The sequence below is a fragment of the Thunnus thynnus genome, chromosome 13, assembly GCF_963924715.1.
Source record: "Thunnus thynnus chromosome 13, fThuThy2.1, whole genome shotgun sequence".
Lineage (NCBI taxonomy): Eukaryota > Metazoa > Chordata > Actinopteri > Scombriformes > Scombridae > Thunnus > Thunnus thynnus.
The window spans coordinates 31358977-31466728 of record NC_089529.1 but is presented as its reverse complement, the minus strand read 5'-3'; the positions used below and the strand labels follow the sequence as shown (position 1 = coordinate 31466728).

Sequence of the window (107752 nt, the reverse complement as noted above, 5' to 3'; positions counted from 1 at the left end):
TGTGTATATTGTGGTTATATGTAGTTTAATGGTTGATAGTGTATAAATGTGTATATTGTGTTTATGTAGTTTAATGGTTGATAGTGTATAAATGTGTATATTGTTTTTATGTAGTTTAATGGTTGATAGTGTATAAATGTGTATATTGTGTTTATGTAGTTTAATGGTTGATAGTGTATAAATGTGTATATAGTTTTTATATGTAGTTTAATGGTTGATAGTGTATAAATGTGTATATTGTGTTTATGTAGTTTAATGGTTGATAGTGTATAAATGTGTATATAGTTTTTATATGTAGTTTAATGGTTGATAGTGTATAAATGTGTATATTGTGTTTATATGTAGTTTAATGGTTGATAGTGTATAAATGTGTATATTGTGGTTATATGTAGTTTAATGGTTGATAGTGTATAAATGTGTATATTGTGTTTATGTAGTTTAATGGTTGATAGTGTATAAATGTGTATATTGTGTTTATATGTAGTTTAATGGTTGATAGTGTATAAATGTGTATATTGTGTTATATGTAGTTTAATGGTTGATAGTGTATAAATGTGTATATTGTGGTTATATGTAGTTTAATGGTTGATAGTGTATAAATGTGTATATTGTGTTTATGTAGTTTAATGGTTGATAGTGTATAAATGTGTATATTGTGTTTATGTAGTTTAATGGTTGATAGTGTATAAATGTGTATATAGTTTTTATATGTAGTTTAATGGTTGATAGTGTATAAATGTGTATATTGTGTTTATATGTAGTTTAATGGTTGATAGTGTATAAATGTGTATATTGTGTATATATAGTTTAATGGTTGATAGTGTATAATGTGTATATAGTTTTTATATGTAGTTTAATGGTGATAGTGTATAAATGTGTATATTGTGTTTATGTAGTTTAATGGTTGATAGTGTATAAATGTGTATATTGTGTTTATGTAGTTTAATGGTTGATAGTGTATAAATGTGTATATTGTGTTTATGTAGTTTAATGGTTGATAGTGTATAAATGTGTATATTGTGTTTATGTAGTTTAATGGTTGATAGTACCATATAAATGTGTATATTGTGTTTATGTAGTTTAATAGTTGATAGTGTATAAATGTGTATATTGTGTTTATGTAGTTTAATGGTTGATAGTGTATAAATGTGTATATTGTGTTTATATGTAGTTTAATGGTTGATAGTGTATAAATGTGTATATTGTGTTTATGTAGTTTAATGGTTGATAGTGTATAAATGTGTATATTGTGTTTATATAGTTTAATGGTTGATAGTGTATAAATGTGTATATTGTGTTTATATGTAGTTTAATGGTTGATAGTGTATAAATGTGTATATTGTGTTTATGTAGTTTAATGGTTGATAGTGTATAAATGTGTATATTGTGTTTATGTAGTTTAATGGTTGATAGTGTATAAATGTGTATATAGTGTAAATACAGTCAGATGTGTAGCTCTCTATAGAACGTACTACAGTGTATCTACAGGAACGAGTCATAGAAATGCAGCAGGAAGCTTTCGTCTTGTGTTTTGGTTGAATATAGATGTATTTCAGTATGAATACATGTTAGTGTTTGAACATAAACTGAAGAGTTTGGAAGTGAGGATGTAAACATGTCAAATGTTTTGTTGCTTGTTTGTGTTTGAAGTGAGAAGAGTATTGATCCCTGCAGGGAACCAATCACAGACAACTGTAATATTTCCTGACCAAACACACATTTTTATATATGCATGTACACTGTGCACACTTAATAACAGTAATAATAATAATGATCTGTATTTAGTTGAACATCTATGACCAAGTTTTATCTTTAATTCAGCCTGTCAGGCAGTTCTGACTCTCTACATCCATCTGCGTGTGTGTGATTTGAGCTATAATTAGCATGCTTAATTAGCAGATGTCAGAATGACTGACAGATTGGAGTCTCACCCGAAGCACTCTGTGTGTGTGTGTGTGTGTGTGTGTGTGTGTGTGTGTGTGTGTGTGTGTGTGTGTGTGTCTTCAGGCGATGAGTGTTGAGTTTTATCTCCCAGAAAAAGCTGTAAAGGAGCTTTAAGAAGATCATCTGAAGTGTGTGTTCATGTGTTTAAGTTGTGGGGTTTTTTTTTTTTTTTTTTTTTAATACAAAACAATTTTCAGTGTCACAGTTTCATTTAGCAGACGCTTTTATCCAAAGCAACGTACATCTGAGAGTTAATACAACACAAGCAAAGATCTAGTCAGGAGAGAACAACGTGAGTAAGTGCTATGAAGCTGAGTTCATGTCTGTTCACAGAGGAGATGCTTAGAAGCAGATTTTATTTTAAGTCCATCAAGGTGGTGTCATCAACGAGGTGTTCATGAAAGAGCCGGTCTTTAGTCTTCTCTTAAAGGTTGAGAGGGACTCTGCAGATCGAACAGAGTTTGGTAACTCGTTCCACCACCGGGGAACTACAGAGCAGAAGAGTCTAGCTGGTGACTGAGGGTCCTGTTGTGGTACCAGCAGCCTTTCGTTGGCAGAGCGTAGTGGGCGGGAGGGAGTGTACACCTGAATGATGGAGTTCAGGTAGGCAGGAGCTGTTGTGTCAGGGTTTTGAATTTGATGCTGGCAGCAACTGGGAGCCAGTGGAGGGGTATGAACAGCGGGGTGACGTGTGCTGTTTCGGGCTGGTTGACGTGCCGCCACGTTCTGGATCATCTGCAGAGTTGCATGATATTGATGCGTGATATAACGAGAGGCTGTAGCAGGAGGTGTGCTGCATGCTCAGACAGGAAGGGTCTGATCTTCCTGATGTTGTTCAGGACAAACCAACATGACCAAGCGACTGAGGCCACGTGAACCTTAAAGTTTAGCTGGTCATGATCAGGCAGACTCTGTACACATGAGTTGGGTTGATTCGAGCTGGATGCTGATGTTGTATAGAGGGACTGGCTGGATGACCAGGAGCTCCGTCTTAGAGAGGTTCAGTTGAAGGTGGCGTTCTTTCATCCATGCTGATATATTGTTGAGACTGTGTGGTCTTCCAGCGGGAACCATTCAATGGCTGCTGGAGACGGAGACTGTCATGTCCTCACACAGACAGCTGCTCTGATCACTTTCCTTTGTCCTGTGCACCAGCGCCAACGCCCTCTGCTGATTGGCTAGAGTGTGTTTACCTGCACATTTACAGAGCCAGAGCTGTGTATGAACAGGAGACTTTCTTTCAGCGCCACACAGAACAGACAGCTAGCAGACCGTGAGGAGATATTCACTAAATTTGACAAAGGGTGTTGGATTGAAATCGCTGACTTTACCTCTAACCAATCAGATGCCTCCAGGTGAGCGTGTCACCTGTAAAGCTGCTCAGCTCTCTGAAAGCAGCAAACAGTGAAACCTTTTCATCCAAGAGACGCTCCGCCGGTCACAGAGAGGACGAGACACATTCCACCTCCATCACCTGCTGACAGGTGTGACAACTTAATGAAACACACACACACACACAAACACTCGAATAACACACACGCTGCTTTTTATTAAAAATACTCAAAGTGCCACATTTCTTGACCGAGGTCAGACGGAGATCAAACGAACATGAAAATGATTAACTCTGAACACACAGAAACACATAGTATAAAGTCTGGTGTTTGGAGAATAGATTGATGGATTGTGATTTCATTGTTGTGATTAATGTCCACTTTTTATCAAAGAGTTTCAAGTTGAACAAATATTTCAGTCTCTTCAAAAAAAAAAATTAATAACAATAATTAACACATGTTCAAGAAATCTAAACAATATTTGCAAAACCACAACTTTTCCACATGAAATGTCCAAATCAACAGCTGCTTGTGATTTGGGCCAGTCGTGGCGTTTGGTGCGGCGGTAACTGATGTCAACGTAGCGTTCAGCAAGGATTCAGGTGGAAGATGGACAAATCTCACCTGCCAACAAAAATGATGCCATAGACGAGCAAAACTATTCCCAAATGTTCCCAAATGTTCCCAAATGAGGTTTGATTCAGTGAGTCAGAAGACATAATCTACCTCAAACATAAACATCAAACTATATTTTTATGTTGATGAATTTATTTTAATGGTATTATTGACTGAATTTATTTGCTGCTAATGTTGAGCAGAAAGTTTATTTATATATAAGGATATATAATATATATATATTATATATAACAAAGGTTATAAATGGAACTCAAGTACAGTATTTTCTTTTTTATAGAACTTTGAGACCATAGTTGTCATGTTCAGAAAATACTTTAAACATTAGACCTGACATAGTTGTTTCTGTGATCTGCAGGATGCTTTTTTATCCAAGGAAGTCATTACATATGACTCTTCATTGGTAGGAGTTTAAAATAATTCACATTATTTTCCTCTTGCTTTCAATTTTTCTCAGTGTTTTGTATTTATATTTTTTTTAGTCCAGTCCACATTTTCCTATTTAAGTTATTTTTACTTATCTGTATATATGTCAACAGCAAAATCACAATTCTTTTGTAAATGTATGTTTTGTTTTTATTCCAGACATGTAAACAGATGTTTGTCAGTCAGACTTGTTACGGCAGAAACATTGACAACAGTCAATCAGATCAATCAGATCAATCAGATCAATCAGATCAATCCATCAGTTTCATCAAGACAAACCCAGTGTTCAAAATGTGACCATGTATCAGCACATCAGAGAAAACAAGCTGTGATTCCAGTTGTGTTTGGTTATCAGTAATAATAATATAATAATTATAAAATCAAGAAGTTATTAATATTGATTAATAATTACAGGGCACCAACCGTTAGAGCGCCTCACACGGGGCACCATCTGTTAGGTCTGTGAGGAGCACAGTCAACGGTGATCACACAGTAATTTAACTATATTTAAATTATATTTAACAATGTTTCACTGACAGCAGGAGTTCAAGAAACTTTAATGATTATCATTATATTACTGTTTATTGTGATATTTTTACCTGTGATAATTGTATTGTGAATATTTGATACCAGTTCAACCTGAAACACAACTTCTTTATGTGATTCATCCGCTGCTGAAAATAGTATGAACAAATGTACTATTACTTCCTGTCTGAATGTATAAAAAGTATAGAATAAAAAAGTATGAATAGTAATAATGATAATCATGATAATAATAATAATAATTACTATTATAAAGTATAGAATAACAGCTGCTTTTACTTTAATAACAATCAGATATTTTTACTTTGAATGTCGTTAGCATGATGCTAATCACATGGAACTGAGAATCACTAAAAGAACTCGTTAGCAGGAGTCCCACGTTAATACTGATTGAATTAATTAGAGGAGGCAATTAATTGGGCCAAGTGGCTCCAACATGCTGCAGGCAGAGAGGACGTTCACTGGAGACATTCGTTAATTATTGATCATCAGCAACTAATACTCCACATTTACCTTCATCTCCTCGTCTTCTTCACCTCCTCCTCCTCCTCCTCGTCTTCTTCACCTCCTCATCATCCAAAACATTTAGACAAACATTTATTAATGAAAACGTACAAAGATTGACAATAAGCAGAAGTAAGGAGTGTAAATTGATGTTGGATGAAACATTTTGAGGATGAACTCTTCAGACTGAATGACTCCATGATGTTTCCTGCAGCGCCGCCTTCAGGACAAACTGTAAAGAAACAAACAAATGAATCATCAGGATGAAGTTCGTTCAGTTTGTGGCTGCAGGTTATTTGTGTATCCTGTCCTGAAGAGCTTGTATTGAACATTTGTGTTTATGTTTATGTTGATGCGACTAACAAAGAGCTTATGTTTGTATATATACAGTATTTATCTTATTTAGTTAATGATACACACTCTTGCTTGTTTTGTTACATTTTACATGTTTATCAGTATCGATCATCAGTGCTGATCATCAGTATTGATTGTCAGTGTTGATCTGTGCAGGTCTGACGGCAGCGGCGATGGCAGAGGCGATGAAGCTACAGAAGATGAGGATGATGATGGGTTTCCATGGCAACAGTGATCAGCATCGGCAGCACAACGGCACTGAGTCAGGGAATGATGACACGGGTACATGACATCATCATCACTCAGACCAATTAAATCAGGGCAGGCATGTGGGCGGAGTCTGTTTCTGTAGAATTTAGTTTCAAGAAATCCTCTGAAATCTCCTCTCTCCTTGCCTCCTTGTCTCCTCTGCTTGTCTCCTTTAGGAGGCAGTGAAGCGTCCTCCTCGGTCGTAGCATCTCTTGCTGGCTCAACGTCGCTCCATATCAACACTCTGCAGCAACACAGCACCCTATTGGCCAACCGTGAGCTCTGTTCTGATTGGATAAACAAGCTGATTGTTGTTAGCTTAGCATTGTAGCATCTTGTTACCTTCGCTGTATTTCCTCCTCAGGTCTGTCAGAGCTTCCCTTTATGGTCACGCCGCACCCCTTGCTCCCTGTGGGCCTGCCTCCCGCCAGCGTTGCCATGGCAATGAACCAGATGAGTCAGCTAAGCAGTTTGGCAAACATGGCCGCCATGTCGCAGCTTCCAACAGATGAGAGCAAGGTGCTGCTAGCTAACAGTGCTAACAATGCTAACAAAGCTGTTGCTGGCGGTGCTAATGCTAGAAATGCTTATGTTAACAGAGCTGTTAATAACAATGCTAATGCTAACAGATCTGACAGTGCTAACAGTGCTAATGTCAAGACTTCTATCACTGCTATAGTGCTAACAGCACTAATGCAAACAGTGCTAATGCTAACAGTGCTAAAGCTAACAGCGCTAAATCTAACAGTGCTAAAGCTAACAGTGCTAATGCTCCTCTGTGTTCAGGAGTCTCCTGCAGGAAGTCCCTCCCCCTGCCCCTCTCCCAGCGATGACGAGTTCCATCCCCAGGAACCAACCAGCCAATCACCTTCCAGGGCATCTTCATCATCATCTTCATCACCTCCTCGAGCACACACACTGGACCTCGGTCAGCACACATACACAGGAAGCGTCTCTCCAACCCTTAAAAAATCCTCATTAAATATTCATGATGCTGTTTGTTTATTGGGTGAAACAGAAACACCTGTTCCAGTGATGTCCTCAGTGGGTTAACGTCTCTGAGTTTTGTTTCTGTCTGCAGATGACAGCTTGATGCCCCTCCCCCTCCTCAAACCAGCCTATGAGAAGTTGCCGCTCACCTCTTCGCCGCTGTCAACTCCTGCAAACCCCGCCTTCACTCCCTTCTTATTGGCTGAGGGACTGTCATCCATGGAGACGCTGCTGACCAACATACAGGTGAGATAGAAAACTGTAAAATAATGAAGAAAACAGAAACTGAAACAAAGGAAATAGAAACAGACAATAACATAAAGACAATAACATAGAGGTGATAGCGATAACGTACCGACATGTATGATAACGTGTCCTGCGGTGTTTCAGGGTCTCCTGAAGGTGGCGGTAGAAAGCGCTCGTTCTCAGGACAAAAACAACCAGCAGGAGAGAAAAGAGTTAAAATTGGAGCTGGAGAGAGAGAGAGATGCCCGACAGACGCTGCAGAGACAGCTGAGCTCCGAGCTGCAGACCAGAGGTGAGACAGGTTACTGCAGGTCAGAAGAGGGACGGGTTAGTGTAGGTCAGAGGGGAGACGGGTTACTGTAGGTCAGAGGGGAGACGGGTTACTGTAGGTCAGAGGGGAGACGGGTTACTGAAGGTCAGAAGAGAGACGGGTAACTGTAGGTCAGAGGGGAGACGGGTTACTGAAGGTCAGAAGAGAGACGGGTAACTGTAGGTCAGAGGGGAGACGGGTTACTGTAGGTCAGAGGGGAGATGGGTTACTGTAGGTCAGAGGTGAGACGGGTTACTGTAGGTCAGAGGGGAGACGGGTTACTGAAGGTCAGAAGAGAGACGGGTTACTGTAGGTCAGAGGGGAGACGGGTTACTGTAGGTCAGAGGGGAGATGGGTTACTGTAGGTCAGAGGGGAGACGGGTAACTGTAGGTCAGAGGGGAGACGGGTTACTGTAGGTCAGAGGGGAGACGGGTTACTGTAGGTCAGAGGGGAGACGGGTTACTGTAGGTCAGAGGGGAGACGGGTTACTGTAGGTCAGAGGGGAGACGGGTTACTGTAGGTCAGAGGGGAGACGGGTTACTGAAGGTCAGAAGAGAGGGTAACTGTAGGTCAGAGGGGAGACGGGTTACTGAAGGTCAGAAGAGAGACGGGTAACTGTAGGTCAGAGGGGAGACGGGTTACTGTAGGTCAGAGGGGAGATGGGTTACTGTAGGTCAGAGGGGAGACGGGTAACTGTAGGTCAGAGGGGAGACGGGTTACTGAAGGTCAGAGGTGAGACGGGTTACTGTAGGTCAGAGGGGAGACGGGTTACTGTAGGTCAGAGGGGAGACGGGTTACTGTAGGTCAGAGGGGAGACGGGTTACTGTAGGTCAGAGGGGAGACGGGTTACTGAAGGTCAGAAGAGAGACGGGTAACTGTAGGTCAGAGGGGAGACGGGTTACTGAAGGTCAGAAGAGAGACGGGTAACTGTAGGTCAGAGGGGAGACGGGTTACTGTAGGTCAGAGGGGAGATGGGTTACTGTAGGTCAGAGGTGAGACGGGTTACTGTAGGTCAGAGGGGAGACGGGTTACTGAAGGTCAGAAGAGAGACGGGTTACTGTAGGTCAGAGGGGAGACGGGTTACTGTAGGTCAGAGGGGAGACGGGTTACTGTAGGTCAGAGGGGAGACGGGTAACTGTAGGTCAGAGGGGAGACGGGTTACTGTAGGTCAGAGGGGAGACGGGTTACTGTAGGTCAGAGGGGAGACGGGTTACTGTAGGTCAGAGGGGAGACGGGTTACTGTAGGTCAGAGGTGAGACGGGTTACTGTAGGTCAGAGGGGAGACGGGTTACTGTAGGTCAGAGGGGAGACGGGTTACTGAAGGTCAGAAGAGAGGGTAACTGTAGGTCAGAGGGGAGACGGGTTACTGAAGGTCAGAAGAGAGACGGGTAACTGTAGGTCAGAGGGGAGACGGGTTACTGTAGGTCAGAGGGGAGATGGGTTACTGTAGGTCAGAGGGGAGACGGGTAACTGTAGGTCAGAGGGGAGACGGGTTACTGAAGGTCAGAGGTGAGACGGGTTACTGTAGGTCAGAGGGGAGACGGGTTACTGTAGGTCAGAGGTGAGACGGGTTACTGTAGGTCAGAGGGGAGACGGGTTACTGTAGGTCAGAGGGGAGACGGGTTACTGCAGGTCAGAGGGGAGACGGGTTACTGTAGGTCAGAGGGGAGACGGGTTACTGCAGAGGTAGACAGCTGTGACATCACATGTGGGTGGAGTTTAATACTGTAAGTTGAAATGTGTTTCTGAAAATAAAAGGGTTTATATAATCAGAAATCTGACTGTCTCTCTCTCCACCTTACACTCTCTCTCTGTATCTGTCTTTCTCTCTCTGTATCTGTCTTTCTCTCTGTATCTGTCTTTCTCTCTGTATCTGTCTTTCTCTCTCTGTACCTGTCTCTCTCTCTGTATCTGTCTTTCTCTCTCTGTACCTGTCTCTCTCTCTGTATCTGTCTTTCTCTCTGTATCTGTCTTTCTCTCTGTATCTGTCTTTCTCTCTCTGTACCTGTCTCTCTCTCTGTATCTGTCTTTCTCTCTGTATCTGTCTTTCTCTCTGTATCTGTCTTTCTCTCTCTGTACCTGTCTCTCTCTCTGTATCTGTCTTTCTCTCTGTATCTGTCTTTCTCTCTCTGTACCTGTCTCTCTCTCTGTATCTGTCTTTCTCTCTGTATCTGTCTTTCTCTCTGTATCTGTCTTTCTCTCTCTGTACCTGTCTCTCTCTCTGTACCTGTCTTTCTCTCTGTATCTGTCTTTCTCTCTCTGTACCTGTCTCTCTCTCTGTATCTGTCTTTCTCTCTGTATCTGTCTTTCTCTCTGTATCTGTCTTTCTCTCTCTGTACCTGTCTCTCTCTCTGTATCTGTCTTTCTCTCTCTGTACCTGTCTCTCTCTCTGTATCTGTCTTTCTCTCTGTATCTGTCTTTCTCTCTCTGTACCTGTCTCTCTCTCTGTATCTGTCTTTCTCTCTGTATCTGTCTTTCTCTCTCTGTACCTGTCTCTCTCTCTGTATCTGTCTTTCTCTCTGTATCTGTCTTTCTCTCTGTATCTGTCTTTCTCTCTCTGTACCTGTCTCTCTCTCTGTATCTGTCTTTCTCTCTCTGTACCTGTCTCTCTCTCTGTATCTGTCTTTCTCTCTGTATCTGTCTTTCTCTCTCTGTACCCGTCTCTCTCTCTGTACCTGTCTTTCTCTCTGTATCTGTCTCTCTCTCCACCTTACACTCTCTCTCTGTATCTGTCTTTCTCTCTCTGTACCCGTCTCTCTCTCTGTACCTGTCTTTCTCTCTGTATCTGTCTTTCTCTCTGTACCTGTCTGTCTCTCTCAGTGTCGATACAGCGGCGGCTGAAGAAGGAGAAGAAGGCGAAGAGGAAGCTGCAGGAGGCGCTGGACTTTGAGTCAAGGAGAAGGGAGCAGGTGGAGCGAGCGATCAAACACTCTGACTCAGGTGATCAAATACAACAACTCTTCTTCTTCTGCTATTTCTCCTGCACAGTTCAAACAAACTTTATTTAAAAGCTGCAGTAGACGACACTCAGCTTCAGGCCTGGAAAGTAACTAAGTACATTTACTCGAGTACTGTACTTCACTACTACTCTATCAGAACTTTGTTTTTTCTTCTTTCCTCTCCCATTAATCATCTCACCACCCCTCAGATTTATCTGCTGACCCTTTGGAGGGGCCCGACCCCTAGGTTGGGAACCACTGGACTAAACTAGCTAACTGTATATAAAGTAGTGTAAACTAGCTCCACCTCCAGCAGCTACAACAGTAACATGCTGCTCTAACACTGATGCTTCACTATTAATAATCTAATGATGTCATATATAATAATATATCAGTCAGAGGGACCAAACCACTACTTTTACTGCAATACTTTAACTACATCAAGCTCATAATACTTATGTACTTTTACTGCAATACTTTAACTACATCAAGCTCATAATACTTATGTACTTTTACTGCAATACTTTAACTACATCAAGCTCATAATACTTATGTACTTTTACTGCAATACTTTAACTACATCAAGCTCATAATACTTATGTACTTTTACTGCAATACTTTAACTACATCAAGCTCATAATACTTATGTACTTTTACTGCAATACTTTAACTACATCAAGCTCATAATACTTATGTACTTTTACTGCAATACTTTAACTACATCAAGCTCATAGTACTTATGTACTTTTATCGTAGGAGGATTTTTAATGCAGGACTTTTACTTGTAATGGAGTATTTTTACATTGCTGTATTGGTACTATTACTGCAGTAAAGTATCTGAGTACTTCCTCCATATTTTTTCAGATGCAGCGACTCCTGAGAGCGAGCTGGAGAACAGACAGCAGGAAAACTCTGCAGGTAACGACACAGAACCTCCGTCTGACTTCATCTGTAATGATGAGACAACTGAAAGATAAAACTACAAATACGTAAAAACTGAAGTGATTTCTGACTGCAAGCAAATACAACAAATAAAAGAAAAAAGGGGTCATAAGAGGAAATCCAGCAGACCTGCATTCATACACACATATCAATCTAACTTATCAGTGATTGTAATGAAACTGGTCGAATGAGTCCAACCTTAAATTAAGAAATTCTGCAGAAAATTTCAGATTTAGTTTCACAGATAAAAGCTGACAGCTGACGTCAGATGATAAAATTATTTTTGCATCTTTTGAAACAGAATTCTGTGTTTTAATGTGTTGAAACAATCAGATGATTGACAGAAGCTGTCGCTGACAATTCTGATAATCGATCAATCATTTCATTCTTTTATCAGTATTGATATGATCACTTGTTCCTCTGCTGCTCCTCTCTGGTTTTATTATTGTAAATTAAACTCATTGATTGATTGATTAATGTTCAGCTGGAGTGTGTTTTACCTGCCAATAAAAACATAGGTTAAAGGATCTTTTTCCTCTGAAAACATGCAGAGGTGGTTGCGGTGTGTTTTCCAGCCCTGAGTCGTGTCTGCAGGTTGTTGGTGATGAGAGACGAAGCTCAGGGCGAAGCAGCTGGATGAGTTTCTGCTCGTCTGCTTTTCTTCAGTTAGTTTGGTCATGTGACGTAAAACAAACTGGTAACACTGGAACGGTAACTGTGACTGTGAAATTGAATCTGGAGAAACAATCACAAACTACACAGCAGAACTGAACACACACACTGTTTATAAGTGTGTGTGTGTGTTGACATGATAATAAGATTCATTTATCAAAACAGACGCAGCAGTGATTCACGTTTTCTTCACTTTTATAGTTTCAGTCTGAATGTTCTCAGTAATAATGACAGATGACCTGAGTTTCACCTCTCAGGCTACAGTCTGTCCTCCTTTGTTGCTGCCTGTAGACAGAACTCAGGGCTCAGTGACTTCATCTTCCCTGCATATTTTGTTTAAAAATATTTAATCTGAAATCTGTTTTATTTAGAAATAATATTTTCTGAAAACACGCTAGAAAATCAGTGAAGAGCATCACTTAATCTGCATGTTATCGTTATCTATCATAAAGTGACAGATTTTAAACAGGCTATTTTTTATGTTACTATTATGGAAACCATGAGAACAAATTTTGGTGTAATTTATTATTTATAAATGAATATTTACTGATAGAAAACAGACATGTTGATGAGACCATCAGAGCGCTTCTGTCTCTTTAAGGAAATTAAAAATGAAATAAAAGTTATATTGAATTTGAATGTTTTTATGTTTCTGCAGAAAACCGGACGTTCACCAAACCACCGATCCTCTTCTGATGAACTCATGAACTCATGAACTGATGGAGGGATGAACTAATGAACTGATGGAGGGATGAACTGATGAACTGATGACGAATAAAAAATGAGGACAAAATTTTGAACTAAACAACTCAAACTCCCATCAGCCACTTTTCTTCCTGCTTCCTGTTTTTAAGATTTGTTATTATTATTAATAATATTAATGTTATGATAATGATTATTAAAGCGAGCAGAGCGTCGTGGACGCCTGGAGGGGGAGGAGTTTAACCTGAACTAATTTTTATAAACTTATATTGTTATATTGTTTTCTTCCTTTCGTTAGTTTAAACTGATTGTAGTACTGTTACTACAGGCAGCAGTACTTGGTTTAGTAGTTGAAGTACTTTGTTAAAAAATAACATGAACGCAGCTTCAGCGTCTGGATGCGAATGTGCTGTTTGTCATGAAACCTGTCAATCATCAAACTCCTGACGTCCGTCACAGTCAGAACAAATCATCATTTCATACAAATCTGAAACTCATGATGCTGGAAAAGTGGAATTTCATTCAGGAAACGTGAAGCTACTTTTGTCTTCAGTGGCTGCCGGTCCACACCCTGGTCTGCCCCTGGTCAGTCCCTGGTCTGCCCCTGGTCAGTCCCTGGTCCACCCCTGGTCAGTCCCTGGTCCATCCTGGTCCACCCCTGGTTGGCCCCTGGTCCGCCCCTGGTCAGTCCCTGGTCAGCCCCTGGTCTGTCCCTGGTCCGTCCCTGGTCGGCCCCTGGTCGGCCCCTGGTCTGTCCCTGGTCCACACCCTGGTCTGCCCCTGGTCTGCCCCTGGTCAGTCCCTGGTCCACCCCTGGTCAGTCCCTGGTCCGTCCCGGTCCACCCCTGGTCGGCCCCTGGTCAGTCCCTGGTCGGCCCCTGGTCGGCCCCTGGTCTGTCCCTGGTCCGCCCCTGGTCGGCCCCTGGTCAGTCCCCAGTCCGCCCCTGGTCAGTCCCTGGTCAGCCCCCAATCCGCCCCTGGTCAGTCCCTGGTCCACCCCTGGTCAGTCCCCGGTCCGCCCCTGGTCGGCCCCTGGTCCTCCCCTGGTTGGCCCCTGGTCAGTCCCTGGTCCACCCCTGGTTAGTTCCTTGTCCGTCCCTGGTCCGCCCCTGGTCCACCCCTGGTTGGCCCCTGGTTAGTCCCTTGTCCATCCCTGGTCAGTCCCCAGTCCACCCCTGGTCAGTCCCTGGTCCACCCCTGGTTGGCCCCTGGTCAGTCCATGGTCCACCTCTGGTCGGCCCCTGGTTGGCCCCCAGTCTGCCCCTGGTCAGTCCCTGGAGGTTTAAAACTGGACTAAATTTCACAACAAGGATGTTGTTGATGACTTTTTAAAGACGGCAAAGGGTCGACGAGGGGCTGCTGAAGACAGAACTAATGTTATGTTTCCTGGCTGAAATGTCATTTTTATATCATGAGTTTGAGATTTGGGTAACTAAACTTTATTTTACAGCTCCTTTAATTATATAAGAAATTCCTGGAAATTCCCTTTATTTATTATTATTATTAATATTATTATTATTATTATTATATTTTAATGACATCTAATATGTTGAGTATATTACAACAAGCTGATAACTCTTCAGTACTTTTACTTTAAATGTTGAATGCAGTACTTCTACAGGGTTTTATTGGTACTTTTACTGCAGTAAATGTAAATCTGTTACTACTTCCAGTGTGATCAGATCTCTTTAAACTGGCTCAGATTCTGTTTCCCTTCAGTCAGAAACAAGCTGCTGTAAACTAACATCACATATTTCATCTCTGCTGTGGAAAACCAGAACTGTTTTATGCTTATTTAAAAATCAAACACTCCTCCTGATGTGTTTTCACATATAAATATATTCTCCTCTCAATAATATTGTATGTCTGATGTGATTTTTTCAACAAAAAAAGTTCAATAAACTTCTCACGAATGATTAAAATCTCCCTGAGTGAAAAATGTAAATATGGCAGCAGAAGAACATTCTGTGTTTGTGTGTTGAGTTAAATTCCTGCAGTGGAAACTGACTCCTCCACTTAGAAAGAACGTCTTTGGCCTCCTTTAAACTTTGCATTAAAATGTGTTTTGGGTGATCAGACTGCAGTCAGATAGTGTTTGACCACATGAAACTACAAGTGTAAATGCACCCGAGATTGTGATCTGATCAGCCGAACCACCTACAGAGGTGCTCAGAGACGCACCGTGACCACATTTAACACAAGTGTTGAAATAACAGTGTTGAAATTAAAATATATTTTATTATCAGTGCATGTCTATGTTTAGTTTGCAGTGGAACAAAAATTTAAAAAATTGTGAAAATAACCAAATTCATGTCTATTCTACAAAGACATCCTACAATAATGTGGACAAAATTAAACAAAAACTAGAGACAGTCTGAAGAGATTAGAAAAAAGGTAACAGCCAAACATGGTCAATGTAAAGGTTACAAGATCATCTCCAAAGAGCTCGATGTTCCTGTGACCACTGCTGCCAATATTATTAAGACGTTTAAGGCTGATGGAGCTGCAGCCAACATCTCTGGACGTGGTCGCAAGAGGAAAACTGAATGGTGGAGAAAGAACCAAAGAAAACTGCAATACAGATCCAAGCTGATCTTCAACTTCAAGGTACAACAGTTTCACTGTCTGAATGAAAATGGGCTCCATGGTAGAAGACTATCAAGGTATTCTGGAGAGAAACATGCAGCTCAGTGTCAGAAAGCTGAGTCTTAGTCGCAGGTCATGAGTCTTCCAGCAGGATAATGACCCCAAACATACATCAGAAAGCAGCCGAGAGAGGATGAGAAGAAAACGTCGGAGCGTTCTGAAGCAGCTGCTATGAGTCCTGATCTGAATCCTGCTGAACATCTGTGGAAAGAGCTGAAACCTGCAGCTGGGAGACGGCAGCCATCAAACCAGAGAGAACTGGAGCAAGAAGAGTCTGAACTACCGGTGAAGAAGAGTCCGAACTACCGGTGAAGAAGAGTCCGAACTACCGGTGAAGAAGAGTCCGAACTACCGGTGAAGAAGAGTCTGAACTACCGGTGAAGAAGAATCCGAACTACCGGTGAAGAAGAGTCCAAACTACCGGTGAAGAAGAGTCCGAACTACCAGTGAAGAAGAGTCCGAACTACCGGTGAAGAAGAGTCTGAACTACCGGTGAAGAAGAGTCCGAACTACCGGTGAAGAAGAGTCCAAACTACCGGTGAAGAAGAGTCCGAACTACCAGTGAAGAAGAGTCTGAACTACCGGTGAAGAAGAATCCGAACTACCAGTGAAGAAGAGTCTGAACTACCGGTGAAGAAGAATCTGAACTACCGGTGAAGAAGAATCCGAACTACCGGTGAAGAAGAATCCGAACTACCAGTGAAGAAGAGTCTGAACTACCGGTGAAGAAGAATCTGAACTACCAGTGAAGAAGAGTAGAAACCTGATTCAGAGTTACAGGAAGAGCTTGACTGGTTATTGCCTCCAAAGGCTGAAATACTAAATATTAAGTTATTTTTGGCCGTTTTCATGTGTTTTATTGTGTTAAATAATATGTTAAGTTGTAAATCGAAAGCAAAGTTTCAGTTATATTCAATGTGAAATAAAGAATGATGGATGCCAGATACTTCTGTCAGTTACAACTGAACACAGAGAAAATTCAGTTTCTTTTAAAAAAAAAAAAAAAGGTGGAAGGGAACCAATATTTTTTCCACGTCTGTATCTTGGTTGAACATTGAAATAAACAACCAGCAGACAAAAGAGGCACTAAAAGGACCAAAGACCTCCTGAAGCGCTGCGATATAAACACTCCCCATCCTGAACCTCTGGCACTGTCTGTGATCTGTGATTCTTGATGGTTTTTTGGATGTCTGTTCACAATGTGAGAACATGTGAAATATGATCTTTTCCTCAGTGATGACCAACATGAAATAAACTGTTTAATGTTCCAACAAACATTAATGTGCTACTGAAACAATATTTATGCTGCTGTATATTAATAATGTTTGATGGTTCTGTGTCTCTGCTCATTAAACTTTCTGCAGGTTTAAAGACAGAAACATATAACTAACCTAACATTTAACTTCAGTGTCAGATTTTTCAGACTGATCGAATATGAAAATATAAAAGACGTCACGTGAAAATCTGTCTGTTAAAACATCAGTTTTTAAAAATCAATAAATATTCAGAATTCTGAAATACTCTGAATAAAAAGGTAAAACACAAACCTCTGACGTTATCTCTTATTACACATTAGAATCAATCCTTTGTGTGTCTGACTGTTTAGAACACAAAATAAACTCCCATCATCCATCTGTGCTGCTCTCAGGAACATGAAGCTGAATCCGTTCTTTTAGATTCAAACTGTGCATGTTTATATCTGCTGCAGTGTGGCAGCGGCTCGAAGCAGAAACCTCGTTCTTCACCTCACAGTGATCGGCGTCTGTCATGATGATCAACTTTCATTTGAGAAACGATCATTCGTCTAAATATCCAACAAAACTCTCAAACTCTAAACTTCAGAACATAAATACAAACTTCTCCTTTATTGTGAATATGAAATATTCAGAACACCTGAATACATCAGCCTGTAAATATCAACATCATCAAAATAAAAACAAAAACAGTCAAACTTTGTCTTTGATCTGCGTCCATTAAAAACTGAAAAAATCTACTTCCTGTTGGAGCTGCTGGTGGGCGGAGCTCTGAGGCCTCGTTAGCCGCTTGTTAACATCTAATTAGCATCTTCAGAAACATCCAGATACATATTTATCATTCCAGCTGTCCGTCAACACACTCTCTGGGTAATTAACACTCAGTGTCTTGTTCAGAAGATAAAAACAGACTTGTTGGTGTTGTTGACAGTAATTAATTAATAAGTCCAGTTGTCCGTCAAAGTGTTAAACATATTTCTATCATTAGCATCAACAACAACAAGATCAGTTTGATCTCTTAACGAGCTGCTGCGTCTTAATGAGCTTAATGACCCCTCTCCTGTAACCACAGCAGCTCTTAACGAGATCAACAAACAGTAATTAGTAAAAGCACTCCGTTAAAACACACACACACACACACACAGCCTGTGACGAGGGGGGCGTGTCCGGTCTTAATCAATCAGTGTAACTGACCTACAAAGAAAATCAGGAAATAAATGTCTGATTCATTTATTTTGTCCAAAACATCTGAATCTGATTGTTTTTGTTTATAATAAAAACTCTGGTCAGATCTCAAGAAGCCTGTAAACCAGTCGACACCTTTAAAAACCAGCAGATGCTGATAAAACGACACAAATGTCTTTAAACCAGTAAAATAAAAAAACTCCCCATAAAACTCCTGTGAAAACACTTAAATGCACAATGTTATTTCAGCCACTAAGAGTCTCTAATAACCAAAGACAGTGTGATGATGTTGTGAAGTAGCGTGGCATCATGAGAGTTGTTGTCTTCATTGTTAAACAACCAGCTTCTCCCGGTTAGGACTCCTGCAGTGTTCATTGTTCAGGATGTTTTTACCTGCAGAGGTTTGATTGATTTGATTGATTGATTGGGACATTAAAGATGCAATGCACCGGAGTTAGCTTGAAGCTAATTTGCATCCGTAGTCTCCCACAATCAAAACATACAACAGCACAACAACAAACAGTACAAAGCAAAAAAACAAAAACAAAAAATGATTTTTATTTTTATTTTGATGATTTTGTTTACTTTAGACAGAAGCAACAGTAAGATGATCCTCAATTAACTTTCCCTGTACTTTGAGTTTAAAATCTCCTAAAACTTTTGGGTCCCTCTTTGTGAAATTATCGATGTTTTTCCAGACAGATTTACCGTTGCCTTTTGCCTCATTCAAAATATTGAGATAAAAATGAGATTTAGCTTCTCTCAGCTCTTGGATAACTTTCCTCCTTAAACCTTTATAAATCAGCATGTCAGTGTCTCTTCTAGTTTTAATTGCCTTCCTTAGTGCAGCATCTCTAGATTTCATTAGTTTCCACAAATGTTCATTAAACCACGATAAATAGTTTTTATTTTTAGATTTTATCTGTATCACAGCCATAGTCCAGATCATCAGAGGACAGAACATCATCCCAGTTCAAGCTGTTAATTTCATTGGTAAATTCTTCTTGCTTAGCTCTGGGTATGCATTGAAGGATCATTGTCTTAGTTGCCGTGGTCTTAAATCTACTTTTAGTCCATTTTCTTGCACATAGGGTTCGGTTATGATCTGATAAGCCAGTGATTAAATTGTAGTTTTTAGTTATTCTTTCTGGTTTGTTAGTAAATATCAGATCAATTTGTGTACTGGAGCATTTTGCAATCCTAGTTGGGCCTTTTACTAGTTGTTGTGGTTGGAATTTCTCTGTGATCATTTTTAGTTTCATCCTCCCAGTTCACATTAAAATCACCTCATAGTCACCCATTTTTCCTCCTCTCCAGAACAATCAGATCTGCTGATTAAACACAGTAAAAACACTGAATAAAGAAGTTTCACGTTAAAAATCAGTGTTTCTCTGACGCTGTTCGGCGGACAGAGAACATCCAGTGTTTCGGTTTGACAAGTGACCGTGTTAACTGGTGACTCTCAGCTGGTTGCTCATAATGACAGCAGCTGGCTCCTAAAAGCCTTACCAAACTGTGCTCAGCAAGAAGCCTTCACCGTGTAACATTACTTGGGAAACAAACTGTAACCTATAAGTTGGCCGTGCAGTTATAACATATCTGGATTTTATACAGTTCTCCTCGATTGGAAAGTGGCCCATATTCAATCAATTAACCTGCTTTGTCATTATGTTCACACAATATGTTCAGTTTGTAGCTAAACATTGTGAAAACTGTGTGGTCACCCAGTTTGACCAGCCTACCGTCTGTTTGAAGGCATTCAGCCACCTCTGCAGTGGCTGAAATCATGCTCAACAGAACAGCCTCTGAAACTGGACCGTCTCTAACTGCCTGAAAAGACAGAATCGGCCCAGGAGGGCTAGAATTTACTCATCCTCTGAGGGGTGAGAGATGCTGACATTGTGAGAGAATTCAGGCAAAGTCCCACAAAAACCACCTGCTGCCATGGCTCAAGGTGCTTTTCTTGGCACTCGCCTTGAAACCCAAGGACAGTATGTATGAGACCGCTTTCCTCGTGTCGTCTATGACCTGGAGAGGAGACAAGGCAGCCTCCACCACCCTGGTAAACACTGGTAAACTCAGTGAGAGGGAAAGGCCTGTCCTCGGAAGGCAAACTGAAGAAAAGGTCTGTGGTCTGGAAAGATGAGCACATGGAAGTACACATCTTGTAGATCTATTGAAGTGAACCATTCCCCTTTTTCTATGGATTCCAAGATCTGACCTGGGCTCAGCATCTGGAAGGACAGTGTATTTATGAAGGTGTTTAACTTAGGCCTAAAATGGGACATAAGCCGCCATCTTTTTTCGGTACAAGGAAAAAGGGTTAAAATCTCCTCTCCTTTACTGGCGGCTGTGGCTCAGGAGGTAGAGCAGGTCGTCCACTAATCAGAAGATCGGCAGTTCGATCCCCGGCTCCTCTAGTCCGCATGTTGAAGTGCCCTTGGGCAAGATACTGAACCCCAGATTGCTCCCAGTGGCTGTGCCATTGGTGTGTGAATGGGTGAATGTTGGCATGCAGTGGGAAGCACTCTGAGTGGTCGGAAGACTAGAAAGGTGCTATATAAGTGCAGTCCATTTACCATCCCTCGACCAAGACCTGAGCCTGGACGGGGTCCCTGACCATGGTCATATAGACCCCAGAGAAAGTGAATTCTGTGCTCTTTTGATAAAGTAGCCAGTACCCATGGGTCTGACACTCTCTCTTCCAGCTGTCTAACCAAACCTGGCCGTTGTCCTGAGAGTTGCTGATATCATGGCGAGTGCATTGCCTGACTAGGCTGCTCATGTGGCTGCGTTGTAAGCTTGACACACCAGTCTGTCAGTCTTACCAAACTCTTTCACTGGACAGCTTGGATTAGATGTCACATGCTCCGGACCCAGAGATGTTGAGGCTGCCATCTCCTGCTCAACTGGAGGCATCCCAGTCTCCAACAGCCTGCACTGAATTGCGGCACCCCACAAGCGGCGTTTCATTCCTTCTTGAGCATCTGCAAATAATCTCCAGACACAGGAACAGAAACACAAATTTTGCCGCACTCATCACCATGGAGATGATGTCCATGGCTGAGGGCTCACTGCTCATCACTTCGAAAAGGGGAATTTCAAGCATAGAGAGAGAACATCAGGTTGATCAATATTCCCCTCTGATAAGAAGGTAACCTTCGAGGGTCCTGGCTCTGACGTGGTTCTCGTAGCAGGACCCTGGACCAACATATGGCAGCTAAGATCTGCAGCTGAGTGTCATCCTGCTGGGCAACATGAAGGCTGGGCAGCCTGTTCTTTACCTGGGCCCTGCCTACCATCAGGGGAGTGCTCATGTCTGCACTGCCCCAGCCTGAACTGCCCCACCTGGCTCTTTGAACACGCTCCTCAACTGCTGCCCCACACGAGTCTTCATATCCTCCAATAAATGTGGCATATTCAAACACAAAGGGCATTCATGACGCCCCGGCAAAAACAACACAAAATATCTATATTTTTTTGTGAACTGAAAATAAACAGCAGTGCCAAACAGCTATGGATGACTGAAAAAAAGGGAACCAATAATCAGGTCGCTCACAGTAACTTACAATAAAATAAAATGTGAAATACATGTAATTCACCTGAAAAAACCCATCATATGCATGTAAAGCAATGAGAAGCCCACCCACTGCAAACAGGGGCTAAGGGCAATAAAATCAGCACTAAATAAAAATAATAATAACCAACTTAAATCCAAATGTATCTCATATAGCCCACAGGGAGAAGAATGTAAACAATCCACCTGCTGCGCACAGCTCCAGGTAAAAATTGGTGACGCGTGTAGTAACTCAGAGTAAGTGGGGGGGAATAAGTGAACCCAGTTCAAATTAATATAGGAGGAGATTACTTACTAATCACGTTCCTACTTTTTCTTTAACTTGCTCCTGAGGGATAAACTGTATGATACAAACAGCACTCACCTGAAGCTGCAAGCTACAGTAATTAATTAGCACATAAGCAGTGCAACTCTCTGCCATTTCAATGCAAGTGAAAACTGTGAAAGGGAAAAACCACGAACAATCCTCAGGGACACAACATTGTTAATACTGGAGTCCCAAACATACACAACATACCTACAGGTCTCAGAGGAAGATGAGATGCTCTTACTGACGGCGAGTGAAACCTCATCAGGTCTGTCACATGACTTTGTTGATATATGGTCTCAAGGATGGGTAGATGATGGCATCATTCAAGGTAAAGACTGTGGCGGCAGTCTTAGTGAGGTCCAAATAGATCAACATGTTCTATTTGATGACTAAAATCCTTCATCTGGTTAAATTTTCTCGTTGAGTTTCTTGTTGATATGACGTCATTGACAGGAGACTGAAGGAAACGGACCGTTACCTTGATTAAAATTACAGATTCCTCTGCGTTTGAACATTGTCAAAACTCAGCAGTCAGACATTTCTCTGTTGAAGAGCAGCTGAGATTGACACAACAATGAGAATAGCTGGTCCACCAGCTAACTTTGGGACTAACCTCCTTCAACAGATGAGTCCTTTCTTGGTCTTGAGCTGCAGCATTTATTTACTGACACACTGTAGTCTGTAATGTACATTTACTGACAGGCTGACAACTTCCTGTTAACCTTTTCCTCTGCTCACATCCTGTCCTGTTCCTTTCTGATAACAGCAACTTTCATGTAGTGAGGACTCAGAACAAGGTAACATTGGGTGTTATTGTACTTGCAGTGTGAGTGAAAATCATTAGTAGCCCATTGATATTAATGACTGTGTGAAATGTTAGCAGCAGTGCTCATAATTTTGAATGAATATAAGAGAAACACTGTATTTTAATGAGGAAAAGTTACATATTGGGCCTTTTAAACCCTGCAAGAACACAGTGAAGCTCTTAAATTCCATCAAAGCTTCTGTGATAAACCATGAAACGCCTCACAAACCAAGTTAAACACCTCAGAAATGCAGTGAAACCTCCTTTAAAGTGCAGAACCACCTCTTACAGTGAAGCTCGTTAAGTATTTAGTCAATTATTTTAAACCTCTGATGAAACCACTTAAACACCAGCAAAACTTTTTAAAATCCAGTGAAACTTTCAGTATTAAACTGATTCAATCTGATTTTTCTGTCAAAAAGAATCCAAACATTAAAACAAAGTGACATCAGAAGTTTTTATTGACGAGTTTTTGTTCAATTTGATTCATATTTGATCAAATCTAACAAAGCAATTAATCACAAATCAATACCATCAAATATCAAGTTACTGACAGACACTGACGTTTAAAATCCTGTTTTCCTGACAGCTGATCGACCTTTGACCTCAGCCTGTTTCAACTAAAACTACGACTCAAAGAACATAACGTGTTAATAACAAAACATAAGTGATCGATATTGATCGCTGAGTGACGGCAGCAGAAGTCATCAGTATTTGGGTCTCTTCACGTCCACCCTGAAAGATAAAAACACAGTTTAACCCTTTAATCAACAGATTGATTGATTATTACTCTATGATTGTAATAATCAATAAAAAACAAGGACCGCCTCCTCTCCTCTGATTGGCTGAAGGAATGACGACAGACTCACCCGTCGGCCTCCATCTTCTTCCTCTTCTCAATGATCTGACACATAAACACAAAACATTGATTATAACAGGCAGCTTCTGACATCACAGCATGACCTCATCATGACCTCATCATGACATCATCATGACATCATCACTTGTCCATCTGCTCATCGAAGGAAAAACTAAATGTATTTGATTGTTTTTACTTTTACTTAATTTATCTTGTTTTTATTTCCTTGTGAAGCACTTTGTCAGGATTATATTAATAATAATAATAATTAATTATTATTATTATTATTATTATTATTATTATTATTATTATTATTATTATTATTATTATAAGAAGGATCATCAAGGTTTGAGTCTCACCGCGCTGATCTTCTTCCACTGTCGGTCCAGCTCGGCCTTCTCGTTGGTCTCTTTGAAGCGACGAGTCTTCCTGCCCTCAGACATCTTGATGCCGTACTGGAAGGCAGCCCTGCAGGGACAAACTTCACCGTCAGTACACACACACACACACACACACACACACACACACACACACACATACACACGCGCTGTGCTGCCTGTCAGTCAGAGCTGAGGGTCTCAGTGAAGCAGACGTACTTGGGCAGAGCCTCCTTGTTGTTCATGTAGTCTGAATATTCCTCCTGCGTGTCGAAGTCCCAGCGGCCCAGCGGACCCTTCTTATTCCCCTGAGACACAAACACATCTGTCAGCAGCTGCTTTATGACATCATCACCACACAAGTTCAACGTGCCATTCATGTTTTCTACTGGAACTGATTATTATTATGATGTGATTGTCGTCAGTAAAGACTGAACATCCAACGCTCTGCTGAGAGAAACGAGTCACATGACACACGACGGACGACCTGACGAGAATTAATACAGTTGGAACGTCACGTCGCTGAAATGTGAGGAAAACACAAAACTCACAACTTGTTTATCAATAATTTTATTAAACACATTTTAACTGATAATAAAGATTCAGATGTTTGTTCTGATGAATAAATTGTTCTATTCATATTCACATGTACGCTGGCGGTCTGTGACGTCACATGTACGCTGGCGGTCTAACCCTACCCTACCCTACGTTTGTTTTGTTTGCGTCTCTGTGTGTACGAGGCTGAGTGGCGTCTGTGACGTCACGTGTCCGCTGGCGGTCTGTGACGTCACTCTTGATTAATCGATCAACAGTGAATTGATCTTTAACTATTTTAATAACCGTTTGATGGCGTATGATCAGAAAGTTTTCACTGCTGTAAAATCATTGTTATTGATTATTGATTATTGATGGAGGAACTGATCTGCAGATGCATGCTGGGAGTTGTAGTTACCTGGTCCATCTTACTGTAGTCCACCTCCTCATCACTGTCCACAGCCAGGTCGTCCATCCTGCACACACACACATTTATATAAACGTGTGTGTGTGTGTGTGTGTGTGTGTATCTTACGTAGCAGGGTAACACTGTGTGTGTGTGTGTGTGTGTGTGTGTGTGTGTGTGTATCTTACGTAGCAGGGTAACACTGTGTGTGTGTGTGTGTGTGTGTGTGTGTATCTTACGTAGTAGGGTAACACTGTGTGTGCGTGTGTGTGTGTGTGTGTGTGTGTGTGTGTATCTTACGTAGCAGGGTAACACTGTGTGTGTGTGTGTGTATCTTACGTAGCAGGGTAACACTGTGTGTGTGTGTGTGTGTGTGTGTGTGTATCTTACGTAGCAGGGTAACACTGTGTGTGTGTGTGTGTGTGTGTATCTTACGTAGCAGGGTAACACTGTGTGTGTGTGTGTGTGTGTGTGTATCTTACGTAGCAGGGTAACACTGTGTGTGTGTGTGTGTGTGTGTGTATCTTACGTAGCAGGGTAACACTGTGTGTGTGTGTGTGTGTGTGTATCTTACGTAGCAGGGTAACACTGTGTGTGTGTGTGTGTGTGTGTGTGTGTGTGTGTGTATCTTACGTAGCAGGGTAACACTGTGTGTGTGTGTGTGTGTGTGTATCTTACGTAGCAGGGTAACACTGTGTGTGTGTGTGTGTGTGTGTATCTTACGTAGCAGGGTAACACTGTGTGTGTGTGTGTGTGTGTGTGTGTGTGTGTGTGTGTATCTTACGTAGCAGGGTAACACTGTGTGTGTGTGTGTGTGTGTGTGTGTGTGTGTGTGTGTATCTTACGTAGCAGGGTAACACTGTGTGTGTGTGTGTGTGTGTGTGTGTGTGTGTGTGTGTATCTTACGTAGCAGGGTAACACTGTGTGTGTGTGTGTGTGTATCTTACGTAGCAGGGTAACACTGTGTGTGTGTGTGTGTGTGTGTATCTTACGTAGCAGGGTAACACTGTGTGTGTGTGTGTGTGTGTGTATCTTACGTAGCAGGGTAACACTGTGTGTGTGTGTGTGTGTGTGTGTATCTTACGTAGCAGGGTAACACTGTGTGTGTGTGTGTGTGTGTGTGTGTGTGTGTATCTTACGTAGCAGGGTAACACTGTGTGTGTGTGTGTGTGTGTGTGTGTGTGTGTGTGTGTATCTTACGTAGCAGGGTAACACTGTGTGTGTGTGTGTGTGTGTGTGTGTGTGTGTGTGTATCTTACGTAGCAGGGTAACACTCTGCGTATGAGTTCGATCCTCCAAAGAAATCTCCCAGCTGCTCTTTACTGTCTCTGTCTCTCCTCCCCGGAACAGTACTGCAGGTTAAAGACTCTACACACAGTACTACACACAGTACTACACACGGTACTACACACGGTACTACACACAGTACCACACACAGTACTGCAGGTTAAAGACTACACAATACAACACACAGTACTACACACAGTACTACACACGGTACTACACACGGTACTACACACAGTACCACACACAGTACTACACACGGTACTACACACGGTACTACACACAGTACCACACACGGTACTACACACACTCCAGACAGCCCCGCCCCCCTCTCTCAGTGTGACCAATAGTAGAGAAGGATATGAGTCCTGGCCCTGCCATTGGCTGCCTGCTGCTCCTGCAAACTTCTCATTGATCATTTTGATCTGCTCTCTGACTGATCCAGGACCTGCCAGACACACACAGCTCATTGATCAGTCTACAGCTGCAGATCACTATTATCAATTCATCTATTGATTATTTTCTGGATTAGTCGATTAGTTGTTTGATCCATAAAATGTCAGAAAATGATGAAAAATGTGGATCAATGTTTCCCAAAGTCCAAAGTTATTCAGTTTATCGTCACAGAGACTAAAGAAACCACAAACTCTTTACTGAATAATGACTCACAGTGATTAATCAATTATCAAAATAATTACAGATTGATTTAATAGTTGATAACTAATCAATTAATGAGGTAATCATTGCAGCTCCTGATCAGTTAATCAGTTGTTTTATGTCAGTTTTTACTTCACAGTTCAAGTTCAGCTGCAACACAAGAAACAATAAACTGATTTACCTGAATCCACCTCCATCACCTGCAGACACACAGAGACACACAGTCAGTTAACACCTGTCTCACCCTCTAACTACCTGTCTCACCCTCTAACTACCTGTCTCACTCTCTAACATCTGTCTCACCCTCTAACTACCTGTCTCACCCTCTAACACCTGTCTCACCCTCTAACTACCTGTCTCACTCTCTAACACCTGTCTCACCCTCTAACTACCTGTCTCACTCTCTAACATCTGTCTCACCCTCTAACTACCTGTCTCACCCTCTAACACCTGTCTCACCCTCTAACACCTGTCTCACCCTCTAACACCTGTCTCACCCTCCACCTGCCTGTCTCACCTTCTAACACCTGTCTCACCCTCTAACACCTGTCTCACCCTCTAACTACCTGTCTCACCCTCTAACTACCTGTCTCACCGTCTAACTACCTGTCTCACCCTCTAACTACCTGTCTCACCCTCTAGCACCTGTCTCACCGTCTAACTACCTGTCTCACCCTCTAACACCTGTCTCACCCTCTAACTACCTGTCTCACCCTCTAACACCTGTCTCACCCTCTAACTACCTGTCTCACCCTCTAACACCTGTCTCACCCTCTAACATCTGTCTCACCTTCTAACACCTGTCTCACCCTCTAACACCTGTCTCACCCTCTAACATCTGTCTCACCTTCTAACACCTGTCTCACTCTCTAACACCTGTCTCACCTTCTAACACCTGTCTCACTCTCTAACACCTGTCTCACCCTCCACCTGCCTGTCTCACCCTCTAACACCTGTCTCACCCTCTAACACCTGTCTCACCCTCTAACACCTGTCTCACCCTCCACCCACCTGTCTCACCCTCTAACTACCTGTCTCACCCTCTAACACCTGTCTCACCCTCCACCCACCTGTCTCACCCTCTAACTACCTGTCTCACCCTCTAACACCTGTCTCACCCTCCACCCACCTGTCTCACTCTCTAACTACCTGTCTCACCCTCTAACACCTGTCTCACCCTCCACCTGCCTGTCTCACCCTCTAACACCTGTCTCACCCTCTAACATCTGTCTCACCCTCTAACACCTGTCTCACCCTCTAACCACCTGTCTCACCCTCCACCCGCCTGTCTCACCCTCTAACACCTGTCTAACCCTCTAACACCTGTCTAACCCTCCACCTGCCTGTCTCACCCTCTAACACCTGTCTCACCCTCTAACCACCTGTCTCACCCTCCACCCGCCTGTCTCACCCTCTAACACCTGTCTCACCCTCCACCCGCCTGTCTCACCCTCTAACACCTGTCTAACCCTCCACCCACCTGTCTCACCCTCTAACTACCTGTCTCACCCTCTAACTACCTGTCTCACCCTCTAACACCTGTCTCACCCTCTAACTACCTGTCTCACCCTCTAACACCTGTCTCACCCTCTAACTACCTGTCTCACCCTCTAACACCTGTCTCACCCTCCACCCGTCTCACCTGGTGCTCGTCTCCTCGTGGCTTCTCGAAGTAACTGTGTCTGCGGCTCTTGCTGTCGTCCTCTCTCTCCCGGTCTCTGTCTCTCTCCCGGTCTCTCTCTCGGTCCCGGTGGCGGTCTTTGTCTTTGGGGGGTTTGGAGGACGCCGGGTTGGACGGGATGTAGTCTCCGATGTCCTCAAAGATACTGAAACAGTCAGAGTCGAACAGTTAGATGAGCTGCAGCAGCGGAGAGCAGAGCGGCAGCTGCGTTCAGTGAACTGACCTGAGATCAGCTTCAGGAGCTCTTTTATCGTCCAGTTTACCTGAAACACAAACACACAACAACAAGCTCAGCATCACGATGATGATGATGATGATGATGATGATGATGTCAGCAGCAGGTGTGTCTGCAGTTACCTTTCTCCTTCTTCTTCATCTTCTTGTGGCGTGTTCCCTGTCGGAGGTACGACAGGATCTGAGTCAGCTTAGAGATCACGATGTCGTTGGTGGTCAGAGTCGTCTGAGCCTGAGAGACAAACAGACAGAAGATAAAGACGATGATATAAAGATGAAGACATTAACATAAAGCTGTGAGACGGATCTGTACCTCCATACTGGGACAGTCTGCTTTGCTGCGGATCAGTGTGGTGGGGATGTCGGTGTCGGTGAACTCGTCATCCAGATCGACCACGTACGCCATCCTGCCGGGCAGGAAGAGCTCGTTCCTCTCCACCTGACCCGTCCTGAACACCACGCGGTAGATGTTCCGACCTGAGAGACGACAGGTGAGCAGACCTCATTTAATAATATCTGTTCACCACCACACACCGAATAACATCCTAATATTCACAGAAAATAAATATTACGACATCTTCCTCGAAGTATTACAACTTTTCTTTAAAGTTCCTGTGTGTTGTGTTAACAGCTGCCCTATCGTACTTTAAAAACCAACAGTACATACAGGTAAATACAGGTAATTAGTGCCGTGTTTGCAGAATCATCATGATGAGTTTAACATGTAACTGTGTTCTAACGAGTCTGACTGTGATCATTTCAACAGTCTGATGACCAAACTCACCGAGACGCGTCTTAAACTCGATCTTCTCCTCCGGCTCCATGTCTTTCCTGACAGACAGGTCAAAGGTCAGACAGACAGGTCAAAGGTTAGAGATATTTCGACTTTTTCTTAAAATCTGCACTCAGGTCTTTATGCACAAATTGAAAATGTGCATAACGACAGGTGGACGGAGACACTCTCAGTGCTGTTAAGAATAACAAACTGCGTTATGAAAAGTTAACAGAAGCTAAAACTGAAATATTACATTAACAACAGTAACAGGTTCATTTTTAATGTCTCGTCTTTGAACATCTGGAGAGAAACTAACATCCTGCTGAGTCAGGTTATGTTGGAGGACTGATGTTTAGTTAGAAACAGAGGCTGAAGTTCTTTCTGTAGACCTAAAACCGAACCAGTTTCTGCTCTGATGGTTTCGTACTTGGCCTCTTTCTGGACTTTCTCCATCATGTCTTCTTCTTCCTTCTCCTTGCTGGTGATTTCAGCTCTCACCTGCAACATGAAATACACTGACGTTATAGCATGTAGCATGTAGCATGTAATATGTAGCATATAATATGTAGTATGTAGCATGTAATATGTAGTATGCAGCATGTAGTGTGTAATATGAAGCATGTCGTGTGTAGTATGTAGCATGTAGTAAGTAGTATGTAGCACGTTGTGTGTAGTATGTAATATGTAGCATATAGTATGTAATATGTAGCATGTAATATGTAGTATATAATACGTAGCAAGTAGTATGTAGCATTTAGTATGTAATATGCAGCATGTCATGTGTAGTATGTAATATGTAACATGTAGTTTGTAATATGTAACAAGTAGTATGTAATATGTAGCATGTAATATGTAGCATGTAATATGTAGCATGTAATATATGTAGTATATAATACATAGCAAGTAGTATGTAGCATTTAGTATATAATATGCAGCATGTCATGTGTAGTATGTAATATGTAACAAGTAGTATGTAATATGTAGCATGTCGCATGTGGTATGTAGTACGTAGCATGTGGTACGTAGTACGTAGCATGTAGCATGTAGCATGTGGTATGTAGTACGTAGCATGTAGCATGTACTATGTATGTTGTGGCGTCACACAGAAACTCAGCCGTTACTAAACTGACCTTCTGCAGCAGAGCGAAGTCCAGACCTTTCACCAAGTGAGTGTGCTCCATGTCACCACCCAAAAACTTAGACTCCTGAATCAGCTGCCGACGCTTCTCTGCCGCAGACTTATCTCTAAAAACACATAAATAAACAAAAACACAAATAAAAACAAATCAACAAATACACAGAGGACATCAGAGAGAGCGTCGGGAACAGAAAATAAAAATCCTGATTAGCAGCACTGTTAACATTAGCACTGTTAGCTTAGCATGACTCACTCCTCTGCGGTGGGTCCTACAGCTCGGTAGTTATCTGTAGTGTTAGCATTAGCTTAGCATTACTCACGCCTCTGCGGTGGGTCCTACAGCTTAGTAGTTATCTGTAGTGTTAGCATTAGCTTAGCATTACTCACGCCTCTGCGGTGGGTCCTACAGCTCGGTAGTTATCTGTGGTGTTAGCATTAGCTTAGCATTACTCACGCCTCTCCGGTGGGTCCTACAGCTCGGTAGTTATCTGTGGTGTTAGCATTAGCTTAGCATTACTCACGCCTCTGCAGTGGGTCCTACAGCTTAGTAGTTATCTGTAGTGTTAGCATTAGCTTAGCATTACTCACGCCTCTGCGGTGGGTCCTACAGCTCGGTAGTTATCTGTGGTGTTAGCATTAGCTTAGCATTACTCACTCCTCTGCAGTGGGTCCTACAGCTTGGTAGTTATCTGTAGTGTTAGCATTAGCTTAGCATTACTCACGCCTCTGCAGTGGGTCCTACAGCTTGGTAGTTATCTGTAATGTTAGCATTAGCTTAGCATTACTCACGCCTCTGCGGTGGGTCCTACAGCTCGGTAGTTATCTGTGGTGTTAGCATTAGCTTAGCATTACTCACGCCTCTGCGGTGGGTCCTACAGCTTGGTAGTTATCTGTGGTGTTAGCATTAGCTTAGCATTACTCACGCCTCTGCGGTGGGTCCTACAGCTCGGTAGTTAGCTGTGGTGCTGATCAGTTCTGTCTCTTCGTAGTCTTTGTTGACGCCGTCTCGGCGCTCTCTCGCTCGGTCTCGGTATTTCTCGGCCAGCTCTCTCTCTCGCTCCATCTCCTGCTGACGTAGCTTTGCATAGTAACTGGAAGAGAAGATCAATAATTCATAACAAATATTACTAATAATACGATGCCAGTATGTATCCAGTTTCTGTTGTTGGACTCGTTGTTGTTTTGTGACGCTAACGATGGACTGACACAGTGAGACAGACAGCAGCGTCACACACGGCTGCTGCACAGGAAGGACTATATGATACCAACGAAGAAGACACTCACTAATGAATGTTATCAGCTGTTTAATCATTGATTAGAAAATGTGCTGATTGTAACGTGTAGCACTGCTCATTCTGCAGGTGAACAGTTTGTGTTACAGAGAGGACACCTGTCTGCCAAACACCTGGAGTCACCTGTTTGTAGAGAACCAATCAGTGATCAGTATCAGTTTTAGAGAGCTGATCAGATCATGTTTTACCTGAATGATCAATAAGGTTTATTATACAATCATTATCTTACCTCTTCTTCTTCCTCCTCCGCGCTGCAGGATCCTCATCCTCATTGTAGTCCCTCGGCATTCTGGGAAAATAATGACACAGTGACTACCTTCATCATCATCATCATCATAATCAATGTAACTGTTGGACAGATGTGGATCTAATGTTGATGATCTTAAAACATCCAGAACAGAAACCTAAAACAGACGTCACTCTGCAGTCACATCAGTCCCTGAGAAATGTGCTTGTATCACTCTGTTTCATGTTTATTGATTATAGATTATTGATCAGGCACATTATTAACCGCTGACACATACAGCTGAGTGCAGCTGGATGGACAAACTGAGCAGACAGAAGAGTTCAGTGTGTCAGTGATGAACTGCAGAATAAACTGTTTAAATCTTCACATTTAAGAAGCTGAAACTGTTTTTAAGATTTTTGCTTCAAAAAAGCACCAGAGTGAACCTCCGTCACTCACTCATGGTGTCTGGACTTGGAGGGCGGAGCCGACGAGGGCGTCGCCCGCGGCGTCATCAGCAGCTTCCTGAAGTCATCATTGGTCAGCTTGGACCTGCAGACAGACAGGCGCACACACACACACACACACACACACAGACACACACACACACAGGTGAGATACAGAGTCTCTTTAACCCTCTGGGGTCACATCATTTGCCCCCTGCTGCCGCCATCTTTAAACCTCTGGGGTCACATTGTTCACCCCTGCTGCCGCCATCTTTAAACCTCTGGGGTCACATTGTTCACCCCTGCTGCCGCCATCTTTAAACCTCTGGGGTCACATTGTTCACCCCTGCTGCTGCCATCTTTAAACCTCTGGGGTCACATTGTTCACCCCTGCTGCCGCCATCTTTAAACCTCTGAGGTCACATTGTTCACCCCTGCTGCCGCCATCTTTAAACCTCTGGGGTCACATTGTTCACCCCCTGCTGCCGCCATCTTTAAACCTCTGGGGTCACATTGTTCACCCCCTGCTGCCGCCATCTTTAAACCTCTGGGGTCACATTGTTCACCCCTGCTGCCGCCATCTTTAACTCTCTGGGGTCACATTGTTCACCCCCTGCTGCCGCCATCTTTAAACCTCTGGGGTCACATTGTTCACCCCCTGCTGCCGCCATCTTTAAACCTCTGGGGTCACATTGTTCACCCCTGCTGCTGCCATCTTTAAACCTCTGGGGTCACATTGTTCACCCCTGCTGCTGCCATCTTTAACTCTCTGGGGTCATATTGTTCGCCCCCTGCTGCCGCCATCTTTAAACCTCTGGGGTCCCATTGGTTGGCTACGATGGCAGAAGCTCTCACATTTAACGTTAATAATATCTCTGTAACAGATGCACTGATGAACTTTATAAAGTGCTCTGCAGAGCAGCGTCCAGCTGCTACAACAAGCCGTCACATTTCTTATAATCCATCCAGGAACCACTGTGTTGTTTTTGGACACTTTGGAAATAATAATGTTTTATGTAGTATCAACTGTGCACACAACTACTGAGTGTTTTGGTGAATGAGATCGCTGGCAGCCATGTCGAGTCTGTCTCGTCCAATCACAAGCTGTGACTGGACGTGACCTTCAGAGTAAATAAGACAGTTTCCTGAAGTGTACTGAGCTGCGTGAAGACGTGTTGCTACCTCCACTGTGACCACTGCAGCATGAGCACTACGCAGAGTGAAAAGTCTGTTTTATATTGTTTGCATGCCGCCGGAAAAACTGCTGGTATCCATATTTAAAAAAAAAAACATCATAAAAACACCAAGAAACGACTGTTTTTTTAAAATAAAAATGTAAATATTTAAATTTTTCTGTGTAATAGAGACTTTATGAAGAGATTTTATTCATCTTTGTTTGTTTTTTTGTCTTAGCCTACAAATGTAGAGACATCATCTGCACATGGATGAACTTCAAATTCCATTTTACTTTTTCTTTTGACTTCTTGGTCTTATAACTTTTTTTAAGTCATGTGATATCACTGCAATAAACATATTCAAATAGCCAATGTTGTGCTGAAAAAATGAAATAAATGACTCGCTGGTAACTTACAGTAACGGATTTATACAAATGTTTATGAGGCCCCGGTGACAGGAGAACAGCTGCAGTCATTATAAAGGAGCGCCCTCTGCAGGACACAGTATGGAAACACCTGCACACTTACACTACTGTTGTGCTTCCATCATGGCAGAAGATCATGTGATCTATATCCTCATGTTTTCATGAAAGATATGGAATATTCTGCCGTCACTGGCGTCAGGTGATACTCACTGAGCTGCAGCGCGGTGGTCGTCCACCTCGTGTCCATCAGGAGCCAGCGGGTTGGAGTAACTCTCAGCTGCAGACACAGACAGGATGTTAGTTAGTTAGACAGACAGCAGGAGGCGCTACAACACACTGATTTCCTACATTTAATACAGGACTGATGTTTATGTGATACTTTATAGGTTTAATATTGTTAAAATATTCACATTAGAGCAGCTGGAACCAGAAAACTGTTAAAACAACAGATAATTAATCTAGTGAAGGTCATATTTCTACCTTTATGCTCACTTTGTAAATCTGAAAAAAGAAAACACTCACTATTTTCCCCCAGTTGATTAATATTTAAGCATATAAAAACACACATAAATACAAAAAATACCAACTTTTGTGCCAGTATAATGACTTTAACAGGCTTTTTATTATTAAACAGCATTTCTGACTGGTCAGTGTTTACATTTCTGAATAAATTTGGATCACAAAACACCTTTTACGTACAGGAATGTGTTCCAGCTGCACATTAATCACTTTAAATAAATAAATAATTTTCCATCTCTGGAAAGATTCAAAGACATCAGATTCACACATGAATCCTCCTTTACTGTTTGTTCATAACGCTGTAGAAAACAGCCTCTCTATTTATTTATTTACAGATCTATTATGTTATTGATCTTTCTACCTTTATTCAGCTTTCATATTATTTATGTTTCTCTTTCCCTGAATAGATTTTTACATGCAGACACAGTTGTAGAGGATCAGATGAGTGTCAGCAGGTTTAAATGTAAACATATATATGACTCTATATGTGCACATATATGTGTATAAGTAGGAATATTTGGTGTTTTTATTATTTTCTTCCTTTCAGATTCTTTACATCCAACAAAAGAGATTCACTTCATTATGAAACAACTTTTATCAGTAAATTTAAAGATATTTCATGTGTACTGAGAGAAGCTTTTACATGAATAAAGTGAATCATTAATAAAGATAAACGGCTGATAAGATACTAGCTGTTGTTAGCTGGGACACATCAGCTGAGCCGATTAGAACAACGATTTATATTTTATATTATAATTATATTAATTGGTTGTTTCAGTTCAGTAAATGTGTCGATGAGCATGACGAGTTTAAAACCTGCAGAAATCTAACGGAGTCTGTTTCGATGCATCAGAGTCGAGCTAATTTAAACTAATATAACTGAGCGATTCAACTTTCACACGGTTTAATTAATTAAACACCACGGACACGTCTTTATTTATAGGTTCAGACAGACTTTGATCAGGATTATATACATTTTATATCAGGAAGAAACAGATCTGTATCTCTGCTGACTTTAGCTAACAGCTAGCTCAGGCTAGCAGGCTAACGGTGTGTTAGCGTGCTAATAAATCTCCGGCTAACAGACTTCCGGAGCTGCAGCTTACTTTCAGGCATCTCGGCGGAGAGTCGGTGCTCTGCTCGGTGCTCTGCTGCCCGCTGAGAAACGGGAAACCTCCCGGTGTTTGTTTTATCTGCGCAGTTAGCCGGTTAGCAGGTTAGCTTCTTCAGCAGGTCTTCGCTGTGTTGTGATCATCGGGGTCACTTCCTGTTTGAGGTATGACGCCATGACGCAGCGCTGCGTCGTGTTTTCATCGTACAACATTCACTCAGTTACGTCCATGGATGTATTATAAGCTCTTATTATACGTCCATGGTTACGTCAAATGATACATTAAAGCGTAGAACAGCACGCGGTAAGATGCCGGAAGAACATCAAACACACTCTAAAGACATAGAAGATAAACAGCCAACGCATTTCCATCACTGTATGATACTGGAGACAAGCTCACATTATTCATTTCTAGTTGACATTGTGGGTGTGTGTGATGTGCTGTTGTGTGTAGCGTTGTATTATGTTTTTTTCAGTGTGTTTTTTGGTTTGTACTGATTTTTATTGTCCTGTTATGTGTTTTAATTGTAAGAGACTGCAGATGAAAATTAGCTATAAGCTAACTCTGGAGCAGTACATCACGTGGTAACATTTATGTTTAACACTGTACATGGTCCCAATAAATACATAAATAAATATAACATTATGATTATGATTGTTATTGTTGTTATTGTTATTATTACATACTATCATACTATTAACTAGCGGTGGAAGAAGTATTCAGATCCTTTAGATCAGTAAAAGTACTAATACATCAAAGTAAAAATACTCCATTACAATTAAAAGTCCTGCATGAAAAACAATGATCATCACCAGATATTTTTATTGTTCGTGGGACAACAGAACATATTTGATGTCGAGCGCAGCGTGAGGCCTTCAGACAACTGAGCATCAGTGATGGTGGAGCCTCTCGAACCTTCAACGACCCCCGAAAAGCAACAGACCGACAGGCCGAGCTGCTCTGTAACTGGACTGTGACATCAGCTACAACATCAACAGTAGTTTTACTACTTTTACTAAAGTAAAGGATGCGTTTTATTTCTTCCACCTCTGAACATATAAACTGTGTGAAACTCAAGTGTTGGAGGAACAGAAACATGAGCGTCTGCTGCCACCTGCTGTTCACTCACAGCATCACATCCTGTCAGAGGAGGAGCTGTTTGCTTCACTCACACTTTAAAACATGAAAACAGGAACATTTAGGCTTTAAAAAGAAATGAGAATGTTTGAAATAATCACATCCAGTGGATCAATAAACTCCACCAGTGTTCAAATACATACTTATTAAACATATTTATATTAAGTCTTTTCATTCACCATCAGAAATCAAACTGTCTATTTACAGTGTGTCACAATTAAAACCATTAAAACCAGTTTGTTCTTCCACTCTCACATCAGCAGTTTGACTGAACCACATCATCTATCTTATGTGATGCACATTTACAAAGTTTACACAGTATATCAGATATGTTGTAAAGTTCCTTTGATGTATTTTTAGACTTTGATTATGTATCTCACAGTGTGTCTGTAGAACATGAATCCAATCGATCTGATCAATAAACACCATCAGAACTCATCATTTTTGAGTCGCTCTGACCAAAAAAAGCCAAAAAAGTTTGACAGTGGATGTAAAAAATCAAAACGGACTTTAACTGACGTCAGTTGTGTCGTCACAGACTGTCTGAACTTTAAAGATCCTCCGCACATGTTTTAAGAATATAAAAATACTCTGCTTGGAATAATAATGTGTGTCTGATGTTGAACAACAGCTGTCAGACTGAATGTGAGCTAAACACATTAAACTGACACTTTAAACAGTCCTGAAACTGTCAAATACCTTCAATCTACTATATGAAATTAGATATGAATTAACATGCACACACACAAAAATAAATGGAGAAAACTAACATCAGCTACTGATCATCATGAACTTTATTCTCTACACAGGAACTAAATAAACACTCCAGAGAAAAACTAAATACTTCCTGTATGTCAGAAACACACAACAGCTCCTGGACTTCTCATCTCTAATGCTGTGTTCACATCATATGGGATGGATGGTAGAGGCGGGAAAGATTCCCATGTTTACAACTGGCCAGCGTTCATGTCACACAACAAATCAAGACGGCTGCATGATTACAAAGTTGATGGAATGAGGCTCAAAAATACTGTTATTGACAATAATCCACCATATCCAGTAAATATCAGAGCTTTCAGCTTTTCCACTTCATAATTACCACTTGAATGTTGACCTGAATTCTATTTACAAGTCAGAATCTCATAATTAGCATCATTCCAATATGATATGAACGCAGCATAAAAGCAGCCACACTCCAGCTGCTGAGCCTCAGCCTTCACCATTAGAGGTGTTCATTTAACCAGCCAATAGGAGGCCTGTTGTTCTGACCATCATTTGTCATGTGATCTCTAAATAAGTGAAGGAATCAGGTAACACAGTTACTATGAAACTACTAGAAGAACTACAACTAAACATTGTGAAGATCCCATTCCCATTATCCCATTACAGTTCAAGCCTTTCTAATACACTAACAACAGAAAACAACAACAACTGGACTCAGTTTATCATTTGATTCATTTTACAAACAAACTGTCAATCATGTGGAAACCATGTTTACATTTACAAGCAGTGAGAGATCATGTTGGTACTAAATACCATCAGCTGTGTGTGATCCTGTACAGACTGAACTATCTGGTCAGCAGTGAGAAAGTTTCTCTAACAGGAGGAGACTCTTCCTCCTCCAGACCGCACAGAGACACTGAGGAACCAAACCAGTTAGACCAGTAGAGCCCAAACCCAGCACACAGAGGCTGAGTGAATGTGGTGTTGAAGGTGTGGAGGTGGATCAGTGTGTCAGAGGAGACTCTGTAGAAGGACAGAGTGCCAGCAGGACAGTCCACATACACTGCTACTCTGTTAGAGACAGAGGAGGAGGAAGAGGAGGAGGAGGAGGAGATGGATGTTTCTCTGTTATTGTGACGGACATAATAACCACCAACATCAGAGCAGAACAGACTCCAGGACTGATCATTAAATCCAAACAAACAGTCATCACTGTTTCCTTTCCTGCTGATTCCCCTGTAACTCACTGTTATATTAACTCTTCCTCTCCACTCGACCTCCCAGTAACAGCGACCAGTCAGATCATTTCTACACAGCAGCTGAAGCCACACATCAAATCTGTCTAGATGATCAGGATATGACTGATACTCCTCCACATGTGTCACCTTCCTGTTGTTGTCAGACAGTTTGAGGTTTCTGTTTACTGTGTTTGGATCCAGTGTGAGTTGACAGAAATCTGATGGAGAGAACGAGACACAATACAGCTGCAGTTATTGATCTATCATCTGTTTGATGATGACATCATCTTCATCCTCAGTAGGATGTGAATGAGCTTTGTTTTGATGAATGAAATGAAAAACACACTTACACTTCCTCAGACCTGGTGTCAACCATCGGACTCCAGGAGGCTGCAGCCTGAAAGGAGGAGGGGGGTCAGAGCAGCACATTCTCTTTCAGCATGCAAACATGGACATGACATCACTCTAGAAAAAGTAGCTCTGATCCTCATCACACTGAGCTGCTTTGCTGTTGCTAGGCAACACAACCGTCCATCACATCACATCGCACGATGACTATCGACAGCAGCTACATTCAGCCAATTAGAAACAGGCGTCTCAAAGTCAAATCATGTCAACAATGAGACTTTTTCTTGTCAGACTCAGCAGTTTGTATTGTGAACAGATGACAGGACTGTTTAAACTGATTCACACTAACATGAAAATGATAAACCGCCTGTTTCTGTTTGTCTTTCCTCAACAATCTTTGGACGACTGACAAGTTATTTCCTCTCACACAGGTGGAACATTCCTGCATGATGGTTACAGCTGACAATCAGCTGCAGTCTCAAGAGTTTGAGCTGATTTACTGTCCACCTTTCTGTCCTCACCTGAGAGAGTCCACCTGTCTATCCACACCTGAGAGTGTCCACCTGTCTGTCTGTACCTGAGAGTGTCCAGTCTCCAGTGTGGATCCTCCAGTCCAGCAGACAGCAACTTCTCTCCTGAGTCTCCTGGATGATTGTAGCTCAAATCCAGCTCTCTCAGATGGGAGGGGTTGGAGCTCAGAGCTGAGGTCAGAGAAGCACAGCCTTCCTCTGTGATCAGACATCCTGACAGCCTGCAGACACACAAAACAACATACATGTCACATGATCTGAGATCACTGCAGGACTGGAAGGTAGTGTGTTTATTACTTTCATCACCAATATGTTTCTGTAATCTTTAGAGTTAAACTTAATACTTCCAGTCACTACTTCTAAATTCAAATGGCCAACCACAGTAAGGTTTGTATTGTGAGGCAGTTCCAGCTTTCTGTAACCTTAGTCAACATGATGTTAGCGTCTGCTAACTCTTCACTGTTAAAAATAGGTCTAAATAAAGAATAGTGAAAGAAGAGGCAGCCACAACGAGCAGTTTGTGAGAAGACAAGAAACAAAACAAGAACAGCAACAAACACAATTAAAGCATAAAGAACAAAAAAACAACTCCAAACATGTCACAGAGGGTAAACGACTCCATCTCAGATGCTTGCAGTTGAATACAGATCAGGAATCCAAACTAATGTGGCATATAAGGACTGAAGGTTGTGGAACAGTAAGAAAACATTTCTGACTCCTTCACTCATACTCACTGACTATACTTCACACAGTTTCAGGAATCATCCAGACTTTAAAGGTTGAATGAAACAAAAGAAGAATTAAATGGTGGTTAACCACATAACAGCTGGGGGTGCACTGTCATATCACCATTGTGCCTAAAAATCACTATCATCCCAGCACAGATACTGCACTGAAATTAAAAGAAACTATAACTGTTACCAAAACACTGATCACTGAATAACTGTCTGTATGTGTTTTACTTTGGGCCAATTACACAGTTCTTCATTCAGTTTTTGAATCTAAAACTCCTCTCTGGTATTTCAGGTTCCAACAGTGGAGACAGAACAAAACAAATGAAAATATATAAATAGAAAGTTATGCACAGGGTCTAAACACACAACTGGTCTGAAAATAATTTCAGTAGATAAAATGTCCAGGTGTTTATCAACTCATATAAATCAAAGTTTAAATGGTGATCAGTTGTGCAGGTTGATGAATTCTGACCTGAGAGTTTCCAGTCTGCAGTGTGGACTCTCCAGTCCAGCAGACAGCAGCTTCACTCCTGAACTCTGCAGGTTGTTGTTACTTAGATCTAGCCCTTTCAGGCTGGAGGACTGGGAGCTGAGAACTGAGGACAGAGCTGCACAGCTTCTCTCTGAGAGGTTACAACCACTTAGTCTGGAGAACAAATGTGGAAACATACTTAAAAACGTATTTTTCTCCCATCTTGAATATATTTCTTTGAATATCTTTTCAATAAATCAATAAATCAATAAATCAATCAATAAATAACTATCTGTGCACTTACAGAGCTTTGTTGGAGGCCTTGACCACTGGCAGCAGCCTCAGAAGAGCCTCCTCTGAAGCAGAGTATTTCTTCAGGTCAAACACATCCAGATCTTTTTCTGATGACAGTAAGATGAAGACCAGAGCTGACCACTGAGCAGGAGACAGTTTGTCTGTGGAGAGACTTCCTGATCTCAGGTACTGTTGGATCTCCTCCACTAGAGAACAATCATTCAGTTCATTCAGACAGTGGAACAGATTGATGCTTCTCTCTGCAGACAGATTCTCACTGATCTTCTTCTTGATGTACTCGACTGTTTCCTGACTGGTCAGTGAGCTACTTCCTGTCTGTGTCAGTAGACCTCTTAGGAGAGTCTGATTGGTCTGCAGTGAAAGACCCAGGAGAAAGCGGAGGAACAAGTCCAGGTGCCCATTTGGACTCTTTAAGGCCTCGTCCACAGCGCTCTGATAGAAATGTGGCTTGGTGTATTTTTGTTTAGTTTCAGACTTCTGGGATGTTGTTCTGTCTTCTGCCAGCAGACTGACTCCAGACTTGATGAATGTCAGATGGACATGAAGAGCAGCCAGAAACTCCTGAATACTCAGATGGACAAAGCAGAACACCTTGTCCTGGTACAGCCCTCTCTCCTCTTTAAAGACCTGTGTGAACACTCCTGAGTACACTGACGCTGCTGTGATATCGATGCCACACTCTGTCAGGTCTGATTCATAGAAGATCAGGTTGCCTTTCTGCAGCTGCTCAAAAGACAGTTTTCCCAGAGACTCAATCATCTTCCTGCTGTCTGGACTCCAGTGTGGATCTGTCTCAGCTCCTCCATCATACTTGACATTCTTCAGCTTGGACTGAACCACCAGGAAGTGGATGTACATCTCAGTCAGGGTCTTGGGCAGCTCTCCTCCCTCTCTGCTTTTCAACACATCCTCCAGAACTGTAGCAGTGATCCAGCAGAAGACTGGGATGTGGCACATGATGTGGAGACTTCGTGATGTCTTGATGTGGGAGATGATTGTGCTGGCCTGCTTCTCATCTTTGAATCTCTTCCTGAAGTACTCCTCCTTCTGTGGATCAGTGAACCCTCTGACCTCCGTCACCATGTCAACACACCAAGGAGGGATCTGATTGGCTGCTGCAGGTCTTGTGGTTATCCAGAGGCGAGCAAAAGGAAGCAATTTCCCCCTGATGAGGTTTGTCAGCAGCACATCCACTGAGGTGGACTTTGTAACATCAGTCAGGATCTTGTTGTTGTGGAAGTCCAAAGGAAGTCGACACTCATCCAGACCGTCAAAGATGAACACAACCTGGAACTCTTCAAACCTGCAGATTCCTGCTTCTTTGGTTTCAGTAAAGAAGTGATGAACAAGTTCCACCAAGCTGTACTTTTTCTCTTTCAGCACATTCAGCTCTCTGAAAGTGAATGGAAATGTGAACTGTATGTCCTGGTTGGCTTTGTCTTCAGCCCAGTCCAGAGTGAACTTCTGTGTTAAGACTGTTTTCCCAATGCCAGCCACTCCCTTTGTCATCACTGCTCTGATTGGTTCATCTCTTCCAGGTGAGGCTTTAAAGATGTTTTCTTGTCTGATTGTTGTTTCTGGTCTGTCTGGTTTCCTGGATGCTGTTTCAATCTGTCTGACCTCATGTTCATCATTGACCTCTGCAGTCCCTCCCTCTGTGATGTAGAGCTCTGTGTAGATCTGATTCAGAAGGGTTGGGTTTCCTGCTTTAGCAATCCCTTCAAACACACACTGGAACTTCTTCTTCAGGTTAGACTTGAGTTTACGTTGACACCTGCCAGCAGGAGTTTCTGAATGAACACAAAGGAAACAGGATCAATGAATTAAGTATGAAGTAAATATTTAAACATTTAATTCCCTCAAAGAATGAGTATATAAAACGTATTTTCCTCCATCTGTTGAGACATCAGTAAATGTCTCATTTATCCATCATGTTAAATCTTTATAGAAATCCTCTTACTGCTCTGCAGACGGTCAGCCAGCTCCTCCTGCTTCATTCAGGAAGTGCAGCATGATCTTCAAAAATGCATCTCTGCTGCTCCTCCTCTGCTCTTCCTCCTCACCTTCCAACACCTCCTCATCCTCCCTCTGACTCTCTAGGCATTCTGGGTAATCTGGACTCAGAACCTTCTGCATCTTCTTCAACTCGTTCCTCACAAAAGTGAAGATGTTCTCCTCCAGCAGCTGGAACAGAATACTATATGAATGACACAATCAAACTAACATCATGAAGCAAACATCAGATCCATGTTGGACAGACTGACAATCCACTGGTCTACAAAGTGCAGCATGGAGATGATTGTGAACACAATAGATGTAAAAGTAGTTGTTGTACATGTACAGACCATAAATATGGAGTCCAGGTGTGTTTGATGCTGCTGGGCAGACTAACCACTGGGAACCTCTGAGCTCTCCTGGTCCCCTCTGTGGAGGAATCAAGAAGAATGAGCTCACATTATGTCTGTCCACACAGAGACAAACACAAGCTAAAGGTCCATCAAGTGATATTTGGATGTGAACAGAGAATCAGATGACTCCCTGTAGTGGTAAAGCTTTACTAGTCCTGCTGATCCCACTGAGAATCAACAGCTCAGTCTGTTTGTAGCTTTCAGCTCAGTGTTTTGCTTCATCAGTCAGTTTGGTTTAGTCCCAACAGCTCTGAACAACCCTCAATACAGCTCTCCCTCCCTCACTGTACACTGCTGAAGTGCCCTGGAGCAAGGCAGCTACAACCTCCAGCTGCTCCAGTGGAGCTGCTCAGTGTCTGCTTGTATCAGACTGGTTGAACTGGGCAGCTGCCAGTATGAAAATGACATTCAGATGTGAGCAAATGAGAAAGTCAGCAGGTGTCATGTCTGAGGTTTTTGGACGTCTTGTGTTTGAGCAGGTTGAGGAGTATTTAGTCAGACACAATATTTTGTATGAGCTTCAGTCCGGCTTTACAGCAGCAGACTCTACTGACACCTGTCTTATTCATTTGTTTGATTTTATTAGACAAAACCTTGATGGAGGAAATTATGCTGACTTGCAGAAAGCTTTTGACACAGTGAATCATTCTGTACTGTTGTCAAAGTTACAGTGCATGGTGTTTGGACATACTGCTGTAAAGTGGTTTATTTCTTACATTACAGGAAGAACTCAAGTCTGTGATGTTGAAGTGGTTCTATCAGAACCTCAGGATATTACATGTGTGGTGCTGCACGGTTCTATTTTAGGACCTCTTTTATTTCTTATGCATATAAATGATACGACAGCTGCTGTGACATGCAAGCTGCTGCTGTATGCTGATGATTCTGCATTACTGGTATCTGGGAATGATGTCAGTGAAATTCACAACTCTTAGTAATGAATCAGAAAGTGTGAGAGAGTGGCTCATAGATAACAAGTTTTCAATACATTTGGGTAAAACCCAGTCAATCCTGTTTGCAACAAAGACGTCAAGAACAAATACACTGAAAATCTTTTGTAATGGAACTGAAATTTTATAATATTTTGTCTCATCTGTCAATCTGTTGTTGATAAAATATTATCTAAGAGTGGCAACAAACTTCAGTTCCTGTTTCACAGACTAAGACTCTTTTTGACTTTTCTGTTGAGAAACTTCTCATGTCCTCATTGGTACAGCGTCAGTTTGATTCTGCCTGTTCTGATTGGTTCAGTGGTTTGACATCTAAATTTAGGAACAAACTGCAGGTGATGCAAAATAATATTATTCAGTATTTATTAAATGTATCCTCTTTAACTCATGTTGATGATGAATTCAGAAGTGTAGGACTGCTGCCAGTACAGCTCAGAGTAGAACAACAGAAGCTGCATCATATGTTCAACATTATCAATGGGTTTGCTCCTCAATACTTCACAGATAACAATGGAACATACTCAGCATGGCTATAACACCAGGGCCAGTGTGTGTTCATATAAAGTCCCTCCAATGAATAATGTAGCCAGAAGTTCCTTTTTTTAAGCTGCTGCCGTGTTGTGGAACAGCCTCCTGTTACACATCCAGCTGTTAAAAATGAGAGGAGCTTATAGAAGTCAGGTCAGTACTTATTTATGGAACATGGTCACAGGTTTATAATGAAATCTGCAATTCCATTTTTACTTCAGGCATCAAATTGTCTTTGATGTACTTTGTGTTTTGATGTGGGCGTTTATTATTTTATTTAATTTGTGGTGATTCAGTTTTATGTTGTATGTCTTGTGTTTTCTCTTTTAACATCTTGGGTCCATGTTAAAAATAAGTGTTTTCACTTTAACATGTTTTTTATGTCTGTAATGTATAAATAAATCATATCATGTCACTTTTCATATGAACAAGCGAGTGCAACACCATGAATGTCTTCCAGGAGAGACTGTCTGAACATGTGATCTGTTATCTCCATATTTAAATGATTATCACGTCTCCTCCCTCTCTATGACGGCCGGCTTTTCACTGGTGTGGTCGGACAACACATCGTACAAATGAGTTCTTTTCTAGCATAACCCGACGTTTACTGTCAGTTACAGCTTACATCTGATCAGCAGATGGACGTCCTCCTTTAAAATAAATGAAACGTTCCTTCGACCAGTCGCTCTTAAAGGACAGACAGCTGGGTTCAGGTCCAAGAGAGTCTGGTCTCTGCTGCTGGATCCTGAAACAACAACAGCTCTGATAAATGTGCATGTTCGATAGAAATGAAAAGTCTGTTCAGTCTTTGCAGCTTTACATTCTGACCTTCCATCAGCAGGTTGTCCAGGTTTCAAATTTACAGGTTTATCCATGGACCAGTCACTCTTCATGGACACACAGCTGGATCCAGGTCCAGGTCCAGGTCCAGGTCCGGGTCCGGGTCCAGGTCCAGGTCCAGGTCCAGGTCCAGCAGAGTCTGGTCTGTGTTGCTTCTTTGTTCTTCAACACAACACACACAGAGCTCTGAGTGTGAATAATGATGGTGGAGTGATGTGAGTGGAGAACAGTGATGGACAGTTAGAGATCCTCATCTCACCTCTGAGCTTTCGTCTGGCTGTCATGTTCCCCACACAGAGAGCTTTTAGAGGGAGGGACTCCCTCCTCTCTGTCCTCACACTGATCCATAGCAGAGAAACACCTTCACACAAACACAACAACAAGCTCATTCATTACAACAAGCTGCACATCACACCAGCACTGCAGTTACAACGGCGTCGTTCTTGATTCAACCACCAGATGGCATCAAAGTAAGACATTATTCTTCATTTCCACTGAGGTTTAATGTTTCATGTTTTACTTTCAGAAGGTTCCAGTTCTCTGTTGGCTTTTCATTTACCACTATAGAGCACATTTAATGGAGATGAGCTGCTGGTGGAGTCAGCTGTGTGGCAGAAGAAATAAAAATACTCACCAGGTGAATTCAGATCCACATCCAGTCACAGAGTCTTTGTAGCTTCACCTGCAGAGGAAACACAGAGAGAGAAACTGCTGCTGATTCTCCTTCATCAGTCCTTCATCATCAGTCTGAGGACTCTGGTTTTCTATGGAGTCATTTGTACTTCTTGCTGTTTTAATTAGAGATTGTACTGAATGACACTTTATTGATTAATAACAGTTAAGCAGCATATCACACTCAGAGGCCTGACATGTATTTCAACTGATGATTTAATGAATATACATAAAGATACTGATGCAACAATTTTCACAAATATCAGTGGAGACAAAACTTGTGAAGTTTGTCAGACACTAAACGTGTTCTCTCTCTTTTATCCCCGAGGAGATTAGAAGGAGCCACAAGATCACATGAATGTATTTCAGAGCATCAATGCATCATATTTTTATTTACATTCATCTTTATTTATGGTTCTGTTATAGTTGCTACAGCTGTGTTATATTCTATTTGATCTTGTAGGAATGTTGTCTGTCAATCAGTGTTAGATTATAAGGATCAAAGTACAGACGTTTCCATGATTTATGGTTGAATTAATGGAGCATCATCATCATCATCATTATCATCATCGTGTACAGTAAAGATTAAAACAGGCAGAATAAGAGAGAACAATCTGTCTGACTCAACACTAAATGCAGTTCTGTACAGCAGAACAAAGATCTTCCTGTGATGAGGCATCACATTGTAGTTTAAACTCCGTCATTATTCCACAAACAGAGTTTACTGTGTTTTGATGACAGTGATTCACTTTGTAGTTTATATAATGTGACATTGATTTTATATTGATATAGTATAAAGATACTGAATGAAGGTTTGGCAGCAACATAAACTTTAGTTTCTATTGCTGCAGCTCTTAGCTTGGTTAAAATACTGAATATCATCAATGAAAAGATGTTTTCAACAGTTTGTCTGTGATATAGTTCAGAAAGATTCCAGAGAATATTATTTAATGACTTTTATTAGCTGTTAATCACTAACCACACCACCTGTGAAACAAAGTCTCCCTCACTACCAGCATGATACTGGTTATTAAAACATGCACCAGTTTAAAGGTGAGTGAATGGGGCGACCCTTCATACTGACACTAAACTTCTCTGACAATGAATAAAATGTTTTACACAAACAAACTCAAGACTGTTTGAAACCGTTTGAGTTCATTTGATGTCAAACTGTCAGAACATAATCACATGACTGTGTTTAAGTGCAGTTAGTGACGTGTTGAAAGCTGATAAAATGTGTATCTGTCAGGTTGGTGAGCTGTTGTTGACTTGCTAGCTAGTGACAGTGTTCCTAATATAACTGCAGCACATTTTACTGTTTGATGAACAATAAATTCACTGCAGAACATCTATTAAAACATGGTTTACTTTTACTGCTCAACATTAAACACAACTAAACAGCATATTATTAATAATCTATTTCATTCATTTATGAAAAGCAGCAGCATCATACATTGAGCCTTTAACACTCAGTGTCAGCTGTGTATTTATTTGAGTCTCATTTATTATTATTGATGCACATATTACATGTTATATGCAGGTAATTTTTCAGAGTAACAACAGACAGTGAAAGGTTGACTGTTGGAAATAGTGTTAAAATAATGCAGACGTGGGACAATGTGTGGCACAGGGGTAACATTCATTAAGACCTGCATTATTGTCTCTGATGCTGTGAAATACACGCAGGGCAACAGGGCAGTGCGTAATGTTTGTGCAGCGACTGAGTGAAGCTTCATTACTCCTGGGGGACACACTGCTGCTGCTGCTCTATCTTTCTACATAGAGTTGGCTTGGAAAATTGCCATTAATAATAGCATTTCCATATCATTTAAGTATACATTTCATTTATATTTAGTTTAGTCAGAAAAAGATTAAGAAGCATGTGCTCAATCTTTAAAACTAAATAAATAAATAATATGTGAGGTGAAAGTGGCTTTCTTTCTGACGGGGATGGTGGTGTCAGTCACATACACTCCTCACAAAGGACGAGGTTTTATTGATTATATTAATCATTCTGCCAGTTAAACCCTGCTGTCACCGCTCCAAGTGAATAAAATCCCTCCAGACGACAACAAGTTCCCCAAACGAGCCAAACACACCAAAACCTCCAAACTGTCAGGAGGGAAACTGACAACAAATAAGGAAAATAACATCAAATCTCTGTCTGGAAGCAGGAGAAACAGCAGGCAGGAACTCTGGTTGGAACTGATATGACTGAAAGTGAGCAGGAGTCGAGAGAAGAAGCTCCGTGTGTCACCGACTCTCTTTACTGGAGTTCCCCGCCAGAGAGGCTTCCTGCCCCGGCTGCACCGCGCAGGCTGACCCGCAGTGGTGACATATTCTACAGATATAGACATTGAAACCATAGTGAAAGGTGTGATGTTGCTGGTATGATGTTATTATGACTATCAACTGATCATTTCTCTGTCTATTTTTGCTGAGAACCGCGCCTTACGCGGAAACAACAGGTGAGAGAGAGAGAGAGAGAGAGAGAGAGCGAGAGACATATATAGAGAGAAGAACACAACCTCTGTAGGACATTTTAGGTAAAAGCCATTTCCATTTCATGAGCTGACCTTTGACCTTTTCTAAGACATTGTCCCAGTTTTTCTGTAAGAACATTTCATTGCCCAGAAAAACTCCCAGGTATTTTAGCCCTCCTTTTTTCCAGACCAGACCTCCAGGTAACCTGAGCTGATCCACCAGCCAATCCCCCACCATGACAGCCTCACTCTTCCCCCAGTTTACTTTAGCAGAGGATATGCAACCAAACAGATTAACACATCAATATCTCTCTGTGTGTTGACCAGGACAATGACATCATCAGCGTACGCTGACAGTTTAAAAGAGGCATCACAGTCAGGAAAACAAACACCAGTCAGATCATTCCTCAGTTTGTGGAGCAGAGGCTCGATGGCTAGAGAGTAGAGCATGCCGGACAGAGAGCAGCCCTGCCTGACCCCCCTCTGGACACTGAAAGGAGCACTCAGACCTCCGTTGATTTTCACAACACTCGCAATGTCACTATACAGAACCTGGATCTTGGCTATGAAACCAGGGTTGAACCTGAAAGCAGCTAAAGTTTGCCATAGATACTGGTGTTCAACCCGGTCAAAAGCCTTTTCCTGGTCTATTGAAATCAGACCAGTGTCTACAGCCAATGAGCTGGAGACCTCCAAAACATCCCGAATTAAAGTGACATTGTCACTTATCAGCCTGCCGGGCACGCAGTAAGTCTGATCAGTGTGGATGACAGAAGCCATCACCTCTCTGAGTCTGCTGGCCAGGACCTTGGACAGTATCTTGTAGTCCGTGCAGAGCAGAGAAACAGGTCTCCAGTTCTTCAGCTCCTGCAGGTCTCCCTTCTTGGGCAGCAAAGTGATGACCGCCCTCCTGCAGCTCAGAGGCAGCCGTCCTCTCTGCAGGCTGCTTGTGACAACCTCCAACAGGTCTTCACCCAACACGGACCAGAAGGATTTATAGAAGTCAACAGGAAGACCGTCTATACCTGGAGCTCTTCCACTCTGTAAGCTCATCAGAGCAGTATACAGTTCATTAATGGATACCGGAGCCTCCAGCTTTGCATTGGCTGCAGCATCCACCTGAGGAAGACCAGTGAAGAAGCTGCTGCACACATCTGGATTGTTTGTTAGTTCACTCTTATACAGATCTTTATAAAAACTGACTGCAAATTTCCTAATCTCAGAAGAATCTGAGATTGCAGAGCCGCTGCTGGATCGCAGAGAGTGAACAATCTTTCTCTGTCCATTTTTCCTCTCCAGACCAAAGAAGAAGTGAGAGGGGGCGTCCATCTGCGTGATGTCGAGGAACTGTGACCTGACCAGAGCTCCCTGTGCTGCAATGCCCAGCAGGTTGGCCAAAGCCGACTTTTTAGACTTGAGGGAATCTAAAAGCCCTCGGTCTCCTGTAGAACCTGCTAAACTCTGCAGTTCTACCACCTGAGTCTCCAGGTCCCTCATAGATCTGGTTCTGTCTCTAGTGACATTACGAGTGAACTGCTGACACAGCTGTTTAATCTGTGATTTCCCAAAATCCCACCACTGTTGAACACAGGCAAAGTCAGACTTACATTTTCTGTGGGTAAACCAAAAAGCTGCTCTAAAAGCCTTGTCATGAAGCAGGGCAGTGTTAAAATGCCAGTAAGCACTCTGTAAACACACATTTTTTACAAAAACACAGCAAAAAACCAGACAGTGATCAGAGAAGCCCACTGGGTTAATGTGACAACTTTTAAAAAGGTTCATGTGATGTTTAAAAGAATACAGATGGTCCAGCCTGGCCAGAGATAACACATTGTCTTTAGAGTGACTCCAGGTGTACTGCCTGTGACTTTTATAAAACATCCTCCACACATCTGACAACTCATGAGCTTCAGTCAACTGACCCACCCCCTTGGTTGGTGCATAGACATTGACGAAAACTACAGTAACATTTTCATACTGAGCTTTAACCTTCAATAAACAGCCTTTAATAATTTCCTCCACTACAGCTGGACTTATGGCTCAGAATGACTTCCCCGTTACATCCTCTCCTCCAGTCACTTTCATTATCTGCACTACTGTGTGTTTCCAGAAGCAGCATTACATCTATGTTCTTCAGCTCCATCAGCTTAAAGAACACAGCTGTTTTACTATCTTCCCTGGCTCCATTCAAGTTTAAAGTGCCTATTTGAATTCACACATGGAGAAACAATTGTTATTACTGATATTATTGTGTCATGCATTTATAAATGTCAAACCCACTTGTGCTTCAAATTTACTATCAACAAAACCAGCAGACGCTGCATCTCATCTGATTGATGATATTAAACTAACAAACCATCCTGGCTTTTTTACAGCTTTACAAACTAAACTTTCCAACTTAAAGACACTAAAATGAAACTAACGTCCATCTTTTCTTCATCAGGGCTCAGAAATATTCCTGAATTTCAATCATACATTTCACTCAATAAATTCTCTTAACAGGGACGATACAAAAGAAATGTGATTGATTGTCAACGTCTCCCAGTTCACACAGCTCACATAACCTGGATGTTTGAACAGGAGGGGACCTGTTGGTACCATGTGGTTCAATATAAGGTTCACTACCACAGGAGTGATTCATTTCAATACAAGTCTGTCATTTTGGTTTTAACAGAATATCTTTTCACCATTTTTCTTTAAAGTTAGTGAGTAGCTGCATCCTAGTTGCATTAATGTTGCAGCTTAGATTATTTCTATAGATATATTCCTCCATGATGCTACTGAGCTCTTTCTTTAGTGATCTAGTCTTCAGCTATACTTCCTCTAGCTAACTCTTTCTCACGCAGCCGAGTTAAATACTGATATAAACTCTGACTAACCGTCTCCACCGACTGAAGATCACTAAACTTCCAGATCATTTCTCCTGGATTACTTCTAGCTGAAGCTCTTTCTACCTCACCTTCCCATCTACATATATACAGAATGTATGAATGTGTGTGTGATCATGACTTCTTTAATGCATTTCAAATGTTTTACTTATATTTGTGAATCACTTTGTAACTGTGGAAAAGTGTAATAAAAGTGTATTATTATTTATTTAAAGTCAGGATCACTGTGGAAATAAGTTGATAATAATAATTAGTTGAACTTGTTGTAAAAACGTGTTAAATAAGTGTGATGAATCATGTTATAACTAAATATAATCTGACAGAAGTGAATGTATTTAATGTGATGTATCTTCTGATTAAATGCAGGTTTTCAGGCTGATGAAGCTGCAGTTCTGCTGCCACCTGCAGGTCAGACGAGTCGCTGCAGACGGTTCCTCAGGACCAGCTGGTGTTTGATCAATAATCAATAAACTGTCACAGTCATCAATAATAATAAACTACAGTCACCAGACTCTGTTATATTTGTGTTTGTAATAAGTTTCTCTCCTCTATATATGAAAATGAGGTCGACTAAATATTGGAAACATCTTTCAAAGTAATTAAGTCCAAAACAACAACCACAGAACCAATGAACCTCAACAAAACTTAACACTTATTGCATCACTGTTGTATTTCATTGTATTATTCAGGTGTTTCTATTTTTCTGGTCACTTAGTGTGTCAACAGGCTGAATTTTGACTAATGAAGCTTTTCCAGAGTTTCCTCTGATGTTTCTGTTGTCTAAACAGCATCTTGTTAGCAAAGCTAATTCGAGTCAAAGAGGATTAACGAGGTTTCAAACCTTCCACCAGTATTCAACAAAGCAACACAATAAATCACTACTAGCACCATCTCTACTGGTGTCACATCATTTTAACCCCCGCTGACACAAACATGATGAAACCTGTAGCTTACGTTACCTTTAGATGCTGAAAATCATTTTCATCAAGCTGATGAGGGAAGGTGAAATTAATCAGCAGCTTCAACCAGGAAACCAAACGTAGGAAGAACAAACATGTAACTCACAGCAGGAAGATTTCAAATGTCAGTTGCTTCACAAACAGTCTCAACTCTGAATTCATCTTTAACCAGAAGTGACTTTAAAGAAATATGATCCCAGCACAGCGCTGACCTTTGGAATAAAGAACCAGGAACAGCTAAAGTCAAACATTGACACAGTCTGTCAATGTTTGACTTTAGCTGCTCCAGGTTCTTTATAAATCCTCATCAGATAGTGGAAATTTTCCTCATTGGAAAGAGGCACAGAGACATAAAGAAAGCATTAAACATTGTCACTAGTTGAAGCAGTTGTAGACGCTGTACAATCCATCACACCATCAGTAACAATTATACAAATGTTCAAACACAAACAAAAATACAATCATCTTGTATTTTTGGAGAGAAAGCATGTTGTTCAGCCGGCCCTTTCCCTAAAGATTGTGAACCTAAACTAGACAGCTGTATACCTCTCCAGAAGCAAAGCTAAAAACAGTCTGGTCCCTAAATGGACACTTCCACAAACTGTTACACCTTCTGACAAACAAGTTTAGTGTCACAGGCTGCGACAAACATGGAGACCAGACGAGTTTTACCAGTTAGGCCGAGTACAGAACTGCTTGAACGTTTGTGTACACTTTAGAATTTTCTGTATTTCTGCATAAATATGACCTAAAACATGATCAGATATTTACACAAGTCCTAAAACTAGATAAAGTGAACCCAATTAAACAAATAGGTAAAAAAAAACATTTTTTTCATCTTTTTCATTTATTTATTGAGGAAAATTATCCAATCTAACATATGTGTGGGAGGAAAAAGTATGTGAACCCTTGCTTTCAGTAACTGGTGTGACCCCCTTTTACAGCAATAACTTCAACCAAACGTTTCCAGTAACTGTTTATCAGCTCTGCACATCAGCTTGGAGGAATTTTAGCGTGTTCCTCCTCACAGAACAGTCTCAACTCAGGGATGTTGGTGGGCTTCTCACCATGAACTGTCTGCTTCAGGTCCTTCCACAGCATTTCTTTAGGATTGAGGTCAGGATATCTTGACATTTCCTGCAGAATTTGCTGGTACGACTCAGAACTCACAGCTCAATCAATGATTGCAAGCTGTCCTGGTTCAGAGGCAGCAAAGCAGCCCAAACCATGATACTACCACCACCATGTTTCACAGATGAGTTCAGGTTCTTATGCTGGAATGCAGTGTTTGCTCATCGCCAAACATAACGCTTCTCATTCAAGACAAAAAGTTTGATTTTGGTCTCATCCATCCACAGAACATTGTTCCAATCACCTTCTGGCTCCACGTGGTCTTGAGTGAACCGCAGACGGCAGCAATGTTCTGTTTGGAGAGTAGTGGGTTTCTCCTTACAGCTCTGCCATGAACACCATTGATGTTCAATGTTCTCCTGATGGTGGACTCATTAATATCGACTGTAGCCACTGCAAGAGAGACCTTTAGTTTCCTAGACGTTACCCTGGGGTCCCTTATGGCCTCCTGGACTATTACACACCTGCTCTTGGTGTGATCTTTGTTGTTTGACCACTCCTGGGGAGGGTAACAGTGGTGTTGGATGTCTTCAATTTATACACGATCTGCCTGACAGTCGGCTGGTGGAGTCCAAACTCTTTAGAAATGGTTTTGTAACCCTTTCCAGCCCGGTGAGTATCAACAACTCTTCTTCTAAAGTCCTCAGAAATCTCGTTTGTTTGAGCCATGACACACTTCCACAAACCTGTGTTGTGAAGCTCAGAGTTTGACAGTGAAGACCCAGATTTCTCTTCTTTAAATAAGGCAGGGCCTCCCAGACTCACACTGGATTGTCATCCCATTGATTGAAACACCAGACTCTAATTTCCCCCTCAAATGAAATGATAATCCTTGAGATTCACATACTTTTGCCACACAAAAATATGTGACATTGAAAGAAAAAAACATTATTACTTGATGCTGCGCGTCAGTTAATGTCATATATGATCCTCTGAACTCTGATTCATTCGTCTGCCTGCTGGCTTCAGCACGGAGGGTTTGTTTGATTTAAAGACCCGCGCAGCAGGAGCGGGCAGTGGATTGTTGGTCACCCCTCGTTAACAGTAACAGCTGTCTCCGTGTCTCATACAAGGATACAAAGTTCAAACGGAAAACAAAACGAGCGCTCCCAGAAGATACAACAGAAGCTGCGGTAGAAAGCCGCTCTGAGCCTTTAACAGCTTTCTGTGTAAATGCTGTTTCAGAGTTTAGGAGGTGGTTAAACGGCGTTTATGTGCGTTTAGTCTCCGTTACAGCCCTGTGTATAACTGTACAAAAATAATCCGCGTAGTTTAAGCATCACTCTTTAGCAAAAAGACTGTGACTGTTCATCTCTGTTGCTGTGGCGATGTTTTGGTGTGAGAATAGTTTGGGCAGCGTGAAGCGTGAGAGTTGGCAACCCTGAACTAGGAGCAGGATCTCTTCACCAACATGTATGCCCAAAATGACAACGACATTACATCACATCCAGTTGATAACAAACACTGACCCCTTAGTTTAAAAACATGTGTCACACATCTACAATAGATTTATATTCACTTTTCTTTCTCAATAGATTTAGTCTTTATTGTCTTTTTGTTTTCACAGCCTGGAGGAGACAAAGTTTGATTTTTTCTGAAATGTTGTCATATACAGTTTATACTGTATTTATACTTTATATATATTATATTATATATATTATATATAAATCACTTTAAACTACAGAGACCTGAAACCTGAAAAACAGTCAAAACTTCTTAGTAGAGTAAAAAGAAATATAAAGTTTTATACTTTTCAATTAAAACTTCATTTGGTTTACTCTTCTAATTATTCCATATTTCACAAACATTTAATCATTTATAACAAATGAAATAAAGCATCTGAAGTTATTTTATCTTGAATTATCTTTATGTAAATATTTTTTACTCCTGATAACATTTTGTTGTTGTTTCGAGGCTCCGAACACTCAGACAGTTTGTTATCGACGCCACAGAGAAGAACTTTTACTTATTGTCTCTAAATTAAACCTCAAATCCAAACCTGAACCTGGACTTTTTAAAACTGTGTTTCTGTTTTAATGTCTTCAGAAAACACGTTTCAGCCGTCAGCATCATTTCACTGGTTTCATTTACATTTTACAGCTGATTTTAAAATTGTATTACTTACCTTTAAAGCAGGACTTGGACTGAGGATGTGCTGATATCACACTATGACTATCACAGGTCAAAATATCATGATTAACAGTATTATCATGATAATCATTCAAGTTCCTGAAATCCTGCTATTAGTGCTAAAACACAGATAAATGACACAAAGATCAGCTTGTGTTTTATTGACTGAATATTATTCTGTGTGTTGCAGCTTTGAAAACAGTTGATTAAATACAGTTTAAACAGTAAAGAAAAGCAGCTTGTTGACTGGAAATCACTTTTAATGCAGCTCAGAGTTTCTTATAGAAACACATTCATAGTCTGAAATTCATGAATTTTTCCTGATGAAATGGATGGATTTGAAGGTCGGAGCTTATTTAACTAATTCAAATACTGGAGTGTTGAACTTTGTATGAAGTGTTAACAGTTCAATTCATTTATAAAAGGCACATCAGTAACAAACAGCAGCAGAGAACATTCAGACCTGTAAGCTGCTGCTCTTCAGTGTGTTGGCAGCTCAGGTTAATATAGAAAGTCCTGAGCAGAGATGTTGGATCTGGACTGATCTGACCTGCTTCTCTGGTTATTCTGCCTGTGAGCAGCAGAAAGCTGCTTCGTCGTGTCTGAACAGAATCAAACTGCTGATGAAGACAGAACAGCTGCTCTGTGTTCACAGTGTCTCTGAAAACAACAATAATCACAGTCAGAAACAATGTTTCACCACAGTTTATTGTAAAAAGGTTTCCCGCCACATCTCTAACTGGGACTGACTGACTCCAGAATATGTAACAGACCTCTAACAGCCTGTGAGCCTGAACGTGGTCTCAGACCATCAAACCAGTTTCTGCTCGCTGATCCCAGTTCAGTTCTGTGACCAGAGAAGATCAGACTGTCGACATCTGTTGATCATTATTATTATTATTATTATTATTATTATTATTATTATTGTTGTTATTTTAGCTGTGATGTTTAAATCACCAGACTGTGATTCAGGTTTCTGCTGCTAGATGGAGACAAACAGACAGAAGCTGCTTTAAGTTGCAGCTTCATTTAATTCTCGTTATATTTACACCAGTAATGACTCGACACTCTTAACATGTCAAGTGAACGAACACTGAAATCAAACTGAATAATCTCATTAAATTCCTCACAACCCAAAAACCATTCAGACACTTCATACAGAAAAACTGCTGAATTATCAGACTGATACTTAACTGTTTGTATTTTCAACATGTTTCACTTTTACAAGATGACGAGCAGCTGATCTCAGGTAAACCTTCCAGAGCTGCTAATGTTAGCCTCAACTCTGATATATCACATCTCATCAGGACCGACTCCCACACAGCCCATGTTCCAGTCCTGAAGGCTTTTTCTAACGTGACCTGTGACCTCACAACCCTCCAGACTCTAAATGTACAATGACTGGAGATCACTTTATTAGGAACACCTGTGCAGTCTGATGCGATCCAACACAACAGCTCTGCCATCGATTCTACATTTACAAAGCTTCTACATTCTCAGTTGTTGTTGACGTTGTCAGAAAGGTGATAATTGTATTTTATATTTATTATTGAGGTGGTAGTGGGGCTGCTGTACTGGACTGTGTTATATTGAAAAGTGTTCCTAATATTTTGCCCTCCTGATGCTTGTTAATGGGCTGGAATAAAACCACACAATGGAAAACATGATGGAAATATGACATTTGTCTCCTCTCTCACTAGAGTCCCACTAGATACTAGTTTTCTTTCTCTGCCCACAGAATCTGTTCTGAACATCAGCAGACTGTTAAACTCCTGCAGCTGTAAAACTTTCTGACTGAAGTTTCATTTACAATCAAAGCTAAAAGCTCAACTTGTTCAACAGACAGGAAAACTTCTGCACACACTCAGTTTGGGGAAACCTTCCTGAAAATGGCCTCGAGTACAGAAAGAAGAAGCAGCAAACACCTGCTGCCTGGTTTGAAATATGAAAATAAATAAAAAATGAAGTTATTTTATCTTGATTTTTCTTATTTATTTAAAAACGAACTGAAGGTTAAAAGAAAAATGTCTTTGTTACAACAATAAAATGCAGAGAAAACAGTTTTCTTTGTTTTGGATGATTTCTCATCTAATTTAAAGTCATTTATAAATGCTGTAACCTTCAACACTCTCACCTGTATATAGAAACATTTGTTGGAGCAAAGTTATGTTTGTGATATGATTTATTTATTTATGGATTACAGACACAAAACAGAAATCCAAGTGATAACATGTTACAGTGAAAACACATATTTCCAACATGGTCCCAAGATGTTAAAAGACAAAGAAACATAAAGAAACACATTCAACATAAAAACTAATCAATACAATCCTGAAATACAAAAACACACCAGCACAGTTTAAGAAATGAAGAATAATAATAGTTAACAGTTCTTTTTTTATTAGAACTAGTGCAGAGCCCGTTCAAAACGTGTCTGTTCAGAACGGACAGATTGATTATTATTTCTCAAGAACCACATATATATGTATCAACTGACAAACGTATCGATTAAAACCATAAAGATTTAACAAATGAACTGGTTTAAATCCAGTAAGAAACTTCACCAGTGAGACTAAACTGAGGTTGAACTGTAGAAGCAGTTTTGTTGGTGTCTGCTGGAAGGATTTGTGGCAGCACTTTACCTTCCAGCTGGGTAATAACAAGGTAATAGTGGGTAATATTTGATAATAACCAGCTAGTAATAATGCTAATTAACATGTAAAAGCTTGGTATTAACAATGGCTATAACTAGGTAATATTAGATAATAAGGGGCCAAAAATAAAGAGATAATAATGTGAAACACATCTAAAGATGCAAAATGCAAAACTACCAGTTTCTACTTCATTTGACGGTGATGTTTGGTGATTGTGATGAGATGAAACCAACACCAAGAGACATATTGATTACCTGGAAACACACCTGGTAGTTTCTGTGTAACAGCCATGAATCAGCTGCTAAATGCTTCCTTTCATGTTACCTAAGATAAAAAATGATGTATTTTCTTTAACTTCAAAATACCATAATAATAAAAAACATGTTTTTAAAAGGCTTGTTTGAAGCTGAAGTTTGATGAGTGAAATATGTCCATAGGCAGCATATATTTCTGGAACTTTTCATCAACAGTAGCACATGTTGTGTTGAGTTAACAGTGGAAGGGTTAGGCCTACCAGGTGTGTTTCCAGGTGATCACTGTGCCTCTTGGTTTGGGTTGTTGCTGTTGGTTTAATCTAATATCACCGTGAAATGAAGTAGAAATATGTAGTTATGCATTTTGCAGCACTGATTCATGGCTATTACACAGAAACTAGCAGACGTGTTTCTAGGTAACAAATCACTGCATTAAAAGAAGAATTTTTACACTTTTACCTCAAAACAAAAGTTCATGTTTGGAACATGAGAGACGAAGAATTTCAGCAGGTTAATCTGATAATCACTGATTTAGACGTCCAAGAACTGTGATGTCATTTGAAGGTATGATGCTGATAGTAGCCCATAATATTTAGAAAATATCAACCATATTACATCATTATTATCAGGCTATTACCCCATTAATGTCACCATATTACTGTTTTAAATAAAAACATGATATAACCTTATTATAAGCAGGTTACTGTATAGTTACTGAAATGTTACTGTGATGTTTGTAATTAGTTCTGCCTCATTGTTCTTTAGGTTTATTTCCACTAAATATCCCCTTTCTTCTTGGCCCTTTGTTACCGTGGTTACACCCACTGTTAATACCAAGCTATTACTTATTAACTACCAGTATATGACAATATTATTACCTCTTTATTATCTAAATATTAGCCCACTTTTACATTGTTCTAACCAAGCTCTATAGCCAAAGACTCTTTGAAACATCTGGATGAAAATATATTCTGCTGGTTCCACCATTAAAAAGGTTTTGAACATTTTTCCAGGTTGTGACTGTTTCCTGTTCAGGTCGACGCCAACAGTCACAAATTGGCAAGACGGTTAAAAACAGCAGATAATGAAATCTGAATATATTTTAATATCATCCTTCATAGAATAATCTACAACATATAGATACTGAATATACACACACCATCATCAAACCAGTCTGCCCACTGTTAGATTCATACTGGGACCAGTTAGATTGTGTTATGGGAGGACTGGTGGACACACCTTCTACTTTTCCTCCACATGTCAGAGAGAAACACTCAACTGTTTCATGATTCACTACATTTTATTTGTCAGAGCTTCAATATATTGTTGAATGCAGGACTTTTACTTGTAAAGGAGTATTTGATGGTAGTTTTACTACTTTTACTAAAGTAAAGGATGCGTTTTATTTCTTCCACCTCTGAACATATAAACTGTGTGAAACTCAAGTGTTGGAGGAACAGAAACATGAGCGTCTGCTGCCACCTGCTGTTCACTCACAGCATCACATCCTGTCAGAGGAGGAGCTGTTTGCTTCACTCACACTTTAAAACATGAAAACAGGAACATTTAGGCTTTAAAAAGAAATGAAGATGTTTGAAATAATCACATCCAGTGGATCAATAAACTCCACCAGTGTTCAAATACATACTTATTAAACATATTTATATGAAGTCAAACTGTCTCTTTACAGCGTGTCACCATTAAAACCATTAAAACCAGTTTGTTCTTCCACTCTCACATCAGCAGTTTGACTGAACCACATCATCTATCTTATGTGATGCACATTTACAAAGTTTACACAGTATATCAGATATGTTGTAAAGTTCCTTTGATGTATTTTTAGACTTTGATTATGTATCTCACAGTGTGTCTGTAGAACATGAATCCAATCCATCAATCTGATCAATAAACACCATCAGAACTCATCGTTTTTGAGTCGCTCTCACAAAAAAAGCCAAAAAAGTTTGACAGTGGATGTAAAAAATCAAAACGGACTTTAACTGACGTCAGTTGTGTCGTCACAGACTGTCTGAACTTTAAAGATCCTCCGCACATGTTTTAAGAATATAAAAATACTCTGCTTGGAATAATAATGTGTGTCTGATGTTGAACAACAGCTGTCAGACTGAATGTGAGCTAAACACATTAAACTGACACTTTAAACAGTCCTGAAACTGTCAAATACCTTCAATCTACTATATGAAATTAGATATGAATTAACATGCACACACACAAAAATAAATGGAGAAAACTAACATCAGCTACTGATCATCATGAACTTTATTCTCTACACAGGAACTAAATAAACACTCCAGAGAAAAACTAAATACTTCCTGTATGTCAGAAACACACAACAGCTCCTGGACTTCTCATCTCTAATGCTGTGTTCACATCATATGGGATGGATGGTAGAGGCGGGAAAGATTCCCATGTTTACAACTCGCCAGCGTTCATGTCACACAACAAATCAAGACGGCTGCATGATTACAAAGTTGGTGGAATGAGGCTCAAAAATACTGTTATTGACAATAATCCACCATATCCAGTAAATATCAGAGCTTTCAGCTTTTCCACTTCATAATTACCACTTGAATGTTGACCTGAATTCTATTTACAAGTCAGAATCTCATAATTAGCATCATTCCAATATGATATGAACGCAGCATAAAAGCAGCCACACTCCAGCTGCTGAGCCTCAGCCTTCACCATTAGAGGTGTTCATTTAACCAGCCAATAGGAGGCCTGTTGTTCTGGCCATCATTTGTCATGTGATCTCTAATAAGTGAAGGAATCAGGTAACACAGTTACTATGAAACTACTAGAAGAACTACAACTAAACATTGTGAAGATCCCATTCCCATTATCCCATTACAGTTCAAGCCTTTCTAATACACTAACAACAGAAAACAACAACTGGACTCAGTTTATCATTTGATTCATTTTACAAACAAACTGTCAATCATGTGGAAACCATGTTTACATTTACAAGCAGTGAGAGATCATGTTGGTACTAAATACCATCAGCTGTGTGTGATCCTGTACAGACTGAACTATCTGGTCAGCAGTGAGAAAGTTTCTCTAACAGGAGGAGACTCTTCCTCCTCCAGACCACACAGAGACACTGAGGAACCAAACCTGTAGACCCCAAACCCAGCACACAGAGGCTGAGTGAATGTGGTGTTGAAGGTGTGGAGGTGGATCAGTGTGTCAGAGGAGACTCTGTAGAAGGACAGAGTGCCAGCAGGACAGTCCACATACACTGCTACTCTGTTAGAGACAGAGGAGGAGGAGGAGGAGGAAGAGGAGATGGATGTTGATCTCTTATTGTGACAGACAGAGTAACGACCATCATCAGAGCAGTCCAGACTCCAGGACTGATCATTCCATCCAAACAAACAGTCATCACTGTTTCCTTTCCTGTTGATTCCTCTGTAACTCACTGATATATAAACTCTTCCTCTCCACTCGACCTCCCAGTAACAGCGACCAGTCAGATCATTTCTACACAGCAGCTGATGATAGTAATCAAATCTGTCTGGATGATCAGGATATGACTGATCCTCCTCCACATATGTCACCTTCCTGTTGTCAGACAGTTTGAGTTTTCTGTTTACTGTGTTTGGATCCAGTGTGAGTCGACAGAAATCTGATGGAGAGAACGAGACACAATACAGCTGCAGTTATTGATCTATCATCTGTTTGATGATGACATCATCTTCATCCTCAGTAGGATGTGAATGAGCTTTGTTTTGATGAATGAAATGAAAAACACACTTACACTTCCTCAGACCTGGTGTCAACCATCGGACTCCAGCAGGCTGCAGCCTGAAAGGAGGAGGGGGGTCAGAGCAGCACGTTCTCTTTCAGCATGCAAACATGGACATGACATCACTCTAGAAAAAGCAGCTCTGATCCTCATCACACTGAGCTGCTTTGCTGTTGCTAGGCAACACAACCGTCCATCACATCACGTCGCACCACGACTATCGACAGCAGCTACATTCAGCCAATCAGAAACAGGCGTCTCAAAGTCAAATCATGTCAACAATGAGACTTTTTCTTGTCAGACTCAGCAGTTTGTATTGTGAACAGATGACAGGACTGTTTAAACTGATTCACACTAACATGAAAATGATAAACCGCCTGTTTCTGTTTGTCTTTCCTCAACAATCTTTGGACGACTGACAAGTTATTTCCTCTCACACAGGTGGAACATTCCTGCATGATGGTTACAGCTGACAATCAGCTGCAGTCTCAAGAATTTGAGCTGATTTACTGTCCACCTGTCTGTCTGTGCCTGAGAGTGTCCACCTGTCTGTCCTCACCTGAGAGTGTCCACCTGTCTGTCTCAGTCTCACAGTAATCAGTGAAATATTCACTAAATTTAATCTCTTCGTGTTCATTGACACCATTTTACCTTTTTTTTGGTGACAGTCAGCAGGATTTTCAAACTAATGTATTTCAGGTGGAAGTAGGTTTCGTTCCTGCAGCAGGTTTTTTTCTGTCAGTTGGGACTCGGGAGCTCAGAGGCTGGATTGTTTTTTCTCATTTGTTCTTCATTTTGAAACTATAACCGCTACATCACTCAACATTTAATCAAGATATTTGATCCTTGTTTTCATGTTTTTATTCTAATATTAGCAGTCTGGTGGGACCGGAGAGGACGCGCTGCGTATGAGTATTTTCCTCACTGTTGATTTTAATATCTTTAACATTTCTCAACATAAAACATGAAGGCGTCCTTGATAACTCAACAATATGAAAGGTTGTGACCAAGTTTTCTTGTCAGTTTTGGACGATAGCGGAAGCGGCTACATTAGCCTACCCATGATCCTCAGCCACCGTTACTATGGTGAAGACGCTAAAGCTGTGACATAAACTATATTCAGTATAACATTATACAGCAGGGCCGGACTGGGAAAATCATTCAGGCTGGGAAATATAGCTCCAGTCAGACCAGTTTATCAGCGGGGGGTCTGGGGGTCCCCACTAGGAAAACTTTACTTACAAAGACTTGATTTCCTGCATTCTACTGAATTTTAGTGCATGTGAATAACAAACTAATGAGCCAACAGCTGCTTAGTACAATGTAGTGTTATGAAGCTGAAATAAAACCAAAGGTACATATCATTAAGGAGGGAGACGACACTACTACTACTGTGGCACCAACGCTGCTCTCTACACCTTCAAAAAGAAACAAGCAAGAGCACAACACCCTCCTCAGTTTACTGATATACACTAACAGTTACCCATCAAAGGTTCAAATAGTCCTTTAACCAACACAAACATTAAATAACACACATCTTTAAGTTCCAACAAATGACAGCAGCCTGAATAGTGACAGAAGACGTTGTGTTGTCTCAATCATTTTAAATTATCAGCTCAAAGTATGAACTCACTCACTGAAACTTTCACCAAAACACATGAATTTTATAATAATATTAATCACATTAACTAGACTACATATGCTAATTAGCTTTAGCATTGACGAGACGATGATGACGCATCAGTAACATTAGCTACGTAGGCTAGCTAGCACATTTATTTACCTTTCTTTCTCTCTCTCTCTCTGCTCCACCCTTCCTCTTTATCCACCGTCCATCTTGCTGCTGAATCATTTAGCCTCTAAATGCACTTAATGCCAAAAGAAACGTGTAACTGCCAACTACTCTCTCTGTTTCTCCGTTTCTCTAAGGCTAGCTGGCTGTGCTAGCTGGCTGTGCTAGCTGGCTGTGCTAGCTGGCTGTGCTAGCTGGCTGTGCTAGCTGGCTGTGCTAGCTGGCTGTGCTAGCTGGCTGTGCTAGCTGGCTGTGCTTCCTAACATGCTGCGGCTAACGCTCCGCTAGCCTCTCAGCTAACGTTAGCCTCGGCTCTCCATGTGGATCCAACCGGAGCACCGAGCCCCGGTTTGTAATTCAGGTTAAAGCGGGAAGAAGCAGCGGGTCTGTCGGGCAGCTGAGTGAAGTGCAGCCTGCGGAGGAAACACCGCGACCGTCAGGGTGAAACAGTCCGCGGAGGAGCTGCTATGTTTGGCTGCACAGATAGGAAACCCCTCGGCTGACAGGAGGTATCACTCTGTCTGGAAAAAAAAATCTTCTTCTTTTTGGTTTATAACGGCGGTTGTCAACCAGCGTATTAGGTGCATTACCGCCACCTACTGCTCCGGGGTGGGGACCAGAGATTAAATTCTACACATTAATCCTGTCTGTCTAATAAACTCAAAGAAAACTTTGTGCATATATAACTGCTCCAGTGTTTAATCATTTGATTATAGATCTATAGCAGCGTCTGTCTGTCACAGAATGAGACACAAACAGACAATTTAAACCTGTTAATTACTGAAAGAACAGAACCCACATAAAGGAACAATAGAAACAGCTGCAGCCTGCAGAATATGTTTAAATAAAATGTTGCTTATTTAGTTTGTGAAAGTCTGACATGCTTTTCAGGCTCAGGATGGTTTTATAGGAGACGCAGCTGTGTGACGTCATGTTTTCCTGAAGGAGCTGAGACGCTCTGAAACACAGAAGAAGAAAGGAGAAGCCTTTTGCCTCATGAAGAGAAATAGTAGAAAGTTTTAATGATTGATTCATGATTCAGTCATCTTTATTTTATAAATAAATAGGCTATGATCAGCTGCTGTTGTGCTTTCATTCCTTCTCCACAGGTAGTTTCCTGATCTGCTGTATTACAACAACAGCCGACTGTTTACTGTCCCGTCAGATCAGCTGACCAATCAATACACACTTTGGATCAAAGGGGTGTTGCCGTCCGTTAAAACACTTCCACTAGGATACACCTGTGTTTCCTGGCTCTAAGCTCCTCCAGGAGCCTCCTCTCTCCTCGCTCCTCGTCTCCTCCAGGTGCATTTAAGGGATCGGAAGATCCTCCATGATGGCGGAGAGAGATCGATTTCCGGGTCACGGAGGAGAGAGGACGCGAGGAAGCATAGAGTTAGCTTAATGAAAAGCACCCACATACATCTCAAGTCTCTTATTAGAAAGATTTGTCTTTTCATGATGTTATTTCCTCCATTAAACTGTTTCTTGCTGACAGACAGACTCTCCCTGACTTTAATTTGATCCATAATAACAGTTCAACACATTTATATTTTACATCATTTATCCTCATTTACATTCAGTCACATGTGAGGCTGAAAATTCCTGAGCGTCGGGTTTGATATGAGTTACATCATTTCCATTTTCCCTGAAACATTTAGCCAAATACATATTTTCCAGTGTTCAAAAGACACTCTGATCATATTCTGGGTTATTAAATAATGAATTCACTATCAGAATATCAAACAATACAGATGCAAATCATCAATAAATAATATAAACGCATTCTGTGAGTAGAAATGGTTCCTGTGCCTCTGAGCAGGACACAGTATAAATGCAGAATGCAGGTTGTTATTTATGTTTGTTAAACAGGTAACAGCTGCAGAGAGGAAACAGCTGCTGCAGTGATAACTGTGAACATTTATTAGTATTAATCAGAAGTTTCTACAGCTGTTAAAACTGACTGACAGCTGATCAGCTGTGATCAGCTGCCGCCGTCATCAGAAACGGACGTCGCTTCATGTGACACTTCAGAGGAAAGGACGTCTCATGTCTCTAAAAACAAATGTTCTCGTTTCCTCTCTCCTCGCTTTGTTTCCTTGGTTGCATCTCAAGTCTCTTAAATTGCATCCACGTTTCCCTCACTTGCTTCTTTTCCTTGCATCTTAGTCCCTGTTTACACCTGGTATTAACATCCATCTCAGGTGATCCGATCACAAGTGGACAGCTCCAAGTACGTCTGTTTACGCCTGGTATTAACATGCGTCTTGAGTGACCACTTGTTATTCGGATCTCACTTCCTCGCTCTATATGCAAATTAACACAGACATCATTTCTGTTTGCAAAGACTAAATTTGTTCCTTTTTAACTGGTGGGAGGATGTTGTGGAAATGTTTTATCGTTGCTCAAGAACCACACAGAGACATAAAGAAAGCATTAAACATTGTTACTTGTTGACGCAGTTGTAGACGCTGTACAATCCATCACACCATCAGTAACAATTATACAAATGTCCAAACACAAACAAAAATACAATCATCTTGTATTTTTGGAGAGAAAGCATGTTGTTCAGCCGGCCCTTTCTCTAAAGATTGTTAACCCAAACCAGACAGCTTTATACCTCTCCAGAATGAAAGCTAAAACAGTCTGGTCCCTAATAGACACTTCCACAAACTGTTACACCTTCTTACAAACAAGTATGGTCATACGATCTAACAGAGACCTCATGGTCAATCAATAACTTCAAACATGGACATCCTTCAACTTTAGCTTGTCTAGATACCTCATGATCCACACAGTCTCTAAAACAGCAGGCTTAAGACAAAGATATCTCTAGCTAACCCCAGAGGTCAGCAAGCAGCCCTCAGATAGAAACAAGTTCAAGAGTTCAACTAGACTAGGAGCAGGATTTCTTCACCAGCATGTATACCAAAATGACAATGACATTACATCACATTCAGTTGACAACAACCACTGACCCCTTAGTTTAAAAACATTTGCAACATATAAACAAAAGATTTATAAAATGATAACCTACTATTCAGTTTTCTTTCACAAGGACCGGGGGTCTGTGTATCCTCCGTCCAAAGCTGTGTTCAACTTGTTTGATACAGGTTAAACAAATATACAATGCATTGTGCCCCCTCATGAAAATCAAATGCCTGTCCTATTGATGTACTCTAGCGCCGCGTCTGAACATATATAATATATATATAGTTATATCAGTGGCGGCTGGTGACTCAAAATATTGGGGAGGACAGGAGAAAAACCAACATGGAATCTCACAACAAACCACATCAAACTATATCATTGTTCCCCAGCTGATGAAATCAGAGGGGTGGGGCACAGTTTTATATGCCAATAAAACAATTTGCTTTCAAAAACAAAAACCCCTGAGTGGTGAAAAATCTGCTTCTTTAAAGACATTTAGCATATACATATTGTTTCTAAACAAAGAAGAGCTCATTTTAGCCGTGCAGTGATTCACAATGTGTCATTTTACCAACAAAGTTAAATTCAAATTTATAGTATTGTTCTATTGTGACAACAGATTTATGTTCTCATCAGAAACAGACAACATATCACATGATTTACATGTGTTTCCTGTGTATTTTCTTAGTATACAGAAATATATAAAGTACCACAAAGCTTATAATGTGATACAGGAACAGATCAGTGCTGAATACTAGAAAGACTGAACACTAAAAACATTCACAGATCTAAAAGTGTAGGTTCACATCAGAAAGTATTAATGCATGTATCAAATACATGACTTACACACTCTGATCTATATGCATCACATATAAAATATAGTCTATAAAGCTGACCTGTTAACACTTGTTATTCTAGTTACTTATTACTCAATATACGACTCAGCTTAAAAACCAACTGAAGAAACTGTCACAACAAGCAGCCAGACCTCCTGCACACTCATTCACTAATCACACAACATCAACAGGTGACTGAACAACCACTCAATTAAAAACTGGATCAATTCCACATGAATGAGTGAGTCCAGACAGCTCACTGTAACTTCAACAAGCAAACTACCTACAACACATTATATGATCTCTGCTGCATTCTGGTTAAGGAGATAAATTCACTCAACAGCCACACAGAGACATTTAACCATCAGAGATGAAATTAGCGACCAAAGAGACAGAGAGAGAGAAGCTGTATCTGACTCACGTTATCTGATGTCTTCTTTCTATCATGGAGATGAAGTATTCATGTCATAACATCCATTTGTGGCTGTTGGTCATCTTGTTTGTTAGTTAACAGAACTTTGTGGCTGCTGGTTAACCAGTTTGATATCATTAGCAACAATGACAAACAAGCTAACTCTCCTGGTTTCATTTAAATTATGTTGTTAACTTTCTATTGTTGTTGGGAGGAATTCACTTCAGAGCAGCAGCACGTCACCGTAGTCCCGCTGAGGGTAATTTGGTTGTTGAAAGGGCCTAAATGAGATGTAATGTTTTACTGATGTGTTTAAAAATATAGTTTGTAATTTGCAAGTTATCATTTATTTTCTAATATGCTACTCTATCAATTTATCTATATCTTACTGCTCTTCTTCTCTTATCAGTTCGTCACACTCATGTAGGTTACAGTTGTAGAGAACTGAAGATGAAATCTGGAAACTATCATTGGACCAAAGTGATGTCAATATTGTATTCTGGTTGTTGATTGGTTAGGGAGGACGTCCTTCCTTGGAACGTCATTTTACGTGTCTTGGCAATCATAGATTAGCATAAAAAAAATAAATTACTTTAAATTGATGTAAGAGATCCGCCCTGAGGAGGACAGCAGGAGCCCGTCCTCCTCTGCCCCCCCACTCCCCCCCCACTGCTCCCCACCACCATCTCACACACACTGCTCTTTCTCCCCCTGCCCTGCAGGTGTCACTGTTGAAGCATTTTAATCAGAATTTCAATAATGGATTTCTTCCAACGAAGAGAGAATAAATATTTTTTAAATGATTATGAAATTTGGTAATGGTTTATTTCAATCAAGTATTCTTTTTATATTTTGATCTCCCTGTTGCCTCTCAAAAATAGAAGATGGGCAACCTCCTCTGCCTCTATGGACCAGCTTCCTCTGATAATATATATATATATATATATATATATATATATATATATATATATATATATATATATATATTATCAGAGGAGGATATCAGCATACCAAGAGATTTTGGACAATTCCATGCTCTCAACTTTGTGGAACAGTTTGGGGATGGCCCCTTCCTGTTCCAACATGACTGAGTTTTGTGTGGATGAACTTGACTGGCCTGCACAGAGTCCTGACCTCAACCCGATAGAACACCTTTGGGATGAATTAGAGCGGAGACTGAGAGCCAGGCCTTCTCGTCCAACATCAGTGTGTGACCTCACAAATGCGCTTCTGGAAGAATGATCAAAAATTCCCATAAACACACTCCTAAACCTTGTGGAAAGCCTTCCCAGAAGAGTTGAAGCTGTTATAGCTGCAAAGGGTGGACCGACGTCATATTAAACCCTATGGATTAAGAATGGGATGTCACTTAAGTTCATATGCGAGTCCAGGCAGGTGAGCCAATACTTTTGGCAACATAGTGTATAATATATATATATATATATATATATATATATATATATATATATATATATATATATATATATGTGTGTGTGTGTGTGTGTGTGTGTGTGTGTGTGTGTGTGTGTGTGTGTGTGTATTCATCATCACAGAATTCACACCTTCCTATAGATAGCCCATTGGCTCACAAAAACAAACAAACAAAAAAAATAATAATAATAACTTGAAAAGTAGGCCTACAAATAAATTCAGTATGCAAAGTTGGAGGAGTTACTCTGGGGCACTGGGAAGTAATCTCATTCTTTTCTTAAAAAAGCTTTTTTTTTTTATCAACAAAGAGCTGCAATAACAATTGTCACACAAAAACAGTGAAAGTATAAAAAGTATAAAAAGTAATCTCATTTATTTTCCTAGATGAACTGTTTCATGACGTCCTGTTTAAACATTTCCAACAGTTAATGGGCCTGAAACTCTCCCGGCTGATCAGTTCATCGGTACAAACAAATAACAACTGCGTTGAAATAAAAACTCTAGAGGACTGTGTAGCTACATGACAAAGCTTTAGTCAACAACGAGTCCCAAACTGCATTGCCTCATGAAATCAGCCAATCACAAAGCTTCAAATTCAAATATATTCTTTACATTTCAATGTACAGTACAGTATGTTGTTCCTGATTGTAACCACCAATCTTCAGTACTGTATAATGTTATACTGAATATAATTTATGTCATGGCTTTAGCTGGCGTCTTCACCATAGTAACGGTCGCTGAGGATCATGGGTAGGCTAACGTAACTGCTTCCACTATCGTCCAAAACTGAGAAGAAAACTTGATTTCTCACAATCAAAGCTGAAATAACTATAAAAGGTCATAACCTTTCATATTGTTGAGTTATCAAGGACACCTTCTTGTTTACTGTTGAGAAATGTTAAAGATATTAAAATCAACAGTGAGGAAAATACCCCGGTCCCACCAGACTGGTAATATAAGAGTAAAAAAATAAAAACAAGGATAAAATCTTGTGATTAAATGTTGAGTGATGTAGCAGTTATAGTTTAAAAATGAATAGCATACGAGAACAAACAATACAGCCTCTGAGCTCCCGAGTCCCAACTGACAGAAAAAAACCTGCTGCAGGAACAAAACCTGCTTCCAATTGAAATACATTAGTTTGAAAGTTGTGCTGACTGTCACGAAATAAATGGAAAAATCGTGTCAATGTACACGAATAGATAGATTAAATTACATGACTATTTCACGAATTGCTGTGAGACTGAGTTGGTCCATACCTGAGAGAGTCCACCTGTCTATCCATACCTGAGAGTGTCCAGTCTCCAGTGTGGATCCTCCAGGCCAGCAGACAGCAGCTTCTCTCCCGAGTCTCCTGGATGATTGTAGCTCAGATTCAGCCCTCTCAGATGGGAGGGGTTGGAGCTCAGAGCTGAGGCCAGAGAAGCACAGCCTTCCTCTGTGATCAGACATCCTGACAGGCTGCAGACACACAAAACAACATATATGTCACATGATCTGAAATCACTGCAGGACTGGAAGGTAGTGTCTTTATTACTTTCATCACTAGTATGTTTCTGTAATCTTTAAAGTTAAACTTAATACTTCCAGTCACTACTTCTAAATTCAAATGGCCAACCACAGTAAGGTTTGTATTGTGAGGCAGTTCCAGCTTTCTGTAACCTTAGTCAACATGATGTTAACATCTGCTAACTCTTCACTGCTAAAAATAGGTCTAAATAAAGAATAGTAAAAGAAGAAGCAGGCACAATGAGCTGATAAGATGAAGAGCTGGAGGTGACAGATCTGACTACGGTTTGTAAAAACTTCAAACCTCCAACACGTCACAGAGGTAAATGACTCCATCTCAGATGCTCACAGTTGAATACAGAACAGGAATCCTAACTAATGTGGCATATAAGGACTGAAGGTTGTGGAAATAAATATAAAAACTAATAGTAAGGAAGCATTTCTGACTCCTTCACTCACACTCACTGACTCTACTTCATACATTTTCAGTAATCATGAGTTTAAAGGTTGTATGAAACAAAAGAAGAATCAAATGGTAGTTAACCACATAACAGCTGGTGTGCACTGTCATATCACCATTGTGACTAAAAATCACTATCATCCCAGCACAGATATTGCTCTGAAATTAAAAGAAACTCTAACTGTTACCAAAACACTGGTCACTGAATAACTGTCTGTATTTGTGTTACTTTGGGCCAATTACACAGTTCTTCATTCAGTTTTTGAATCTAAAACTCCGCTCTCGTATTTCAGGTTCCAACAGCGGAGACAGGACAAAACAAATGGAAATATATTAGTAGAAAGTTATTCACAGGGTCTAAACACACAACTGGTCTGGAAATAATTTGATTACAGAAAATATCCAGGTGTTTATCAATTCATATAAATCACAGTTTAAATGGTGATCAGTTAAGCAGGTTGATGAATTCTGACCTGAGAGTTTCCAGTGCACAGTGTGGACTCTTCAGTCCAGCAGACAGCAGCTTCACTCCTGAACTTTGCAGGTTGTTGTTACTCAGGTCTAGCCCTCTCAGATGGGAGGGGTTGGAGCTCAGAGCTGAGACCAGAGAAGCACAGCCTTCCTCTGTGATCAGACATCCTGACAGCCTGCAGACACACAAAACAACATACATGTCACATGATCTAAGATTACTGCAGGACTGGAAGGTAATGTGTTTATTACTTTCATCACCAATATGTTTCTGTAATCATTAGAGTTAAACTTAATACTTTCATTCACTACTCTTAAATTCAAATGGTCAACCACAGTAAGGTTTGTATTGTGAGGCAGTTCCAGCTTTTTGTAACCTTAATCAACATGATGTTAGCGTCTGCAAACTCTTCACTGCTAAAAATAGGTCTAAATAAAGAATAGTAAAAGAAGAAGCAGCCACAATGAGCTGATAAGATGAAGAGCTGAATGTGACAGATCTGACTACAGTTTGTAAAAACTTCAAACCTCCAACACGTCACAGAGGTAAATGACTCCGTCTCAGATGCTCACAGTTGAATACAGAACAGGAATCCCAACTAATGTGGCATATAAGGACTGAAGGTTGTGGAACAGTAAGAAAACATTTCTGACTCCTTCACTCATACTCACAGACTATACTTCACACAGTTTCAGGAATCATCCAGAGTTTAAAGGTTGTATGAAACAAAAGAAGAATCAAATGGTAGTCAACCACATAACAGCTGGGGTGCACTGTCATATCACCATTGTGCCTAAAAATCACTACCATCCCAGCACAGATACTGCTCTGAAATTAAAAGAAACTATAACTGTTACCAAAACACTGTTAACTGAATTACTGTCTGTATGTGTGTTACTTTGGGCCAATTACACAGTTCTTCATTCAGTTTTTGAATCTAAAACTCCTCTCTGGTATTTCAGGAGACAGAAAAAAATTAATGAAAATATATTAGTAGAAAGTTATTCACAGGGTCTAAATATACAACTGGTCTGGAAATAATTTGAGTAGAGAAAATGTCCAAGTGTTTATCAAGTCATATAAATCACAGTTTAAATGGTGATCAGTTGTGCAGGTTGATGAATTCTGACCTGAGAGTTTCCAGTGCACAGTGTGGACTCTCCAGTCCAGCAGACAGCTGCTTCACTCCTGAACTTTGCAAGCTGTTGTTACTCAGGTCTAGCTCTCTCAGATGGGAGGGTTTGGAGCTCAGGGCCGAGGCCAGAGAAGCACAGCCTTCCTCTGTGATCAGACATCCTGACAGGCTGCAGACACACAAAACAACACACATGTCACATGATCTAAGATCACTGCAGGACTGGAAGGTAATGTGTTTATTACTATTATCACCAATATGTTTCTGTAATCTTTAGAGTTAAACTTAATACTTCCATTCACTACTTCTAAATTCAAATGGCCAACCACAGTAAGGTTTGTATTGTGAGGCAGTTCCAGCTTTTTGTAACCTTAGTCAACATGATGTTAGCATCTGCTAACTCTTCACTGCTAAAAATAGGTCTAAATAAAGAATAGTAAAAGAAGAAGCAGCCACAATGAGCTGATAAGATGAAGAGCTGCAGGTGACAGCTCTGACTACAGTTTGTAAGAAGATCAAACCTCCAACATGTGACAGAGGTAAATGACTCCATCTCAGATGCTCGCAGTTGAATACAGATCAGGAATCCCAACTAATGTGGCATATAAGGACTGAAGGTTGTGGAACAGTAAGAAAACATTTCTGACTCCTTCACTCATACTCACTGACTATACTTCACACACAGTTTCAGGAATCATCCAGAGTTTAAAGGTTGTATGAAACAAAAGAAGAATCAAATGGTAGTTAACCACATAACAGCTGGGGTGCACTGTCATATCACCATTGTGCCTAAAAATCACTATCATCCCAGCACAGATACTGCTCTGAAATTAAAAGAAATTATAACTGTTACCAAAACACTGTTAACTGAATTACTGTCTGTATGTGTGTTACTTTGGGCCAATTACACAGTTCTTCATTCAGTTTTTGAATCTAAAACTCCTCTCTGGTATTTCAGGAGACAGAAAAAAATTAATGAAAATATAGAAATAGAAAGTTATTCACAGGGTCTAAATATACAACTGGTCTGGAAATAATTTGAGTAGAGAAAATGTCCAAGTGTTTATCAAGTCATATAAATCACAGTTTAAATGGTGATCAGTTGTGCAGGTTGATGAATTCTGACCTGAGAGTTTCCAGTGCACAGTGTGGACTCTCCAGTCCAGCAGACAGCTGCTTCACTCCTGAACTCTGCAGGTTGTTGTAACTCAGGTCTAGCTCTTTCAGACTGGAGGACTGGGAGCTGAGAACTGAGGCCAGAGAAGCACAGCCTTCCTCTGTGATCAGACATCCTGATAGCCTGCAGACACACAAAACAACACACATGTCACATGATCTAAGATCACTACAGGACTGGAAGGTAATGTGTTTATTACTATTATCACCAATATGTTTCTGTAATCTTTAGAGTTAAACTTAATACTTCCATTCACTACTTCTAAATTCAAATGGCCAACCACAGTAAGGTTTGTATTGTGAGGCAGTTCCAGCTTTTTGTAACCTTAGTCAACATGATGTTAGCGTCTGCTAACTCTTCACTGCTAAAAATAGGTCTAAATAAAGAATAGTAAAAGAAGAAGCAGCCACAATGAGCTGATAAGATGAAGAGCTGCAGGTGACAGCTCTGACTACAGTTTGTAAGAAGATCAAACCTCCAACATGTGACAGAGGTAAATGACTCCATCTCAGATGCTCGCAGTTGAATACAGATCAGGAATCCCAACTAATGTGGCATATAAGGACTGAAGATTGTGGAACAGTAAGAAAACATTTCTGACTCCTTCAGTCATACTCACTGACTATACTTCACACACAGTTTCAGGAATCATCCAGAGTTTAAAGGTTGTATGAAACAAAAGAAGAATCAAATGGTAGTTAACCACATAATAGCTGGGGTGCACTGTCATATCACCATTGTGCCTAAAAATCACTATCATCCCAGCACAGATACTGCTCTGAAATTAAAAGAAATTATAACTGTTACCAAAACACTGTTAACTGAATTACTGTCTGTATGTGTGTTACTTTGGGCCAATTACACAGTTCTTCATTCAGTTTTTGAATCTAAAACTCCTCTCTGGTATTTCAGGAGACAGAAAAAAATTAATGAAAATATAGAAATAGAAAGTTATTCACAGGGTCTAAATATACAACTGGTCTGGAAATAATTTGAGTAGAGAAAATGTCCAAGTGTTTATCAAGTCATATAAATCACAGTTTAAATGGTGATCAGTTGTGCAGGTTGATGAATTCTGACCTGAGAGTTTCCAGTGCACAGTGTGGACTCTCCAGTCCAGCAGACAGCTGCTTCACTCCTGAACTCTGCAGGTTGTTGTAACTCAGGTCTAGCTCTTTCAGACTGGAGGACTGGGAGCTGAGAACTGAGGCCAGAGAAGCACAGCCTTCCTCTGTGATCAGACATCCTGATAGCCTGCAGACACACAAAACAACACACATGTCACATGATCTAAGATCACTACAGGACTGGAAGGTAATGTGTTTATTACTATTATCACCAATATGTTTCTGTAATCTTTAGAGTTAAACTTAATACTTCCATTCACTACTTCTAAATTCAAATGGCCAACCACAGTAAGGTTTGTATTGTGAGGCAGTTCCAGCTTTTTGTAACCTTAGTCAACATGATGTTAGCGTCTGCTAACTCTTCACTGCTAAAAATAGGTCTAAATAAAGAATAGTAAAAGAAGAAGCAGCCACAATGAGCTGATAAGATGAAGAGCTGCAGGTGACAGCTCTGACTACAGTTTGTAAGAAGATCAAACCTCCAACATGTGACAGAGGTAAATGACTCCATCTCAGATGCTCGCAGTTGAATACAGATCAGGAATCCCAACTAATGTGGCATATAAGGACTGAAGATTGTGGAACAGTAAGAAAACATTTCTGACTCCTTCAGTCATACTCACTGACTATACTTCACACACAGTTTCAGGAATCATCCAGAGTTTAAAGGTTGTATGAAACAAAAGAAGAATCAAATGGTAGTTAACCACATAATAGCTGGGGTGCACTGTCATATCACCATTGTGCCTAAAAATCACTATCATCCCAGCACAGATACTGCTCTGAAATTAAAAGAAACTATAACTGTTACCAAAACACTGTTAACTGAATTACTGTCTGTATGTGTGTTACTTTGGGCCAATTACACAGTTCTTCATTCAGTTTTTGAATCTAAAACTCCTCTCTGGTATTTCAGGAGACAGAACAAAACTAATGAAAATATGTTAGTAGAAAGTTATTCACAGGGTCTAAACACACAACTGATCTGAAAATAATTTGATTAGAGAAAATGTCCGGGTGTTTATCAATTCATATAAATCACAGTTTAAATGGTGATCAGTTGATCAGGTTGATGAATCCTGACCTGAGAGTTTCCAATGTACAGTGTGGACTCTCCAGTCCAACGGACAGCAGCTTCACTCCTGAACTTTGCAGGTTTTTGTTACTCAACTCCAGCCCTCTCGGACTAGAGGACTGGGAGCTGAGAACTGAGGACAGAGCTGCACAGCCTTCCTCTGTGACCAGACATCCTGACAGGCTGCAGACACACAAAGCAACACCTGCTGCCTGGTTTGAAATATGAAAATAAATAATAAATTAAGTTATTTTATCTGGATTTATCTTATTTTTTTAAAAACCAACTGAAGGTTAAAAGAAAAAGTCTTTGTTACAACAATAAAGTGCAGAGAAAACAGTTTTCTTTGTTTTGGATGATTTCTCATCTAATTTAAAGTCATTTATAAATGCTGTAACCTTCAACACTCTCACCTGTATATAGAAACATTTGTTGGAGCAAAGTTATGTTTGTGATATCATTTATTTATTTATGGATTACAGACACAAAACAGAAATCCAAGTGATAACATGTTACAGTGAAAACACGTATTTCCAACATGGTCCCACGATGTTAAAAGACAAAGAAACATAAAGAAACACATTCAACATAAAAACTAATCAATACAATCCTGAAATACAAAAACACACCAGCACAGTTTAAGAAATGGAGAATAATAATAGTTAACAGTTCTTTTTTTATTAGAAGTAGTGCAGAGCCCGTTCAAAACGTGTCTGTTCAGAACGGACAGATTGATTATTATTTCTCAACAACCACATATATATGTATCAACTGACAAACGTATCAATTAAAACCATAAAGATTGAACAAATGAACTGGTTTAAATCCAGTAAGAAACTTCACCAGTGAGAGTAAACTGAGGTTGAACCATAGACGCAGTTTTGTTGGTGTCTGCTGGAAGAATTTGTGGCAGCACTTTACCTACCAGCTGGATAATAACAAGGTAATAGTGGGTGATATTTGATAATAACCAGCTAGTAATAATGCTCATTAACATGTAAAAGCTTGGTATTAACAATGGCTATAACTAGCTAATATTAGATAATAAGGGGCCAAAAATAAAGAGATAATAATGTGAAACACATCTAAAGATGCAAAATGCAAAACTACCAGTTTCTACTTCATTTGACGGTGATGTTTGGTGATTGTGATGAGATGAAACCAACACCAAGAGACATATTGATTACCTGGAAACACACCTGGTAGTTTCTGTGTAACAGCCATGAATCAGCTGCTAAATGCTTCCTTTCATGTTACCTAAGATAAAAAAATGATGTATTTTCTTTAACTTCAAAATACCATAATAATAAAAAACATGTTTTTAAAAGGCTTGTTTGAAGCTGAAGTTTGATGAGTGAAATATGTCCATAGGCAGCATATATTTCTGGAACTTTTCATCAACAGTAGCACATGTTGTGTTGAGTTAACAGTGGAAGGGTTAGGCCTACCAGGTGTGTTTCCAGGTGATCACTGTGCCTCTTGGTTTGGGTTGTTGCTGTTGGTTTAATCTAATATCACCGTGAAATGAAGTAGAAATATGTAGTTATGCATTTTGCAGCACTGATTCATGGCTATTACACAGAAACTAGCAGACGTGTTTCCAGGTAACAAATCACAGCATTAAAAGAAGAATTTTTACACTTTTACCTCAAAACAAAAGTTCATGTTTGGAACATGAGAGACGAAGAATTTCAGCAGGTTAATCTGATAATCACTGATTTAGACGTCCAAGAACTGTGATGTCATTTGAAGGTATGACGCTGATAGTAGCCCATAATATTTAGAAAATATGAACCATATTACATCATTATTATCAGGCTATTACCCCATTAATGTCACCATATTACTGTTTTAAATAAAAACATGATATAACCTTATTATTAGCAGGTTACTGTATAGTTACTGAAATGTTACTGTGATGTTTGTAATTAGTTCTGCCTCATTGTTCTTTAGGTTTATTTCCACTAAATATCTCCTTTCTTCTTGGCCCTTTTTAAAGTTACAACAGCTTTTAGCCTGACTCAAAGTCTCGGCCATCGCTGCCGGTTGGTGTGAAATGCATTTTGGGATACTTTTTAGTACGCTAACGTGTCTCCTGGTTTCTCTCACTCGCGTCTCTTCTCCCAGCGAGGATGAGAGAGAGACGTGAGGACGGAGTCAGTGAAAGGAACTCTGAATGCTTCAGCATACCAAGAGATTTTGGACAATTCCATGCTCCCAACTTTGTGGGAACAGTTTGGGGATGGCCCCTTCCTGTTCCAACATGACTGTGCACCAGTGCACAAAGCAAGGTCCATAAAGACATGGATGAGAGAGTTTGGTGTAGATTAACTTGACTGGCCTGCACAGAGTCCTGACCTCAACCCAATAGAACACCTTTGGGATGAATTAGAGCAGAGACTGAAAGCCAGGCCTTCTCGTCACATCACAGAGGTAAATGACTCTGTCTCAGATGCTCACAGTTGAATACAGAACAGGAATCCTAACTAACGTGGCATATAAGGACTGAAGGTTGTGGAAATAAATATAAAAACTAATAGTAAGGACGCATTTCTGACTCCTTCACTCACACTCACTGACTCTATTTCATACATTTTCAGTAATCATGAGTTTTAAGGTTGTTTGAAAAAAAAGAAGAATTAAATGGTGGTTAACCACATAACAGCTGGGGTGCACTGTCATATCACCATTGTGACTAAAAATCACTATCATCCCAGCACAGATACTGCTCTGAAATTAAAAGAAACTACAACTGTTACCAAAACACTGTTCACTCAATAACTTATCTGTATGTGTTTTACTTTGGGCCAGTTACACAGTTCTTCATTCAGTTTTTGAATCTAAAACTCTTCTCTGGTATTTCAGGTTCCAACAGCGGAGAAAGAACAAAACTAATGAAAATATGTTAGTAGAAAGTTATTCACAGGGTCTAAACACACAACTGATCTGAAAATAATTTGATTAGAGAAAATGTCCGGGTGTTTATCAATTCATATAAATCACAGTTTAAATGGTGATCAGTTGATCAGGTTGATGAATCCTGACCTGAGAGTTTCCAATGTACAGTGTGGACTCTCCAGTCCAACGGACAGCAGCTTCACTCCTGAACTTTGCAGGTTTTTGTTACTCAACTCCAGCCCTCTCGGACTAGAGGACTGGGAGCTGAGAACTGAGGACAGAGCTGCACAGCCTTCCTCTGTGACCAGACATCCTGACAGGCTGCAGACACACAAAGCAACACCTGCTGCCTGGTTTGAAATATGAAAATAAATAATAAATTAAGTTATTTTATCTGGATTTATCTTATTTATTTAAAAACGAACTGAAGGTTAAAAGAAAAAGTCTTTGTTACAACAATAAAGTGCAGAGAAAACAGTTTTCTTTGTTTTGGATGATTTCTCATCTAATTTAAAGTCATTTATAAATGCTGTAACCTTCAACACTCTCACCTGTATATAGAAACATTTGTTGGAGCAAAGTTATGTTTGTGATATCATTTATTTATTTATGGATTACAGACACAAAACAGAAATCCAAGTGATAACATGTTACAGTGAAAACACGTATTTCCAACATGGTCCCACGATGTTAAAAGACAAAGAAACATAAAGAAACACATTCAACATAAAAACTAATCAATACAATCCTGAAATACAAAAACACACCAGCACAGTTTAAGAAATGGAGAATAATAATAGTTAACAGTTCTTTTTTTATTAGAAGTAGTGCAGAGCCCGTTCAAAACGTGTCTGTTCAGAACGGACAGATTGATTATTATTTCTCAACAACCACATATATATGTATCAACTGACAAACGTATCAATTAAAACCATAAAGATTGAACAAATGAACTGGTTTAAATCCAGTAAGAAACTTCACCAGTGAGAGTAAACTGAGGTTGAACCATAGACGCAGTTTTGTTGGTGTCTGCTGGAAGAATTTGTGGCAGCACTTTACCTACCAGCTGGATAATAACAAGGTAATAGTGGGTGATATTTGATAATAACCAGCTAGTAATAATGCTCATTAACATGTAAAAGCTTGGTATTAACAATGGCTATAACTAGCTAATATTAGATAATAAGGGGCCAAAAATAAAGAGATAATAATGTGAAACACATCTAAAGATGCAAAATGCAAAACTACCAGTTTCTACTTCATTTGACGGTGATGTTTGGTGATTGTGATGAGATGAAACCAACACCAAGAGACATATTGATTACCTGGAAACACACCTGGTAGTTTCTGTGTAACAGCCATGAATCAGCTGCTAAATGCTTCCTTTCATGTTACCTAAGATAAAAAAATGATGTATTTTCTTTAACTTCAAAATACCATAATAATAAAAAACATGTTTTTAAAAGGCTTGTTTGAAGCTGAAGTTTGATGAGTGAAATATGTCCATAGGCAGCATATATTTCTGGAACTTTTCATCAACAGTAGCACATGTTGTGTTGAGTTAACAGTGGAAGGGTTAGGCCTACCAGGTGTGTTTCCAGGTGATCACTGTGCCTCTTGGTTTGGGTTGTTGCTGTTGGTTTAATCTAATATCACCGTGAAATGAAGTAGAAATATGTAGTTATGCATTTTGCAGCACTGATTCATGGCTATTACACAGAAACTAGCAGACGTGTTTCCAGGTAACAAATCACAGCATTAAAAGAAGAATTTTTACACTTTTACCTCAAAACAAAAGTTCATGTTTGGAACATGAGAGACGAAGAATTTCAGCAGGTTAATCTGATAATCACTGATTTAGACGTCCAAGAACTGTGATGTCATTTGAAGGTATGACGCTGATAGTAGCCCATAATATTTAGAAAATATGAACCATATTACATCATTATTATCAGGCTATTACCCCATTAATGTCACCATATTACTGTTTTAAATAAAAACATGATATAACCTTATTATTAGCAGGTTACTGTATAGTTACTGAAATGTTACTGTGATGTTTGTAATTAGTTCTGCCTCATTGTTCTTTAGGTTTATTTCCACTAAATATCTCCTTTCTTCTTGGCCCTTTTTAAAGTTACAACAGCTTTTAGCCTGACTCAAAGTCTCGGCCATCGCTGCCGGTTGGTGTGAAATGCATTTTGGGATACTTTTTAGTACGCTAACGTGTCTCCTGGTTTCTCTCACTCGCGTCTCTTCTCCCAGCGAGGATGAGAGAGAGACGTGAGGACGGAGTCAGTGAAAGGAACTCTGAATGCTTCAGCATACCAAGAGATTTTGGACAATTCCATGCTCCCAACTTTGTGGGAACAGTTTGGGGATGGCCCCTTCCTGTTCCAACATGACTGTGCACCAGTGCACAAAGCAAGGTCCATAAAGACATGGATGAGAGAGTTTGGTGTAGATTAACTTGACTGGCCTGCACAGAGTCCTGACCTCAACCCAATAGAACACCTTTGGGATGAATTAGAGCAGAGACTGAAAGCCAGGCCTTCTCGTCACATCACAGAGGTAAATGACTCTGTCTCAGATGCTCACAGTTGAATACAGAACAGGAATCCTAACTAACGTGGCATATAAGGACTGAAGGTTGTGGAAATAAATATAAAAACTAATAGTAAGGACGCATTTCTGACTCCTTCACTCACACTCACTGACTCTATTTCATACATTTTCAGTAATCATGAGTTTTAAGGTTGTTTGAAAAAAAAGAAGAATTAAATGGTGGTTAACCACATAACAGCTGGGGTGCACTGTCATATCACCATTGTGACTAAAAATCACTATCATCCCAGCACAGATACTGCTCTGAAATTAAAAGAAACTACAACTGTTACCAAAACACTGTTCACTCAATAACTTATCTGTATGTGTTTTACTTTGGGCCAGTTACACAGTTCTTCATTCAGTTTTTGAATCTAAAACTCTTCTCTGGTATTTCAGGTTCCAACAGCGGAGAAAGAACAAAACTAATGAAAATATGTTAGTAGAAAGTTATTCACAGGGTCTAAACACACAACTGATCTGAAAATAATTTGATTAGAGAAAATGTCCGGGTGTTTATCAATTCATATAAATCACAGTTTAAATGGTGATCAGTTGATCAGGTTGATGAATCCTGACCTGAGAGTTTCCAATGTACAGTGTGGACTCTCCAGTCCAACGGACAGCAGCTTCACTCCTGAACTTTGCAGGTTTTTGTTACTCAACTCCAGCCCTCTCGGACTAGAGGACTGGGAGCTGAGAACTGAGGACAGAGCTGCACAGCCTTCCTCTGTGACCAGACATCCTGACAGGCTGCAGACACACAAAGCAACACCTGCTGCCTGGTTTGAAATATGAAAATAAATAATAAATTAAGTTATTTTATCTGGATTTATCTTATTTATTTAAAAACGAACTGAAGGTTAAAAGAAAAAGTCTTTGTTACAACAATAAAGTGCAGAGAAAACAGTTTTCTTTGTTTTGGATGATTTCTCATCTAATTTAAAGTCATTTATAAATGCTGTAACCTTCAACACTCTCACCTGTATATAGAAACATTTGTTGGAGCAAAGTTATGTTTGTGATATCATTTATTTATTTATGGATTACAGACACAAAACAGAAATCCAAGTGATAACATGTTACAGTGAAAACACGTATTTCCAACATGGTCCCACGATGTTAAAAGACAAAGAAACATAAAGAAACACATTCAACATAAAAACTAATCAATACAATCCTGAAATACAAAAACACACCAGCACAGTTTAAGAAATGGAGAATAATAATAGTTAACAGTTCTTTTTTTATTAGAAGTAGTGCAGAGCCCGTTCAAAACGTGTCTGTTCAGAACGGACAGATTGATTATTATTTCTCAACAACCACATATATATGTATCAACTGACAAACGTATCAATTAAAACCATAAAGATTGAACAAATGAACTGGTTTAAATCCAGTAAGAAACTTCACCAGTGAGAGTAAACTGAGGTTGAACCATAGACGCAGTTTTGTTGGTGTCTGCTGGAAGAATTTGTGGCAGCACTTTACCTACCAGCTGGATAATAACAAGGTAATAGTGGGTGATATTTGATAATAACCAGCTAGTAATAATGCTCATTAACATGTAAAAGCTTGGTATTAACAATGGCTATAACTAGCTAATATTAGATAATAAGGGGCCAAAAATAAAGAGATAATAATGTGAAACACATCTAAAGATGCAAAATGCAAAACTACCAGTTTCTACTTCATTTGACGGTGATGTTTGGTGATTGTGATGAGATGAAACCAACACCAAGAGACATATTGATTACCTGGAAACACACCTGGTAGTTTCTGTGTAACAGCCATGAATCAGCTGCTAAATGCTTCCTTTCATGTTACCTAAGATAAAAAAATGATGTATTTTCTTTAACTTCAAAATACCATAATAATAAAAAACATGTTTTTAAAAGGCTTGTTTGAAGCTGAAGTTTGATGAGTGAAATATGTCCATAGGCAGCATATATTTCTGGAACTTTTCATCAACAGTAGCACATGTTGTGTTAACAGTGGAAGGGTTAGGCCTACCAGGTGTGTTTCCAGGTGATCACTGTGCCTCTTGGTTTGGGTTGTTGCTGTTGGTTTAATCTAATATCACCGTGAAATGAAGTAGAAATATGTAGTTATGCATTTTGCAGCACTGATTCATGGCTATTACACAGAAACTAGCAGACGTGTTTCCAGGTAACAAATCACAGCATTAAAAGAAGAATTTTTACACTTTTACCTCAAAACAAAAGTTCATGTTTGGAACATGAGAGACGAAGAATTTCAGCAGGTTAATCTGATAATCACTGATTTAGACGTCCAAGAACTGTGATGTCATTTGAAGGTATGACGCTGATAGTAGCCCATAATATTTAGAAAATATGAACCATATTACATCATTATTATCAGGCTATTACCCCATTAATGTCACCATATTACTGTTTTAAATAAAAACACGATATAACCTTATTATTAGCAGGTTACTGTATAGTTACTGAAATGTTACTGTGATGTTTGTAATTAGTTCTGCCTCATTGTTCTTTAGGTTTATTTCCACTAAATATCCCCTTTCTTCTTGACCCTTTGTTACCGTGGTTACACCCACTGTTAATACCAAGCTATTATTTATTAACTACCATTATATGACATTATTATTACCTCTTTATTATCTAAATATTAGCCCACTTTTACATTGTTCTAACCAAGCTCTATAGCCAAAGACTCTTTGAAACATCTGGATGAAAATATATTCTGCTGGTTCCACCATTAAAAAGGTTTTGAACATTTTTCCAGGTTGTGACTGTTTCCTGTTCAAGTCGACGCCAACAGTCACAACTTGGCAAGACGGTTAAAAACAGCAGATAATGAAATCTAAATATATTTTAATATCATCCTTCATAGAATAATCTACAACATATAGATACTGAATATACACACACCATCATCAAACCAGTCTGCCCACTGTTAGATTCATACTGGGACCGGTTAGACTGTGTTATGGGAGGACTGGTGGGCACACCTTCTACTTTTCCTCCACATGTCAGAGAGAAACACTCAACTGTTTCATGATTCACTACATTTTATTTGTCAGAGCTTCAATATATTGTTGAATGCAGGACTTTTACTTGTAAAGGAGTATTTGATGGTAGTTTTACTTCTTTTACTAAAGTAAAGGATGCGTTTTATTTCTTCCACCTCTGAACATATAAACTGTGTGAAACTCAAGTGTTGGAGGAACAGAAACATGAGCGTCTGCTGCCACCTGCTGTTCACTCACAGCATCACATCCTGTCAGAGGAGGAGCTGTTTGCTTCACTCACACTTTAAAACATGAAAACAGGAACATTTAGGCTTTAAAAAGAAATGAAGATGTTTGAAATAATCACATCCAGTGGATCAATAAACTCCACCAGTGTTCAAATACATACTTATTAAACATATTTATATGAAGTCTTTTCATTCACCATCAGAAATCAAACTGTCTCTTTACAGCGTGTCACCATTAAAACCAGTTTGTTCTTCCACTCTCACATCAGCAGTTTGACTGAACCACATCATCTATCTTGTGTGATGCACATTTACAAAGTTTACACAGTATATCAGATATGTTGTAAAGTTCCTTTGATGTATTTTTAGACTTTGATTATGTATCTCAGTGTGTCTGTAGAACATGAATCCAATCCATCAATCTGATCAATAAACACCATCAGAACTCATCATTTTTGAGTCGCTCTGACCAAAAAAAGCCAAAAAAGTTTGACAGTGGATGTAAAAAATCAAAACGGACTTTAACTGACATCAGTTGTGTCGTCACAGACTGTCTGAACTTTAAAGATCCTCCGCACATGTTTTAAGAATATAAAAATACTCTGCTTGGAATAATAATGTGTGTCTGATGTTGAACAACAGCTGTCAGACTGAATGTGAGCTAAACACATTAAACTGACACTTTAAACAGTCCTGAAACTGTCAAATACCTTCAATCTACTATATGAAATTAGATATGAAGCTACTGATCAAGCTACTGATCATCATGAACTTTATTCTCTACACAGGAACTAAATAAACACTCCAGAGAAAAACTAAATACTTCCTGTATGTCAGAAACACACAACAGCTCCTGGACTTCTCATCTCTAATGCTGTGTTCACATCATATGGGATGGATGGTAGAGGCGGGAAAGATTCCCATGTTTACAACTCGCCAGCGTTCATGTCACACAACAAATCAAGACGGCTGCATGATTACAAAGTTGGTGGAATGAGGCTCAAAAATACTGTTATTGACAATAATCCAGCATATCCAGTAAATATCAGAGCTTTCAGCTTTTCCACTTCATAATTACCACTTGAATGTTGACCTGAATTCTATTTACAAGTCAGAATCTCATAATTAGCATCATTCCAATATGATATGAACGCAGCATAAAAGCAGCCACACTCCAGCTGCTGAGCCTCAGCCTTCACCATTAGAGGTGTTCATTTAACCAGCCAATAGGAGGCCTGTTGTTCTGACCATCATTTGTCATGTGATCTCTAAATAAGTGAAGGAATCAGGTAACACAGTTACTATGAAACTACTAGAAGAACTACAACTAAACATTGTAAAGATCCCATTCCCATTATAGTTTAAGCCTTTCTAATACACTAACAACAGAAAACAACAACAACTGGACTCAGTTTATCATTTGATTCATTTTACAAACAAACTGTCAATCATGTGGAAACCATGTTTACATTTACAAGCAGTGAGAGATCATGTTGGTACTAAATACCATCAGCTGTGTGTGATCCTGTACAGACTGAACTATCTGGTCAGCAGTGAGAAAGTTTCTCTAACAGGAGGAGACTCTTCCTCCTACAGACCACACAGAGACACTGAAGAACCAGACCAGAACCCAAACCCAAACCCAGCACACAGAGGCTGAGTGAATGTGGTGTTGAAGGTGTGGAGGTGGATCAGTGTGTCAGAGGAGACTCTGTAGAAGGACAGAGTGCCAGCAGGACAGTCCACATACACTGCTACTCTGTTAGAGACAGAGGAGGAGGAGGAGGAGGAGGAGGAGATGGATGTTGATCTCTTATTGTGACGGACAGAATAACCATGAACATCAGAGCAGAACAGACTCCAGGACTGATCATTATATCCAAACCAACAGTCATCACTGTCTCCTTTCCTGCTGATTCCTCTGTAACTCACTGATATATAAACGTCTCCTCTCCACTCGACCTCCCAGTAACAGCGACCAGTCAGATCATTTCTACACAGCAGCTGACAACAGACATCAAATCTGTCTGGATGATCAGGATATGACTGAACCTCCTTCACATATGTCACCTTCCTGTTGTTGTCAGACAGTTTGAGTTTTCTGTGTACTGTGTTTGGATCCAGTGTGAGTCGACAGAAATCTGATGGAGAGAACGAGACACAATACAGCTGCAGTTATTGATCTATCATCTGTTTGATGATGACATCATCTTCATCCTCAGTAGGATGTGAATGAGCTTTGTTTTGATGAATGAAATGAAAAACACACTTACGCCTCCAAGGACCTGGTGTCAACCATCGGACTCCAGCAGGCTGCAGCCTGAAAGGAGGAGGGGGGTCAGAGCAGCACGTTCTCTTTCAGCATGCAAACATGGACATGACATCACTCTAGAAAAAGCAGCTCTGATCCTCATCACACTGAGCTGCTTTGCTGTTGCTAGGCAACACAACCGTCCATCACATCACGTCGCACCACGACTATCGACAGCAGCTACATTCAGCCAATCAGAAACAGGCGTCTCAAAGTCAAATCATGTCAACAATGAGACGTTTTCTTGTCAGACTCAGCAGTTTGTATTGTGAACAGATGACAGGACTGTTTAAACTGATTCACACTAACATGAAAATGATAAACCGCCTGTTTCTGTTTGTCTTTCCTCAACAATCTTTGGACGACTGACAAGTTATTTCCTCTCACACAGGTGGAACATTCCTGCATGATGGTTACAGCTGACAATCACCTGCAGTCTCAAGAGTTTGAGCTGATTTACTGTCCACCTGTCTGTCCACACCTGAGAGCGTCCACCTGTCTGTCCTCACCTGAGTGTTCACCTGTCTGTCCTCACCTGAGAGTGTCCACATGTCTGTCCTCACCTGAGTGTTCACCTGTCTGTCCTCACCTGAGAGTGTCCACCTGTCTGTCCTCACCTGAGTGTCCACCTGTCTGTCCTGACCTGAGAGTGTCCACCTGTCTGTCCTCACCTGAGAGTGTGCACCTGTCTGTCTGTACTCACCTGAGAGTGTGCACCTGTCTGTCCTCACCTGAGAGTGTGCACCTGTCTGTCTGTACTCACCTGAGAGTGTCCACCTGTCTGTCCTCACCTGAGAGTGTCCACCTGTCTGTCTGTACCTGAGAGTGTCCACCTGTCTGTCCTCACCTGAGAGTGTCCACCTGTCTGTCTCAGTCTCACAGTAATCAGTGAAATATTCACTAAATTTAATCTCTTCGTGTTCATTGAGACGATTTTTCCTTTTTTTTGGTGACAGTCAGCAGGATTTTCAAACTAATGTATTTCAGGTGGAAGCAGGTTTCGTTCCTGCAGCAGGTTTTTTTCTGTCAGTTGGGACTCGGGAGCTCAGAGGCTAGATTGTTTTTTCTCATTTGTTCTTCATTTTTAAATTATAACTGCTACATCACTCAACATTTAATCAAGAGATTTGATCCTTGTTTTCATGTTTTTATTCTAATATTAGCAGTCTGGTGGGACCGGAGAGGACGTGCTGCGTATGAGTATTTTCCTCACTGTTGATTTTAATATCTTTAACATTTCTCAACATAAAACATGAAGGCGTCCTTGATAACTCAACAATATGAAAGGTTGTGACCAAGTTTTCTTGTCAGTTTTGGACCATAGCGGAAGCGGCTACATTAGCCTACCCATGATCCTCAGCCACCGTTACTATGGTGAAGACGCTAAAGCTGTGACATAAACTATATTCAGTATTACACAGCAGGGCCGGACTGGGAAAATCATTCAGGCTGGGATATATAGCTCCAGTCAGACCAGTTTATCAGCGGGGGGTCTGGGGGTCCCCACTAGGAAAACTTTACTTACAAAGACTTGATTTCCTGCATTCTGCTGAATTTTAGTGCATGTGAATAACAAACTAATGAGCCAACAGCTGCTTAGTACAATGTAGTGTTATGAAGCTGAAATAAAACCAAAGGTACATATCATTAAGGAGGGAGACGACACTACTACTACTGTGGCACCAACGCTGCTCTCTACACCTTCAAAAAGAAACAAGCAAGAGCACAACACCCTCCTCAGTTTACTGATATACACTAACAGTTACCCATCAAAGGTTCAAATAGTCCTTTAACCAACACAAACATTAAATAACACACATCTTTAAGTTCCAACAAATGACAGCAGCCTGAATAGTGACAGAAGACGTTGTGTTGTCTCAGTCATTTTAAATTATCAGCTCAAAGTATGAACTCACTCACTGAAACTTTCACCAAAACACATGAATTTTATAATAATATTGACCACATTAACTAGACTACATATGCTAATTAGCTTTAGCATTGACGAGACGATGATGACGCATCAGTAACATTAGCTACGTTAGCTAGCTAGCACGTTTATTTACCTTTCTTTCTCTCTCTCTACTCCACCCTTCCTCTTTATCCACCGTCCATCTTGCTGCTAAATCATTTAGCCTCTAAATGCACTTAAATCCAAAAGAAACGTTTAACTGCCAACTACTCTCTCTGTTTCTCTGAGGCTAGCTGGCTGTGCTAGCTGGCTGTGCTAGCTGGCTGTGCTAGCTGGCTGTGCTAGCTGGCTGTGCTAGCTGGCTGTGCTTCCTAACATGCTGCGGCTAACGCCCTGCTAGCCTCTCAGCTAACGTTAGCCTCGGCTCTCCATGTGGATCCAACCGGAGCACCGAGCCCCGGTTTGTTATTCAGGTTAAAGCGGGAAGAAGCAGCGGGTCTGTCGGGCAGCTGAGTGAAGTGCAGCCTGCGGAGGAAACACCGGGACCGTCAGGGTGAAACAGTCCGCGGAGGAGCTGCTATGTTCGGCTGCACAGATAGGAAACCCCTCGGCTGACAGGAGGTATCACTCTGTTTGGAAAAAAAATCTTCTTTCTGGTTTATAAACCAGCGTATTAGGTGCATTACCGCCACCTTCTGCTCCGGGGTGTGGACCAGAGATTTAATCCTACACATTAATTGTGACTGTCTAATAAACTCAAAGAAAACTACTGCTGCACCCACTTGGCAGGTTCATTAAAGTTTGAACACTGAGCTCCTGAAGTCCAGTCTTCCTGAGTTCTTCCTTCATATATTGTCTTTATTGATCATATTTAGTACAATCTATGCTTGCATGCATAATAGTCTCCTCAGCCAGCTGGAAAAAATATGTGCATATATCTTATATATGACGTACTTGATATATTCTCAATACCAAATACACCAAGTTGGGACTTGTGTACTTGCTAGTTCAGACTTGGCAAGTTGGACTCAGTAGTACAAACTTGTGAGGACGAGAGGACGCAGTAGATCATTCTGCAGCTGGAACAGCAGCAGCTCAGCTTCAACACACCTACCTGACTGTACTGTGACAAAATAATCTCAACTCAAAGCTCCACTAACACTTTTTATCTCGCAAAACAAAAACCTCACTGACAGAGAGATGCAGTAAATGATGTTATTCAGTCTGTAATGTAGCTATAATAAAAATCTAAACTGTTATGTAGCTTAATAAAATAAATGAAATGAATCTGTTCATTTGAATCCATGTATATGTGTGTAAATGTGGTGATATGTGTACATGTGGAGCTCCAGAGGCAGCGCTGCTGTTCTGTCCAGTAAAAACATGAAGCTTCACTTTACATTCAGACAAACTAATGTTGCAGCTACAATTGTTAGATTTCATCTGTGAGACCAACATTTATCTTCCAGAAGGAATTATATCATATATCTAAATGCTGCGGAGACATTAGAGCCAGCGGTGAATCAGCAAAGAGCTGCAGATCAGTTCATGGATCATGTTCTCCCCGGGATGACCACATGTTGACCGGCCGATCATCTCAGGAGTCGGGCTGCTAGCAGCTGAGATGAGCGGCTGGTCCAAACATCATCCAAACACATCCCAGCAGGTTTACAGACTGGAGTTACTGGGATAAACTGGCCACATGTTGGAATCTACATGTTACTTTCCCTCCTGAAAACATTAAAAATTAATAAAGTCACATATTAATAATCCTACAATTCAAGTTACAACAGCTTTTAGCCTGACTCAAAGTCTCCGCCATCGCTGCCGGTTGGTGTGAAATGCATTCTGGGATACTTGGATGCTTTTCATTACGCTAACGTGTCTCCTGGTTTCTCTCACTCACGTCTCTTCTCCCAGCGAGGATGAGAGAGAGACGTGAGGACGGAGGAATTTAATTTATCAAACGGGACGTCGTCGCTCACTCCAGCATCATTTTGAGGAGACAAGTTGTCATGACGCACTTCACCCTAAATGTCAAATATGAATAAGTCAGCAATAGAAATGACTAAGTAACAGTTTAAACTCTAAAGTTTGCATTTAAAATTCATGTACAATGAATGAAGACTTTACACTGTTACTTAATCATTTCTACATATTGATAGCTGGAAGGAAAACAGCTGATAACTGCTCCAGTGTTTAATCATTTGATTATAGATCTATAGCAGCGTCTGTCTGTCACAGAATGAGACACAAACAGACAATTTAAACCTGTTAATTACTGAAAGAACAGAACCCACATAAAGGAACAATAGAAACAGCTGCAGCCTGCAGAATATGTTTAAATAAAATGTGGCTTATTTAGTTTGTGAAAGTCTGACGTGCTTTTCAGGCTCAGGATGGTTTTATAGGAGACGCAGCTGTGTGACGTCATGTTTTCCTGAAGGAGCCGAGACGCTCTGAAACACAGAAGAAGAAAGGAGAAGCCTTTTGCCTCATGAAGAGAAATAGTAGAAAGTTTTAATGATTGATTCATGATTCAGTCATCTTTATTTTATAAATAAATAGGCTATGATCAGCTGCTGTTGTGCTTTCATTCCTTCTCCACAGGTAGTTTCCTGATCTGCTGTATTACAACAACAGCCGACTGTTTACTGTCCCGTCAGATCAGCTGACCAATCAATACACACTTTGGATCAAAGGGGTGTTGCCGTCCGTTGAAACACTTCCACTAGGATACACCTGTGTTTCCTGGCTCTAAGCTCCTCCAGGAGCCTCCTCTCTCCTCGCTCCTCGTCTCCTCCAGGTGCATTTAAGGGATCGGAAGATCCTCCATGATGGCGGAGAGACATCGATATCCGGGTCACGGAGGAGAGAGGACGCGAGGAAGCATAGAGTTAGCTTAATGAAAAGCACCCACATACATCTCAAGTCTCTTATTAGAAAGATTTGTCTTTTCATGATGTTATTTCCTCCATTAAACTGTTTCTTGCTGACAGACAGACTCTCCCTGACTTTAATTTGATCCATAATAACAGTTCAACACATTTATATTTTACAGTATAAATGCAGAATGCAGGTTGTTATTTATGTTTGTTAAACAGGTAACAGCTGCAGAAAGGAAACAGCTGCTGCAGTGATAACTGTGAACATTTATTAGTATTAATCAGAAGTTTCTACAGCTGTTAAAACTGACTGACAGCTGATCAGCTGTGATCAGCTGCCGCCGTCATCAGAAACGGACGTCGCTTCATGTGACACTTCAGAGGAAAGGACGTCTCATGTCTCTAAAAACAAATGTTCTCGTTTCCTCTCTCCTCGCTTTGTTTCCTTGGTTGCATCTCAAGTCTCTTAAATTGCATCCACGTTTCCCTCACTTGCTTCTTTTCCTTGCATCTTAGTCCCTGTTTACACCTGGTATTAACATCCGTCTCAGGTGATCCGATCACAAGTGGACAGCTCCAAGTACGTCTGTTTACACCTGGTATTAACATGTGTCTCAGGTGATCCGATCACAAGTGGACAGCTCCAAGTACGTCTGTTTACACCTGGTATTAACATCCGTCTTTAGTGACCACTTGTTATTCGGATCTCACTTCCTCGCTCTATATGCAAATTAACACAGACATCATTTCTGTTTGCAAAGACTAAATTTGTTCTTTTTTAACTGGCGGGAGGATGTTGTGGAAATGTTTTATTGTTGCTCAAGAACCACACAGAGACATAAAGAAAGCATTAAACATTGTTACTTGTTGACGCAGTTGTAGACGCTGTACAATCCATCACACCATCAGTAACAATTATACAAATGTCCAAACACAAACAAAAATACAATCATCTTGTATTTTTGGAGAGAAAGCATGTTGTTCAGCCGGCCCTTTCTCTAAAGATTGTTAACCCAAACCAGACAGCTTTATACCTCTCCAGAATGAAAGCTAAAACAGTCTGGTCCCTAATAGACACTTCCACAAACTGTTACACCTTCTTACAAACAAGTATGGTCATACGATCTAACAGAGACCTCATGGTCAATCAATAACTTCAAACATGGACATCCTTCAACTTTAGCTTGTCTAGATACCTCATGATCCACACAGTCTCTAAAACAGCAGGCTTAAGACAAAGATATCTCTAGCTAACCCCAGAGGTCAGCAAGCAGCCCTCAGATAGAAACAAGTTCAAGAGTTCAACTAGCCTAGGAGCAGGATTTCTTCACCAGCATGTATACCAAAATGACAATGACATTACATCACATTCAGTTGACAACAACCACTGACCCCTCAGTTTAAAAACATTTGCAACATATAAACAAAAGATTTATAAAATGATAACCTACTATTCAGTTTTCTTTCACAAGGACCGGGGGTCTGTGTATCCTCCGTCCAAAGCTGTGTTCAACTTGTTTGATAACAGGTTAAACAAATATACAATGCATTGTGCCCCCTCATGAAAATCAAATGCCCGTCCTATTGATTTACTCTAGCGCCGCGTCTGAACATATATAATATATATATAGTTATATCAGTGGCGGCTGGTGACTCAAAATATTGGGGAGGACAGGAGAAAAACCAACATGGAATCTCACAACAAACCACATCAAACTATATCATTGTTCCCCAGCTGATGAAATCAGAGGGGTGGGGGACAGTTTTATATGCCAATAAAACAATTTGCTTTCAAAAACAAAAACCCCTGAGTGGTGAAACGGCTGCTTCTTTAAAGACATTTAGCATATACATATTGTTTCTAAACAAAGAAGAGCTCATTTTAGCCGTGCAGTGGTTCACAATGTGTCATTTTACCAACAAAGTTAAATTCAAATTTATAGTATTGTTCTATTGTGGCAACAGATTTATGTTCTCATCAGAAACAGACAACATATCACATGATTTACACGTGTTTCCTGTGTATTTTCTTAGTATACAGAAATATATAAAGTACCACAAAGTTTATAATGTGATACAGGAACAGATCAGTGCTGAATACTAGAAAGACTGAACACTAAAACATTCACAGATCTAAAAGTGTAGGTTCACATCAGAAAGTATTAATGCATGTATCAAATACATGACTTACACACTCTGATCTATATGCATCACATATAAAATATAGTCCACAAAGCTGACATGTTAACACTTGTTATTCTAGTTACTTTAAGCTTATTACTCAATATACGACTCAGCTTAAAAACCAACTGAAGAAACTGTCACAACAAGCAGCCAGACCTCCTGCACACTCATTCACTAATCACACAACATCAACAGGTGACTGAACAACCACTCAATTAAAAACTGGATCAATTCCACATGAATGAGTGAGTCCAGACAGCTCACTGTAACTTCAACAAGCAAACTACCTACAACACATTATATGATCTCTGCTGCATTCTGGTTAAGGAGATAAATTAACACAACAGCCACACAGAGACATTTAACCATCAGAGATGAAATTAGCAACCAAAGAGACAGAGAGAGAGAAACTGTATCTGACTCACGTTATCTGATGTCTTCTTCTTTCTATCATGGAGATGAAGTATTCATGTCATAACATCCATTTGTGGCTGTTGGTCATTTTGTTTGTTAGTTAACAGAACTTTGTGGCTGCTGGTTAACCAGTCTGATATCATTAGCAACAATGACAAACAAGCTAACTCTCCTGGTTGTTTCATTTAAATGATGTTAACTTTCTATTGTTGTTGGGAGGAGTTCACTTCAGAGCAGCAGCACGTCACCGTAGTCCCGCTGAGGGTAATTTGGTTGTTGAAAGGGCCTAAATGAGATGTAATGTTTTACTGATGTGTTTAAAAATATAGTTTGTAATTTGCAAGTTATAATTCATTTTCTAATATGCTACTCTATCAATTTATCCATATCTTACCGCTCTTCTTCTCTTATCAGTTTGTCACACTCATGTACGTTACAGTTGCAGAGAACTGAAGATGAAATCTGGAAACTATCATTGGACCAAAGTGATGTCAATATTGTATTCTGGTTGTTGATTGGTTAGGGAGGACGTCCTCCCTTGGAACATCATTTTACGTGTCTTGGCCAATCTTAGATTAGCATAAAAATAAATAAAGTACATTAAATTGATGTAAGAGATCCGCCCTGAGGAGGACAGCAGGAGCCCGTCCTCCTCTGACCCCCCACTCCCCCCCACTGCTCCCCACCACCACCTCACACACACTGCTCTTTCTCCTCCTACCCTGCAGGTGTCACTGTTGAAGCATTTTAATCAGAATTTCAATCATGGATTTTTTCCAACGAAGAGAGAATAAATATTTTATAAATGATAATGAAATTTGGTAATGGTTTATTTCAATTCCATGGCCACAGGTGTATAAAATCAAGCACCAAGGCATGCAGACTGTTTCTACAAACATTTGTGAAAGAATGGGTCGCTCTCAGGAGCTCAGTGAATTCCAGCAGGATACTGTGATAGGATGCCACCTGTGTAACAAGTCCAGTCAGGAAATTTCCTCACTCCTAAATATTCCACAGACAACTGTCAGTGGTATTATAACAAAGTGGAAGCTATTGGGAATGACAGCAACTAAGCCAAGAAGTGGTAGGCCACGTAAAATGACAGAGCGGGTCAGCGGATGCTGAGGCGCATAGTGCACAGAGGTCGTCAACTTTCAGCAGAGTCAATCGCTACAGACCTCCAAACGTCATGTGGCCTTCAGATTAGCTCAAGAACAGTGCGTAGAGAGCTTCATGGAATGGGTTTCCATGGCTGAGACAGCTACATCCAAGCCATACATCAGTGTCGGATGCAGTAGTGTAAAGCACACTGCCACTGGACTCTAGAGCAGTGGAGACGTGTTCTCTGGAGTGACGAATCGCGCTTCACCGTCTGGCGATCTGATGGATGAGTCTGGGTTTGGCAGTTGCCAGGAGAACGGTACTTGTCTGACTGCATTGTGCCAAGTGTAAAGTTTGGTGGAGGGGGGATTATGGTGTGGGGTTGTTTTTGAGGAGCTGGGCTTGGCCCCTTAGTTTCAGTGAAAGGAACTCTGAATGCTTCAGAATACCAAGAGATTTTGGACAATTCCATGCTCCCAACTTTGTGGGAACAGTTTGGGGATGGCCCCTTCCTGTTCCAACATGACTGTGCACCAGTGCACAAAGCAAGGTCCATAAAGACATGGATGAGAGAGTTTGGTGTGGATGAACTTGACTGGCCTGCACAGAGTCCTGACCTCAACCTGATAGAACACCGTTGGGATGAATTAGAGCGGAGACTGAAAGCCAGGCCTTCTCATCCAACATCAGTGTGTGACCTCACAAATGCGCTTCTGGAAGAATGGTCAAAAATTCCCATAAACACACTGCTAAACCTTGTGGAAAGCCTTCTCAGAAGAGTTGAAGCTGTTATAGCTGTAAAGGGTGGACCAATGTCATATTGAACCCTATGGATTAAGAATGGTATGTCACTTAAGTTCATATGCGAGTGATGGTTGAGTGATGAAGCAGTTATAGTTTAAAAATGAATAGCATGTGAGAAAAAACATTACAGCCTCTGAGCTCCCGAGTCCCAAACTGACAGAAAAAAATGTGCTGCAGGAACAAAACCTACTTCCACCTGAAATACATAAGTTTGAAAATCCTGCTGACTGTCACGAAATAAATGGAAAAAGTGTGTCAATGTACACAAATAGATAGATTAAATTACATGACTGTTGCACGAATTGCCATGAGAGTGAGTTGGTCTGTATCTGAGAGTGTGAACCTGTCTGTCCATACCTGAGAGTATCCAGTCCCCAGTGTGGATCCTCCAGTCCAGCAGAGAGCAGCTTCTCTCCTGAGTCTCCTGGATGATTGTAGCTCAAGTCCAGCTCTCTCAGATGGGAGGGGTTGGAGCTCAGAGCTGAGGCCAGAGAAGTACAGCCTTCCTCTGTGATCAGACATCCTGACAGGCTGCAGAAACACAAGACAACACACTTGTCACATGATCTGAGGTCACTGCAGCACTGGAAGGTAGTGTGTATATTACTTTCATCATCATCATGTGTTTCTCTAATCTTTAAAGTTAAACTTAATACTTTCAGTCACAACTTCTAAATTCAAATGGCCAACCACAGTAAGGTTTGTATTGTGAGGCAGTTCCAGCTTCCTGTAACCTTAGTAAACATGATGTTAGCGACTGCTACCTCTTCACTGCTAAAAATAGGTCTAAATAAAGAATAGTAAAAGAAGAAGCAGCCAGTGAGCTGATAAGATGAAGAGCTGCAGGTGACAGAGTCCGACTACAGTTTGTAAAAACATCAAACCTCCAACACGTCACAGAGGTAAATGACTCCGTCTCAGATGCTCACAGTTGAATACAGAACAGGAATCCTAACTAATGTGGCATATAAGGACTGAAGGTTGTGGAAATAAATATAAAAACTAATAGTAAGGAAGCATTTCTGACTCCTTCACTCACACTCACTGACTCTATTTCATACATTTTCAGTAATCATGAGTTTTAAGGTTGTTTGAAAAAAAAGAAGAATTAAATGGTGGTTAACCACATAACAGCTGGGGTGCACTGTCATATCACCATTGTGACTAAAAATCACTATCATCCCAGCACAGATACTGCTCTGAAATTAAAAGAAACTATAACTGTTACCAAAACACTATTAACTGAATAAATGTCTGTATGTGTTTTACTTTGGGCCAGTTACACAGTTTTTCATTCAGTTTTTGAATCTAAAACTCCTCTCTCGTATTTCAGGTATCAACAGCGAAGGCAGAACAAAACAAATGGAAATATATTAATAGAAAGTTATTCACAGGGTCTAAACACACAACTGGTCTGAAAATAATTTGAGTCGAGAAAATGTCCAGGTGTTTATCAAGTCATATAAATCACAATTTAAATGGTGATCAGTTGTGCAGGTTGATGAATCCTGACCTGAGAGTTTCCAGTGCACAGTGTGGACTCTCCAGTCCAGCAGACAGCAGCTTCACTCCTGAACTCTGCAGGTTGTTGTTACTCATGTCTAGCCCTTTCAGGCTGGAGGACTGGGAGCTGAGAACTGAGGACAGAGCTGCACAGCTTCTCTCTGAGAGGTTACAACCACTTAGTCTGGAGAACAAATATGGAAAAATACTTAAAAACGTATTTTTCTCCCATCTTAAATATATTTCTTTGAATATCTTTTCAATAAATCAATAAATCAATCAATAAATAACTGTGCACTTACAGAGCTTTGTTGGAGGCTTTGACCACTGGCAGCAGCCTCAGAAGAGCCTCCTCTGAAGCAGAGTATTTCTTCAGGTCAAACACATCCAGATCTTTTTCTGATGACAGTAAGATGAAGACCAGAGCTGACCACTGAGCAGGAGACAGTTCATCTGTGGAGAGACTTCCTGATCTCAGAGACTGTTGGATCTCCTCCACTAGAGTATGATCATTAAGCTCATTCAGACAGTGGAACAGATTGATGCTTCTCTCTGCAGACAGATCCTCACTGATCTTCTTCTTGATGTACTTGACTGTTTCCTGACTGGTCAGTGAGCTACTTCCTGTCTGTGTCAGCAAACCACTGAGGAGACTCAGTGGTTTGCTGAGCCTAGGAGCAGGATTTCTTCACCAGCATGTATACCAAAATGACAATGACATTACATCACATTCAGTTGACAACAACCACTGACCCCTCAGTTTAAAAACATTTGCAACATATAAACAAAAGATTTATAAAATGATAACCTACTATTCAGTTTTCTTTCACAAGGACCGGGGGTCTGTGTATCCTCCGTCCAAAGCTGTGTTCAACTTGTTTGATAACAGGTTAAACAAATATACAATGCATTGTGCCCCCTCATGAAAATCAAATGCCCGTCCTATTGATTTACTCTAGCGCCGCGTCTGAACATATATAATATATATATAGTTATATCAGTGGCGGCTGGTGACTCAAAATATTGGGGAGGACAGGAGAAAAACCAACATGGAATCTCACAACAAACCACATCAAACTATATCATTGTTCCCCAGCTGATGAAATCAGAGGGGTGGGGGACAGTTTTATATGCCAATAAAACAATTTGCTTTCAAAAACAAAAACCCCTGAGTGGTGAAACGGCTGCTTCTTTAAAGACATTTAGCATATACATATTGTTTCTAAACAAAGAAGAGCTCATTTTAGCCGTGCAGTGGTTCACAATGTGTCATTTTACCAACAAAGTTAAATTCAAATTTATAGTATTGTTCTATTGTGGCAACAGATTTATGTTCTCATCAGAAACAGACAACATATCACATGATTTACACGTGTTTCCTGTGTATTTTCTTAGTATACAGAAATATATAAAGTACCACAAAGTTTATAATGTGATACAGGAACAGATCAGTGCTGAATACTAGAAAGACTGAACACTAAAACATTCACAGATCTAAAAGTGTAGGTTCACATCAGAAAGTATTAATGCATGTATCAAATACATGACTTACACACTCTGATCTATATGCATCACATATAAAATATAGTCCACAAAGCTGACATGTTAACACTTGTTATTCTAGTTACTTTAAGCTTATTACTCAATATACGACTCAGCTTAAAAACCAACTGAAGAAACTGTCACAACAAGCAGCCAGACCTCCTGCACACTCATTCACTAATCACACAACATCAACAGGTGACTGAACAACCACTCAATTAAAAACTGGATCAATTCCACATGAATGAGTGAGTCCAGACAGCTCACTGTAACTTCAACAAGCAAACTACCTACAACACATTATATGATCTCTGCTGCATTCTGGTTAAGGAGATAAATTAACACAACAGCCACACAGAGACATTTAACCATCAGAGATGAAATTAGCAACCAAAGAGACAGAGAGAGAGAAACTGTATCTGACTCACGTTATCTGATGTCTTCTTCTTTCTATCATGGAGATGAAGTATTCATGTCATAACATCCATTTGTGGCTGTTGGTCATTTTGTTTGTTAGTTAACAGAACTTTGTGGCTGCTGGTTAACCAGTCTGATATCATTAGCAACAATGACAAACAAGCTAACTCTCCTGGTTGTTTCATTTAAATGATGTTAACTTTCTATTGTTGTTGGGAGGAGTTCACTTCAGAGCAGCAGCACGTCACCGTAGTCCCGCTGAGGGTAATTTGGTTGTTGAAAGGGCCTAAATGAGATGTAATGTTTTACTGATGTGTTTAAAAATATAGTTTGTAATTTGCAAGTTATAATTCATTTTCTAATATGCTACTCTATCAATTTATCCATATCTTACCGCTCTTCTTCTCTTATCAGTTTGTCACACTCATGTACGTTACAGTTGCAGAGAACTGAAGATGAAATCTGGAAACTATCATTGGACCAAAGTGATGTCAATATTGTATTCTGGTTGTTGATTGGTTAGGGAGGACGTCCTCCCTTGGAACATCATTTTACGTGTCTTGGCCAATCTTAGATTAGCATAAAAATAAATAAAGTACATTAAATTGATGTAAGAGATCCGCCCTGAGGAGGACAGCAGGAGCCCGTCCTCCTCTGACCCCCCACTCCCCCCCACTGCTCCCCACCACCACCTCACACACACTGCTCTTTCTCCTCCTACCCTGCAGGTGTCACTGTTGAAGCATTTTAATCAGAATTTCAATCATGGATTTTTTCCAACGAAGAGAGAATAAATATTTTATAAATGATAATGAAATTTGGTAATGGTTTATTTCAATTCCATGGCCACAGGTGTATAAAATCAAGCACCAAGGCATGCAGACTGTTTCTACAAACATTTGTGAAAGAATGGGTCGCTCTCAGGAGCTCAGTGAATTCCAGCAGGATACTGTGATAGGATGCCACCTGTGTAACAAGTCCAGTCAGGAAATTTCCTCACTCCTAAATATTCCACAGACAACTGTCAGTGGTATTATAACAAAGTGGAAGCTATTGGGAATGACAGCAACTAAGCCAAGAAGTGGTAGGCCACGTAAAATGACAGAGCGGGTCAGCGGATGCTGAGGCGCATAGTGCACAGAGGTCGTCAACTTTCAGCAGAGTCAATCGCTACAGACCTCCAAACGTCATGTGGCCTTCAGATTAGCTCAAGAACAGTGCGTAGAGAGCTTCATGGAATGGGTTTCCATGGCTGAGACAGCTACATCCAAGCCATACATCAGTGTCGGATGCAGTAGTGTAAAGCACACTGCCACTGGACTCTAGAGCAGTGGAGACGTGTTCTCTGGAGTGACGAATCGCGCTTCACCGTCTGGCGATCTGATGGATGAGTCTGGGTTTGGCAGTTGCCAGGAGAACGGTACTTGTCTGACTGCATTGTGCCAAGTGTAAAGTTTGGTGGAGGGGGGATTATGGTGTGGGGTTGTTTTTGAGGAGCTGGGCTTGGCCCCTTAGTTTCAGTGAAAGGAACTCTGAATGCTTCAGAATACCAAGAGATTTTGGACAATTCCATGCTCCCAACTTTGTGGGAACAGTTTGGGGATGGCCCCTTCCTGTTCCAACATGACTGTGCACCAGTGCACAAAGCAAGGTCCATAAAGACATGGATGAGAGAGTTTGGTGTGGATGAACTTGACTGGCCTGCACAGAGTCCTGACCTCAACCTGATAGAACACCGTTGGGATGAATTAGAGCGGAGACTGAAAGCCAGGCCTTCTCATCCAACATCAGTGTGTGACCTCACAAATGCGCTTCTGGAAGAATGGTCAAAAATTCCCATAAACACACTGCTAAACCTTGTGGAAAGCCTTCTCAGAAGAGTTGAAGCTGTTATAGCTGTAAAGGGTGGACCAATGTCATATTGAACCCTATGGATTAAGAATGGTATGTCACTTAAGTTCATATGCGAGTGATGGTTGAGTGATGAAGCAGTTATAGTTTAAAAATGAATAGCATGTGAGAAAAAACATTACAGCCTCTGAGCTCCCGAGTCCCAAACTGACAGAAAAAAATGTGCTGCAGGAACAAAACCTACTTCCACCTGAAATACATAAGTTTGAAAATCCTGCTGACTGTCACGAAATAAATGGAAAAAGTGTGTCAATGTACACAAATAGATAGATTAAATTACATGACTGTTGCACGAATTGCCATGAGAGTGAGTTGGTCTGTATCTGAGAGTGTGAACCTGTCTGTCCATACCTGAGAGTATCCAGTCCCCAGTGTGGATCCTCCAGTCCAGCAGAGAGCAGCTTCTCTCCTGAGTCTCCTGGATGATTGTAGCTCAAGTCCAGCTCTCTCAGATGGGAGGGGTTGGAGCTCAGAGCTGAGGCCAGAGAAGTACAGCCTTCCTCTGTGATCAGACATCCTGACAGGCTGCAGAAACACAAGACAACACACTTGTCACATGATCTGAGGTCACTGCAGCACTGGAAGGTAGTGTGTATATTACTTTCATCATCATCATGTGTTTCTCTAATCTTTAAAGTTAAACTTAATACTTTCAGTCACAACTTCTAAATTCAAATGGCCAACCACAGTAAGGTTTGTATTGTGAGGCAGTTCCAGCTTCCTGTAACCTTAGTAAACATGATGTTAGCGACTGCTACCTCTTCACTGCTAAAAATAGGTCTAAATAAAGAATAGTAAAAGAAGAAGCAGCCAGTGAGCTGATAAGATGAAGAGCTGCAGGTGACAGAGTCCGACTACAGTTTGTAAAAACATCAAACCTCCAACACGTCACAGAGGTAAATGACTCCGTCTCAGATGCTCACAGTTGAATACAGAACAGGAATCCTAACTAATGTGGCATATAAGGACTGAAGGTTGTGGAAATAAATATAAAAACTAATAGTAAGGAAGCATTTCTGACTCCTTCACTCACACTCACTGACTCTATTTCATACATTTTCAGTAATCATGAGTTTTAAGGTTGTTTGAAAAAAAAGAAGAATTAAATGGTGGTTAACCACATAACAGCTGGGGTGCACTGTCATATCACCATTGTGACTAAAAATCACTATCATCCCAGCACAGATACTGCTCTGAAATTAAAAGAAACTATAACTGTTACCAAAACACTATTAACTGAATAAATGTCTGTATGTGTTTTACTTTGGGCCAGTTACACAGTTTTTCATTCAGTTTTTGAATCTAAAACTCCTCTCTCGTATTTCAGGTATCAACAGCGAAGGCAGAACAAAACAAATGGAAATATATTAATAGAAAGTTATTCACAGGGTCTAAACACACAACTGGTCTGAAAATAATTTGAGTCGAGAAAATGTCCAGGTGTTTATCAAGTCATATAAATCACAATTTAAATGGTGATCAGTTGTGCAGGTTGATGAATCCTGACCTGAGAGTTTCCAGTGCACAGTGTGGACTCTCCAGTCCAGCAGACAGCAGCTTCACTCCTGAACTCTGCAGGTTGTTGTTACTCATGTCTAGCCCTTTCAGGCTGGAGGACTGGGAGCTGAGAACTGAGGACAGAGCTGCACAGCTTCTCTCTGAGAGGTTACAACCACTTAGTCTGGAGAACAAATATGGAAAAATACTTAAAAACGTATTTTTCTCCCATCTTAAATATATTTCTTTGAATATCTTTTCAATAAATCAATAAATCAATCAATAAATAACTGTGCACTTACAGAGCTTTGTTGGAGGCTTTGACCACTGGCAGCAGCCTCAGAAGAGCCTCCTCTGAAGCAGAGTATTTCTTCAGGTCAAACACATCCAGATCTTTTTCTGATGACAGTAAGATGAAGACCAGAGCTGACCACTGAGCAGGAGACAGTTCATCTGTGGAGAGACTTCCTGATCTCAGAGACTGTTGGATCTCCTCCACTAGAGTATGATCATTAAGCTCATTCAGACAGTGGAACAGATTGATGCTTCTCTCTGCAGACAGATCCTCACTGATCTTCTTCTTGATGTACTTGACTGTTTCCTGACTGGTCAGTGAGCTACTTCCTGTCTGTGTCAGCAAACCACTGAGGAGACTCTGATTGGTCTGCAGTGAAAGACCCAGGAGGAAGCGGAGGAACAAGTCCAGGTGTCCATTTGGACTCTTTAAGGCCTCATCCACAGCACTCTGGTAGAAACATGTTGGTTCAGGTTTTTCTTTAAAGACTTTAGGCCACCAGGATGTTGTTTGTTGTTCTGTCAGCAGATTGACTCCAGACTTGATAAATGTCAGATGGACATGAAGAGCAGCCAGAAACTCCTGTACGCTCAGATGGATGAAGCAGAACACCTTGTCCTGGTACAGCCCTCTTTCCTCTTTAAAGACCTGTGTGAACACTCCTGAGTACACTGAGGCTGCTCTGATATCGATGCCACACTCTGTCAGGTCTGATTCATAGAAGATCAGGTTGCCTTTCTGCAGCTGCTCAAAAGCCAGTTTTCCCAGAGACTCAACCATCTTCCTGCTCTCTGGACTCCAGTGTGTATCTGTCTCAGCTCCTTCATCATACTTGACCTTCTTCATTTTGGACTGAACCACCAGGAAGTGGATGTACATCTCAGTCAGGGTCTTGGGCAGCTCTCTCCCTTCTCTGCTTTTCAACACATCCTCCAGAACTGTGGCAGTGATCCAGCAGAAGACTGGCATGTGGCACATGATGTGGAGACTTCGTGATGTCTTGATGTGAGAGATGATGTTGCTGGCCTGCTCCTCATCTCTGAATCTCTTCTTGAAGTACTCCTCCTTCTGTGGATCAGTGAACCCTCTGACCTCTGTCACCATGCCGACACACTCAGGAGGGATCTGATTGGCTGCTGCAGGTCTTGTGGTTATCCAGAGGCGAGCAGAGGGAAGCAGTTTCCCCCTGATGAGGTTTGTCAGGAGCACATCCACTGAGGTGGACTCTGTAACATCAGTCAGGATCTTAGTGTTGGCAAAGTCCAGAGGAGGTCGACACTCATCCAGACCATCAAAGATGAATACAACCTGGAACTCTTCAAACCTGCAGATTCCTGCGTCTTTGGTTTCAGTAAAGAAGTGATGAACAAGTTCCACCAAGCTGTACTTTTTCTCTTTCAGCACATTCAGCTCTCTGAACGTGAATGGAAATGTGAAGTGTATGTCCTGGTTGGCTTTGTCTTCAGCCCAGTCCAGAGTGAACTTCTGTGTTAAGACTGTTTTCCCAATGCCAGCCACTCCCTTTGTCATCACTGTTCTGATTGATTCATCTCTTCCAGGTGAGGCTTTAAAGATGTCTTCTTGTCTGATGGTTGTTTCTGGTCTGTCTGGTTTCCTGGATGCTGTTTCAATCTGTCTGACCTCATGTTCATCATTGACCTCTGCAGTCCCTCCCTCTGTGATGTAGAGCTCTGTGTAGATCTGATTCAGAAGGGTTGGGTTTCCTGCTTTAGCAATCCCCTCAAACACACACTGGAACCTCTTCTGCAGGTTAGACTTGAGTTTACGTTGACACCTGCCAGCACGATTCCCTGAATGAACACACAGGAAATAGGATCAATGAATGAAGTATGAAGCAAATATTTCAACATTTCATTCCCTCAAAGAATGAGTATATAAAACATACTTTCCTCCATCTGTTGAGACATCAGTAAATGTCTCATTTATCCATCATGTTAAATCTTTATAGAAATCCTCTTACTGCTCTGCAGACTGTCAGCCAGCTCCTCCTGCTTCATTCTCCTCAGGAAGTGCAGTGTAATCTTCAGAAATGCCTCTCTGCTGCTCCTCCTCTGCTCTTCGTCCTCACCGTCCAACATCTCCTCATCCTCCCTCTGACTCTCTAGGCATTCTGGGTAATCTGAACTCACAACCTTCTGCATCTTCTTCAGCTCGTTCTTCACAAAGGTGACGATGTTCTCCTCCAGCAGCTGGAACAGAATACTATATGAAGGACACAATCAAACTGAAATTATGAAGCAAACATCAGATCCATGTTGGACAGACTGACAATCCACTGGTCTACAAAGTGCAGCATGGAGATGACTGTGAACACAATAGATGTAAACGTAGCTGTTGTACATGTACAGACCATAAATATGGAGTCCAGGTGTGTTTGATGCTGCTGGGCAGACTGACCACTGGGAACCTCTGAGCTCTCCTGGTCCACTCTGTGGAGGAATCATGAAGAATGAGCTCACATTATGTCTGTCCACACAGAGACAAACACAAGCTAAAGGTCCATCAAGTGATATTTGGATGTGAACAGAGAATCAGATGACTCCCTGTAGTGGTAAAGCTTTACTAGTCCTGCTGATCCCACTGAGAATCAAGAGCTCAGTCTGTTTGTAGCTTTCAGCTCAGTGTTTTGCTTCATCAGTCAGTTTGGTTTAGTCCCAACAGCTCTGATCAACCCTCCATACAGCTCTCCCTCCCTCACTGTACACTGCTGAAGTGCCCTGGAGCAAGGCAGCTACAACCTCCAGCTGCTCCAGTGGAGCTGCTCAGTGTCTGCTTGTATCACACTGGTTCTTTTTGACTTTTCTGTTGAGAAACTTCTCATGTCCTCATTGGTACAGCGTCAGTTTGATTCTGCCTGTTCTGATTGGTTCAGTGGTTTGACATCTAAATTTAGGAACAAACTGCAGGTGATGCAAAATAATATTATTCAGTATTTATCAAATGTATCCTGTTTAACTCATGTTGGTGATGAATTCAGAAGTGTAGGACTGCTGC

At 40.6% G+C, this 107752-nt stretch overlaps 4 protein-coding genes across 4 annotated transcripts in view; 1 reads left to right on the top strand and 3 right to left on the bottom strand.

The window, feature by feature from the left end:
- LOC137196209 (dachshund homolog 2-like) overlaps positions 1–13612 on the top strand; it is a 23964-nt gene extending 10352 nt beyond the window's left edge. Inside the window, exons 3-11 of the mRNA XM_067609065.1 lie at positions 5892–6017; positions 6161–6259; positions 6349–6503; positions 6771–6912; positions 7066–7220; positions 7365–7512; positions 10352–10471; positions 11335–11388; positions 12743–13612. Coding sequence (XP_067465166.1) covers positions 5892–6017; positions 6161–6259; positions 6349–6503; positions 6771–6912; positions 7066–7220; positions 7365–7512; positions 10352–10471; positions 11335–11388; positions 12743–12780 — 1037 coding nt within the window. The 3' untranslated portion in view covers positions 12781–13612. The remainder of the gene's footprint in view (positions 1–5891; positions 6018–6160; positions 6260–6348; positions 6504–6770; positions 6913–7065; positions 7221–7364; positions 7513–10351; positions 10472–11334; positions 11389–12742) is intronic.
- A 9393-nt stretch (positions 13613–23005) lies between these two features.
- Positions 23006–35877, bottom strand: ik (IK cytokine). The gene is made up of 20 exons (XM_067609064.1): positions 35697–35877; positions 34282–34348; positions 32485–32577; positions 32029–32088; positions 31431–31598; positions 30500–30614; positions 29797–29867; positions 29379–29425; positions 28908–29071; positions 28718–28826; positions 28584–28623; positions 28322–28505; positions 26861–26879; positions 26387–26470; positions 25998–26088; positions 24751–24808; positions 24018–24106; positions 23781–23889; positions 23432–23466; positions 23006–23297 (listed from the first exon to the last, which is right to left on the bottom strand). Exons 1-20 carry the CDS (start codon positions 35704–35706, stop codon positions 23270–23272), a joined length of 1641 nt encoding a protein of 546 aa, XP_067465165.1. The 5' UTR covers positions 35707–35877; the 3' UTR covers positions 23006–23269.
- A 1738-nt stretch (positions 35878–37615) lies between these two features.
- On the bottom strand, positions 37616–107528 carry LOC137196203 (NLR family CARD domain-containing protein 3-like). The gene is made up of 7 exons (XM_067609062.1): positions 107109–107528; positions 106719–106947; positions 41189–42989; positions 40885–41058; positions 39726–39899; positions 39151–39197; positions 37616–39018 (listed from the first exon to the last, which is right to left on the bottom strand). Exons 1-7 carry the CDS (start codon positions 107109–107111, stop codon positions 38408–38410), a joined length of 3039 nt encoding a protein of 1012 aa, XP_067465163.1. The 5' UTR covers positions 107112–107528; the 3' UTR covers positions 37616–38407.
- Positions 61359–104538, bottom strand: LOC137196262 (ribonuclease inhibitor-like). Its single transcript, XM_067609134.1, has 10 exons — positions 104453–104538; positions 99378–99746; positions 99086–99259; positions 76098–76271; positions 74967–75140; positions 73836–74009; positions 72707–72880; positions 71552–71725; positions 62875–62921; positions 61359–62742 (listed from the first exon to the last, which is right to left on the bottom strand). Exons 1-10 carry the CDS (start codon positions 104536–104538, stop codon positions 62147–62149), a joined length of 2142 nt encoding a protein of 713 aa, XP_067465235.1. The 3' UTR covers positions 61359–62146.
- Positions 107529–107752: the final 224 nt, after the last annotated feature.

Bases quoted from the DNA above. Each gene is read 5' to 3' on its own strand.
- ik (XM_067609064.1), bottom strand. The intron at 31,599-32,028 runs GTAAGATAATGA...CTTCTCTTCCAG, and splicing joins CGGAGGAGGAAGAAGAAGAG to TTACTATGCAAAGCTACGTC. The intron at 29,426-29,796 runs GTACGAAACCAT...CCTGTCTGTCAG, and splicing joins AAAGTCCAGAAAGAGGCCAA to GAAAGACATGGAGCCGGAGG.
- LOC137196262 (XM_067609134.1), bottom strand. From the start codon at position 104,538: ATGAGTAACAACAACCTGCAGAGTTCAGGAGTGAAGCTGCTGTCTGCT. The intron at 76,272-99,085 runs GTCAGGATTCAT...GTGTGTCTGCAG, and splicing joins TGTGCACTGGAAACTCTCAG to GCTATCAGGATGTCTGATCA. The intron at 71,726-72,706 runs GTCAGAATTCAT...GTGTGTCTGCAG, and splicing joins TGTGCACTGGAAACTCTCAG to CCTGTCAGGATGTCTGATCA.
- LOC137196203 (XM_067609062.1), bottom strand. The intron at 39,198-39,725 runs GTACAGACAGAC...TCCTCCTTTCAG, and splicing joins TGGAGACTGGACACTCTCAG to GCTGCAGCCTCCTGGAGTCC. The intron at 39,019-39,150 runs GTAAGTGTGTTT...TCTCTCCATCAG, and splicing joins GACACCAGGTCTGAGGAAGT to ATTTCTGTCAACTCACACTG.